The sequence below is a fragment of the Rhinoderma darwinii genome, chromosome 4 (assembly GCF_050947455.1).
Source record: "Rhinoderma darwinii isolate aRhiDar2 chromosome 4, aRhiDar2.hap1, whole genome shotgun sequence".
In the NCBI taxonomy this organism is placed as follows: Eukaryota; Metazoa; Chordata; class Amphibia; order Anura; family Rhinodermatidae; genus Rhinoderma; species Rhinoderma darwinii.
The window spans coordinates 3269097-3413275 of NC_134690.1; the positions used below are offsets into that span (position 1 = coordinate 3269097).

At 41.8% G+C, this 144179-nt stretch overlaps 1 protein-coding gene across 1 annotated transcript; it reads left to right on the forward strand.

The window, feature by feature from the left end:
• Positions 1 to 8966: 8966 nt before the first annotated feature.
• On the forward strand, positions 8967 to 67514 carry LOC142759039 (vomeronasal type-2 receptor 26-like). The gene is given in 11 exon segments (XM_075860860.1): positions 8967 to 9032; positions 12368 to 12384; positions 31717 to 31881; positions 35254 to 35545; positions 37293 to 38114; positions 63522 to 63608; positions 63903 to 64031; positions 65990 to 66205; positions 66367 to 66490; positions 66611 to 67255; positions 67258 to 67514. Coding segments are annotated over 11 exon segments (2820 nt in total).
• Positions 67515 to 144179: the final 76665 nt, after the last annotated feature.

The window sequence follows — 144179 nt, forward strand, 5'->3', positions numbered from 1 at the left end:
AACTCCTCGTGGCTGTAAATTCCATCATCGCCCGACTGGAACAACCTCCTGCTTCTCTTCTGCATACTGTTGCCGTTCCACTGCCCGTTACTCCTTCTGTTTGTACTGGATACATGGTGTTGCCTCTATCTCCCCGCTATGATGGTGACCCTAGAGCTTGTAGAGGTTTCCTCAACCAATGTATCATTTGTTCTAGGCTATGAGCTCATCTCTTCCCCTCTGATGAGGCCAAGGTAGCGTTCATATTTCCCTTCTCGCTGGCAAGGACCTGGCATGGATGAATCCCATCTTGGAACGGGAAGGACTTGAATTCTCAGACTTAGCTTTATTGCTACCGACTTTTTGGACTGTGCTCGAGGAGCCGGGTCGAACAACCTCTGCAGCGGCCACTCTGCTAACCCTCAAGCAAGGAGGGTCCATAGTAGGAGAGTAAGCTATCTCCTTCCATAACCTGGCAGCAGAATTGGCATGGAACAATTAGGCGTTGGGTGTGACATTTTGGCAGGGACTGTCCTCGTACATCACAGAGGAGATGGAAGGCCGTGATCTTCCATCTACCCCGAATGGTCTTATCCTGTTGTCTAACCGGGTCGATATGAAGATCCAGGGACATGCTCAGTAGGTTCGGCGGGAGTTTCCACAGACCGTCACCCTCATTCCCTCATTCCAGAGACCACTATTGCCTCCTCCTGTTGTCCTTCTGGAGGAACCTATGCAGGTAGACAGAAACAAACTGTTGGAGCAAGAGAAACAGCGCAGACAGGTCTGTGTCTCTATTGTGGCTTTAAAGGCCATTTAATGTGCCAATGTCCACAAAGACCGGGAAACTCCAGCACCTAGAGTTGGTTGGAGAGACAACCCTAGGTGGGACGAGGCCAAGCGACAAAGACTCTCCTAAGTTATCCATTCATGTGACCATCATCTCTGGTGAGACGTCACACTCCACCTCAGCCTATCTGGACTCTGAAGCAGCTCCTAATTTTGTTCGCCTACATCTACCCACAGTTCTCCTGGAGAGACACCTGGCGGTTGCCTCTGTGAATGGACTACCTTTCCCTGATCCTGTCATATTCGTCATTAAATCACTGACACTGAAATTGGAGTTCTTCACTCGGAACAGCTTAAATTCCTCCTTCTACCTAAAGCCTTCAACCCTGTCCTGCTGGGCCTTGGCTTTGCCTACATGCTCCGGTTCTCGAGTGGACTTCTGGAGAGTTCTTCAAATGAGGGCCAAAACGCCTTGCCCGCTGCCTGTTACGGGTTCATCCTGTTTTGCCCCCACTGCCACAGTCACTCTTCGATCTACTGTCACATTATACTAATTTTGCGGACGTCTTCAGTAAGAAGGAAGGAGGGACTCTTCCGCCCCATCGCATCTACGATTGCCCTGTTGAATTACTTCCTGACGGCTCGCCACCTCGAGGTCAAGTTTATCCTCTCTCCCTGCCAGAGACCCTAGCCATGTCTGCCTATGTTAAGGAGAACCTCTATTGAGGGTTCATCCGGAAGTCATACTCTCCGGCAGGAGCCGGATTCCAGTTCGTGAAGAAAAAGGACCTCTTCGTTCATGTATTGACTACTGGGGTCTGAACCAAATTAAGGTTAAGAATAAGTATCCCCTACCGCTTATCTCAGAACTTTTAGATAGAATTAGTGGGGCCAAGGTGTTCACAAAGCTGGGTCTACGCGGAGCATAATACTTGATCCGTATCCGCCAAGGTGATGAGTGGAAAACCGCATTTAACACTCGAGATGGCCATTACAAATACCCCGTGATGTACTTTGGACTATGAAACGCTCCAGCTGTGTTCCAGGTATTTGTAAATTACATTTTCCGAGACCTGCTGCATCTCTGTGTGGTGGTCTATCTGGACGACATCATGATTTACTCACATGATTTGATGACACATTGGAAGCATGTTCGCCAAGTTCGCGGTTTAGGGGGAATCACCTAGATGCTAAACTCGAGAAATATGTGTGTCATGCCCATGGCCGCGGGCCGTCAAGCTCACTCACCTCCTGACGCCCGCAGCCATGGAACTGTGAGCGTGGTCCCCATCTCCTCCTCAAGAGACGCCAGCTCTCACTTCCGCTTCTCCACGCCGGGTACCATAGGGTGCGCGCGCGCACTCGTGCTTGCTCTTAAAGGGCCAGAGTGGGCACCTGAGAATAGTAAAAAATTAGCCCATGAGCACCCTGGACTGTAAGAGGGGCCCAGCCCCTTCCTGCCATGCCTGAGCCTTGTTGTCGTTACCCTAGTTTGTCTATGCAAATGGCCTCCTAAGTGTTTTCCAGTTCCCAGTGTTTCCCAATCCTGCTGCTTGTAACCTATATCCCGCTATATCCTGGTCAAGTGCCGCGCTGAGCTGAAGTTGTGTTGTGCTGAGTACCACTCCTTTCCTGCTACACCACTCCTGGCACCTGCCTTCTGCCTGCCTGCTGCTTAGTCCCAGCCGAGCCTGTCTTGCTGCTGTCTGAGCTAACACAGGTACACTATACGCACTATAGACTGTGACCTGTGTCCTGTTGGCTGGCTGCCATACCGTCAAGGTGGTACGGCCCAGTGGGTCCATGTACCAAACGTGACAGTAGGGTTAGGCCATGGACCCCGCTGGTCGATCCAAGACCATGATGACATCACAAGAGATGCGGGCGGATATGCTAGACCTCCGGTCCCGGCAGGACCAACTCCTCCAGACCTTGAACATTATTGCACGTCGGCTCGAGATGCAAGCTGACGTTCCTCCTACTTCACCTCCTGGCAGTACTGATCCTCCGACTGCACCTCCTGGCAGTGCTGATCCCCGATTTTCTTTGCCACTTCCTGACCGCTATGATGGAGACGCAAGGACCTTCTGTGAATTTTTGAACCAGTGCCATATCCACTTTAGCCTGTATGCAAGGGCATTTTCGTCTGATGGCATAAGGGTTGCTTTCATCATCTCTCTCATCACTGGCAGGGCCCTTGCATGGGCGAATCCTATCTGAGGGAGACAAGGACCGGAGACCCGTGACTTCCAGGGGTTCCTCTGTACATTTCGCACGGTGTTTGAGGAGCCTGGACGAGTCTCGCCAGCAGCCGCCTACTTGCTGAGCCTACGCCAGGGAGATAGCTCCGTGGGTGAGTACGCCATCCACTTCCGCACTCTGTCAGGAGAACTGTTGTGGAACAATGAGGCCCTGGTGGCTACATTCTAGCAGGGACTGTCTCCTAAGATTAAGGACGAGCTTTCCGCCCGGTATCTACCGTCTACCCTGGATGACCTCATCCTTTTGGCCGCCCGGATTTATATAAGGCTCCAAGAACGGCTCCAAGAGGCTCGTTGGGAGGGAGGACTCCCTAGTCTGGTCCCTACTTTTCAGAAACCCCTGCTGTCCTCAGATGCCGATCCTCCTAAGGAGTCTGTGAGGATGGACCAGTTTAAGCTATCTACCCAGGAGAGAAAACGCAAACGCATCTCGGGACTCTGTCTATATTGCGGCCTCGGAGGCCATCTTGTGTGTCTCTGTCCCCAAAAGCCCCAGAGCCTAGAGTTGGTGGGAGAGACAACCTTGGGTAAAGAAGCACTGTCATCTAAATTGTCCATTCCCGTGAGAATAGTGTGCGGGGAGAAAATGCATCGGGTCCCTGTGTATCGGGACTCTAGATCCGCTGCTAATTTCATTCATAGAGACCAGGTGTATCTTCTCCAATTGCCCACTACACCTCTGGAGTGGCCGTTGATGGTTGCATCTGTGAATGGACTACCTCTGCAAGACCCAATTATAGCTGTGACAAAGACGCTGAGGCCCTCCACTCCACTCCAAACTCCTCTCGTTCTTTATCCTGCCCAGGGCTGTCAATCCCGTGCTGCTGGGTCTGCCTTGGCTCCGACTACACGCCCCGATCCTGGACTGGAATTCTGGAGAAGTTCTCCAGTGGGGCCCTGAGTGTCTCAACCGTTGCCTGGTACAGATTGGTTCGGCTCAGCCTCCTCTGCCTTGGTCCTTGGCAGGATTGCCTGGTCATTATTCTGAATTTTTGGACGTCTTCAGCAAGAAAGAGGCGGAGATGCTACCCCCACACTGGACGTATGACTGTCCTATCGACCTAGTTCCTGGTGCTTCCCTTCCCTGTGGTAAGGTATATCCTCTCTCCTTGTCAGAGACTTTGTCCATTGCCGCCTATGTTAAAGAGAACTTGGAGAGGGGATTCATACAGAAATCTCCCTCCCCGGCAGGAGCCGGGTTCTTCTTTGTTAAGAAAAAGGATGGTTCTTTGCGTCCTTGCATCGAATACAGGGGTCTCAACCAGATCACGGTGAAAAATAGGTATCTGTTGCTATTGATCTCTGAACTGTTTGATCGTATACGTGGTGCCAAGATTTTTTCTAAACTAGACCTGCATGGGGTTTAAAACCAAATCCGTATTTGCCGGGTGACGAATGGAAGACGGCATTTAACACCCGTGAAGGACACTATGAATATCTAGTAATGCCCTTCGGCCTGTGTAATGCTCACGCGGTCTTCCAGGAGTTCATTAATGGCATCTTCCATGACCTCCTCTATGTTTGTGTTGTGGTCTACCTTGATGACATCTTGATTTTTTCTCCAGATCCAATGACTCATCGGAGACAAGTCTTTTAAGTTTTGCTGTGGTTAAGGGAGAATCGCCTGTACGCCAAGTTGGAGAAGTGCGTGTTTGTGGGAGATGTTCTACCATTCCTAGGCTACATCGTCTCGAATCAAGATCTCAAGATGGATCCTGAAAAGGAAAACCCGTCCTAGAATGGCCACGCCCTCAAGGCTTGAGCGCCATACAGCGCTTTGTGGGATTCGCCAATTTTTACAGACAGTTTATTCCAAACTTCTCCTCACTGACATCTCCTATCTTTAACCTCACCAAGAAGGGCATGAATGCCAAGGTGTGGACTCCAGAGGCTGAGTCCGGACTCAATAGCCTGAAGAGTGCCTTCACGTCAGCCTGTATCCTCCATTATCCAGATGTTTCTCAACAGTTCTCGTTGGAGGTGGACGCTTCCTCTGTCGGTGCTGGTGCACTCCTGTTCCAGAGAGGTTCAAAGGGCAAGTCAATGGTATGTGGCTATTACTCTAAACTCTTCTGAACGCAACAACTCGATTGGGGATCGGGAGTTACTGGCCATCAAATCTGGAGGAGTGGAGACATCTATTAGAGGGCGCAGTTCATCCCATCTTGATATTCTTGGGCCACAAGAACCTCACTTATCTCCAGACGGCCCAACGACTTAATCCTCGTCAGGCCAGGTGGTCGCTGTTCTTTGCTCGGTTACAGACTGAGCTCCATTACCGTCCGGCCGTCAAGAATGTGAGGGCCGATGCTTTGTCCAGGTCATTCGAGACAGAGGACACTATGGAGTCTCCACAGAGTAACATTAACCCATCCTGCATCATCCCTGTCAACCCTCAACAAGATAGAGACTTTTATGTTTCTGCGTCTTGCGGACAGAAGATGAATCCTCCACTGGGGTCACAGTTCCAAATTGGCAGGTCACGCGGGCGCCCGTAAGTCCCGAGACCTAATTGCTCATCAGTTCTGGTGGCCCACGCTCCCCAAAGACATCACAGACTTTGTCTCCTCCTGCACGGTGTGCGTAGCAAATAAAGTTGCCCACTCCAAACCGACGGGCCTGCTCCAGCCGTTGCCTGTGCCTGATGCCCCCTGGCAACCCATTGCTATGGAATTTGTCACAAACCTGCCTCTCTTTGCTGGTTGCAGTACGGTCTGGGTGGTGGTGGACCGATTCTCCAAAATGGCTCATTTAGTTCCACTGACCAATCTCTTCATCCAACACATCATCCGTCTGCACGGTTTGCCTCTACATATTGTGTTAGATCGGGGGTTCAGTTCACCTCTAAGTTCTGGAGAGCCCTCTGCGTACTCCTCGGTGTGAAGTTGGACTTCTCCTCTGCCTACCATCCCCAGTCCAATGGTCAAGTCGAGAGAATAAACCAGATTATGAAGAACTATTATTGACATGTTATCTCCAGGCATCATGATGACTGGGTGCAGCTGCTTCCTTGAGCTGAGTTCTCCTACAATAACCAAACTAGTGAGTCCACCGCTAGGAGTTCATTCTTCATTGTCTCTGGCCAACACCCTCGTATACCTCTTCCTGTTTCCACTACGTCCCAGGTGCCTGCAGCTGACTCTGCATTCAGGCACTTTCTACAGATCTGGTAGTAGACTTGATCTTATATTCTGTTGGCGGTCGACCGCATGAAGAGAAAGGCAGACACAAGAAGACGAGAGCCTCCCAAGTTCCTTCCAGGTACTAAGGTCTGGCTGTCCTCTAGGAATATCCGGCTGAAGGTGCTATCATACAAGTTTGCTCCCAGGTTCCTTGGACCATTCGAGATTTTCTAACAAATCAACCCTGTTTCCTACAAGCTTCAGCTGCCTCCTACCCTCAAGATCCCCAACTCCCTCCATGTCTCCCTGCTGAAGCCGGTGATCTTTAACCACTACTCCAAGACTTCAACTCCTGCAGTGGCTTTCAGCGGTTCAACATAGACTTTTGAGGTTAAGGAGATCCTGGACACCAAAAGAGTGGGTGGAAGAACCTTTTATTTGGTGGATTGCAAGGGGTTTGCTCCTGAAAATAGGTCCTGGGTGCCAGAAGAGAATCTCAATGCCCCTACCCTCCTGAAGCAGTTTCTCTCTCGTTCTGGCCCCAAGAGGAGGGGGCATAAGGAAAGGGATACTGTCATGCCCATGGCAGCAGTCCGTCAGGCTCACTCACCTCCTTTTTTCCGCCATCACAGATGTGATTCTAAGGGCCTGCGTACTATGGGTATAGACCATATAGAAGTGGGCCTCAGGGGTGGGTCTCTGATGAAGAGACTGCTTCACTTAGAGACTCGCTGGATTTGGAAACTCAAAACTATGCATCCAATGGGCCTTAATGAGAATTTGGGTTTTGCGGCCTTTCTATAACTGGTGTCAGGATCTCTCGTGTGATGTTTTTAGGTGTCGAACAATGACATGATTATTTTAATTTTATAATTCTCTTTTTCTTGTTCTGTTTTATTTTATTTAGGTCCTGTCGACCGCTTTGATGATTAATGAGTCTGTTTAGAGGTCCTTTGTGTATCTAAGATGAACATCTGCACCATCACCTTCTTTTTAGAAGGACAGACATAATAAAAATTTTGTGTACAGTGGTTATTAACCTTTTTCCCTTCTTTTCTGTATTGATTTATTTACTTGGTATATATGATTTATTTGGTTTACATGTGCGTGTGGGTATGTACGTATATATAAATAATTTATTTATTTGTGAACAATCTATTGTGTTTTGCATTTCATTCATTGCACTTTCTTTAATCCTGTTTCACATATTTTAATCACTATTTTTTATTCATTTATTTATTTTTTATTATTATATTATATATATTTTTTATTATTATTATTTTTCATTTTTTATTCTTTATTATATATATTTTTTTATATTTTATTTTATATATTTTTTTTTCTTTCATTTTTCTTTCATTTATCTTATATTTTATATTTTATTTTTTATTTATTCATTTATATTTTTGTATTTGTTATTTTATTTTGTTACATATATGCACATGCATTCTATATATTTGATATATTGTAAGATAGGGAAAGGATAGGGAAAGTATATTCTTAAGGCTGCATACAATGATGTACAATGGTTTTCCCAATGTGATCATATGTAATTATACTCTGAAATTGCGATATATAGTGATGTACTTACGCATATAGATGCAGCTCTGATACTCTTTGTTGACATTTGCCAGATCATGTGATCCTGCCGAGTGATCTGGCCACGTGATTTTTCAGCTCTGGTCTGTCAGATGACCGAGTTGGATGTGTGCAGGCTGTATTCTGTTTCGAGCATCGCTCGCGCATGCGCAGTCTTTTGATCTGCTTTTTGAACTTTGCAGGGTGTGCCGTATATAGGACGCGATATGCGTTCAGAATGCCTCGTTACCTACTGCTGGCCTCCGGTCAGCTGTGAATGATGAGGCTGTTTACATGCCATGTACCTGATTGGTGTTCGGTTTACATAAAGTCCTCTTCCTGACTCTCTGGCACCACCCCCGGACGAAGGCTCTTCCGCCGAAACGCGCGTTGGGTGTGACGCCAGACAGCAGGATAACACATCATGGGTAAGGCATCAACATGTTACTCTTATGCATCTTCCCACATCATCAGATGGGTAGCTTAGGCACTTCTTTATGCCCTCATGTTTACAACTGTGTACCATGACCCAGGACTTCATACATAATTTAGAGTAGTTTTCTAAGTCCTTCCTGGTGTTATCCTTTGGAGTACTATACTCCTGTATTTATACACTGTTATTTATAATGTTATACATACCTGTCTGGCTTCCATTGTTTTCCACACTGTGGCAGTCATCTCTGATTTTAATGTGTGATTTTCTTCATGTTTTATGTTTTGTATCAATAAAAATTACTTTTTATCAGTCAAAGCTCTGTATTGACTCCATTCTTTAGGTTGTTGTTCTAGATATTCTAGGAGTCATTGCTATTTGTTACGTATAGTCACAGGCACTATTGTATGCCCTTTCCCCGTAAATACGGTACTATTAATAGACAAAATTTAAGGGGAATTTAGGTTGTCCTCCATATTGGTTGTGTTCACTCACCTCCTGACGCCCGCAGCCATGGAACTGTGAGTGTTGGTCCCATCTCCTCCTCAGGAGACGCTAGCGCTCACTTCCACTTCTCCCGGCGGGGAGGGCCTGTGCGCGCACCTGAAAATGATACAAAATTAGCCCATGAGCACCCTGGACTATAAGAGGGGCCCAGCCAAGCCTGTCTTACTACTGTCTGAGCTACCACAGGTACACTATATGAACTATAGACTGTGACCTGTGTCCTGTTGGCCAGCTGCCATACCGTTAAGGCGGTACGCCCCAGTGGGTCCACATAGCAAATGTGACAGTGTGTTCGAGATGTATTCTTTGCCCTTCCTGGGTTACATCCTATCTGACCGTGGTGTCAAGATGCATCCAGAGAAGGTGAGATCCGTCTTAAAATGGCCAGGACCACAGGGTCTTCATTCCATACAACGATTTCTGGGATTTGCAAACTTCTATCGGCAATTGATCCCGAACTTCTCATCTCTGACTGTTCCAATCTCGGCCCACACTAAACGAGGGTGAACACCTATGTTTGGTCTCCGGAGACAGAATCAGCTTTTACTAATCGAAAGACCGCTTTTACCTCAGCATCTTTTCTCCATTACCCTGATGCTTCTGGGCAGTTCTTTCTGGAGGTAGACGCCTCCTCCGTAGGTGAGGGAGCAATACTATGCCAAAAGAAATCTAAATGAAAGATGGTGGCTTGTGTTTTCTTCTCAAAATTATTCTCCCAGCAGAACACAACTATTCCATCAGGGATTGGGAATTGCTGGCTATCAAGTTGGCCTTAGAGGAGCAGAGACACTTGCTGGAAGGTGCTATCCATCCTATTATCATCTATACAGACCACAAGAACCTCACATACCTACAGTCAGATCAACGGTTAAATCCACACCAAGCCAGATGGTCATTGTTCTATGCCCGATTTAAGTTTTGCCAGTAAGTGTTATTACTATCTGCTAGATCTGCCCTTGTCACCTGTAAGTGGTTTTATTACATTCGAGTTCTCTCCTGGTCATCTGTAAGTGTTATTACTATCTGCTATATCTGCCACAGTCATCTGTGTTGTTATTTCTTTTGCAATATTTCCTCTGGTCACATGTAAGTGTTATTGTAATCTGCTAGATCTGCCCCAATTACCTTTAAGGGTTATTAATATCTTCTAGATTTTTCCTGTCATTTGTAAGTGTAATTATAATTTACTAAGTCAGCCCCATGAATCTGTAAGTGCTATTATAATCTGCTAGATCTGCCCAGTCACATGTAAGTGCTTTTATTATTAGCTAGATTTGCCCTAGTCACCTGTAAGTGCTACTATTATCTTCTAGACTAGTCCCGGTCACTTGTAAGTGCTATTATCATCTGCTAGATCTGCCATGTTCACCTTTAAGTGTTTGTAACGGCCGTGGTCGCAGACCACTGCCTCTACTTACCTGCCGCAACCACAGACCACTCTCATCCTGCCGATGACGCCAGCAGATGCGGCCGTTCTGGCCTGCAGTGACCACTAGGGTGCACACGTGACCTCGTTCCCGGCCTTAAATGGCCAGCACACGCACATCTAAAGAATTAACTAATTATCCCCAGATCACCCTGGACTATAAAAGGGCCCTGCCGTTTTACTCCTTGCCTGAGCATTGTTTGTATTCCTATGTTAGTCTTGCAAATGATTCCTTAGTGGTATCCTGTTTCCAGTGTTGCCGTGCCATGCTACCTTTATCCTGTGCTGTTTTTGTTCCTGTGCCCTCTCTAGTGTTGGAGTCATGTTGTTCCGCCTACTTCGCCTGATGTCTTACATCACGTCTGGTGTCATCTGCCACGCCTGGTACTTTCTGCCACGTTTTGCGTCACCTGTCGTCAAAGTACCATCTCTACCTAAGCCGCTGCTACTGTCTGGACTATTACAGGTACCCTTGTGCTTGAACTTTGAATAGACTTAGTACACTGTTGTTTGGCCAGCTGCTACTCCACTACGGCGGTGCGGCCACGTGGGTCCACATACCCACAGATCATGACAGTGTTATTATTATCTGCTAAATTTACCCTAGTCATCTGTAACTGCTGTTATTATTATCTGCTATATCTGTCCCTGTCACTTGTAAGAGCTATTATTATCATCTGCTAGATCTATACCGGTCACCTATAAGTGCTTTTATTATCTGCTAGATCTGCCCCGTTTACTGGTAAGTGTTTTTATTATATGCTAGATCTGCCCCAATTACCTGTAAGTATTATTATTATCTGCTAGATCAGCCCCAGATTTCCGGCAAGTGTTATGTTATCTGCTAAATCTGCACTGGTAACCTGTAAGTATTATTATTATCTGGAAGATCTGCTACGATCACTTGTAAGTGCTATTATTATCTGCTAGATCTATAGTGGTCACATGCATGTGCTTTTCTTATCTGCTAGATATTCCCTGCTCATCCATAAGTGCTATTATTATCTGCAAGATCTGCCCCAATTACCCCTAAGTGTCCTTATAATTAGCTAGATCTGCTCCGTATTACCTCTGCTAGATCTATACCGGTCACCTATAAGTGCATTTATTTTCTGCTAAAATTTCCCTAGTTATCTGTAAGTGTTGTTATTATTATCTGCTATATCTGCTCTGGCCATCTGTAAGTGTTCATATTATCTGGAAGATTTGCCCTGGTCACCTGTAATTGCTATTATTATTTGCTTAAAACTGCCACATTCATCTGTAAATGTTATTTCTGCTATATCTGCCCCAGTCACCTGTAAGTGCTCTTATTAGTAGCTAGATCTGCCCCGGTCACTTGTAAGTGCTATTATTATCTGCTAGATCTATACCGATCATCTGTAAGTGCTATTATTATCTGCCAGGCTTGTCCAGGTCACATGTCAGTAATATTATTATCTATTAGATTTGCCACGGTGACCTGAAGTGCTAATAATATCTACTAGATCAGTTGCAGGCACATTTTAGTGCTATTATTATCTGAAAAAATATGCCCTAGTCACCTGTAAGTGTTATTATTTTCTGCTAGATCTGCCCCGGACACGTGTTATTATTATATACTAGATTTGCCCCGGTCACCTAGAAGGCTTATTAAAAATTGCTATATCTGGACTATAAAATAAGTGTTATTTTTATCTGCTAAATCTGCCCTAGTCATCTGTAAGTATTACTAATATCGGCCAGATTTAGCCCGATCACTTGTAAACTTGGAAGTGTTCTTATTATCTGCTAAATCTGCTATACTCACGTGTAAGTGTTATTATTATCTTCTAGATCTGCCCTGGTCACCTGTAAGTGCTATTATTATCTGCAAGTTCTGCCCCCATCACCTGTAAATGTTCTTATAATTACTTAGATCTGCCCTGTCACCTGCATATGCTATCAGTATCTGCTAGATCTATACCCGCCACTTATAAGTGCTATTATTTTCTGCTAAAATTGCCGTTGTCATTTGTAAGTGTTGTTGTTATTATTATCTGCTAGATCTGACCTTTTCACCTGTAAGCGTTATTTCTGCTAGATATGCCCTGGTCACCTGTAAGTTCTCTTATTATTAACTAGATCTGCCCCGGTCACCAGTAAGTGCTATTATTATGTACTAGTCTTGTCCCAGTCACTTGTAAGTCCTATTATTATCTCCTAGATATATACACCAGTCAGTTGTAAGTGCTTTTATTATCATCTACTAGATCTATACCGGTCATCTATAAGTGCTATTATTATCTGCTAGATCAGCCCCGGTTACCGGTAAGTGTTATTATTATGTGCTAGATATATACCGGTTACCTGTAAGTGCTATTATTATCTGCTAGATCAGTCCAGGTTACTGGGAAGTGATATTATCTGCTAGATCTGCTCCGTTTACTTGTAAGTGCTATTATTATCTGCTAGGTCTTCCCCGGTCACCCGCAAGTGTTATTATTATCTGCTAGATCTGCTCCGGTCACTTGTAAGTGCTATTAATATCTGCTAGATCTATACCGTTCACATGTAAGTGCTATAATTATCTGCTAGGTTTGCCACAGGCACATTTTAGTGCTATTATTATCTACAAAATCTGCCCTATTCACCTGTAAATGCTGTCATTATCTGCTAGATCTGCTCCGGTCACTTGTAAGTGCTATTAATATCTGCTAGATCTATACCGTTCACATGTAAGTGCTATAATTATCTGCTAGGTTTGCCCCAGGCACATTTTAGTGCTATTATTATCTACAAAATCTGCCCTATTCACCTGTAAATGCTGTCATTATCTGCTAGATCTATACTGGCCACGTATAAGTGCTATTATTTTCTGCTAAAATTGCCCTAGTCATCTGCAAGTGTTGTTATTATTATCTGATAGATCTGCCCTTGTCATCTGTAGGTATTATTATATGCTAGATCTTTCCCCCGATTATCTGTAAGTGTTAATAGTATCTGCTAGATCTGCCCTAGACATCTGTAAGTGTTTTTATTATCTTCAAGATTTGCCCTGGTCACCTGTAATTGTTATTATAATTTGCTATAACTGCCACATTTACCTGTAAGTGTTATTTTAGCTAGATCTATCCTGGTTATCTGTAAGAAGTTATTTTTTTAAGTGCTATTGTTATCTGCTTGTTTTTTACCGGTCACCTTTAAGTGCTATTATTATCTGCTAGACCTTCCCTAGTCACCCGTGTTAATATTATCTACTAGATCTGCTCCGTTCACTTGTAAGTGCTATTAATATCTGCTAGATCTATATCGATCACATGTAAGTGCTATTATTATCTGCTAGGTTTGCCCCGGGCACATTTTAGTGCTATTATTATCTGCAAAATCTTCCCTAGTCACCTGTAAATGCTGGTATTATCTGCTGGATCTATACCGGTCACCTATAAGTGCTATGAGTTTCTGCTAAAATTGCCCTAGTCATCTGTAAGTGTTGTTATTATTATCTGCTAGATCTGCCCTGGTCATCTGTAAGTATTATTTGCTAGATCTTTCCCCTGATCATCTGTAAGTGTTAATAGTATCTGCTAGATCTGCCCTGGACATCTGTAAGTGTTTTTATTATCTTCAAGATTTGCCCTGGTCACCTGTAATTGTTATTATAATTTGCTAGAACTGCCACATTTACATGTAAGTCTTATTTTAGCTAGATGTATCCTATCTGTAAGTGTTATTTTTATCTGCTGGGTCTATTGTGGTCACCTGCAAGTCATTTTATTACTTGCAAAATTAGCCCCGGTCACCTTTAAGTGCTACTATTATCTGCAGGATCTGCCCTGTTAACCTGTAATGTTATTATTTTCTTCTAGATCTGCCGTGACCATCTGTTAGATTTATTAATATCTGCTAGATTTAACCTGGTCAATTGCAAGTGTTTTTATTATCTTCTAAGTCCAGGGGCGTAGCTAGGGCACGCAGGTGGAGAATGCTCCCCCAGGGCTCATCGATGATGGGAAGGGTAGTGCCGCAGTGCAGTTGTATTAAAGGAGTTGATCGCTGCTGATAGGTAACCTGTATGCCGGGAGGCTGCAGCAGCGATGAACTATCTGATCGGCATACAGGGCGCCTATCAGCAGCGATCAGTGGGGGGTGGTGGTGCTAGCGACTCCATATTTAATTGTATCTGCCTCCTCATTATGCAAATACAATTGAATACTATGGTGGAGAAGCTCCCTGCTCCGCCATCATTAGGCTACAGGCCATATTAGGCGCATATCAGATGCTGGGATGGATTTTACACAATTGTGTCAGAGCAGGTAATGGGGCTAGGTAAGTATTTTTTTTGTTTCTTTCTACTAAGGGGAGGATATGTAGCACCATTTGTAAGGGGGACTGTGTGGCATCATCTACAAGGGGGGCTGTGTGGCACCATCTACAGAGCGTCTGTGTGGCATATACAGGGGGGCTGTGTGGCATCTGCCCCGGTCACATGCAAGACTTATTAATATTTGCTATATTTGGCCCAGTTACTTATAAGTGTTGGAGAAAAAAGTGAACCACAATCCAGCGCTGGGTGAAAGTAAAAAGGAACTCCTGTTCCAATTTTATTGATATACCAGTCAATAGAACTAAATAGAATAGTTCTGCGATGTGGAGAGTACAGGGATGAGTGATGGGTAAAGGATCAAAGTTTTCCTTGTTGGAATGTGCCTACGCGTTTCTGACACGTCTCGTGTCCTTATTCATGGCATGCATGAATACTCTGTGTTCACTCCTGACCTTTATTTCCGGTATTGTTTGTTCAAAGGGACAATTATTCATCAGCTGTGTCTCCAGAGGTCAAAGAGTCAGAAAGCCGGTAAATGTACCAGTGGTTGTTATTTATGTATTTTATGTAATTATAAGGGTTAACTGTTTTAGAGCTTAATAACAGTGAAAAATGTAATAATAATATTTGTTCTAACGAAATTCGTTCAAAGGTTTAAATTGAATCTTCAGAGAGAAAATTACTAATCAGCTGTGTCTCCAGAGGTCAAAGACTCAGAAAAGCCAGTAAATGTACCAGTGATTGTTATTTGTTTATTGTATATAATTGTAAGAGTAAAGTGATTTGAAGCTTGAGAATAGTATGAGGTGTGAGAATAATATTATTACTAACGAAATTCGTTCGGATATTTACGTTAAATCATGCTTTCACTAACTATAAATTAAATGTGTGAACTGATAATTATTTTTTTATACTCCCTAGTTTTTAAGAGATTAGATATGGGTTGTCTTATGTGTATTTTTGGTTGTTGATTAGGAAATTAGTAATTGAGATATATACCGTAGGAAAAGGGAGCAAGATGTGAACTCAGAGTACCTGCAGAAATAGGCTGGGAAAATTAACAATAAAATAGAAGAGAAACAAAGATTAAAAAACAGAAGTAAAAACATGAAGTATGTTGCAGAGAAAAATGATTATTAGACTCAAGCAGCAAACGTAAAGGGTAAAGTAGTTCATGAACAAATATGTCTCAGCTATTACTTAGGCAGTACAATGAATGATATTGCATATATAGGCTTGTGAAGGATGGTTTATTTGCTTATATTCTCTGTATGAAATTACATTGTGAATTATCAAGCAGGAGGCCGAATTACTAAGATATGTAATATGTGAAAGTGATGATAATGTTTAAATGATTTAGTTTCGTGCAGCAGCCATCTTGTCTGGAGTTCCCATCTTGGTTCTTTTGTAGTGAATAGGAAAGTCATTGTTCCTTTAATACAAGTAATGTTGATTTTGTATGTTTTATCTTTGAGCTTGGTTCCCATGCGAAGTTGGTAGAGAATGGACAGGGAGTAAGAAGGGAGGGTGGCAAGTATGCGTGAAGGAAGGTCTCTCCCCCCCCCCATCTCCACGAGAACATTCTGTCCAAGAGAGATAAGGCCACCTGCAAACCTAATGTGTGAAGAATTATAATGATGTATCTGGGATGTATTTTATTGTATGCTTTTTACTGAATAGCAAATATTGTCACATTGTCTCTGATTGGTTAACCTCAAGCCTACACCGCTTCTGATTTTCAGTTTAACAGTTTGAGTCTGGTAATAAATCCTTCAGAGGAGTATTTTTGAACATATCAGCAGTGTCTGTGTGTTTTCTTCTCCTCTCTCGATATATATCGGTGAAATATCCTAATTAGGATACTGACTAATGGGGTCTGGCTGTAATGACGGGGGTAAGAAAACAGATAAGTGAGCCCTAATCTACCCGTCACTCAGTCCCTGCCTACTTGCAACGACCCGCCCTAGGCGACGGGGTACAACTGGGCGACAGTCCCTACGCTCAATAAGTGCACGACAGACAAACAGACAAGGGTACACAGAAGCAAGGGAAAAGGGGCAGTTGCCCACTGCAACACCGAGAGCAACAAGAGTGGTGAACAAACTGAGTCAAACCAGGAGAGTACGAGGTGCCAAACGCAGAGGAGGAGAGTAGTGAACAAGCCGAGTCAAACCAGGAGTGTACGAGGTACCAAAAGCAGAGCAGGAGAGTAGTCAGTAAGCCAGGGTCAATATGAAGCAGGGTCAAATAGATCAAGAAGCTTCAGCAGGGCCAGGAAACCAAATGAGAAGAATCACAAGCAAGGAGGAACAGGAAAGGCAGGTATAAATAGACAGAGGGCGGGAGCTAGCTCCGTCTGGCCAGGCTATGATAGGCTCTCCCACTCCTAAGCCTGCCATCCTGAGTGGTGGAAGATGGAGTCAGTCTCCCAGACATAGAAGCAGGTGCAGACTGATTACCTATGGGCGTGGATACAGAAGCTGTGCCTGGCAGATCCTTAACAGTACCCCCCCCTTTTATGAGGGGCCAACGGACCCTTTCTAGATGGACCTGGTTTATTGGGGAAACGAAGGTGGAACCTCCTGACCAATACCCCAGCGTGAACATCCCAGGCGGGTACCCAAGTCCTCTCCTCAGGCCAGTGTCCTCTCCAATGGACCAGGTACTGGAGGGAGCCTTGGACCATCTTGCTGTCCACAATCTGGGCCACCTCGAATTCTACCCCCTCAGGGGTGAGAACGGGGACAAGAGGCTTGCTCGAGGGAGCCAAAGACGGAGAGCAGCGTTTAAGGAGGGAGGCATGAAACACGTCGTGTACTCGAAAAGATGGGTGCAACTCCAGTCGGAAAGAGACAGGATTGAGGACTTCAATGACCTTGTACGGCCCTATAAACCGGGGAGCAAACTTCTTGGACGGGACTTTAAGGCGCAAGTTCTTTGACGATAGCGACACCAGATCCCCGACCATAAACAAGGGGTTAGCAGAACGTCTTCTATCTGCCTGAGTCTTTTGTATGCTCTGGGACGCCTCTAGGTTCTTCTGAACCTGGGCCCAGACTGTGCACAGTTCCCGATGAACGACCTCTACCTCGGGATTGTTGGAACTACCAGGTGAAACGGAGGAGAACCGTGGATTAAACCCAAAATTACAGAAAAAGGGGGAGACCCCTGACGAGTTACTTACCCGGTTATTAAGGGAAAATTCGGTGAGGGGGATGAATGAGACCCAATCATATTGACAGTCAGAGATAAAACACCTTAAATATTGTTCTAGAGACTGATTAGTCCTCTCAGTTTGGCCATTAGTTTCAGGATGGAAGGCAGAGGAGAAGGACAGATCAATCTCCAACTTTTTACAGAAGGCTCTCCAAAACAAGGAAACAAATTGTACCCCTCTGTCAGAAACAATATTGACGGGGACCCCATGGAGACGCAGGATATGTTTGACAAACAAGGTAGCTAACGTCTTAGCATTGGGTAGTTTTTTGAGGGGCACAAAGTGGCACATCTTATTGAAGCGGTCTACTACAACCCACACCACCGACTTGCCTTGAGATGGAGGCAAATCGGTGATAAAATCCATGGAGATATGGGTCCAAGGTCTCTGGGGAATGGGCAAAGAACGTAGTAAGCCCACTGGTCGGGACCTGGGAGTCTTGGACCTAGCACAAACCTCACAAGCGGCGACGTAAGCCTTAACGTCCTTAGGCAACTTAGGCCACCAATAGTTTCTGGCAATCAGGTGCTTGGTACCCAGGATGCCTGGATGACCCGATAGAGCGGAGTCATGATTTTCCCTAAGTACCCTTAGCCGGAATTGCTGGGGAACAAACAGCTTGTTCTCAGGAAGGTTCCCGGGAGCTGAACATTGATTAGCAGCAATTTCAGAAACTAAATCAGAATCAATAGAGGAAATGATTATACCTGGAGGCAAAATACAAGCAGGATCTTCCTCCAAAGGAGGGCTGGCCATGAAGCTACGCGACAGTGCATCAGCCTTAATATTTTTAGACCCAGCCCTATAGGTAACCAAAAAGTTGAATCTGGTAAAAAATAACGCCCATCGAGCTTGTCTCGGGTTTAGCCTCTGGGCAGATTCTAGGAAAACCAGATTCTTGTGGTCGGTAAGGACCGTTACCTGGTGCCTAGCCCCCTCCAGGAAGTGGCACCACTCTTCAAATGCCCATTTAATGGCTAAGAGTTTGCGGTTGCCAATATCATAGTTACTCTCAGTGGGCGAAAACTTCCTGGAGAAGTAGGCACAGGGGCGGAGATGGGTGAGGGACCTGGTACCCTGGGACAAGACAGCCCCCACTCCCACCTCGGACGCGTCAACCTCCACAATAAATGGCTCCATTTGGTTGGGCTGAACCAACACCGGGGCCGAGATAAAGCACTTCTTAAGGACCTCAAAAGCCTGGACAGCCTCAGGAGGCCAGCGGAGGAGAACAGCACCCTTGCGAGTGAGATCCGTAAGAGGCTTAGCAATGACCTTGAAGTTAGCAATAAATCTCCTGTAATAATTAGCGAACCCCAAGAAGCACTGTAACGCCTTCAGGGAGGCAGGTTGGACCCATTCCACCACAGCCTGGACCTTGGCGGGGTCCATGCGGAATTCATGAGGAGTGAGGATTTGACCCAAAAATGGTATCTCCTGCACCCCAAACAAACATTTTTCGGTCTTCGCAAACAGTTTGTTTTCCCGAAGGACCTGGAGCACCTTCCTGACATGCTCAATGTGGGGGGACCAGTTCTTGGAAAACACAAGTATGTCATCAAGGTACACTACAAGAAATACCCCCAGGTAATCTCTTAAAATCTAATTTATGAAATTCTGGAAGACCGCGGTTGCATTACACAACCAAAAGGGCATGACGAGGCATTCAAAATGACCTTCGGGCGTGTTAAACGCAGTCTTCCACTCATCCCCCTCTTTGATGCGGATAAGGTTATACGCCCCCCCCCCCCCGTAGATCAAACTTAGAGAACCATTGGGCCCCCTGAACCTGATTAAAGAGATCAGGAATCAAAGCAAGGGGATACTGGTTCCTTACAGTGACCTTATTCAAGTTACGGTAGTCAATGCATGGCCTAAGACCACCATCCTTCTTCCCTACGAAGAAGAAGCCAGCACCTACCGGAGAAGTAGAGGGGTGAATGTAACCCTTGGCCAGGCATTCCTGGATATATTCTCTCATGGGAGAAATAGAATTAACAGAAAAACATGATGTCAAGCATTCATTACCCCATTTGGTAAGATCCCCAGTATTCCAGTCAAACGTGGGATTATGCAACTGCAACCAGGGAAGGCCTAAAACCAAATCGGACGATAATCCCTGCATCAACAGTACAGAGCACTGCTCCAAATGCATGGAGCCAACAAGAAGTTCAAAAATAGGGGTATGCTCTGTAAAATAACCATTAGCAAGAGGAGTGGAGTCGATACTTATAGTGCAAAATGTATTCCTACAGGTAACAAGTATAAACGACTAAAATTAAACCCCACATGGCTTACACCTTCTGTGAAAGGGGCAATACATGACAAAAAAAGGGCATTTAAAAAATACAAATCTGAGGGTACATCTGCAGCCTTTGTAAAATATAAAGAGCTTAATAAAATCTGTAAAAATGTAATAAAATCAGCAAAAATACAAAATAAAAGGCAGGTGGCCAAGGATAGTAAAACAAATCCTAAAAAATTCTTCACGCATATAAATGCAAAAAAGCCCAGGTCTGAACATGTAGGACCCTTAGATAGTGGTAATGGGGAGTTGGTCACAGGGGATCAAGAGAAGGCAGAGTTACTAAATGGGTTCTTTAGCTCTGTATATACAACTTAAGAAGGAGCAGCTGATGTAGCCGCTGCCGGTGCTGTTAATATATCAGTTGATATACTGAATTGGATGAATGTAGATATGGTCCAAGCTAAATAAAATAAAATAAATGTACACAAGGCCCCGGGACCAGATAGGTTACACCCTAGAGTTCTTAAAGAGCTTAGTTCAGTTATTTCTGTCCCCCTCTTCATAATATTTAGAGAGTCTCTCATGAGTGGTATAGTGCAAAGGGACTGGCGCAGGGCAAATGTGGTGCCTATTTTCAAAATGGGGCTCTAGGTCTTCGCCGGGTAATTATAGACCAGTAAGCTTAACATCAATTGTGGGGAAAATGTTTGAGGGGCTATTGAGGGACTATATACAGAATTATGTGACAATAAATAGTATTATAAGTGACAGCCAGCATGGTTTTACAAAGGACAGAAGCTGTCAAACCAACCTGATTTGTTTTTATGAAGAGGTAAGCAGAAGCCTAGACAGAGGGGCCGCTGTGGATTTAGTGTTTTTGGACTTTGCAAAGGCATTTGACACTGTCCCCCATAGACGTCTAATGGGTAAATTAAGGACTATAGGTTTAGAAAGTATAGTTTGTAATTGGATTGAGAATTGGCTCAAGGACCGTATCCAGAGAGTTGTGGTCAATGATTCCTACTCTGAATGGTCCCCAAGTATAAGTGGTGTACCCCAGGGTTCAGTGCTGGGACCACTATTATTCAACTTATTTATTAATGATATAGAGGATGGGATTAATAGCACTATTTCTATTTTTGCAGATGACACCAAGCTATGTAATATAGTTCAGACTATGGAAGATGTTTGTGAATTACAGGCAGATTTAAACAAACTAAGTGTTTGGGCGTCCACTTGGCAAATGAAGTTTAATGTAGATAAATGTAAAGTTATGCACCTGGGTACGAAAAACCTGCAAGCATCATATGTCCTAGGGGGAGCTACACTGGCGGATTCACTTGTTGAGAAGGATCTGGGTGTACTTGTAAATCATAAACTAAATTTCATCATGCAGTGTCAATCAGCTGCTTCAAAGGCCAGCAAAATATTGTCGTGTATCAAAAGAGGCATGGACTCGCGGGACAGGGATGTAATATTACCACTTTACAAAGCATTGGTGAGGCCTCATCTAGAATATGCAGTCCAGTTCTGGGCTCCAGTTCATAGAAAGGATGCCCTGGAGTTGGAAAAAATACAAAGAAGAGCAACAAAGCTAATAAGGGGCATGGAGAATCTAAGTTATGAGGAAAGATTAAAAGAACTAAACCTATTTAGCCTTGAGAAAAGACGACTAAGGGGGGACATGATTAACTTATATAAATATATGAATGGCGCATACAAAAAATATGGTGAAATCCTGTTCCATGTAAATCCCCCTCAAAAAACAAGGGGGCACGCCCTCCGTCTGGAGAAAAAAAGGTTCAACCTGCAGAGGCGACAAGCCTTCTTTACTGTGAGAACTGTGAATCTATGGAATAGCCTACCGCAGGAGCCGTCACAGCAGGGACAGGAGACACCGCAGGAGCCGTCACAGCAGGGACAGGAGATGCTGCAAAAAAGGGTTAGATAATTTCCTAGAACAAAAAAATATTAACTGCTATGTGTAGAAATTTTTTACTTCCCCTTTCCCATCCCACTTCCCCTTTCCCATCCCTTGGTTGAACTTGATGGACATGTGTCTTTTTTCAACCGTACAAACTATGTAACTATGTAACTATGTAACTATGATACCCACTACCTGGACAGGTTTAGGCAAATCAATCAAAGGCATATCTAGAGACATAGCAAATTCCACAGACATGATATTAGCAGACGACCCTGAATCCACGAAGGCACTGCCGGTAGCAGACCTACCACCAAAAGAAACCTGAAAGGGAAGTAAGATTTTATTATGTTTCATATTTACGAGAAATACCTGTGCGCCCAAGTGACCTCCCCGATGATCACTTAGGTGCGGAACTTTTCCGGCTGCTTATTCTTATGCCTAGGACAGGTGTTCACTTGATGCTTGTCATCCCCACAATAGAAGCAGAGACCATTCTTCCTGCGGAACTCTCTACGTTGTTGGGGGGACTTGGAGGCTCCGAGTTGCATAGGTACCTCCGAGTCTTCCGTGGAAGAACGAAGCAACAAAACCTCGGGAGGAATCATGGGGGAGTCAGAGGAGAAAACACAAAAACGTTCACGTTGTCGTTCCCTGAGACGTCGGTCAAGTCGTACCGCTAAAGCCATAACCTGGTCTAGGGAGTCAGAAGAGGGATAGCTAACTAGCAGGTCTTTCAGGGCATTCGACAGACCCAACCTAAACTCGCACCTTAAGGCAGGGTCATTCCACCGAGAAGCTACGCACCACTTCCTAAAGTCAGAGCAATACTCCTCAACAGGTCTCTTACCCTGACGTAAGGTCACCAGCTGACTTTTGGCAAAGGCAGTCCTGTCAGTCTCGTCATAAATGAGTCAGAGAGCGGAAAATAAAAGATCAACAGAGGAAAGTTCAGGGGCGTCAGGAGCCAAGGAGAAGGCCCATTCTTGGGGCCCTTCCTGGAGCTGAGACATAATTATACCCACCCGCTGGCTCTCAGAACCTGAGGAGTGCGGCTTTAAGCGAAAATAGAGCTTACAACTCTCCCGAAAGGAGAGAAAAGTCTTCCGGTCCCCTGAGAACCGGTCAGGCAACTTGAGGTGGGGTTCAAGAGGTGAGGTGAGGGGCACTACCATGGTAGCATCAGGCTGGTTGACCCTCTGAGCCAGGGCCTGGACCTGTAAGGAGAGACCCTGCATTTGCAGAGCCAGGGTCTCAAGGGGGTCCATAGTAGTGTGAGGGACCAGGGTAGACTAGGTATAGGGCTTGTGATTATGTAATGACGGGGGTAAGGAAACAGAAAGGTGAGCCCTAATCTACCCACCACTCAGTCCCTGCCTACTTGCATCGACCCGCCCTAGGCGATGGGGTACAACTGGGCGACAGTCCCTACCCTCAATAAGTGCACGACAGACAAACAGACAAGGGTACACAGAAGCAAGGGAAAAGGGGCAGTTGCCCACGGCAACACCGAGAGCAACAAGAGTGGTGAACGAGCTGAGTCAAACCAGGAGTGTACGAGGTACCAAACGCAGAGCAGGAGAGTAGTCAGTAAGCCAGGGTCAATATGAAGCAGGGTCAAATAGATCAAGAAGCTGCAGCAGGGCCAGGAAACCAAATGAGAAGAATCACAAGCAAGGAGGAACAGGAAAGGCAGGTATAAATAGACAGAGGACGGGAGCTAGCTCCCTCTGGCCAGGCTATGATAGGCTCTCCCACTCCTAAGCCTGCCACCCTGAGTGGTGGAAGATGGAGTCAGTCTCTCAGACATAGAAGCAGGTGCAGACTGATTACCTATGGGCGTGGATACAGAAGCTGTGGCTGGCAGATCCTTAACACTGGCCTTGAGAGTCTGTTTGGACTCGTATAAATTTCAGTCTAATATATTTTGAGCGATGGATTTCCATGACAGTAATGGTGCCGTTAAACCCCGGAGATTGCACATCTGATAAGCTGTCACTGGAGAGGTCTGGCTTTGCATCTATGAATTACAAAAAAACCGCGGTAGGTAAGGTCTTATTCTTACACCATTCACACATGTATTGCGTAAGCCTTGGAATCTAGCTGTCATGACGTCACATCTTCTGGACGAGGCCTCCTTAGCCAGCAGTGGGTTGAAAAATGGATCCAAAAAGGTATGTTGAAGCTTTTTGTGTGATGAAGGATTGCAGGTGTGTACGTGATCTTAAACTGTTGATATGAAAGACATGAGAGAATTTTTGCCAGGAATTACATTGTTAACCATTGTGAGAAGTGTAAGACCTCCACCTTTGGAATACAGTGACGTAGCGCATGGCGGAGATAAGTCGTAACTCACATGTGAAGTATTTGAAATGAAAAGATTGTAGTCTGTGCTTGCTGCTCTGTTGTAGCGTAATTTTTTATTTAGTTGTGTAAAATTGTTGAGGATTAATAGTTGTTCTGTTACCCGTTTGTCTGGGATTATAGTTGGGAGGTATTGACTGTTTGTAGGTGAGAGGAAAGTTGGATAGTTGTGAGTAATATCCTGTAGTACCACAGGGGCTTCAATGGTTAAGTCCTGATAATGTAGAATCCAGTGCAAGGAGAAGCAAATGTGTCGATATTGAATTTGCACTCAATACCATTACCCAGTGCAATAGGGAAAACTTTGAATACTGTATTAGAAAATAATTTATATTTTCCTAATTTATTGCCAGCAAGTGATATTGTGTGTAAGGGTCCATAAACCAGTTGTATGCATTGCCAGACTGGCATAAGGTGGGAATCAGTACAGACAGATTTCTAGCACATGTGATAATCCGGCATATACACTTTGATGTAAAATAACATCCAAGTAATTTAGTCTGTAGTAGAATAACATCAGACCGCTGGATTGAATACCATTGTAATATAACATCCTGTATTCAATGAATGACCCTGACACTTACCCCAGATGCCACCTGTGTTGTAGTAGTAATTACAGTGAAGGACATTGGTATTGGCTCAGACCCAGAGCCCCTAAATAAATCATCACCAACATACATAACAGCCCCCTAGACTACAACCCACAGAGTGAACGGCTGAGCGGGGAGGATAATATATATGCTACCAAATATAATTTGCATGTGAAACCATTGCAAAGTGCTAGAGGAAAGAGTTTGGGATATATGCTACATCACAGGCTGTATGAACCAAAAGACACCCCCCGGCAGCAAGTGTTACCAACTCCTGCTTGAATCAATGGAGGTTCATAAATGTCGATTGTGTTGAAGAATTTGCTCTTGTAATTGTTGATTGGCAGCATTTTGTCTGTTCTTGATGTTCAATACAGTGAGGGATCAGAGGATCCTACTGCTAGAATGTCTGGAGGAACGACTTTTGATATCGTATTGGTAAGACAGTCTAGGAGATAGACTGGTCTGAGATATCTGTTGGCAAACGTGGCCTGTTTGCCTGGAGGTGGGGAATTTACCGGAAATCACCCTACTGCTCTCCGACCATGGGGTCAGGAGGAATTTGGACAAAGATGCTTTGGGGCACTGGTCCCGGCCAACATTACTTTAATTGTAAAGTATGTGAAGGCAAAATAACACACTGTGAAAAAAATAGTTGAAGAGGCTGGCAGCCGTAAGATGGATGTTTGCATGTGATAAAGAGAATGGTTTGTGGAATGTTGAGAAAGGGAGTGGAGTGCCAGGACAAGGCAGAAGTTAAAAGGACAAAGCAGGTGATTACAGGTGGTTACAAGTAAGATGATGTGAGAAAGAACAATTTAAATACAGGTGTAAATTTTCATTGGAAGAGTGAAGAAAACGGAGCAGTCGGTTATATTGCAGTGACTAATGTGGGTCAGAACGGGGGGAGTGTAATGTGAACGGGTGTGATGTGACATCTGTGTGATGTGTGTAATGTAACATGTGTGATGTGATGAGACATCAGTGTGATGTGTGATGTGTGTAATGTAACATGTCTGAAGTTTGAAACTAATGGCCACAATAAAAGCAGAACTATATTGTATGTTTCTTATTTTTAACAGCAGTAATGTCTAAAAATGTTAGTGTTTTGTGTATGGGGTTAAAATCAGTTCCACTTTTTTTTTCCATTTTTTATGTAATGTGTCTTATCTTCGCGCACGCGCAGTCGTCTGTAACTACACCAAGCGAGAAAAATATTACAGCCGGCTAGATCTGTTTGTAAAAAGATAAAAGCTATACTGCATATTAATGTGTTATGATGTGATAAGATTTAATGTTGGAATGTTTTGATGTTGATTCAAATGAATTAAAATACAGATATTTGTGAGACACGGGGTCTTGAAAATGTATGTGCCCCCTCTGTTCCCTATTTTTATGTATAGTTTATTGGTTTGCAGTAATTAATATTACCAGATATATTATTTTCTGTGTTATTGAATAACTAATTACAATTGTTTTGTTTTTTGTTTTCACACATGAGGCACGTGCTATGGTGCTGCCTAAATGTTATTTTTGAAAATGTGAGATGTTTTACAGGTAAATGGTTGCAGGTCATTTTAAAGATAAAATTTATTTTTGTCAGGAGAAAGTCATTTTTTTTTTGTTCCAGGCTGTTGTGTATTACAGGGGGTTAAACTAGTGCCCCCCCCCCCGATGGAGTGCCCAATCTCATTATGTTGATATGTAGTTTTGAACCCTGCTACATTACTTTCGCAGAGTCCAAATAGGAGGGAATGGTGAAGGGACTGATCAGGTAGTTTTGTTTTGTGTTTTATTTTGTTTTGAATTAATGAATTTGATTCTAGGAGGTTTACAAAATGTGTATGAGCTTCAAGGAGTAACCCAGATTAAATGTGTATGACAGTAACCTACATTTTGAGTTTTTTTCTGTGTAGATAGTTCCAGATCTTTCCAAAACGGTGAATATGGCACTGGGTAAACTGTGCTGTAGTCTCCACCCAATATGAGGTATTGTGTAAGAGACCATCCCCCTCCAGCAAATTTACACAGGAGGCAGAGGTGACGTCACCCACAGATGAATCTTTACAGATTTAGATGGGAAGATGGCAAAACAAAAAAAAATTGTCTGAACATTGTTTATTTTATGCCATATTTCAGTAACATATTTTGTTTGTTTTTGTATTAATCAGGTATTTACAGGACCTGGTGGGTGGGATTTACAAGTGTTCTGGATTATCAGATGAATGTGGAACAATAAAACTCCACCCTTTTGAAATGTTCTATCTATATGTGACATGGGTTTCCAATGTAAATTTGTAATGTAGACATACTTCATCATATACAGTATGTGTAGAACAGGATACGAGGCACAAGGTAAATTACCAAGAAACCACTCTCACCTTCTTGTTCATCTCAAGGAGCGGAGCTGGAGGTGCTCGCTGAGGCCTGTAACCTGGCAGAAGGTAAGACGGCCGACATTTACACTGACTCTAGGTACGCTTTTGGCATCCCCCACAATTATGGGCCCATTGGTAGTAGGAATTTTATTGGATCATCGGGTAAGCCAATTGAGAAAGCAAGAGAGGACAGAACTGACAACAAGGGTATGTGCAGCCAGGTATCAGTAAATTGGCTTGTCCCTGGATACAATAATGCCACCACTAGGTTTGTAGCAGCCGGCATGATGTGCTCACGGCGTGACATAGGTAAAACAGCAAAGGTACCTGTGAAAAGTGCAGATTACCAGCCCCAACGACTGCAGAACATACAACTACCCGAGGTAGAAGTGTATGACAATGTGCTCGTGTGTGTAGACCTGTTCTCAGGGGGGCCTGACGCCCGGCCTGTATTTTCCCCACTGCAGACGTTGTGTGTAAGTGACAGGGGAACAGTGTTATCCCAAGTATTTAACTGATGTTTGTACAATAAGATATCAGCAGTTCTCCAGATGTTATTCCAAAGTTAGTTTGTTTAATAACTGTATTTAAGAAGTGTTGTGGGAATATTAAATACTGAAGTTAAGTTTTATGTAAAGTTCTGGACCAGCCTTTCCATTGGACTATTAGAGTCATGTGTCAGATAAAAGGTACAGAAGTGGAATATTCCCATTTGAATTTTTTTTTAGTTATTTGTTTTTTGTCGTTGTTATTGTGAAAGGAAAATTTGGTGCAGTGTTTGTGTGTGTGTGTATGTATATATATATATATATATATATATATATATATATATATATAAAGAAGAAAAATGAGTTTGCATGTATCACTTTTAGTTATTGCTCAATGTAAACGTTTGATGTAAAGATGTTATTTGTTAATGGTTTTTTTCAAATTGATTATTTGATTAAGATCAATTAATGTTTATAACTTTTATAATTACATACAATACATAAATAACAACCGCCAGTACATTTACCGGCTTTCTGACTCTTTGACCTCTGGAGACACAGCTGATGAATAATTGTCTCTTTGAACAAACAATACCGGAAATAAAGGTCAGGAGTGAACACAGAGTATTCATGCATGCCATGAATAAGGACACGAGACGTGTCAGAAATGCGTAGGCACATTCCAACAAGGAAAACTTTGATCCTTTACCCATCACTCATCCCTGTACTCTCCACATCGCAGAACTATTCTATTTAGTTCTTTTTACTGGTATATCAATAAAATTGGAACAGGAGTTCCTTTTTACTTTCACCCAGCGCTGGATTGTGGTTCACTTTTTTCTCCTGTTGTTTGCCGCTGGCCGTGCGGGAATCCGGGCACTGTCTGTTCCCAGACACAACGAATGGTGAGCTGGAGGTCCTCCTCCCCCCTCTTCTCCACTTACAATATCTTGTACTTATAAGTGTCATTATTATCTGCTTAATCTGCCCTAGTCACCTGTAATTAATATTAATATCTGCCCAGTGGTAGGGGTTGCGATGGTCCCGCTTCCATCTTTATCAGTTCAATTAAATCCCTTGCTCCAGCTTTCACTGTGCCATAAGCGGCTTTGCACAGGCAGGCACGATGTAGTGATGTAATCATGCCTGTCTGCACCGAGTCACTTACAGCACAGTGCAGAGGAGGAGAAGGATCTCCTCCACCCGTCGTGGGAACGGGGATAGGTAAGTAATTATGTTATTTTTTTTTCTATTAGGCACACATGTGGACATTTTTACTGGGTATGGGGGGCTGATATGGTGGCTGCTAATGGGAGAATTATACTGTTCGTGCGGGCATTATACTGTATACGGGGCATTATACTGTATAGGACATCTATGTGGGCATTATACTGTATGGGGGCATTATACTGTATGGGGCAGCTGTGTGTGGCAATAGACAGTGGGGGCAGCTATGGGAAGGCATTATACTGTGGGGGCAGCTATGGGGGATATTATACTGTGGGAGCAGCTATGGAGAGCATTATACTGTATAAGGCAGTAATGGGGGTATTATACTGTGTGGTGGCATTATACTGTGGGGGAAGCTATGGGGGATATTATACCGTTGTGGCAGCTATTGGTGGAAAAATACTATGGGGGCAGCTATGCGGGGCATTATACTGTGGGGGAAGCTGTTAGGAGCATTATACTGTGAGGGAAGCTTATTATCTGCAAGATCTACCCTGGTCACTTGTAAGTGTGATTATTAGCTGCTAGGTCTGCCCCGGTCAAGTGTAAGTGATAATATTATCTTCTGGATTGCCCCGTCACATGTAAGTGCTATTATTATTCTTCTGTTAGATCTGCCCTGGTCATCTGTAAGTGCTTTTATTATATGCTAGATCAGTACCGGTCACCTGTAAGTGCTAACTGGGGCACTAAACCAATGAATACTTGAAAATAGGATACAAATCTCATTGGACATTGATATCAAGGCCCTAAGGCACAAGACACCAGAAAATAGGTCACTAAACCACTGGTGACCAGGCACTGGGTCACTAACCACAGAACACCAAAAACTAAGGCACTAAACTACCTTACCCCAGCTAATAGAACACTAATCTACTGTACATTTAGACTAGGACACTAAAATAAAGAACATTAGGCACTGGAAAGCGAAAACACCCATTACCAGGGAATAAATTATAAAATTGTTGGACACTAGGGCACTAATCACCGAGACCATTGACATTAACCCACTAGACACTTGAGACTAGAACTTTATCTCATTGGGCACCATAGACCAAGGCAGTACACCACTAGATACCAGGGAACGGGGCACTAAATGACTGCACACCAGGGACTAATACCAAAAATTACTTGCTACCAGGGGCTAGAGCAATAAGCTGCTGGACATTTCAAATTACGACCCTAACACGGGAGACACTGAGGCACTAAATCACTGGAAATCGAGGACTCGAGCACTAAACCATTGGACCACAAGTACCTGGGTACTAAACTACGAGACTACAGAGACTTGGGAACTAAACCACTGAATACCAGAGAATGGGGCACTAAAGCATTGGACACCAGAGACTAGGGCACTAAACAACTGGAATCAGAGAAAGGGGCACTTATTCACTAGACACCAGAGACTAGAGAACTAAATCACTGGACACCAGAGCCTGGAAAACAAAATCACTGGACACCAGAGACAAGGGTTCTAAACCACTGGACACCAGAGACTGAACAACAAACCATTGGGCACCAGAGAGTAGGGTACTAAACTACTGGACACCAAAGAAAGGGGCACTTATTCACTTGACACCAGAGACTAGAGATCTAAATCACTGGACACCACAGACTGGAGAAATAAATCACTGGATACCAGAGTCAAGGGTTCTAAACCACTGGACACCAGAGATTGGAGAACAAACCACTGGGCACCAGAGATTGGGGGCAATAAGCCACTAGACAAAAGAAACTGGTGCACCAAACCACCAGACACCAGAGACTGGGTCACTAAACCACTAGACACCAGAGACTGGGAAACTAAACTACCGGACACCAGTGACTGGAGAACTAAACCACTGGACACCAGAGACTAGAGCACTAAACCACTGGAAACCAGAGTCTAAAGAACTAAAACTATAAACCCAAGAGACCGGAGAACTAAAACACTGGACACAAGAGACAGGCGCACTAAACCACTGGATACCAGAGACTGGTACACGTATCCATTGAGCATCAGAGACAGGGGCACTAAACCAGTGGACACCAGAGACTGGAAAATTAAACCACTGGGCACCAGAGACTGGGACACTAAACTACTGGACACCAGAGACTGGAGCACTAAACCACTAGACACTAGAGATTGGGGCACTAAACCAAGAGATTGGAGCACTAAAATACTGGACAACAGAGATTGGAGAAATAAACCAATGGATTCCCAAGACTGGGGCACCAAACTAATAGACACCAGAGACTGGAGAACAAAAACACTTGACACAAGATACTGGAGAACTAAACCACCGGACACAAAAGACTGGGGCACTAAACTACTAGACACCAGAGACAGGGTAACTAAACCACTGGACATTGGAGACTGGGGCACTTATCTACTGGACAATAAATGCTGTGTAATATTTCTGTAACGAGTCTCTGCTATAAATGATTGTTGCTTATTTCAATAATACTGTAATACAAATAAGAAGCAGATAATAACTATTGTATGTAAAGAACAGATGACACCCCGGCTGCAGCTAAATCCAGAGCACATTGAGATGTATTATACTGAAGTGTATAAAAGGGGGGGGGAGATGCTGACATCTAGTACATTGTCTTCTGTCCTACACCATGCTTCATGACCCTGCGCTCTACAGACACCTGCTCCTGTTCTGTTATATTGGGGTCCCCTGTCCTATTACATGCTTTATGACCCTGCGCTCTACAGATACCTGCTCCTGTTCTGTGTTATATTGGGGTGCCCTGTCCCACACCATGCTTCATGACCCTGACACTCTCTTGTTCTGTGTTATATGGGGGTGTTCTGCATTATTTGGGAGCCTCATGCGCAGACCTCTACTCTCAGCACACACCAGGACTGCCCTGTTACTTGTACTGATTCTGTATGTCACACATTGTAGATCACAGAATCCTCCCCCAGCCTGTCATCTGCATCTAGCCAAGATTGTTGAGGATTATGAATATTTTCAGGATGGAGACATCATTATCGGAGGAGTTTTCACTGTCAACTTTTTTATGAATGGATTTAAACAACGTGGCAGTTTTCATTGTTACATCTGTTTGGGGTAAGTGAGAACAGATCAGTGTTCAGGACCCTCATGTACAGTCAGTGTAAGGAGACGTAGGCAGTCAAGAATCTGCACTTGTCGCTCCCTTACTCCATTATTTGCAGAGATGTGCTGTAGTGTCATTTATGGGAATCCAGTCAGTTGGTTCAATTTGTGGCCAAAAATTGCTGAAATGTTTACACACAGTTTACAGCATAAAGGAGGTTTTCTCGTTACCTACATTGATGTCCGTTATATATTATGATGGGGGGGATGAGTTATAATGGAATAATAGATTCATTCATTGACATGCTGCAGTCTCTCACATTTACTATTACTCAGCAGTGGATGTCAGCTCATATGACAAGTCATCATTGTGATGACAGAGGCTCCAGAGCAGTCTACCCAGTGAGATGAAGGCTCCTGACACTGTCCAGTAGAGGGTCATCCCATTTTATAGATCTTCTGCTGCTAGAAATCTTCTTGGGCTTCCACACTGTTATATGATGTCCTTCAGGTTCAGTCTTTCTCAGACCGAGCTTGTCTCACAGAAGTAAAAAATCCTTCTTAACCCCACAAGTGTTAGGACGTTCCTGCGCTGGACTCCTCTGGTTGGCGTCTCTCACCTCCATGTCACACATGATGGACAGATCTGTTGGTCAGTCTTGCTCTGTACCATGTGCTGCTGCAGGAGGCAGGTCAGGTTCTCTGTGCAGGAGGGACTGGAAGCGGAGACAGCTCTGCTTATTTATCAGGAGGTGGATGAAGAAGAGGGGGAGATGGAAACATTAACAACAGCTTAAGGAAGAAGAACATCGTGACCAAACATCTGCTGGTGGCACATGTTAGGTGTGAGAATGAAAATAAACAGGGTGAAGAATTTCAGTAAGGAGTGCAGCGTGATGTCTCCCGGTCCACCAGCTGCCTTACAGGTTACTGGATTAGAAAAACTTGCCTGATTTATTCAAAAAACTGCACCACAACGGTCCACATGTTGTGTGTGGTGTTGCAGCTCAGTCCCATTTGCTCCAATGTAGCTGAGCTAAAATAGTACATTTTACAGCTTTCTTGGCACAGTTCCCAAAGAAGCCAACAGTGCAAATCGCAGGGTCAAGCATTTTTTCACAGCATGTCCCGTGTTTTATTGTCAAAGCGCTCTATTGACCAACATTTTGTGGGTATAAAAAGATCTTCATTTTATTGAAGAAGTGTTACAGTCTTACACTATGTTGGGCTCTGTCAATTATCTGCAGTTATAAATACCAGCCCCGTGTACAGGAGGCTCAGACATTCCTGTGCAACGACAAGTGAGAAGTAAATTCCCAGGTTTTACATTCTTTAGCTGTGGAAACTGTTGGTTCTTCTACGACATCGAAACATTGATTGCGACATCGACTTTTACTATTTTACTATTGGGAGGACATCTGCAGACTTACATAGTCACATAGTACGGTAAAAAAAGACATGTCCATCAAGTTCAACCAAGAAATGTGAGAAAAGGAAAGGTTGAGAGAAAGGGAAGGCATGGAAGAAAGGGAAAATATGAAAGAAAGGTATCGGAGAAAGGGAACAAATTGGAGAAAGGGAACAAATTGGAGAAAGGGATGGAATGGGAGAAAGGGAAGGGATGGAAGAAAGGGTAGAGATGGAAGAAAGGGAAGGAATTGGAGAAAGGGAAGTGAAGGAAGAAAGTTAAGAGAAGGAGGAAAGGAAACGGATGGGAGAAAGGGAAAGGATGAGCGGAAGGGAAGGGATGAAAGAAAGGGAAGGGATGGAAGAAAGGGAAAGGATGGAAGGGATTGGAGAAAGGGAAAGGATGAGAGAAAGGAAAGGGATGGGAGAAACTGTAGACATTGATTTATCCCTATTGATCAAGAAGAAGGTTTAAAAAACAAAACAAAAAAAACTTGTAAACTTTTATCCAGAATGCCTGCTCCATTGTTGTATATTAACTCCTCGTGTGCATATTCCAATACTGTTGTTCTCATAATATAATTAACCCACCCAGATACAGACCTAACACCATTTTATTCAAGAGGTTAATTTAATTGTTAGACGTTCAGACAAATTTAACCAAGAAGTCATTACAGACATTTGTCTCATAAATTCATCCCCCATTTCAAAAAGATTCCGGCATGGCGGTCAACAAACAAATGAGCATTAAGTGTAACCGTTCAGCGTAACCATCATTTTTTTCCTGGAAATTTATTTACGCCCACACTTTCTTTTTTAAGAAAATGTTCAGTGTGATTTTTAGTATTTCTTGTATTGTACTTTCCTGGGCATGGTGTGTTTCCTGACTATTGCTGGTACTCGAGCATGGAAGTGTGTAGACAATTTATTTTTCATTTATGTATTAGTCTTGTTTAAAATCGTGGAATGTAACGTAAACCAAAGTAGGTCACTGAAAGCAACGAACCTCCGGCACACGCCATGATTACTGAGCAAGGATATATGGTACCTCACCAACAGGAGACATGAATTCCTGTATATACACAAGACTGGACCAGCAGGTGACAACAGAGAGGAACAGTGGGACTACCCAAAACCACAGCTATGGAGGATACAGCAGACAGACAAACCCACATACCAGCTAAGGAGTAGAAGTAGCCCCCCGCCGCTTCTAGAGGCATCTGTTATTACACTGGTGGTCACTATCATAACTAGTTACTATGGAGGAGCCCCAACCAAAGAGCCAGAGGAGGAACACACTCTACAGCAAATGTATCAGACATAGGCGCCAGCCTGGCCCCACCCATTATTACTCTGGCCACACCTCCAATACCAACCTGATCTTATCGGAGACGCATCATTTTTTAATTACTAATTATGAATCTATATTGAATAATTTATTTCTAATCTGTGTATTTTTCTGATTGTTATTTTTTTTCTATTTTTTTTGCATGGTTATGGGGCGGCCATCTTGTCTGAGCTGCTGCAGTTCTAAAGATTTGATTTACAGCAGACGTCAGGACATCTCAGTCAAATGTGTCAGGTTGACTCCCCATTGTCCTCCATTGTTCTCTACTCCAATCTAGTTCTCCAATCTATGGCCAATTTCATGTTGTAGGTCAGCACTGTAGTCCAGGCACATGCAATCTATGATTGACCCTTCTTTCAGGACATGTGTTGTATTCTGGGAGATGGCAGGTATTGGGGACTAACTCACTGACTCCTGGACACACATTGGTCATGGGGTTAGTTACTTATTGGAGCCGGTAGTTTTCGGGTCACATTGCGATCTACCAATATTTCTATACTGTTCTTAGAGTCCGTGTCTATCATCCTTGACCGCAGATCTTAATGTTCTATTTTTCTCTGATCTGTGTGTGATTGAACCTTTTACACTATCACAGTCACCTTTTATATCATTTTCTATCATCTCCACAGACCCGTGCCTCTGTATTACAAGTATCTTCTGACTTTCCGTTTTGCCATTGAGGAAATTAACCGAGATCAGACAATTTTACCTAATATCTCCCTCGGATATCACGTATACGACTCGTGCTCCGATAGCAAGAAAGCGGTGAAAAGTGTCCTACAGATTTTATCAGGACCGAGAACGACTGTCCCCAATTATTCCTGTACCGGGCAGAGGAAGGTAGCTGGTTTTATTGGAGATCACAGTTCAGAAACTACCGTGTCCATGGCTCAGATACTGGCATTATACGGATACTCACAAGTAGGTGGTATTCCCTTACATATTGTAATAACTGGTCAATACTAAGGGATTGGTAAAATCAGGTCCTGGAGATTCATGAAGGAACACTTGTAAGAACTGCTGGGATCAGTAGTTCTACCACCGTCCCCGGCTCCTTTAAGTTATTCCAAATGAGCCTAGAACAGGAAAGAACGACAATAGAGTAATTCTGCCAGTAAATTGTAAAAATGGAAGGTTTATTTGTACTCACAAAAAAAGTTATAAAACAGCCCGACCCTGGGTTTCACTGTATCGGCTTCTTCCGGGGCATGCAAGGCGGGCATCACAGATGTCTTTTAAACCATTTTTTTTTAAAAACAACCTAAAAGTCAATGTAATTGTATTTTCCCTTAATAAACAGGTGCGGTATAACTACATCGTATGCGATATACAAAAATAAATATAAAACATTTTTAAATAAAAATACCGACATATGCAGAGGAAACATAATTGCTGTTCAGAGATCCCCTAAATTAATGTACAAAATATTATCAAAATGACAAACATGATGTATCCATATAGTACAAAGTGATGACCTCCATAAGTAAATGCCACTAAAAAGAACTACAAATATCCCGATACCAGAGTAAGAGGATCGAGGGGTAGGATCCATCCAGAAAGGAACGAAGATGAACTAATTCATAAACAGGGGAAACTATGGAACCAAAGCCGATCACATGATGTGATTCATCCAATAGAAAAGGGTATAGTGAGCTCATTCATAAAGAGAAGAGCTGTGTAACTACTCCCGATCACATGGTAAGAACTGACCAATCACAAGGTGGCTGTATCTTTTATCATCTTGTTTGCTCTATGGATCCCTCCCCCAGCACCCTCCATCAAATGTGGGATGCTCTGCAGTTAGCGCGGCTCCAGATACCTGAGACCACCGACCAGCACCTTATTGAGTCCCTCATAGCCCGTCTAGCTGCTGTCCGTGCTGCACACGACGGTTACTCAAGATATTAGCTGCTGATAATAATAATGAGACTCCACTGTGTATGTCCTGAGCATCACATGAAAAGCAAGACACAAAAATATTTTCAGTAAGACCAAAAAATCCATAAGCCATACAGAACAAAATAGTCCAAAATTAACAATCTCTATGAATCCATACATTTGGAGAAACTCCCCCCCCCCCCCTACAAATACTGTATATACAAAAAGTTAAAAAACATAATTAGAAACAACCTCAGATGAAGACGACCACAGCCCCAGCCACATAAATATCAAGTCACAGTCTATATATTAGTGGCCCATCAAACGAGGTTCAATGTCTAGAACAAGATCCTCGGTGTAAAGAGACCAAAAGGTATTTATATAATCACTACCAGGAGGAATGACTTACCTGTGGCCGGCATGACTTATCCTGGTATTGATTATATATATACCTATATGTCTCTTTACACCAAGGATATTACTGTACCCACATTGGCCTATAATGGGGTCCATCAGGTTCTGTCAGAGTGTCCAATAGTAGCACTGCATCCACCATTGTGTTGTGACATGTGTTGTAACCTGCTCTGAATGCAGATGTGAACAGTCTTAGTCTTTGTCCGTACACCCGGGATTTCATATACCTTGGTTCACGCCTTATGTTCCAGACCCTTTTCCTACTATAAATTGTGTTCACTCTTCTGACCTTTTCTAAATATATTTTAGCTGTTGTACCGATGACATCATATAACTTTTCTTCTATTGATTTCTTACGTGTCACCATCTTCTGTAGATCAGCTTCGGAGCTACAAGTTCTGTTCTAAACAATCGAAATCTTTACCCAACGTTTTACCGAACAATTCAAAGTGACCAGATGTTTTACTTGCTGTTATCTAAGATGATCCAGTTCTTTAGATGGACATGGGTTGGAATCCTATTTTCAGATGATGAGAGTGGTAATGAAGAGATGCAGCTTTTGACACAATATCTGACCATGGATGGAATCTGTGTGGCCTACACCATAAAAGTACAGTATGTGCACCTAGATTTTCTAGATAATATTGAAAGAAGTAACTCTGAGATTATTAGACAGTCATCAGCCCGGGTTATTATACTCTGTGGGACGTATTCTCAACATCTTGCAGATCGGTTACTTGCAATAAGAGGTGTGCTCCATGATAAGACTCTGGTCTTTGGTCCGGCTTTTGCTTCACTGACATTTCTTGTGGAGAATCACAAAGAAGCATTTACTGGGAGTTTGGCTCTTGTACCTTCTCCACTGCCTATACCAGATATGAGAAGCTTCTATGAAAGTTTCCAGACCATAAGTCATCCAGAAGATATGTTACTGGCTCATATATGGCTGTTTATTCTGCACTGTTTATCAAGAGATCATCAAAGGAATGAAATCCATCAATTCATGTACAATATATCTCTTCATAACTGTTCTGAGACACTACGGGTAACAGATTTTTTTAGCTTTCAAAGCAAAGGACTCTCTGACCGAGTATATAAAGCTGTTTACTTATTGGCTCAAGCTCTACATGATCTACACATGTCTACAGGCAGACAATCTGATGATAAGACCGCTCTTCTCCAGAAATACAGACAACGGGTAATTACTTGATAGAACAAATTGCAATAAGATGGTTTTGAAAAGTAATAACATTGATGGGCACAGACCCCAATGTTCTTGGTTTGGTTTTGGTGTTGATACCTTCACCATGTAGTCAATGTTTGAGGTGTTTACTGACCATGTATTAGGATTTTAGATTTACAGTAAGGGTATGTTCACACGTGCACGTCTTTTACGGCTGAAATTACGGAGCTGTTTTCAGGCGAAAACAGCTCCTGAATTTCAAATGTAATGGCAAGTGCAGGCGTTTTTCGCAGCTTCAATTACGGACGTAATTGGAGCTGTTTTTCTATGGAGTCAATGGAAAACGGCTCCAATTACGTCCCAAGAAGTGATATGCACTTCTTTGACGCGGGCATCTTTTTACGCGCCATCTTTTGACAGTGGCGCGTAAAAAAAATGACCGTCTGCACAGAACATCGTAAAACCCATTCATATGAACGGGCAGATGTTTGCCGACGCTTTCAAGCAGTATTTTCAGCCGTAATTCCAGGCGTAAAACGCCTGAATTACGTCCGTAAATAGTGCGTGTGAACATACCCTTACTTGGATGAGGAAAAGGACAACATCTTATTGGATAGATATAGATCAGCAGCACCGGACAGAACTGGGTTGGGTGCACGCCTCTTAGGTCACAATCCAAATGACCCTTCAATATAGACAAAGTAAAGTGAGGCAGCACTACCAAATATGTGAAAAAGTGATCCTTTAATTCTTCGTGCGACGTTTCATCTCATAACAGTGTAACATAGAAAGCACATATATATGCAGATCACAATTATAAATCCAATTACAAACATTTCATAAAATAGTGATAAAATTGTAGAACTAACACTCAAAAAATTGTATCAATAGGATCCCATATGGATATACTCATATATACATAGGGATGTATACACCAAATAGTACGTGTGAATAGTGTAATCATCGTATTATATTAATAAGGACAATCAATAGGATTGGCAGCATGTGAATAATATCGTAACAGGTGTATATAACAAACATTAAAAACATCCTAACCTCACTGGATCGGCTGTTAGCGTCCCACACTGTCCACTGCGCATGTCCATAGATTACATCACATCCGATTTTACGTTAATGTGCGTTGTGACATACAACGTCCAATCGCGCATGCGTGATTCTCACTCGTGATGTAGGTCACCATCTTAAAAGAGGGCACCGCTGTTTGTCATATCCCATATCTATCACAAACTATTTTTACTAAACTCGTAAATAACATATAGTTATTAGTAACCTTATAGATATCTAATGAATAACTGACAGTGTCTAATACATGGATTAGGAATAATTTTTCGTACGGCCATAGACACAGTCAATCATATATTGATACAGCTCATCCCCGTATCAGTCAGTGTCAGATCCCATTATAAGCCCCAACAAATTTTGAATGGTGAGAAAATAGAATGTGATATAATCTTATGGGTATAATAAAAAAAAATTAAAAAAAAAGAAAGACAAAACCAGCCAAGGATTTCAAAGGCAGTGCACATACATCTTCAGCCGATCCCAGAGACGAAGCTTGAGAACATTATTCTCTAAAAGAGAAAGATAGAGCATATTTTTTTTGAACAATGTATCAAAAATATTTAATATATACCCATATTATCAAATATTTATACAAAAGAATCACATTCTATTTTCTCACCATTCAAAATGTATCTGTGATATATACATTGTACTCTCCCCCTCATGATATTGTGGTCCTATTTACACACCTATATATTATAGACTGTACATATGTATTCAATTGATTTGATATGATGTTAAAATAAATCTCTGTGTCATATCCCCTATATTGGGGCTTATAATGGGATCTGACACTGACTGATACGGGGATGAGCTGTATCAATATATGATTGACTGTGTCTATGGCCGTACAAAAAATTATTCCTAATCCATGTATTAGACACTGTCAGTATTTCATTAGATATCTATAAGGTTAGTAATAACTATATATTATTTACGAGTTTAGTAAAAATAGTTTGTGATAGATATGGGATATGACAAACAGCGGTGCCCTCTTTTAACCCCTTAATGACCGGGCATGTTTGTACCTTAATGACCAAGCCAGATTTGTCAAATCTGGTATGTCTGACTTTATCAGAGAATAACTCTGTGAAAATTTTGAATATCCAAGTAATTCTGACATTGTTTTTTCATCACATGTTGTACTTTATTTTAGTGGTAAAAGTAGACTGATACGATTTGCGGAAATTAATTAAAAAATAGAAAAATGGAAGAAATTTTGTAAAATTACCATTTTCCCCTATTTTTAACTGCAATATGTCACATATGTACACACATACTGTACAATTTTTTTTAATTAAATATATATTTCTATCTCTTTACTCCATTTTGGCAGCACTTTTGAAAAAATAAAATAAATTTTCAGCAATTTAGAGGACTTACAAATTGAATAATAATTTTATAAATTTTGAAGTACATTTTGTTTTCCTGCACCAAGCCAGGTTTTCAGGGGCTCATAGGTGTCAGAATGGTGGAAACCCCCACAAATGACCCCATTTAGAAAACTAGACCCCTTAAGGTATTTACCTAAGGGTATAGTAAGTATTTTGACCCCACAGTTTTTTGCTAAATTTAATACATAGCAGGTGAAAAAAAAAATAATTTCACTTTTTTTCATAAAAGTATCAGTTTGAAGACCAATTTCTTTGTAAAGCGACCATGAGAATGAAGAAACACACCACAAAATCTATCACCCTGTTTCTCCTGTTTTCAAAAATACCAACATTGTGGCCCTAATGCGCTGCCTGGACACACGGCAGGACCCAAAAGGAAGGGAGCACCCGGAGGCTTTCAGGACTCATATTTTGTTTGAAAATGTTTTAGGCCCCACTGTACATTTGGAGAGGCTTTGAGCTGCCAGAACGATAGAAACTCCCCATAAACGACCCCATTTAGAAAACTAGACCCCATAACGTAATTATTTAGGTGTATAGTAAGTGTTTTGACCCCACAGTTCTTTGCTAAATTTAATGCATATCAGGTGAAAAAAATAATAATTTCACTTTTTTCATAAAAGTATTTGTTTGAAGACCGATTTCTTTGTAAAGCGATCATGAAAATGAAGAAACACACCCCAAAATCTATCGCCCTCTTTCTCTTGTTTTCACAAATACCCACATTGTGGCCCTAATGCGTTGTTTGGACACACGGCAGGGCCCCAAAGGAAGGGAACACCCGGAGGCTTTCAGGACTCATATTTTGCTTGAAAATGTTTTAGGCCCCAATGTTCATTTGGAGAAGCTTTGAGCTGCCAGAATGATAGAAACTCCCCATAAACGACCCCATTTCGAAAACTAGACCCCTTAAGGTATTTATTTAGGGGTATAGTTAGCATTTTGACAACACAGGTTTTTCGCTAAATATATTGAAATTAGTCTGTAAAAATTAAAATGTACTTTTTTTCTGAAACAACATAGACATTTTTATTATTTACAAGGAATAACGAAGAAAATGCACCCCAACATTTGTAAAGCAATGTCTCCCGATTACGACAATACCCCATATGTGGTAATAAACTGCTGTTTGGACCCACAGCAGGGCTCAGAAGGGAAGGAGCGCCATTTGGATTTATGATTTTGCTGGAATGGTTTTCGGTTCCATGTCGCATTTGCAGTGCACTGGAGGGACCAAAACAGTGGAAACCCCCGAAAAGTGACCCCATTTTGGAAAAACCTTCAAGGAATTTTTCTAGGGGTATAGTGAGCATTTAGACCCCACTGGTCTTTTGCAGAGTTTATTGGAATTAGGGCGCGAAAATTAATATCAACATTTTTTCCACTAAAATGTTGCATTTTCTCATTTTCACAAGGGATAAAGGAGGAAAAAAACAACCATTTTTTATAAATCAATTTCTCCCGAGTACGGAAATACCCATCATGGGGTCATACGTTTTTTCATTAGAAATGAATTAACCCTTTCAGGACTGATCCATTTTTTGCTTTCATATTTTAGATTTTCACTCCCCGCTTTCCAAGAGCCATAACTTTTTTATTTTTCCATCAATAGAGCGGTGTGAGGACTTATTTCTTGCGGGAGGAGCTGCAGTTTTTATTGGTAACATTTTTTGGTACATAAAAAGTAATTCAAAAGTTGTATTAAATTTTTTTTTTGGCGCGCACTTAAGGGGTTAACTGCCGAAATCAGCGGCGATGGTCCGCTGTTCGGCAAGACTGATGTCTCAGCTGTCGGGGACAACTGTCAGCGCGGGTCTGTCACTCTGTGTTTACACAGAGTGACAGTTTGAAATGCGGACGAAAATGAACGTCATGGTGCGGGAACTAGCAGCCAACCATGACGTTCATTTTCGTCCTTGGTCGTTAAGGGGTTAAGATGGTGACCTACATCACGAGTGAGAATCACGCATGTGCAAATGGACGTTGTACGTCGCAACACACATTAACGTAAAATCGGATGTGACGTAATCTATGGATATGCGCAGTGGACAGTGTGGGACGCTAACAGCCGATCCAGCGAGGTTAGGATGTTTTTAATGTTTGTTATATACACCTGTTGTGATATTATTCACATGTTGTCACAGACATGCTGCCAATCCTATTGATTGTCCTTATTAATATAATACAATGATTACACTGATCACATGTACTATTTGGTGAATACATACCTATGTATATATGAGTATATCCATATGGGATCCTATTGATACCATTTTTTGAGTGTTAGTTCTACAATTTTATCACTATTTTATGAAATATTTGTAATTAGATTTATAATTGTGATCTGCATATATATGTGCTTTCTATGTTACACTGATATGGTTGATAAAGGCTCACACTGAGCTGAAACGTCGCATGAAGAATTAAAGGATCATTTTTTTCACATATTTGGTAGGGCTGCCTCACTTTCCTATGTCTTATTAGAAGTGTCAGCATGTAGCACAATCCTGGTAAGGTCAAAGTAAGTTTGAGCTCGGTGCTGGCACAAACACCAAGATGTTGGAAGTAACATATAAAGACTAATGTTCTCCACTAACCTCTCCCTGATCATGGGTAGTTGAACCAGTAAAAAAAATTCCAGCCGGCAGCCAAAGAGTTTCCTCTGGTCATACCTCACCCGTCCTCTAGTCAAACCCCACCTCTTCTCACCGCTACTCTAGTCAGACCCCACCCCTCCTCACCCCATCTCTAGTCAGTCCCCACCTTTCCTCACCCCTTCTCTAGTCAGTCCCCACCACTCCTCACCTCTCCTCTAGTCAGACCCCACCCCTCCTCACCCGTCCTCCAGTCAGACCCCACCCCCTTCTCACCCGTCCTCTAGTCAAACCCCACCTTTCCTCACCGCTACTCTAGTCAGACCCCACCCCTCCTCACCCCATCTCTAGTCAGTCCCCACCTTCCCTCACCCCTTCTCTAGTCAGTCCCCACCACTCCTCACCTCTCCTCTAGTCAGACCCCACCCCTCCTCACCCGTCCTCTAGTCAGACCCCACCCCTTCTCACCGCTCCTCTAGTCAGTCCCAACCCTCCTCACCCCTTCTCTAGTCAGTCCCCACCACTCCTCACCCGTCCTCTAGTCAGACCCCACCCCTCCTCACCCCATCTCTAGTCAGTCACCACCTTTCATCTCCCCTTCTCTAGTCAGTCCCCACCCCTCCTCGCCCCTTCTCTAGTCAGTCCCCACCCCTCCTCACCCCTTCTCTAGTCAGTCCCCACCTTTCCTCACCCCTTCTCTAGTCAGACCTCACCCATTCTCAACCCTCCTTCAGTCAGGCTCAACCCCTCCTCATCCCTTCTCTAGTCAGACCCCACCCCTCCTCTAGTCAGACCCTACTCCTCTTCACCCGTTCTCAATCAGTCCCCACACCTCCTCAACCCTTCTCTAGTCAGTCCAAACCCCTCCTTGCCCATTCTCTAGTCAGTCCCCACCTTTCCTCACCCCTTCTCTAGTCAGACCAAACCCCTCCTCTCCCATCCTTTAGTCAGACTCCACCACTCCTCATCCCTTCCCTTCTTAGTCCCCATCCATCCTCACCTCTCCTCTAGTCAGACCTCACCCCTTCTCACCCCTCCTCACCCCTTCTCTAGTCAGACTCCACCCTCCTCCGCCCTTCTCACACCTTCTCTAGTCAGACCTCACACCTTCTCAACCCTCCTTCAGTCAGGCTATACCCCTCCTCATCCCTTCTCTAGTTAGACCTCACTCCTACTCACCCCTTCTCTAGTCAGTCCCCACACCTTCTCACTCCTTCTCTAGTCAGTCCACACCTCTCCTCACCACTTCAGTAGTCAGTCCCCACCTTTTCTCACCCCCTTCTCTAGTCAGACCCAACCCCTCCTCACCCCTTCTCTAGTCAGTCCCCACCACACATCACTCCTTCTTTAGTCAAACTCCACCCTTCTCACCCCTTCTCTAGTCAGACCTCACCCCTTCTCAACCCTCCTTCAGTCAGGCTCTACCCCTCCTCATACCTTCTCTAGTCAGATCCCACTCCTCCTCACCCCTTCCCTTTTCAGTCCACACCCATCCTCGCCCATTCTCTAGTCAGTCCCCACCTTTTCTCACCCCTTCTCTAGTAAGACCCAACCCCTCCTCTCCCCTCCTTTAGTCAGACTCCACCCCTCCTCATCCCTTCCCCTGTCAGTCCCCATCCATCCTCACCCCTCCTCTAGCCAGACCCCACGCCTTCTCACCCCTCCTCACCCCTCCTCTAGTCAGTCCCCACCATTCATCAACCCTTCTCTAGTCAGACCGCACCTTTCCTCACCCCTCCTAACCCTTCCTCACCCCTCCTCACTCTTTCTCACCGCTTCTCTAGTCAGACCCCACCCTTCTCTAGTCCGACCCCACCCATCCTCCCCCTCCTTTATTCAGTCTCTAACCCTCCTTATCCCTTCTCTAGTCAGACCCCACCCCTCCTCTAGTCAGACCCCCCTCCTCCCCCACCCCTTCTCTAGTCAGTCCCCACCCCACCTCACACCTTCTCTAGTCAGTCCCCACCCCTCCTCACACCTTCTCTAGTCAGTCCCCACCTTCCCTCACCCCTTCTCTAGTCAGACTCCCCCTTCTCACCCCTCCTCAGCCCTTGTCTAGTCAGTCCCCACCTTTCCTCACCCCTTCTCTAGTCAGACCCCACCCCTCCTCACCCCTCCTTTAGTCAGACTCAACCCCTCCTCATCTCTTCTCTAGTCAGGCCCCATCCCTCCTCCCCCCTCCTCTAGTCAGACCCCACCCCTTCTCACCCCTCCTCTAGTCATACACCACCCTCCTCACCCCTCCTCTAGTCAGACCCCACTCTCCTAACCTCTCTACTAACCAGATTCCACACCTGCTCACCCCTTCTCTAGTATACCCTACCCCTCCTAACCCCTCATCTAGTCAAATCCCACTTCTCCTCAACCTTCCTTTAGTCAGACATCACCTCACCTCACCTCTATTCAAACTTCACCTCTCCTCACCCCTTCTCTAGTCAGATCGCACCCCTGCTGAAACCTCCCCTAGTTAAACTTCAACTCTCCTCACCTCTTCTCTAGTTTAACCGCACCAAACATCACTGAATCAGGTTGTGGGTAGGATGAGAGTGTTTGTTAACTTAGAAGTCTTTCATTGACTGTAGTTCCTGCACTACTAAACTTTTCTGCCTTTACTGAGGGGGGACTATGACTGGAAATAATGATGTTGAATTGTGACTGAAAATTATAGGGGGAACAGTGGCTTACAATTATGGGGGAGAAAGTGCGGCTGAAAATTATATAGATAACTGTGTCTGGCAAGTATGGGGGAATTTCCGCTTGTAATTACATTGAACTGTGACTTTCAATTGTGGTGGGAACTGTGGTTGGTAATTATAGGGGTAACTGTGGCTGGTAAAAACAGGGGTACCTGTGGATGGTAATAACAAGGGTACCTGTGGTTGGTAATAACAGTGATACCTGTGGCTTTACATTTATTGGGGAACCTGCAGCTAGTGTCAGGGACTTTAGCAGATTCGGAGTCCAGTGGCCAATGATCAGGCAAGAGTTCGCAAACCACTAGAGTTTTCAAGTAACAGTCCAGCTTCTGTACACATATAAACAGCAATAGGTCGTTACATGAGGCAGAGACGTGGTCAGGAAACAGTCCGAGTTTAGTACACAGATAGATGGCAATATGTAGAAACATAAGGCCGATAGGAACTAGACCACAAGCCGGAAGCTTAATAGTCTACTAAGGAGAGACATACACGGATACTGGCTGGTGACCGGCTCATTCAGCTTTATGTTACCACCGCATGTGTATAAAAATGGCCGGACCATTGTACAGAACAAACACTGTTACACTTTGTGTCTCCCTTATTTCCTCATAGATTGTAAACTCTCACTCCCCAGGTTTGAATTGTAAATGAACTTTGTCACTATGTAATGTCTGATATTGTTTGTTTCATGTTCCCTCTAAATTGTAAAGTGCTGCGTAATATGTTGGCGCTATATAAATAAAGATTATTATTATTATTATTATTATCAATAGGGAGATAAATTAGGCAGTCAATGCATTGGAATCTAGAGGGGCAGGAATCATAGAAAAGCGAGACACTAAATCCAGCACCAGAGCTGTCCAACAGCACCAGTGGCTCAATGAGAAGAGCTAGAGCCTGGGACACAGAAGTCTTTAGGTTTAAATCCTGACAGTACTCCCCTTCTTCCAGGATGTCCTCTGTATGTCCTAGGGGCTGGCTAGACAGTATATCTCTGAGCACATTTTTTTGTAAGCCTATGAGCATGAACACTTACCGATGGTTCCCAAGAATTCTCCTCAGAGCCATAGTCCTTCCACTTGATCCAGTACTGTATAGTTTATTCTGATAAATTAAGGATTCTAAGATCTTAGCAACAATATATTCTTCGCCTTGCACATTCACTGGTTGTTGAGGATGCAAATTACATCCCGGGGAAAGATTTTCCTGAAGTGTCTTAAAAAGAGAGCAATGAAAAACAGGATTCTTAGTCTCAGAAAGTTGTTTTTATTTTTATTTTCATTAGAGGTTTGTCAAGTATTGGACAATAAAAACAGATATCAACAAAAGAGATATGCCTTTGTCATTATTTTTTTTATGGCATACCCATGCCAGCGTAATAGAAAGTATAATAATAAATAGCAATGAAGTATTGGTAATTATACAGGATTAAATTATTGTCATGTAAACAAGCATGGGGAATTGTTTAAACAGAACATTTGTTAAAAAATGTTAAGGGACAAATAAAAAAAAATAACACAGTAAAACTAGACAAGACGAGGTAACAGAAGTAAGAGGAAAAATACATAGCAGCTACCATAAGGCCTCTAGTAGAGGTTCCTGACCTATATATGTGCTCAAATGTTGTGGGAGATGACACCTGGAGACCTTGAAATAGGGTCTAGTCAACTGGTTCATTTGGAGAACATTAAACTCACTTTGGACTGAGCGCAGTGGCACACGCAGGTGGGAGGGTGTTCAGTTACCAGTAACCCCCCCCCCCAGGGTCTAGGGCCAGAAGGTCCTTACATGCTGTTGTACTCAATTGCATTCATATACTTAGGAAGCGGATAAAATTTACAGCACTGGCGAGGCAAGAGAACCATCAGTTCACTCCCTTGCCATTCGGCTTTACTAGTGATGCAGGTGGTGCTGTCTAGGCTGTGTTTAATGTGGAACCACTGGGCCACTGCGCCATAACCGAGTAGCAGCTGGTCAAACAAATTTCAATGACAGTGTCATGGTCTGTGGGTATGTGGACCGACTAGGCGGCACCGCCGAATCAGGGAGGCAGCTGGACAAACAACAGGGCACCCTAGCAATACAAAGACCCGCTCTAGGGTACCTGAATAGTCCAGACAGTGGCCAAAGCTTTGGCACAGATGTGGGTGGGTGCAGAAGGTTATGCCAGATGTGGCGGATAACAGCAGGTGCCGCAGTTTGTCACACTGGACGTGGCAGATGACACTGGATGTGGCAGATGACACTGGATGTGGCAAACTACAGCAGGTGCAGTAGACACGACTCCAACACTAATAGGCTCAGGAACAAGAACACAGAACAGGATAGAGGATACGGGTAACAGGGCATGGGTAACAACTGGAACGGGATAACAGTAAGGGACCATTTGAGAGACTGACATGGGATACACTAACAACGCTCAGGCAAGGATCAGAAGGGCAGGGCCCTTTATATAGTCCAGGAAATCGTGTGCAGTTGATGATGAAGTTTGTCCACATGTGCACGCTCTGGCCCTTTAAGACCGGGCACGAGCGTGCGCGCACACCCTACGGGACACAGTGGACCGGAAAGGAAGTTAGCGCTGGCATCTCCTAGGAAGGAGGTGCGAGCCAGCCATCTTAGGTCCATGGCTGCGGGCATCGGGAGGTGAGTAAACCCGACGGCCCGCGGCCATGGTACGCTACAGTATCCCAACTCTTACGGCCCCTCTTCTTGGGGCCAGAGAGAGAGAGGAGTTTCTTAATTAGAGCAGGGGCACTGACGTTCTCTTCCGGCTCCCAGGACCTATCCTCAGGACCAAACCCTCTCCAGTCCATCAAATAGAAAGTCCTTCCTCCTAGCCTTTTGCTGTCCAGGATCTCCCCCACCTCAAACACATCAGAAGAACCGCTGGGAGCAACTGCGGGACTGGGAGTATTACTGTATCTGTTTAGGAACACAGGCTTCAGGAGGCACACATGAAAGGAGTTGGGGATTCTGAAGGTAGGAGGCAGCCGAAGCTTATAGGAGATAGTGTTTATCTGTTGCAAAATCTCAAAAGGACCGAGGAACCAGGGATCAAACTTGTATGAAGGCACATTTAAACGAATATTCCTTGAGGACAGCCAGACTTTGGTACTTGGAAGATACTGAGGCGCCTCTTTTTTTAATCCGCATTTCGCTTCATGCGATCGACTGCCAGCAAAATAGGGGATCGGGTCTGTTTCCAGATTTGCAGAAAGTCCCCAAATGCAGAGTCAGCAGCGGTTACCTGAGATGTAGTCGACACAGTAAGAGGGACTCTAGGATGTTCACTATACACAATGTAGAATAGTGTAGAAGTGGTGGACTCACTTGTGTGGTTGTTATACGAATACTTGACCCATGGAAGAAGATGTACCCAGTGTGAGACAGTGACAGGTAAAGTCATTGAGGGAAGGTACATTTCCCCTAGAATCCTGTCATATGTATCCTAGGCTCCAGGGAATGAGTATTTTTGCAATAGGAAGCTCTAGCTTTCAAACTCGGCTTAAGGAAAAGCTGGAAAAAAGGGCCTGGAGTTGGATTGGGGAAGAGCAGGACGGGTTCCCGAACCCCTAGTCCATCTATATTTGTAGGACAAGGCTGCTGCTCAATTAGCTGCACCTGCAGCCGGTATATAAGGTGCAGACACAGTGTGTAAAGATCCCCTCCCCCCGACTCTGACCGGTGACTACTCAGTCTGGAGTAGTCTGTGTTCTATGTGAGTAAAGACCTGTGTTACTTTGTGTCCAGTGCCTGGTAGGAAGGCACTTGGTATAGTTAGATAATATCTTGTTTAGTTAGTGCTCAGACGAGCAGGATTTATTTTGTATTTTGCCTTGTTGTACAAGAGGCTGTTTTCTTTGACAAGAATAAAACACAGGCAAAGCCCTGTTATGAACTTTAATGCACGGTGTCCCTGTCTCTGACTACTAAGAAACCGTTGTACCAACCTCTCCTGATGCTAAACCCTCAGACCAGTTATCATGCTGCAAGGAGATGAAGTGGTGGAGATAATTCTCCATGATCTGGTTGATCCTCTCGACTTGCCCATTGGACTAGGGGTGAAAGCTGAGGAAAAGTCCAATCTCACATCCAGGAGTTTACAGAGGGCTCTCCAGAATTTTAAGGTAAATTGAATTCCCCGATCGGACACAATGTAAAGGGGCAAGCCATGCAAGCGGAAGATGTGCTGAATGTAGAGACTCGCCAGTCAGGGGGCAGAAGGTAGGCCGGTCAGCGGGATAAAATGTGCCATCTTTCAAAACCAGTCCACCACCACCCAGACAGTGTTGTATCCTGCTTAGGGAGCAAGGTCTGTGGCAAAGTCCATCGCAATGTACTGCCAGGGGGCATGGGTACAAGCAGAGGTTGGAGCAGGCTGGCAGGCTTGGAGTGAGTAGCCTTGTTAGAAGCACACACCGTGCAGGAAAAGACAAAGTCCACAACATCTTTGGGCCACCAGAAGTGATGAGCAATCAGGGCTCTGGTCTTACGAACACAAGTGTGCCCACCCAGTTTAGAGCTGTGTCCCCAGTGGATAATTCTTCTCCCTTTAGGGATGTCTCTAAACTGCAAAGGATTGGCAGAGACATTGCAGGACAAGTCAATGATAGTTTGAAGGGACTCCACGGTGTCATCCGTCTCAAATGACCTGGACAGGGCATCGACCCTCACATTCTTGTCACTGAGATGGTAGTGGAGCACAAATTGGAAACGGGTGAAAAACAGCGACCTCCTGGCTTGATGCGGTTTAGTCATTGAGCGGACTGGAGATAGGTGAGGTTCTTGCGGTGTAGATAAGGATGGGGGAGCTGCGCCCTCTAGAAGATGTCTCCACTCCTCCAGGGCCAATTTGATGGCCAGTAACTCCCAATCCCCAATCGAGTAGTTGCATTCTACGGAAGACAAGAGTTTAGAGTAATAGCAACATACCATTGTCTTGCCCTTGGGACCTCTCTGGAACAGGAGTGCACCACCACCAACAGAGGAGGCGTCCACCTCCAACGAAGACTGTTGAGATACATCTGAATGATGGAGGATAGAGGCTGACGTGAAGGCACTCTTTAGGCTATTAAATGCGGATTCCGCTTCTGGAGTCTAAACCTTGGCGTTCATGTCCTTCTTGGTGAGGGTAGAGATAGGAGATGTCAGAGAGGAGAAATTTGGAATGAACTGTATTTAGAAATTGGCGAATGTATGGACCTCAAGCCTTGAGGACGTGGCCATTCCAGGACAGCCTTTACCGTCTCAGGATCCATCTTGAGACCTTGATCCGAGATGATGTAGCCCAGGAAGGGTAGAGCATTTCTCTCAAACATGCACTTCTCCAACTTGGCATACAGGCGATTCTCCCTTAATCGCAGCAAAACTTGACGGACAGGTCTCTGATGAGTCATCGGATGTGGAGAAAAAAATGTCATTAAGATAAACCAAACACAAACATAGAGGAGGACACGGCAGATGTCATTAACAAACTCTTGGAAGACTGCAGGAGCGTTACACAGACCGAAGAGCATTACTATGTATCCATAGTGTCCATCACATGTGTTAAATGCCGTCTTCCATTCATCACCCTGGCAAACCCGGTTTAGATTATAAGCCCTCCGCAGGTCTAGAAAATTTTTGGGCTCCTCGTATGCAATCAAACAGTTCAGAAATCAATGGCAATGGATATCTTTTTTTTTACCGTGATCTGGTTGAGACCCCCCGGTAGTCGATGCAGGGACACAGAGAACCATCCTTTTTTTCTTTACAAAGAAGAACCCAGTTCCAGTCGAGGAGGAGGACCTCCCTATGAAGCCCCTCTCAAGTTTCTACTTAATATAAGCGGACATGGACTGAGTCTATGACAGGGAGAGTGGACATACCCTACCACGTGGAAGGGTATATCGAGGAATCAGCTCGATAGGACAGTCATACGCCCGGTGTTGTGGCAGCGTCTCCACCTCTTTTTTGCTGAAGACATCCGAGAACGTAGAATAATGACAAGGCAATCCTGTCAAGGACTGAGGCAGAGGAGGCTAAACCGGATGAATCTGTACCAGGCAGTGGTTGAGACACTCGGAACCTCACTGGAGGACCTCTCCAGTATTCCAGTCCAGGACTGGGGCATGTAGTCGGAGCCAGGGCAGGCCTAGCAGCACAGGGTTATAGGCCTTAGACAGGACAAAAAAAATCAGATGAGCTCAGAAAAGGGCTCCCACTTGGAGCTTCAGTGACTTCGTCACAGCGACAACCGGGTCTGGCAGAGGTAGTTCATTCACCGATGCCCAATAAAATGACTCTCCAGAGGGGTTGTAGGCAACTGGAGAAGATCCACCAGGTCTCTCAGAATGAAGTTAGCTGCGGATCCAAAGTCCAGATAGGCAGAGTCACGGCATTGGACAATATAGAAGAAAGACCTTCTAACGCCAGAACAAAGCTCAGTACATAAATACAGCACCAGAACAAAGCTTAGTACATATATACAAGCTCAGTACATATATGCTGCACCAGGAACAAGCTTAGTACATATATACAGCGCCAGAACAAAGCTCAGTACATATATACAGTGAAGGAAATAAGTATTTGATCCCTTGCTGATTTTGTAAGTTTGCCCACTGTCAAAGACATGAAAAGTCTAGAATTTTTAGGCTAGGTTAATTTTACCAGTGAGAGATAGATTATATATAAAAAAAAAAAAGAAAATCACATTGTCAAAATTATATATATTTATTTGCATTGTGCACAGAGAAATAAGTATTTGATCCCTTTGGCAAACAAGACTTAATACTTGGTGGCAAAACCCTTGTTGGCAAGCACAGCAGTCAGACGTTTTTTGTAGTTGATGATGAGGTTTGCACACATGTTAGATGGATTTTTGGCCCACTCCTCTTTGCAGATCATCTGTAAATCATTAAGATTTCGAGGCTGTCGCTTGGCAACTCGGATCTTCAGCTCCCTCCATAAGTTTTCGATGGGATTAAGGTCTGGTGACTGGCTAGGCCACTCCATGACCATAATGTGCTTCTTTTTGAACCACTCCTTTGTTGCCTTGGCTGTATGTTTTTAATGTCCTGGTGGAGGGAAGGAGGTTGTCACTCAGGATTTGACGGTATATGGCTCCATCCATTCTCCCATTGATGCGGTGAAGTAGTCCTGTGCCCTTAGCAGAGAAACACCCCCAAAACATAATGTTTCCACCTCCATGCTTGACAGTGGGGACAGTGTTCTTTTGGGCATAGGCAGCATTTCTCTTCCTCCAAACACGGCGAGTTGAGTTAATGCCAAAGAGCTCAATTTTAGTCTCATCTGACCACAGCACCTTCTCCCAAACACTCTCAGAATCATCCAGATGTTAATTTGCAAACTTCAGACGGACCTGTACATGTGCCTTCTTGAGCAGGGGGACCTTGCGGGCACTGCAGGATTTTAATCCATTACGGCGTAATGTGTTACCAATGGTTTTCTTGGTGACTTTGGTCCCAGCTGCCTTGAGATCATTAACAAGTTCCCCCCGTGTAGTTTTCGGCTGAGCTCTCACCTTCCTCAGGATCAAGGATACCCCACGAGGTGAGATTTTGCATGGAGCCCCAGATCGATGTCCATTGGCAGTCATTTTGTATGTCTTCCATTTTCTTACTATTGCACCAACAGTTGTCTCCTTCTCACCCAGCGTCTTACTTATGGTTTTGTAGCCCATTCCAGCCTTGTGCAGGTCTATGATCTTGTCCCTGACATCCTTAGAAAGCTCTTTGGTCTTGCCCATGTTGTAGAGGTTAGAGTCAGACTGATTAATTGAGTCTGTGGACAGGAGTCTTTTATACAGGTGACCATTTAAGAGCTGTCTTTAATGCAGGCACCAAGTTGATTTGGAGCGTGTAACTGGTCTGGAGGAGGCTGAACTCTTAATGGTTGGTAGGGGATCAAATACTTATTTCTCTGTGCACAATGCAAATAAATACATATCATTTTGACTATGTGATGTTCTGTTTTTTTTTTTTATATAATCTATCTCTCACTGGTAAAATTAACCTAGCCTAAAAATTCTAGACTGTTCATGTCTTTGACAGTGGGCAAACTTACAAAATCAGCAAGGGATCAAATACTTTTTTCCTTCACTGTATGTATATATATATATATATATATATATATATATATATATATACCAGAAACAAACATATAATAGGAGCAGCACTGTGCAAAAAACCAAAAACCGCTGGTGCTAAGCTTCAAATAACAGGGAGTGACGTTCTCCCAGTAAGGTATATGGAAAAAATCGATCAAAGAAGCAGCACTCAATAGCAAAAAATCAAATTTATTCACCCAACACAGCTTCAAGCAATTAGTGAAAAGCACACACAGGTATATATAGGGAGCACAAAGCTCAATTAACAAATCATCTAAATAGCAGCAATTATACACTTCATATTGAAAAAAATACCCCGTGTAACAGTGTAACAAAATATTATATATATGTGTACAAGAGTCAAACATTGACAAATGGTATGAAGAACTTTAAAATTCCAACGAGTGTCATACGTGCCTATAAAATAGTGTAATGCATTAATTGCATATTGATTAATAATCACATTATAATACACAATAGCTGGCACTCACCAATCTGGAGAAACAAGGACATCCTGAACAGAACATGTGTGGAATTAAAATTTCCGGCGTTACAAACACGGAACTGCACATGCCCCAACTCTATCTGTCCATTGGGTAAGGCTATCACATGTGATCTGACTCGCCGTGACGATGCACAGCGACGCAACAGCTGACATGATTACATCACTAGCAGAGGCCCATCAAATCGCACAGTCGTGTTAGGGTCAAGGCAACATAATACGCCATGTTTGTTAAGGGCAAATATGCCAGAACTACAGTTTACAGGGTGGAGATACCACTAAAATACCTCTAATGAAGTCGTGAATAACACATTCCGCTAGTCAAAAAGGAGTGTATGAAAACTGTGTATAAGATGCACAGTGGTAGGTTTTGCTCAATTGGAATACCTTATGTCCCAAGAGACAAGAGAACATAGATGGCAGATGTCTTGGAGCTGTGCAAAATCAAGAACATTATTGCAGTTCACATAGATAAAGAAAAATCTAAATAAAAATTTAAATGAAATTTTTTTATTCAATAACACTCTCCTATGACAGAAAAAAAGAGGCCACATGTGTACAGAATTCCTTGTTCCAGTTGGCAAGTGTCTTCCAATATCAATATCGAGACTTCAATCTATACAAAAGAAGAAAGAAGAGGTATATTAACCCCTTAAGGACGCAGCCTAGTTTTGGCCTTAAGGCTCAGAGCCCATTTTTCAAATCTGACATATTTCACTTTATGTGGTAATAACGTCGGAATGCTTAAACCTACCCAAGCGATTCTGAGATTGTTTTCTCGTGACACATTGGGCTTCATGTTCGTGGTAAAATTTGGTCGATATATTCAGTGTTTATTGGTGAAAAATTGCAAAATGTAGAGAAAATTTTCAAAAAATTGCATTTTTCAGAATTTAAATGCATCTGCTTGTAAAACAGACGGTTATACCACCCAAAATAGTTACTAGTTCACATTTCCCATATGTCTACTTTAGATTGGCATCGTTTTTTGAACATTCTTTTATTTTTCTTGGACGTTACAAGGCTTAGAACATAAACAGCAATTTCTCATATTTTTAAGAAATTTTCAAAAGCCTTTTTTTTAAGGTACCTCTTGAGTTCTGAAGTGGCTTTGTGGGGCCTATGTATTAGAAACCCTGATAAAACACCACATTTTAAAAACTAGACCCCTCAAAGTATTCAAAACAGCAGTTATAAAGTTTTTTAACCCTTCAGGCATTTCACAGGAATTAAAGCAAAGTGGAGGTGAAATTTGCAAATTTCATTTTTCTTGCTGAATTTCAATTTTATTCATTTTTTTTTCTGTAACACAGAAGGTTTTACCAGAGAAACACTACTAAATATGTATTGTCCAGATTCTGCAGTTTTTAGAAATGTCCCACATGTGTCTCTAGTGCGCTCGTGGACTAAAACACAAGCCCTAGAAGCAAAGAAGCACCTAGTGCATTTTGAGTCCTCTTTTTTATTAGAATATATTTTAGGCAGCATGCCAGGTTTGAAGAGGTGTTGAGGTGCCAAAACAGTAGGAATCCCCCAATAGTGACCCCATTTTGGAAACTACACCCCTCAAGGAATTCATTTAGGGTTGTTGTTACCATTTTGACCGCACAGTTTTTTCACAGCACGTATTTGAATTGGGCTCTGAAATGAAAAAAATGTCATTTTTTCCAATAAAATGTCATTTGTGATCAAAATTTCTTATTTTCACAGGGAACAAAATACCCCATTTTGTTGCCCAATTTGTCCTTAGTGTGGCAATACCCCATTTGTGGTGATAAACTGCCGTTTGGGCCCATGGGAGGGCTCAGAAGGAAAGGAGCGCTATATGTTTGTTGGAGTCCAGATTTTGTTGGATTGGTTTTCGGGTGCCATGTCGCATTTGCAGAGCCTCAGAGGTATCAAAGCAATGAAAACCCACCAAAAGTGACCACATTTTGGAAACTACACCCCTCAAGGAATTCATTTATGGTTGTTGTTAGCATTTTGACCACACAGTTTTTTCACAGCACCTATTTCAATTGGGCTGTGACATTAAAAAAAATGACATTTTTTCCAATAAGATGTAATTTTTTACCAAAATTTCTTATTTTCACAGGGAACAAAATACTCAATTTTGTTGCCCAATTTCTCCTGAGTGCATCAATACCCCATTTGTGGCAATAAACTGCCGTTTGGGCCCATGGGAGGCCTCAGAAGGGAAGGAGCGCTGTGTGTTCTTTGGAGTACAGATTTTGCTGGTTTGGTTTTCGGGTGCCATGTCGCATTTGCAGAGCCCCAGAGTTATCAAAGCAATGGAAACCCACCAGAAGTGACCCCATTTTGGAAACTACACCCCTCAAGGAATTCATTTATGGGTAATGTGACCATTTAGACTCCATAGTTTCTTCACAGAACTTATTTGAATTGGGCTGGGAATTATAAAAATATATTTTTTTTCCAATAATATGTCATTTTAGCTCCAAAATTCTTATTTTCACAAGAAATAAAATACTCCATTTTGTTGCCCAATTTGTCCTGAGTGCGGCAATACCCCATTTGTGGTGATAAACTGCCGTTTGGGCCCATGGGAGGGCTCAGAAGGAAAGGAGCGCTGTGTGTTCTTTGGAGTACAGATTTTGCTGGATTGGTTTTCGGGTGCCATGTCGCATTTGCAGAGCCCCAGAGGTATCAAAGCAATAGAAACCCACCACAAATGACCCCATTTTGGAAACTACACCCCTCAAGGAATTCATTTATGGGTGTTGTGACCATTTTGACCCCATGGTTTTTTCACAGAACTTATTTGAATTGGGCTGGGAATGAAAACAAAATTATTTTTTTCAAATAATATGTAGTTTTGGCTGAAAATTTCTTATTTTCACAAGAAACAAAATACCCCATTCTGTTGCACAATTTGTTCTGAGTGCCGCAATACCCCATTTGTTGTGATAAACTGCCGTTTGGGACCATGGGAGGGCTCAGAAGGAAAGGACCACCATTTGGCCTACTGGGGATTTTCTAGTGCGAAGTCATGTATGCAGAAGCCCCTGAGGTACCAGTACAGTTGAAACCCGCAAGAAGTGACCCCGTTTTAAAAACTACACCCTTAAGGCATTCATATAGAGGTGTAGTGAGCATTTTGACCGGAGACCTACACCCCATAAACTGTAATGTGGGTTCTCCCGGGTATGGCAATACCCTACATGTGGCTGTTATCAGCTGCCTGGACACACAGCAGGGCCCAGAGGGGAAAGACGAGGGGGGATAAGCTGTGTGGAGTGCATCAGGGTAAGTAAAATTGGGGTCAATTATAAACCAAGGGATGTATGATAAATTTTAAAACACTTTCATACAGAGCTCTGGTTATTCGGGACACGTGTCACATTGATATATTGTGTCATGCATTATCGCCCTCTTATAGCAGACTTTGCACCTCTTTTGACTTTTTCCCTTCTTGCCAGTTTGGGGAACTTCCCCTGGAAAGTGTTGCCGCCCTGGTACGATGCGTGTGGCCCCGCTTCCAGAAGTCCTGGGTGCCCCCCCTTCTTGGTCCCTAAAGATTAGGTTCTTGATAATCACCTCTTGAAATTCCAGGAAAGTTCCCGTCTGGCCTGCACATCGACGTAGCACGTACGCATTGTACAAAGCCATCTGTATGATGTGCCCGGCCAGCTTCTTATACCACACCGCATGGCGCTGTAGGGCTTCAGGGCTTGATCTTACAAGTCCATCCCTCCCATGTACCTATTGTAGTCCAGGATGCAGTCTGGTTTGGGGGTGGCCTTTCCTTCATATATCCTAAACCTGTAGGTATACCCGGATGCACTCTCGCAGCTTATACATCTTCACGCCATACCTTGCCCTCTTACACGGCAGGCACTGGCGGAATTGAAGCCTCCCTTTAAAATGTACCAGGGACTCATCAATAGAAATACACTTCTCGGGGTGTATGCATGGGAAAACCGGGCACTGGAACGGTCTAATAGGGGTCTCCGTTTATACAAACGGTCAAAACTGGGGTCATCTCGGGGTGGGCACGGCTCATTATCAGTATAATGTAAGAAGCGAAGTATTGCCTCATTTATTTATTTTTTTAGGTTCCAGTTCAGTTCTGAAGTTGCTTTGAGGGGCCCATATATTAGAAACCCCTATGAAATACCCCATTTTAGAAACTAGACCCCTCAAATTATTCACAACAGCATTTAGAAAGTTTATGAACCCTTTAGGTGTTTCACAAAAATTTAGAGCAAAGTAGAGGTGAATTTTACATTTTTTTTTGTCAGAAAATCCTCTTTATGCCATTTTTTTTATAACACAAAAGGATTTATCAGTGAAACGCAACTTAATACGTATTGCCCAGATTCTGCAGTTTTGAGAAATATCCCACATGTGGCCCTAGTGCGGTAATGGACTGAAGCACCGGCCTCCGATGCAAAGGAGCACCTAGTGGATTTTGAAGCCTCTTTTTTATTAGGCACCATGTCCGGTTTGAAGAGGTCTTGTGGTGCCAAAACATTGGAAACCCCCAAATGTGACCCCAATTTGGAAACTAGACCCCTTGAGGAATCCAGATGTTTATAGTTTTTTTTATGTCTTATGGCGTTTGCACAATAAAATACGTTTTGTAAACCATCATTCACTTTTTGTGTTGCCTTATTCTAAGAGCCAGAACGTTTTTATTTTTCAATCAATAAAGCCGTGCGAGGACTTATTTTTTGCGTAACGAACTGTAGTTTCGATCAGGACCATTTTTAGGTACATGCGACTTTTTGATCTCTTTTTATTCCATTTTTTGGGAGGTGAAGTGACCAAACAATTGTGATTGTGGTATGGTTTATTATTATTTTATTTTACGGCGTTCACCGTGCGGGATAAATAATGAAATAATTTTGTAGTTCAGGCCGTTACGGACGCGGCGATACCAATTATGTATAGTTTATTTGTTTGTTTATATATTTTTATTAATAATAAAGGACTGATAAGGGAAAAAGGGGGATTTTTACTTTTAATACTTTTAAATCTTTTATTTTCTTATTTTTACACATCTTTTTTTAACTTTTTTTTTACTTTATTACTTTGTCCCACTAGGGGACTTGAGGGCAGGAGGCCCTGATCGCTATTCTAATACACTGCACTACATGCGTAGTGCAGTGTATTAGAACTGTCAGCTACTCACTGACAGCAAGCATAGTGGGTCCTGACGTTGTCAGGACCCACTAGGCTTCCGTCTATGGCATAGCCGGACGCCATTGTTTGGTGTCCGGTTGCCATAGTCACCATCGCCGGCCGCTATCGCGTAGCAGGCCGGCGATGGCAGATTAACCCCTAAAAAGCCGCGATCTCTATAGAACGCGGCTTTTAAGGGGTTAATCAGCGGGGACACAGCGATCGGTCCCCGCTGTAGGAGCTGTGACAGCTGCTGAACAAGACAGCAGCGTCACAGCTCCTGTATGTGTCGGGAAGACGGCCGAAACGGCCGTTACTCCCGAGACGTACTATTACGGCATGGAGCGCTAACGATACAGCTGCCATGACGTAATAGTACGTCAAGGAGCGGGAAGGGGTTAAAAATTACAGTATAATAGCTTTCCTATTCCTATACATCAGACAATATCTAGAGTAGTGAAGGGATCATGAACAGATATCATTAGGCAAAGGAATCCCCAAGGAACGCCGCAGAGGCCAAATCTAAAGGCTGTACATGAAGAGAATGACCTCTTAAAACCATCTGGACCACAATGTCCTAGATGTAATAAAATACTTATTTGAATACATTCAAGGGGTAATCAATATTGAGACCGTTAGGGAAGAGGGAATTTAGTCTATTGATCCACTGAACCTCCCGTTGTTTAAGGATCAATTCCCTATTCCCTCCCCGTTTGAGGGGGGGAACCCTATCAATGATGCAAAATCTAAGTTGTTGTACACTATGACCCATTTCCACAAAATGTCTCGCTACAGGGAGTTCTACCTTCTTTGTACGTATGCTAGACTTATGATTGTTTAATCTCAGTCTACATTCAGTTGTGGTCTCCCCCACATAAATCAAATTACAAGGACATTGAAGAACATAAATAACATAATCACTTCTGCATGTATAGTAGGAGGTAATCTTATAAGCTCTACCGGTAGTAGGATGCAAAAAAGAACTGCCTTTGAGAATAATCGCACAACTATCACAGGACAGGCAGGGAAAACAACCGTTCCGTGTCGAGTCCTGTTGTCTACCTCTGCCCTGAACATTCCTTGTACTGACATCCGTCACGACCAATCTGTCCCTTAAATTGCGGGGTCTTCTGTATGAAAATAAAGGAGGGGATTGAAATTCTATCACTTTATTATAGTAGTTACTCAGAATTCCCCAATGTTTACTGATAATATTTGCCACATTAGGACTGCATACACTGAATGTGGAAACCATAGGGAGTCTATCCATTTTCTGCTGAATCTTCTTCCTATCCTGCCCTAGTTGGGCCCTATCCACTCGTTTAACTCTTTCCAGATGTGTCTTAAGAAGACGCTCTGGGTATCCTCTGTCTATGAACTTCCTAACCATCGTATTGAGTTTATGGTCTAAACTAATGGGATCATCAACAATCCGTTTAACCCTCAATAGCTGACTATACGGTAGGGATTTGATCATCCCCTTAGGGTGATGACTGTCAAAGCTGAGTAGATTGTTGCAGTCCGTGTCTTTAACAAATAAATCAGTTACAAGTTTATTATTTTGTATGCATACCAAGGTATCAAGAAATTGGACCTGACTATCAGAAGCAACCATAGTGAATTGAATGTCGTAGTCTATCAAGTTTAAATGCTCAAAAAAACTGTTCAAACCAAGCAGGTCCCCTGTCCAAATGAGGAAGACGTCATCTATGTATCGCCACCACCCAAGTACCGAAGTGAAGTGGTGGGATACATAGATCGACGTCTCCTCCATGTCAGCACCATAGCACCAGAACCATGCTTAGTACATAAATAAATCACTAAAATTAAGCTCAGTACATATATACAGCACCAGAAAAAAGCTTAGTACATAAATACAGCACAAGAACTAAGCTCAGTACATATATACAGCACCAGAACAAAGCTCAGTACCTATATACAGAGAACCAAGCTCAGTACATAAATACAACACAAGAACTAAGCTCAGTACATATATACAGCACCATAACAAAGCTCAGTGCATATATACAGCACCAGACACAAGCTCAGTACATATATACAGCATCAGAACAAAGCTCAGTACATACATAAAACACAAGAACTTTGCTTAGTACATATATACAGAGAACCAAGCTCAGTAAATAAGTACAGCACCAGAACAAAGCTAGTATCGGCTCTTCTCCGAGACTCTGGAATTCCCTGACATTGCTGTCCACATATGAACAGCGATGTCTGGGGCTTCCCCAGAGCCGGAGTCTCGAGCAGAGCGCTGGTGTCGGCTCTGCTCCGGGACTCTTGGGAATTCCCTGACATCGCTGTCCACATATGAACAGCGATGTCTGGGGCTTCCCCAGAGCCGGAGTCCCGAGCAGAGCGCTGGTGTCGGCTCTGCTCCGGGACTCTGTGGAAATCCCTGACATCGCTGTCCACATATGAACAGAGATGTCTGGGGCTTCCCCAGAGCCGGAGTCCCGGGCAGAGCGCTAGTACAGGCTCTGCTCCAGGACTCTGTGGAATTCCCTGACATCGCTGCCCATATGTAGACAGTGTCTCAGGGTCTTCCCCATAGCGGAGTCCCGGGCATAGCGCTAGTATAGGCTCTGCTCCGGGACGCTGTGGAATTCCCTGACATCGCTGCCCATATATGGACAGTGTGTCAGGGTCTTCCCCAGAGCGGAGTCCCGGGCAGAGCGCTATTATCAGCTCTGCTCCGGGACTCTGGGGAAGCCTCTGAGATCGCTGTCCATACATCGACAATGATGTCAGGCGCTTCCCCAGAGCAGGAGTCCCAGTGATGTCAGGAGCACAGCTGGAGTCCCAGGAAGAGCCTACTAGCGCTATGCCTGGGACTCCAGCTCTGGGGTTGCCCCTGACATCTCTGTCCATATATGGACAGTGATGTCAGGAGCAGAGCTGGAATCCCAGGCAGAGTGCCAGAAGCGGCTCTGCTCCGGGACTCCAGCTCTGGGCAAGCCCCTGACATCACTGGGGCAGCCTCTACAGATGGCACTGGGGCAGACTCTACAAAGGGCACAGGGGCAGCCTCTACAGAGGGCACTGGGGCAGCCTCTACAGAGGTCACTTTGGCAGCCTCTACAGAGGGCACTGTGGCAGCCTCTACAGAGGGCAATGTGGCAGCCTCTACAGAGGGCACTGTGGCAGCCTTTACAGAGGGCACTGTGGCAGCCTCTACAGAGGGCACTGTGGCATTATCTACAAGTGGGTGTGTGGCAGTATCTGAAGGGGACACTGACATTATCTAGGGGTGTGTTGCATTATCTACAGAGGGCACTGTGGCCTTATCTACAGAGGGCACGGTGGCCTTATCTACAGAGGGCACTGTGGCCTTATCTAGGGGTGTGTTGCATTATCCACAGAGGGCACTGCGGCAGCATCCACAGAGGGCACTGCGGCAGCATCTACAGAGGGCACTGCGGCACTATCTAAAAAGGGGCTGCCCAATCTTGACATGAGTGCTAACTGAGCCGCCGGACTGCATTTAGCGACACTTAAACTGGAAAGCTGGATTGTTGAAATAAGCACGTGGAGAAATATCTCAAATTTTAAACCTAGCGCTATTATTATAGTAATGTAGTATTATTACTATAGTAATATAGTGTTATAGCAGTTCAAATAACTAATTGATTAACAATAATTTTGTATTGTATCAAAATTGAAAGTAATGCGGCCCGTCAACTTCCCATTTTTTCAATATGTGGCCCAATTACCCGGTCGAGTTTGAGACCCCTGCTTTACAGTAAGTCTTATGGGACATGTACAGTACCCCTCTGGTTTATCAGTGACTCTTCGCACTTCAGTAGAAATAGACATTAAACATGAATGTGAATGGTTTCCTGGAAATAACAAGACACATTTCCTTCTTTCATTTTCACAGCTTCACCATTATCTGGAAAGCCAAAAAGATATGAATGGAAATCGTCTCTTCTATGAAAATGGAGATTTCTCTACACAATATTCCATTGTGAATTGGCACAGGCTTTAGGGGGGACACATGAAACGAGTTGGGAATTTTCAGGGTTGGAGGTAGCTAAAACTTATAGGACACAGGTTTCATTTGTTGCACAACTTCGAAGGAAACAAGGAATCTTGGAGCGAATTTCTGTGAAGGGATCTTCAGACAAATATTTTTTCAGGAAAACCAGACCGTGACTCCTGGAGGAAACTGAGGAGGAACTTTGCTTTTCCTATCGGCACCTGCCTTAATGCGATCAACTGCCTGAAAGATCGTTGACTTAGTTTGTCGCCAGATTTGTAGGAAATGTCTAAAAGAAGAATTGGCTGCAAGCACTTGAGACATAGTTGGCACAGGAACAGGAATATGTGGATATTGACTGAACACAATGAAGAACAGAGAAGAAGCAGCATTGAAGGTTCTGTTCAAGAGGTTTGTCCATTTGATTAGGGACAAAACACAGAAGACAATTTTACTCTTATCCCAAGAGAAAAACAAAACCTTTTCCAGAACTTGGAAGTGATCTGTACCCCTCGATCAGAGCATATTATTTCTGTGTTAAGACTTGATGCCCTGAGACGAGTCTTCTGATTGCATTTTGTTCTTTGACTTTCATGTATGGAAATAGACAAACCAGTGGCTTATTTTTTGTCCAGTCACTTTACAGCAGGGGTCTTAAGCACGCTGCCCGCGCGCCGCATGCGGCCCCTGGGACAGTCATCTACGGCCCGCGGGAAACAGAGCCACTCATACAGGCTCTGCTCCGGGACTCTGTGTAATTCCCTGACATCGCTGTCCACATATGGACAGTGATGTCTGTGGCTTCCCCAGAGCCGGAGTCCTGTGCAGAGCGTTAGAATCGGCTCTGCTTGGCACTATGTGGAATTTCCTGACATCGCTGTCTATATAGGGACAGTGTTGTCAGGGTCTTCCACAGAGCGGAATCCCGAGCAGAGCACTAGTACAGGCTCTGCTCCGGGACTCTGTGTAATCCCCTGACATCGTTGCCCATATATGGACAGTGTTGTCAGGGTCTTCCCCAGAGCGGAGTCCTGAGCAGAGTGCTAGTACAGGCTCTGCTCCGCGACTCTGGGGAATCCCCTGACATCGCTGTCCTCATATTGACAGCGATGTCTGGGTCTTCCCCAGAGCCTGAGTCCCGTGCAGAGCGCTAGTATAGGCTCTTCTCCGGGACTCTGGGGAATCCCCTGACATCGCTGTCCTCATATTGACAGCAACGTCTGGGGCTTCCCCAGAGCTGGAGTCCCATGCAGAGCGCTAGTATCGGCTCTGCTCCCCCAGAGCAGGAGTCCCAGTGATGTCAGGAGCACATTTGGAGTCCCAGAAAGAGCCTACTAGTGCTCTACCCAGGACTCCAGCTCTGGGGTTGCCCCTGATATCACATTCCCGTCCAGGAGAATCCCCTGATGTCACAGTGTATGGACAGTGACGTCAGGGGCTCCAATAGCAGAGGAATCCCCAGCCAAATCATCGGCAATGCTCTGGCTGATGATTCCACTCCTAGAGGGAGCACCAATGGAGCTATCTACTTGGGTTGTATGTGGTATTATCTGCGGAGGGCACTGTGGCAGTATCTGCGGAGGACACTGTGGCAGCATCTGCGGAGGGCACTGTGGTAGCATCTACAGCAGGCACTGTGGCAGCATCTACAGAGGGCACTGTGGCAGCATCTACGGAGGGCACTGTGGCAGCATCTACAGAGGGCACTGTGGCAGCATCTACAGAGGGCACTGTGGCAGCATCTACAGAGGGCACTGTGGCAGTATCTACAAGTGGGTGTGTGGCAGTTTCTGCAGAGGACACTGTGGCCTTATCTAGGGGTGTGTTGCATTATCTACAGAGGGCACTGTGGCATTATCTACAGAGGGCACTGTGGCATTATCTACAGAGGGCACTGTGGAATTATCTACAGAGGGCACTGTGGCACTATCTAAAAAGGGGCTGCCCAATCTTGACATGTGTCTCTACCAAAAGCTGCCAACTGAGCCGCCGGACTGCATTTAGCTGAAATAAGCACGTAAAGAATTCTCTCAAATTTTAAACCAAGCGGTATTATTATAGTAATGTAGTATTAGTATTATAGTAATATAGTGTTATAGTAGTTCAAATAACTAATTGATTAACAATAATTTTGAATTGTATCAAATTTGAAAGTAATGTGGCCCGTCAACTTCCCATTTTTTCAATATGTGGCCCACTTACCCGGTCGAGTTTGAGACCCCTGCTTTACAGTATGTCTTATGTGACATGTACAGTACCCCTCTGGTTTATCAGTGACTCTTCGCACTTCAGTAGAAATAGACATTAAACATGAATGTGAATGGTTTCCTGGAAACAACAAGACACATGTCCTTCTTTCATTCTCACAGCTTCACCATTATCTGGGAAGCCAAAAAGATATGAAAGGAAATCGTCTCTTCTATGAAAATGGAGATTTCTCTACACAATATTCCATTGTGAATTGGCACATTTTAAAGAACGGATCGCTTGTATTAATATATGTTGGATCTACAAACCGAATACAAAACCATTCTACATTTAATATCACTGTAGGGGACATCTTCTGGAAGAACAGCATCAAAAAGGTGAGATGGATGCTGCTCTGGGTCAGTTTAGGATGTTCAGTAGTCTATATCTCTTTCCATCATAGAAGATCAATGTATTATATCCTCAGGATCAAAGAAGGACCTTAGGCTATTTAGAAGCTTGCAAACAAACAATAAGTTCTAATTGTTTTTTTCCTTAGGTCCCCAAATCTCAATGTTCAGAGAATTGTTTACCAGGAACCCGGAAAGTCTCAAAGTCCAGAATATATTCCTGCTGCTATGATTGTGTCCAGTGCTCCCCGGGAGAAATCTCCAACTTGACAGGTATGCAGACATGAGAAATAGGTGTTCTCCACTGATCATTATGGAGGGAAGGTATATTGACCACATTTTGGATACTAAATATTCTGTAGTATTGAGGTTTTTTATTCTTCTATTTCCTAGACAGTGAAAGCTGCATGAAATGTACAGATCTCGACTGGCCAAATGAGAAGAAGGATCGTTGTGTTCCTAGATTGCTGGAATTTCTCTCCTACACAGATGACACAATCGTCCTGGTTATTTGTCTGGTTTCTATTATATTTTGTTTCCTTTCATTCATGATTCTTATGACTTTTATTTTGTACCAAGACACGGCCATTGTGAAAGCCAATAACAGAAACCTGAGCTTCCTTCTCCTGGTCTCCATCATGCTGAGCTTCCTCTGTGTCTTCTTGTTCCTTGGACATCCAGTGAACCTCACTTGCCTGCTACGTCAGGTCTCATTTGGAATCCTCTTCTCAGTAGCTGTTTCTTGTGTCTTGGCCAAAACCGTCATGGTGTGCATCGCTTTCAAAGCCATCAAGCCTGGAAGCGCCTGGAAACGCTGGATTGGAAGCAAGTGGGCAAATTCCCTGGTGTTGTTCTGCTCATCCATCCAAGTAATGATCTGTATGGGTTGGTTGACTCTAGCACCTCCCTTCCCAGAGCTTGACATACACTCCTATCAGGGAAAGATCATTGTGCAGTGTAATGAGGGCTCGGTTATTGGGTTCTACTCTGTCCTGGGTTATATGGGGGTCTTGGCGGCTGTTAGTTTTATTACAGCTTTTTTCGGACGTTACCGGACAGTTTTTATGAGGCCAAGTACATCACCGTCAGCATGCTGGTGTTCTGCAGTGTCTGGATAGCCATGATCCCGGCTTATCTGAGTACCAAAGAGAAATACATGGTGGCTGTGGAGATATTTGCCATATTAACCTCTAGTGCTGGACTTTTAGGGTGTATATTCTTCCCAAAATGCTACATTATCCTATGGAGACCAGAACTGAACTCAAGAACACATTTACTGGAGGGAGGAACCAGATGAGATAATTGTTTAGTCTGCACTTTCAGATGATGATGGATGATGATGAGACAACATAGAGATCATGTGGTTTATATAACTATGATAAATATAATGTTTTAGCTTCGTCTCATAAAACATATTCTCTATCATAGGCTTGGAAGGCTCTGGACAATATTTGGACATGTTGGTTTTTTTCAACACTCTGCAATTTGTAGTTTAAACATAACTTTTCTAATGGGAAAAACACAAGAGTTCAGTTCTGGTTACCAGGTTTAGTGAAGCGTGTCTCTCTTACATTCAAGGGATGTTTGTGATTGTTAATGTTTTCTGATATGTGTTTAGGGAATTTGTATGATAATGACACTAGGTGGAGTTTACTACTATTTGTGTTCTGTATTCCTTAGTTGGGTTGGCGGTGTTCTGGTGAGGGGCATGGAGTGTGGGTGTTATGCTCAGTGTAGGGACTAGTGGTTGGTGGCAACACACCAGCTGGTCAACTAGTAGTTTTTGGAGGGGGAAAGTTGGGGAGGAGAAGGGAAGTAGAGGTATGGTTTTTATTCCTATTATGATAGATATTGATAAATATTTTATCATGGAAAGTGCATGGTCTGGGGAGTAGACTATAAAGGGTTAAAATATTTGAATTAATAAAACACTACCTTCCAACCATAGTTTGCCTCCAGGAGACACACCTGACAAGGAAGAGAGTTTCCCCAATGTCCAAACGATAGATAATTAAAATGTTCAATTCTTGTTACACAAACTCCTCTAGAGGGGTGAGTGTATTAATACATCGGGATATCAAGTCTCAAGTTTTTTCACAATTAATATATGATGAGGGCCGGTATATTTTCTTGTTCTGCAACCTTGATGGTACAAAGTATATTATGGCTCTTGTTTATGTGCCCCCTCCCCCCTTTGCTTCTACTGTCCTTGTGAAGCTACAACTATTTCTAAAGGACAAGACCACACATCCACTTATAGTGGGAGGCAACTTTAATAATGTTTTGGATGAGGAGAGGGATAGGTGAAGGCTGGGGGGACATGGCATTAGGATGCATTTATCTTCTTTGGAAACTGAGATTGTGGAGTATGGCTGGCAAATAGATTGATGTTATCCTGTTTTAACAAATCTCATGAGGTGTTTTCACCTATCGACATGGCGCTAGTAAATCTTTTTATGACACCTTATATTAAAAATGTGTCCTATGAATCTATAGGTATTTTCGACAACTGTTCTCTACTGGTAACATTAGAACTTGGTAAAACTTATGTTAAACCACAGTTTAAGCTGAACCCCTACTGGTTGAATTTAAATACCAATATGGGAGGATACACATAGACAAAACGTTTTTTGAGATTATTGGACTTTATTAGCATTCTGCTCATCAAGAAAATAGTACAATGTAAAATATCAAACGATAATGAGGAGACGCCGCCTAAATGCAAACTCAATAAGACGGAAATTCACTTTTTTCTACATAAGTTCTCTATATTGAAAGAGAAGTGGATGGAAGCACAGGATAGTCTACATCAATTTTTAAATATAAAGGCACAGAGTTTTCGGATTTTCTCTTTGAGAGGGAGGTGTGATAAAGCGGGGAGGCTAGTTGAGTTCCTGGTTAATATGTTTGGGAGCAGGCTGGTAGACACAACATCTTGGCAATAAGCGATAGGGACGATAAAGTTCATAACAATAGGGATAAGATTGCTTTGGTTTTTGTCACAGAACTATACATGACCTGGGTGCTAGATATAAAACAAGGAAGATGGAGAAGTGTCTTAACAATATATCCTGACCTTCTCTTTCTGATGTTTAAGGAGACCTAGGACCCTTTTGCACGGGCCAATAATTGGACAAATGAGTGTTCAGAGTATGCTTGTTCCTGATCATTGCCCTGTGTATAGTTTATGCAGCATAAAATATTATCATTGTTGGCAGAACACCTTGGTGTGTAAACATTGAGACATGCTGCTGACACAATAGAAATGTATGCCGACTAGTGACCATAGTAACGAGCGCTCGTCCACAAACATTACTGATAATAACTCCTTGTAATAGGAGCAAACAAGTGCCAATCAATGAGCTGACTAGTTGATCGGTTCTTGTACTTACGGCCAAAATTGGCCAGTGTAAAAGGACCCCTACTCGATGCACCAATCAATTACATAACCTGCTGCGGGAATTGGATCCCATTTGAACTTTATTCTAAATCCCAGACCTCAGTGTTGTCGGAAATCAAAAGTGTTTTGGAATCCTCATATGAACAAGAGGCCCTTCCCCTTATATGTTATAATCAAATATAACTGTAATGACGGGGTAGGGAGACAGACAGGTGAGCCCTAATCTACCAGCCACTCAGTCCCTGCCTACTTGCACACGACCCGTCCTAGGTGACGGTGTTCAACTGGGCGACGGTCCCTACGCTTAATACGTGCACGACAGACAAACAGACAAGGGTACACAGAAGCTAAGGGAAATGGGGCAGTTGCCCACGGCAACACCGTGAGTAACAAGAGTAGTGAACGAGCCGAGTCAAACCAGGAGTGTACGAGGTACCAAACGCAGAGCAGGAGCGTAGTCAGTAAAGCTAGGGTCAAAATGAAGCAGAGGTCAATAGTAATGGCTGGAACAGCAGAGCCAGGAAACAAGATAGAATCACAGGCAAAGACAAGAAGCAAATTAAGGTATATATAGACCGAGGGCGGGAGCTAGAACCATCTGGCCAGGCTGTGATAGGTACTCCCACTCCTCAGCCTACCAGCCTGATAGGTAGCAGATCGAGTCACTCTATCAGACCTAGGAGCAGATGCAGACTGATTAACCACAGGCCTCGACACAGAAGCTGTGTCTGGCAGATACTTTACAATAACACTAATTCTTAAGAAGGGTAAAGATGTTTTGTCACTCGATGCATATCATCCAATTTTCTTATTAAATTGTGGTGCTAAACTCTTGGCCAAAATACCGGTAAATAGATTCTCAATAGTGGTTGTTTATCTGGTCCATCCTCATCTAAATGAATCTGTGCCTAATAAATCTACAAACATCAACATCAGGAGATTGTTCTATAACCTTCAGATCTGTGCGGGAACAGCGGGCAACACCATTCTGTCTCTGAACGCCATAAAAGCTTTTGGCAACAGTGTGGAGTGGCCCTACATTTGGGCAGTTTTTGAGAAATATGGTTTTGGATATAATTTTGTCCGCTGGATCAAGTTGCAATGCGCTAATCCAAAGGCTCAGATAGTTATTAACGGTTCACTGTCTGCGTTATTTTTCATTCCAGAGGTTCAAGACAGGGTTTTCCACTCATCCCCATTTTATTTGCATTTTATATTGAACACTTTTCCGAGCGTATTTGGGTTGGTTGGCAGATTAGAGGTTTTGTACATGGGGGAGAGAGGATAAAATCTTTATTTACGCAGATGATTTGCTGATGTACCTCTCTAATACCTCTGAGGACCTTCCTTTTGTATTACAGCTAGTCAACAGATTTATATATTTTTCTGGCTTCAGAATAAACTAGACAAAGTCTACACTCTTTCTAATAGGCAGGTGTGAAGTGGAAGATGATTGAACTTGATATTAATGATATTAATTGGTGTCATGGTTCGGCTTCAACTGCAAAGGGGAGACATTTCCTCAACCTGTTGCAGGAAAATTTTATGGGCCAGTTTGTGGAAGACCCGACTAGAGGTGAAGCTCTGTTGGATCTGGTCATTTCTAATAATGCAGATCTTGTTGGGAATGTCAATGTTCGTGAAAACCTCGGTAACAGTGATCATAATATAGTTACATTTTACCTATACTGTAAAAAACAAACGCAGGCTGGGAGGGCAAAAACATTTAATTTTAAGAAAGCCAATTTCCCCAGGATGAGGGCTGCAATTCAGGATATAGACTGGGAAGAACTAATGTCAAATAATGGGACAAATGATAAATGGGAGATTTTCAAATCTACTTTGGGTAATTATAGTGCAAAATGTATTCCTACAGGTAACAAGTATAAACGACTCAAATTAAACCCCACATGGCTTACACCTTCTGTGAAAGGGGCAATACATGACAAAAAAAGGGCATTTAAAAAATACAAATCTGAGGGTACATCTGCAGCCTTTGTAAAATATAAAGAGCTTAATAAAATCTGTAAAAATGTAATAAAATCAGCAAAAATACAAAATGAAAGGCAGGTGGCCAAGGATAGTAAAACAAATCCTAAAAAATTCTTCAAGCATATAAATGCAAAAAAGCCCAGGTCTGAACATGTAGGACCCTTAGATAGTGGTAATGGGGATTTGGTCACAGGGGATCAAGAGAAGGCAGAGTTACTAAATGGGTTCTTCCGCTCTGTATATACAACAGAAGAAGGAGCAGCTGATGTAGCTGCTGCCGGTGCTGTTAATATATCAGTTGATATACTGAATTGGATGAATGTAGATATAGTCCAAGCTAAATTAAATAAAATAAATGTACACAAGGCCCCGGGACCTGATGGATTACACCCTAGAGTTCTTAAAGAGCTTAGTTCAGTTATTTCTGTCCCCCTCTTCATAATATTTAGAGAGTCTCTCATGAGTGGTATAGTGCCAAGGGACTGGCGCAGGGCAAATGTGGTGCCTATTTTCAAAAAGGGCTCTAGGTCTTCGCCGGGTAATTATAGACCAGTAAGCTTAACATCAATTGTGGGGAAAATGTTTGAGGGGCTATTAAGGGACTATATACAGAATTATGTGACAATAAATAGTATTATAAGTGACAGCCAGCATGGTTTTACAAAGGACAGAAGCTGTCAAACCAACCTGATTTGTTTTTATGAAGAGGTAAGCAGAAGCCTAGACAGAGGGGCCGCTGTGGATATAGTGTTTTTGGACTTTGCAAAGGCATTTGACACTGTCCCTCATAGACATCTAATGGGTAAATTAAGGACTATAGGTTTAGAAAGCATAGTTTGTAATTGGATTGAGAATTGGCTCAAGGACCGTATCCAGAGAGTTGTGGTCAATGATTCCTACTCTGAATGGTCCCTGGTTATAAGTGGTGTACCACAGGGTTCAGTGCTGGGACCACTATTATTCACCTTATTTATTAATGATATAGAGGATGGGATTAATAGCACTATTTCTATTTTTGCAGATGACACCAAGCTATGCAATATAGTTCAGACTATGGAAGATGTTTGTGAATTGCAGGCAGATTTAAACAAACTAAGTGTTTGGGCGTCCACTTGGCAAATGAAGTTTAATGTAGATAAATGTAAAGTTATGCATCTGGGTACGAAAAACCTGCAAGCATCATATGTCCTAGGGGGAGCTATACTGGGGGAGTCAATTGTTGAGAAGGATCTGGGTGTACTTGTGAATCGTAAACTAAATTTCAGCATGCAGTGTCAATCAGCTGCTTCAAAGGCCAGCAAAATATTGTCGTGTATCAAAAGAGGCATGGACTCGCGGGACAGGGATGTAATATTACCACTTTACAAAGCATTAGTGAGGCCTCATCTAGAATATGCAGTCCAGTTCTGGGCTCCAGTTCATAGAAAGGATGCCCTGGAGTTGGAAAAAATACAAAGAAGAGCAACGAAGCTAATAAGGGGCATGGAGAATCTAAGTTATGAGGAAAGATTAAAAGAACTAAACCTATTTAGCCTTGAGAAAAGACGACTAAGGGGGGACATGATTAACTTATATAAATATATTAATGGCACATACAAAAAATATGGTGAAATCCTGTTCCATGTAAAACCCCCTCAAAAAACAAGGGGGCACTCCCTCCGTCTGGAGAAAAAAAGGTTCAACCTGCAGAGGCGACAAGCCTTCTTTACTGTGAGAACTGTGAATCTATGGAATAGCCTACCGCAGGAGCTGGTCGCAGCAGGGACAGTAGATGGCTTTAAAAAAGGCTTAGATAATTTCCTAGAACAAAAAAATATTAACTGCTATGTGTAGAAATTTTTTACTTCCCCTTTCCCATCTCTTGGTTGAACTTGATGGACGTGTGTCTTTTTTCAACCGTACAAACTATGTAACTATGTAACTTAATGGCAGTAGAAACAGGTTCTTCCACTCTATATTTGGGACTTTTAATTTCTTCCAGGGTTAGAGACATTTAGTGACCTAAATGTTAGACCTCTGCTTAAAAATATTAAAATCTAAGGTTAAGACCTGGGGTAGTCTTCCATTATCTAAGTCAGAGAGAATCTAATTATTTAAGACTTTTGTCATTCCTCAATTACTACTTGTTTTCAGTAGCTCGCCCCTTGGCTGGATAGGAAGATATTCAGATTGGCTAATAGCATCTTGTCTGAGTTCATTTGGAGAGAAAAAGGCTGAGAATGAAATAAATTTACTTTACTGAACCTAATAATAAAGGGGAATTTCGAACCCTGACTTGGAGCGTCACTTCCTGACCTCACAGCTCCATCCCTTTATCTTATCGGGGTCATCTTACTATTTATGTGATATTACTCCGCAGATTTAATGCCAAAACATATTTTAGGTTTAGGAATCTGGTCTCTTGGGAGGATCAAAATTTGGAAATGATCCTTTATATATTATGTTCTAAAGAGTTTGGGAAGAAATGAAACGTATATTTTCAATCAGTCACTTCTGTCCATTTCTCCTTTATGGAATAACTATCATCTTCCGAGTTTCCAGGAAAGTGAGATTTCAGAATTCTGGACAGAGAGGACTGATCGTTGCTTTTCAGATATATAACGGAGGGGTGATACATTCTTTTGAGAATTTTTCGTAACTAACACAGATGTTTTTTAGATACAGAACTTACAAAGTGCCGCTTCTTCTATTATCGACTCCAGTACAATCTTCACTTATCTTACACTTTCCAATTTCTTCTAAATCGCAAAAGGGGGGAACGGGGGTGTCATATAAAATAATTAATTATTATGCCACTTCTAATTGTAATTATAAGTCTATGATATACCCGGGACACGATTTAGGGGTTCTGTCAGATGAGAGATGACACAATATATTACTGACTACTCACATGTTGACCACAAATAGTTGGATTTATGTGAATGCACAGACTACCTTTTATTCTTTCTCTTTTTTTATATACAGTGAAGGAAATAAGTATTTGATCCCTTGCTGATTTTGTAAGTTTGCCCACTGTCAAACACATGAACAGTCTAGAATTTTTAGGCTAGGTTAATTTTACCAGTGAGAGATAGATTATATAAAAAAAAAAAAAAGAAAATCACATTGTCAAAATTACATATATTTATTTGCATTGTGCACAGAGAAATAAGTATTTGATCCCTTTGGAAAACAAGACTTAATACTTGGTGGCAAAACCCTTGTTGGCAAGCACAGCAGTCAGACTTTTTTGTAGTTGATGATGAGGTTTGCACACATGTTAGATGGAATTTTGTCCCACTCCTCTTTGCAGATCATCTGTAAATCATTAAGATTTCGAGGCTGTCGCTTCAGCTCCCTTCATAAGTTTTTGATGGGATTAAGGTCTGGAGACTGGCTAGGCCACTCCATGACTTTAATGTGTTTCTTTTTGAGCCACTCCTTTGATGCCTTGGCTGTATGTTTCGGGTCATTGTCGTGCTGGAAGACCCAGCCACGAGCCATTTTTAATGTCCTGGTGGAGGGAAGGAGGTTCTCACTCAGGATTTGACGGTACATGGCTCCATCCATTCTCCCATTGATGCGGTGAAGTAGTCCTGTGCCCTTAGCAGAGAAACACCCCCAAAACATAATGTTTCCACCTCCATGCTTGACAGTGGGGACAGTGTTCTTTGGGTCATAGGCAGCATTTTTCTTCCTCCAAACACGGGAGTTGAGTTAATGCCAAAGAGCTCAATTTTAGTCTCATCTGACCACAGCACCTTCTCCCAATTACTCTCAGAATCATCCAGATGTTCATTTGCAAACTTCAGACGGGCCTGTACATGTGCCTTCTTGAGAAGGGGGACCTTGCGGGCACTGCAGGATTTTAATCCATTACGGCATAATGTGTTACCAATGTTTTTTTTGGTGACTGTGGTCCCAGCTGTCTTGAGATCATTAACTAGTTACCCCTGTATAGTTTTCGGCTGAGCTCTCACATTCCTCAGGATCAAGGATACCCCATGAGGTGAGATTTTGCATGGAGCCCCAGATCGATGTCGATTGACAGTCATTTTGTATGTCTTCCATTTTCTTACTATTGCACCAACAGTTGTCTCCTACTCACCCAGCGTCTTACTTATGGTTTTGTAGCCCATTCCAGCCTTGTGCAGGTCTATGATCTTGTCCCTGACATCCTTAGAAAGCTCTTTGGTCTTGCCCATGTTGTAGAGGTTAGAGTCAGACTGATCATTGAGTCTGTGGACAGGAGTCGTTTATACAGGTGACCATTTAAGACAGCTGTCTTTAATGCAGGCACATAGTTGATTTGGAGCGTTTAACTGGTCTGGAGGAGGCTGAACTCTTAATGGTTGGTTGGGGATCATATAATTATTTCTCTGTGCACAATGCAAATAAATATATATAATTTTGACTATGTGATTTTCAGGATTTTTTTTAAATATAATCTATCTCTCACTGGTATAATTAACCTAGCCTAAAAATTCTAGACTGTTCATGTCTTTGACAGTGGGCAAGCTTACAAAATCAGCAAGGGATCAAATACTTATTTTCTTCACTGTATATAGTATTGGCCTGCATTTCTAGTTGTGTGAGATATGGCACATTGAATGTTGAGTTCGTGGGTATGATCTGCACATGTTCCAGAATTGAGAGATATTAATGAATATGGTCGTGCTGTTTGACCCTTTTGTTTGTCTCTCATGTCTGAAGTGTCCTTACACTCTACACATGAAATGAGCCATAAGACTGTGATTTCTGGCAAGGCTTCCGGTAGATGGATGTCCGCTCATTTAATAAATTGTGCTTCTTGGCCTAAATTGGAAAACAGATTTGTAATTATGGGGGTTCTTATAAACTTTGGGGTTAGTACAATCCTCAGATGCGTGATCTTCACTGTGGTCCAAGTTATTTGTTGAGGTTTGTTGGTTTTTTCATTTATTTTTTTATCTCCTCTATGATTCATGGGGTAGGAGGGAGGTGGAATAAGGTTTATATTTCCTTTTGTAGAAATTTGTAATGAATGCATTGTATAGTGTAATTACATTATGTAAAAGTAAAATAAAGATTATAAATAAAAATATATATGACATTTGTGTAGTTGTGGCTCTTTCTACTGTCAGTGCAGGGACTAGTAATGCTGGACACCATGGAGGAGAAAGCTAAACTGGCAATATTGAGTAAGAGGCAAGGATGAAGCAGCAGTCGTCTACCACAGGTCACCACCAGCCGCCTCTGCAGGTATTTTTGGCCTATAAATAACAGTACACCTCCAGCCTGTACCGGCCTGTCAATAGAACGCCAAACTAGCTGGGTTGCTGGTGGATCAGTTCCATCATGTGGACACCTTCCACAGATTGATAATGTTGGCTTAGCCAACATGGAAGATCCACAAAGGTCCTTGTAGGTTGTTATTATTTTTATATAGAAGAGATGTAGAAAACAGAGTCCTCATCAGTGATCATCAGGAGACTGGAATCCCGAGCTACATGAGAGGCCCCCAGGGATGTCACCTCGCTGCCGGATATTCCTGGTCTAGTGTCCAGAAAAAATACTCCACCTGCGCAGATTTATTTTTATAGATAAACCTGCAAAAATACATCACAGAGAAACCTTGTAGAAAGAATCTCCAGATGAAATGATGATTGTAACAGAAATGTCAGCAGAAGCCGGAATATAAAGATGTCTAATGTCTGTCTATATTACTACTAGATAACAGTCACTAGTTATACACTATAGGGCCAAAAGTATGTGCACCCCCTCCTAATTATTGAGGTCAGGTGTATCAGACACAACCATTGCTTAGCACGTACATAAAATCAAGCACACAGTCATGTAATGTCCATAGACAGACATTGCTAGTAGTGGGACTGAACTGCCCAGATTTGACCTTTCCATAAACACAGGGGTTATATACCAGCATATAAGCAATTGAGATAAATTTTCTTGAATCCTAACACAGCTTGAGAATCTGTAATGACAGCTGTGGAGAATTGCAGGTACAGCTCGCTCTTCCAAGCCCTCACAAAATACGGCTTTGCATTTGATGTCTGTAGTAGAAATAGGGAATAAATGTATGTTTTTGACTTAGCATGGGGGTAGATGGTAACAACTTCTCTAACCAACCTTGAGTTCCTAAGTGGCCGTTCTTCATACCTCACAACCTTCCTGGATTCAGCAAGACAGTCCCGGATTCCAGGCGCTGTCCTGCTGTCCTGGATGGCAGGACGCAGGACGCAGATACAGTTGATTCCAATGCTGAAGCAGGGAACCATCAGCTCTTGACTTCAGCATTCACTGTCCACTTACCGAGGAATCCCCAGGCACAGCACTGCTTTAAGTGCTGAAACCGCGGAAGCCCTTGTAGTCACTGTCCGTTTATAGATAGCCATGGTGGGCTTTCAACTATGAAGTCCCCGGCCAGAGCAGTGTGAGCTCTCAGACCTGGGACTCCTGCATCGGGAAAGCCCTTGACATCACTTTTCATATATGGACAGTGACGTCAGGGGCCTCACCAGGAGCATTGCCGACATTCTGGCTGGGAATTACGCTGTAGTGACATCAGTGGCTCCCTATGGGAACAGAATCTAGAGGCAGAAGGTTGCTGACGCTTTACCTGGAGTTTCCGCTCCAAGAGTGTGCCCCAATGGCGCTGTCCACATGGGCACTGTGGCACTATATGGGCACTATCTACACAGGACACTGTGGGGCTATCTTTATGGGCACTGTGTATGGCACTATCTACATGAGGAAAATAAAAAACAGGCCATACTTACTAAATGGGCTGGTGGACATCAGTTCCCAACAGGACGCAGACAAGTCCAAAATGCTACAGAGGTAGAGGGCTTAGGTCTACATGTTTTTTTTTTTTGTTTAACTGTTTTTTTTTTTTAAAGAGATACATTTTTTCATATGCAGAAAAAAAAACGATTTAAAACGAAAAATGCAAATGGCGGTAATAGAAATGTAATCAGGGAATGGCATTAAATGTGTTACATAAACAATAATCCACAAGACATAAAAAAAAACTACAAAAGTATGGTATATCCAGTTTTCCAGCCCAATATACTTAATACTTAATACACATCCAATATGTGAATATGAAAAGCCTGGCAGACAATAAGCAGCTGAAAGGAAATGAACCTAAAGAAAAAAGAAAAAAGCAGTACAACACGTAACATGGAAGACAGACAAACAAATCACCAGACACAATAGGAAAGGAGGAGAATGATAAGGGACAAAAATAAATCCCTCCAATCGGGACATAGCATGAAGGGGAGATGTTAGTAATCACAGCGATGACTCTTTCGTGCCCATATGAAACGATGTAGGGCTGCTTGCATCGCCTTCAGATCCTCCCATGGGTACAGGAATAGGAAGCGTTTCAAACAGATAAAGGAGTTTCGGTAAGATAGACATCTTGACCACTGAAATACGGCCAAAGAAAGACAGAGGCAATTGCAGCCATTTGTCCAATATATTCCTGTACATTGGGGGGAAATTACAAGTATAAAGTGAATGATAGCTGGGCGTCAGCCGAATTCCCAGAGAAATTGGTCTTCAAGTTAAACAAGGAGTCAGGAGGGATGTGCAGTGTAAGAGCCTCTGTTTTCCTGATATTGATTTTATACTGCGAAAGGCAACCAAAATACTGCAATAGTGCATGAAGGTTAGGAAGGGTGGTATGTAAGTGTGTAAGGGTAAGCAAAATGTTGTCTGCGAAGAGGGAGAGTTTAAACTCCTTATCTTGTACCATCACGCCTCCGATGTCAGGATGAGACCATATAGCAGCAGCTAAGGGTTCAATAGAAAGGGCAAAGAGAAGTGGGTAGAGCGTGCATTCCTGACGCACACCGATCCTATTTTGAAAAGGGTGAGTAGAAGTGTGTGGAGTTTAATAGTTTAATCGTAGCCGTCGGGTTGGAGTAAAGTTGAGTTATGGCAGAGAGAAAGAGAGATCGGAGGCCTTCAGGCAAGAAAACATGAAAGGCCATCCTAAGCGATTAAACGCCTTTTCGGCATCCAAGCTCAACAGTAAGGTGAGTTCTAAGGTTCTATTTGTGACTTTAATAAGGTCCATGGTCCTACGGGTATTCTCTCCACCCTTACGAAATGGAACAAAACCCACTTGGTCTTAGTGGATAAGGGACGGTAGACAAACGTTGAGGCGTGCAGCCAGAATTTTAGTAAATAGTTTGAGATCGGCGTTCATTAAAGCAATAGGTCTATAATTTTGACAGTCAGTCTGGTCCCTTCCCGATTTAGGGATTAAAGTGATGTAGGAATGTATCATGGTAGAGGTAATAAGGTCTCCGGACACAAAAGAGTTAAAATGTGGTAGATGGCGAGGTAACAATTCAGGGGTAAATACTGTGTAATAAAGATAGGTCAGTCCATCGGGTTCTGGAGATTTACCGCTGGGTACAGATGTAGCCATCTTTATCTTGACATTTAACACATTAAATACACATTGTCAAGATCCTTTATCTTGACTTTTTCAATGACTTTTCAATTTGTTGTGTGATATCACGCTGCAGCAAGTTATCAGAGTCAAGATAAAGATGGCTACATCCGCAGGTCTTTGATAGCAGTGGCAATATCCTTGAAGGTGATGGGCACATTAAGGGAAGTGAGTTCTGTGGATAAAAGAGAGGGCAAATTGTATGACCCAAGAAAATAATTGAAGCACTCCTCTCTATCCTCCGCACTGCGGGGTAAAGAGTCCGGAAAGGAATACAGTCTAGTATAGAAATCCTCAAAGATGCTAGCGATAGCATCCAGATCATATGTAATCTGGCCATCAGTTCCCTTCAAAGCACATGGCGTTGAGTATTCAGTCTGATCAAGTAATTGTTTAGCTATGAGGGAATGGGGTTTGTTGCCTCTTTCATAATATTTCTGTTTAGTGTTGCGGACATTCTATCAACTTTATGGAGCTTTAGGTCTTTAATTTGTGCGCAGGTCTCTATTAAGTGTTTAAGGGTACATTTGGTGGGGTTAAGCGCCATATTAGATTCTAGAGACCTCAGCTTAGTTCGGAGCTCGGATATCTTAAGATTTGAATCCTTTTTGAGGTAGGAGGAAAAAGCAATACAGTGTCCCCTCATGACAGCTTTGTGCGCCTCCCAAAGGGTGGATTCTGTCGAGACCGACCCGACATTCAAATAAAACAATTGTTGTAGATGAGAGCGGAGATTAAAAAATTGTTGCTGTGTGGTCTCTTGACTAGGGTTTCATTAAGTTGCTAATGGCATACTCTAGGGCTGAATTTTTGACTTGTCTGCATCCTGTTGGGAACTGGTGTCCACCACACTATTTAGTAAGTTTTGCCTGTTTCTGTCTTTTTGAGTATATCTACAGATGTAGCTGTCTCTATCTTGAAATTTAACGCATTAAATACACATTGTCAAGATCCTTTATCTTGACTTTTTCAATGACTTTCAATTGCTATTCTTGTGTAATATCACACTGCAGCAAGTTATCAGAGTCAAGATAAAGATGGCTACATCTGTATGTCCCTTTTTCTGTGTATTTCTTTTATGTAGGGAATGAAAAGTTCTAGGGACTCACAAGACGGTAAGGATCCTTGACGTGCATTGCAAGCTTGAGTATTCTGGACAAAATAACAACTAATACCTCATGTTTATCATGGCTACTTTTACTGTATACACTTTTTTCAGGATGCAGCCAGGTCTTATAATGTTGGGAGATCATGGTGTGCCAGTGCCTGGTGTGGCATGCAGGGCGGCCCGCCTGATCTAATAGTATGGGCGTAACTAATAGGTTATGATCCGGCAAGATATGCTACACCCTGCGACTGGCACATTACTTGAAGCTTTGGTTGTGTGCAGTGATAACACTGAGCAGCCACTCCCCTCAAGACAAGTGGGAGTGGATATCACTATTTAATGCACCTAAGCCCTCTACCTATGCAGCATATTTGACTTGTCTGCATCCTGTTGGGAACTGGTATCCACCAGCCCGTTTAGTAAATATGGCCTGTTATTGTTTTTTTTATTATAGCTATGTCTCTGTTTTTTCTGTGTAGCTACACAAGCACTGTCTCATTATCTATGAGAACACTGGCACGTTACATGTGGTCAGATAAGGGAGCATTATACTGTATGGGGGCATCTATGATGATCATGAATCCTGAAATGTCAACTTGCAGGTAAATGTTTACATTTCAAGTTTAAAACATTGATATTTCACCACCCAAACTGGCACTTTTCTGGGGTTAGGACATGTCGGTAATATTGATAATGTGGATGTTAGATTGCATGAAGAATGTATGGTTATTACTCATGGTTCTTATCGCAAGCCACTCAGCAGTGGTTGCGGGTCACATGTGGCTCCTGAGTTATTGGTCCGGACCATTGCTCTAGCAGCTTTAATGCTGAGAAGGTATTTTAATTGATTTCAGAGTATAAGAAGATCTTTTGTTGATATTTAGTAGAATTCATTATTATCCCTGTCCACAAATTGTTTCCAAATTATAGTAATGAACAGTGGGCTAAAGTTCTTGAGGTATTCTCCTTTGCCGACCCTTATGCCTCCGGTGATTGTAGAGTGCTATCTTTGGACCTCAGCACTGAATCATCCCAGTGTTGGAGATGTTGGCCTTTGTGAAGAGATCTTACGAATGATAAAGACTTTTGTGTGGATCAGTCACTGCTCACCACATGCTTCAGCACTTGGCGGCCACACTTTGTAAGTTTGCGTGGTCTACCGCTTTATGGCTGAGGCTTTTGTTACTCTTAGACTCTTCTACTTCACAATAATAACATTTATAGGGGTACCAGGGCAGATCTAGTAGATAATAATATTGATTACAGGTGATGGTGGTTTACAGTTGATCGCGACAAATCTAGCAAATACTAGCAAATACTAAGCAAATACTAAGCACATGTAAATGTTTTTCCTAACCTTACTACAAATCATTTACTTTATTCATAGTGACCATATACATAAAATCCTTCTATGAATAAGCTCCTTCAATTAGGAACACATTATCCCCATGTATGCTTTTCTATTTTTATGTTTCATTTTTACTTTCACGGCCTTTAATGAAATATATATAGATTTTTTAATATATTTTTTAATTTCTTACTAATTATGTCATTTACTGTAATTTCCTTGATTATGACCAACTGATTGTAGATATCATTTGTTTCCTTTTAACAGTACTAATTGGTACCTACCATTAATTGCTATTCTTTCCTCTCACTAAATATTTCCCCGGGAATAACCTTTTCCTTTAGTAGCTCCAGATACCCTTTCCGATAATGTACATCAATGTATCTTTACACAAAACATATTTCTTCTGCACCTAGTTATATGTAAAAATATTTACCATCATGCTGTCAGCTGTTTTTCGTTTCTGTGTATCACCAGTGTAACGCTACGCGATTTCTCACGCTTTGCGGGTCACCATGCGTTCCATTGTCATTTGGACCTCATCGGCCACCGTAGTGTTTACGGCCGTTGTTTATGCTACAGGGATTAGTTTTATCGATCCAATCAAACTAATTACTCGTATTTTATATATATATCGTTCATGTAACATTCCCTTGATGGTTTTTAGCAATAACACACATATATTTTTTTAAACTTTTTGCAATTTATACTTGCACAGAATTCTCGTGCTAACTACGTCATTTATTTTATTTCTCTACGTTTCAACCAGACAATTCCCATACTACTTTGTATTACTTTACAACTGTATCATAACATGTATCATGTTGTTATTATGTGTATCCTTGTTCGTATATATATTTTTTGAATTTCGACCCGCCTGGTTTTGGCGTTTTTTTTGGCCATTTGCCCTGTCTGAACTGGCCCAATTAAGACCATCACAGTTGTGTATATATACATGCCTTCTTTTCTGTTTATTATGCCTGATGAAGATGCCAGTTCGGCGTTGAAACACGTAGCCACCTTGTACAAATAAATATCCGTTGATATAGAACCGATTCTTCGTGAGTTTTCCTCGTTATACCACGCAGCAGCGCCATTACAGATCCTACTTTTCCATTCACCCATTCACTAACTTTACACCTAGGAGTCGGCAGAGGGCTCTCCAGAACTTCGAGGTGAACTGAACCCCCCGGACACAATATGCTGTGGCATGCCGTGCAGGTAGAAGATGTGTTGTATGAAAAGCTTGGCCAGTTGAGGAGCAGAAGGAAGACCGGTCAGAGGAACGTAGTGGTCCATCTTCTAAAATCGATACACCACCATCCAGACTGTACTGCATCCAGCAGAGAGAGGCAGGTCAGTGATAAAGTCTATAGCTATATGCTGGAGAAGGCCAGCAGGTCTGGAGTGAGCGACCTTGTTAGCTGCACACACTGAGCAGGTAGAAACAAAGTATATAATGTCCTTGGGCAGCGTGGGCCACCAGAAATGACGGGCAATCACATCCCGGTTCTTACGGGTCCCCGCGTGACCTGTCAGTCTAGAGGAGTGTCCCCAGCGGAGGTTTCTCCCTCGGTCAGCCAGGCGCACAAAAGTCCTCCCTGGAGGAATGTCCCCATCTTGCAGGGGATTGACAGAGACAATGCAAGACGGATCAATAATGTTCTGTGGAATTTCCATGGTGTCTTCTGTCTTGAAAGACCTGGACAAGGCATTGCCCCTCACACTCTTGTCGGCCGGGCGATAATAGAGCTCAAACTGGAAACTGGCCTGACGAGGGTTCAGCCGTTCGGCTGTCTGGTGGTAGGTGAGGTTCTTGTGGTCCGTAAAAATCAGGATGGGGTGAGCTGCGCCTTCTAGTAGATGTCTCCACTCCTCCAGGGCCAATTTGATGGCGAGTAACTCTCGATCCCCAATCGAGTAGTTGCGTTCTGTGGAAGAGAAGAGCTTAGAGAAATATCCACATACCATTGACTTGCCCTTGGAACCTCTCTGGAACAGGTGTGCACCAGCACTGACAGAGGATGCATCCACCTCCAACGAGAACTGTAGAGAAACATCTGGATGATGGAGGATAGAGGCTGATGTGAAGGCACTCTTCAGGCTATTGAATGCAGACTCGGCCTCAGGAGTCCACACCTTGGCGTTCGTGCTCTTCTTAGTGAGGTTAGAGATAGGAGAAGTCAGTGAGGAGAAGTTTGGAATAAACTGTCTGTAAAAATTGGCGAATCCCAGAAAGCGCTGTATGGCCCTCAACCCTTGAGGACGTGGCCATTCCAGGACGGATTTTACCTTTTCAGGATCCATCTTGAGACCTCTATTCGAGACAATGTAGCCCAGGAAAGGTAGAACAGCTCTCTCAAACACGCACTTCTCCAACTTGGCATACAGAAGATTCTTCCTTAACCGCAGCAAAACTTGACTGACATGTCTCTGAGTAGTCATATGATCTGGAGAAAAAAATCAAGATGTCATTAAGATAGACTACTACACAAACATAGAGGAGGTCACGGAAGATGTCCTTAACGAACTCCTGGAAGACCGCGGGAGCATTACACAGGCCAAAGAGCATTACTAGATATTCATAGTGTCCATCACGGGTGTAAAATGCAGTCTTCCATTTGTCACCACGGCAAATCCGGATTAGGTTGTAAGCCCCACGCAGGTCTAGTTTGGAAAAAATCTTGGCACCACTTATACGATCAAACAGTTCTGAGATCAGTGGCAACAGATACCTATTTGTCACCGTGATCTGGTTTAGACCGCGGTAGTCAATACAAGGACGCAAAGAACCATTCTTCTTTTTGACGAAGAAGAATCCGGCTCCTGTCGGGGAGCAAGTTCTCTTTAACATAGGTGTACATGGACAGAGTCTCTGGCAAGGAGAGAGGATAAACCCTACCATGGGGAAGGGATGCACCAGGAATCAGCTCAATAGGACAGTAATACGCCCAGTGTGGGGGCAATTTATCCTCCTCCCTTTTGCTGAAAACGTCTGAAAATGCAGTATAATGGCCAGGCAATTCTGCCAATGACCGAGGCAGATGAGGCTGAGCCGAATGAATCTGCACCAGGCAACAGCTGTGACACTCAGGGCCCTACTGGAGAACCTCTCCAGAGTTCCAGTCCAGGACTGGGGCATGTGGTCGGAGCCGAGGCAGGCCCAGCAGTATGGGGTTAAAGGCCTTGGATAGGACATAGAACAATAGAAGTTCGGAGTGGAGAGCCCCTACTTGGAGCCTCAGCGGCTTTGTCACAGCTATAACTGGGTTTGGCAGAGGTAGTCAATTTACCGATGCAACCATCAATGGTCTCTCCAGAGGGGTAGTGGGTAAATGAAGAAGGTCCACCAGGTCTCTACAAATTAAATTAGCAGCGGATCCAGTCCAGAATCCAGATAAGCAGAGACCTGATGTGTTTTCTCATCGTAAACTATGGTCACGGGTATGGAAAATTTAGACGGGAGTCCTTCTTTGCCCTAGGCTTTGGGGCTTTTGGGGACACAGATGCACCAGATGGCCTGCGAGGCCGCAATAAAGACAGATTCCCGAAGTGCATCTGTGTTGTCTCTCCTGGGTAGATAGCTTACATAGGTCAATCCTCACAGACTTAGGAGGATCGACACCTGAGGACAGCAAGGGATGCTGCAAGGTAGGGAGCGGATTAGGAAGACCTCCCTCCCGATGAACCTCTTGGAGCTGTTCTCGGAGCCTTCTATTAATTCCGGGCGGCCAGAAGGATGAGGTCATCCAAGGCAGACGGCAGGTCTCGAGCGGCAAGTTCGTCCTTAATTTTAGGAGACAATCCATGCCAGAATTTATCCCCCAGGGCCTCATTGTTCCACAACAGTTCTCCCACCAGGGTGCGGAAGTGTGTACTCGCCCACGGAGAGGTCTCCTTGGCATAGGTTCAGCAAGGAAGCCGCTGCAGAGGAGACTCGTCCAGGCTCCTCAAACACCGTGCAAAATGTCCGGAGGAACCCCTGGAAGTCACGGGTCTCTCGTCCTTGCCTCTCCCAGATAGGGTTCGCCCATGCGAGGGCCTTGTCAGTAAGAAGAGAGATGATGAAAGTGACCCTTGCACCATTAGACGAAAATGCCCTTGAATACAGGCTGAAGTGGATCTGGCACTGGTTCAAAAATCCATGACAGGTACCTGCGTCTCCATCATAGCCGTCAGGAAGTGGCAAAGAAAAACGAGGATCGACACTGCCAGGAGGTCTAGTATGAGGACCAGTACTGCCAGGAGGTGTAGTAGGAGGAACGGCAGCTTGTGCCTCCTGCCAACGTGCGAGACTGTTCAAGGCTTGGATGAGTTGGTCCTGTCGAGACCGGAAGTCTAGCATTTCCGTCAGCATCTCTTGTGACGTCATCTTGTTCTTGGATCGACCAGCGGGGTCCGTGGCCTGAGCACACTGTCACGTAGGGTTCATGGACTCACTATGTCATACCACCATCTTATAGTCCAGGGCACTCACGGGCTGATTTCACATTAAAGTCCAGTGCGCGCGCTGCCCCTTTAAGAGTGGGCACGAGCGTGAGTGCGCATACCCTACGGGACCCGGTCGAAGTGAGTGGAAGTGAGCGATGGCGTCTCTTGAGGAGAAGACTGGGGCCAGTGCTCGCAGACCCATGGCTGCGACCGTCAGGAGGTGAGTGAACCTGACGGCCCGCTGCCATGGACATGACACCCTGTTATCAAGTGACTCCTTTGCTTTACATTTTGCCTAAGATTCATAAAAATCTAAAGTCACCCCCTGGTAGACCTATTGTCTCAGGCAGAGACTCTCTTCTTAGTCCAACAGCTATCGTCTTAGATAAGGTTCTAAGTCATATATTAAGGATACTTCCGATTTCCTGACTAAAATCAAGTTGGTGACAGTCCCACCTAATGCAATTATTTTGTCCTTTGACGTCACAAGCCTGTATACCATTATCAACCATGATAGAGGTTTGGCTAGCGTCAAGAAGGCCCTTCATACAACATCATAATCAGATGATTGTAGGGAATTTATTCTAGCTCTATTGGAAATCGTTCTAACTAATAATCATTTCTTATTTGATGATAAATTTTATTTACAGTTAAGAGGTCCAGCCATGGGGGCAAATATGGCACACACATATGCCAACATCGTTATGGCAGACCTTGAGGAGACGTTCGTCTACGTATCCCACCACTCCTCGTATCTGTTGAGGTGGTGACGATACATAGATGACGTCTTTGCTATTTGGACTGATGATCTCCTATTGTTGGAAGATTTTTTTTATCTTACTCAATAATATTGATTTAGACATAAAGATTACAATGGTCAATTCCATCAATTCCATCCAATTCTTGGATACTACTGTCTACGTGTCATGGGAGAGACTAAGCACGGACTTATATGTCAAAACAACAGATTTCAATAATTTATTACTCTATAACAGGTTTCACCCAATAAATATGGTTCACTCACTAAATTTAAGTCAACTACTTTGGGTGAAAAGAATTGTCACAGACCCAGAGAATCTTGACACAAGACTGAGGGACGTGACAAATAGATTTGTTAGGAGAGGCTATCCTAGGAAAATAGTAAGGAGACACTTGGATAAGGCTATGTTGATGGATAGAGATGTATTATTGACAACTAATAACAGAGTTGATAAATGTAGCAGGATTGCGATGGGTAGCACTTTTAGCCAATATAGCACCAACATAAGGAGGATTATCCATAAACGCTGGGCTATGCTAGATAATTTCTATAAACATATACCTGAATTCTCTCTACCTCCTCTATTTTCATATAAAAAGGCTAAGTAATCTGAGAGATAAAATAGTTAAGTCAGATATACGGACCTCTAAATCTGTGGGTCAAGACACACAATCTGGAAGGAAGGGTAGCTACCCCTGTATGTCACTTGACAATTGCCCCCTTATGCTCAAGGGAATATCTTTACACACCCTCTTTCATCAGAGAAATTTGATGTCAGATTCACTTTGACATGAAGACATGATGTTATTTATGTTCTTCAATGTCCCTGTCATTTACTTTATATTGGTGAAACGACTACCGAATGCCATTTAAGACTCAATAATCACAAATCAAGTATCCGTACTGGTAACAGTGAGTTACCTGTTGCTAGACACTTTATGGAAGCAGGGCATTCTGATGAAAGCCTTAGGTTTATGATTATAGCTCATGTTCCACCATTGAAACCGGGGTGGGCAATAGAGAACTTATACTCAAACAACGAGAAGTAAGATGGATCCATCGCCTAAACACATTGGCTCCACATGGTTTAAGTTTCATTATCGATATGTTTAGCTATTTTTGATACTATCTGGTATTCAGTGAGGGTTACTTGCCCAATTCCCCGGGCCCTATATTGAGTTTTAATTTGTTATCTATAGGTAGAATGTGATATATCTTTATTTTATATCTCTTTACTGTCATATCGAGCCAAATTGGGTAATTTTCACTATTTTTATCTTTTCACAGAATATTATTGGAAGTTGGCTGAGCATTCACTGGTCGAGAAGAACACAACTGATTTGAGTAATTTTGTACCAAAACGGTTCTCTATGTCATGACAATAAGATAGTATTGTGAAACCCTTTCTACGCCTGACCTCATATTAATTTTCTCTGCTACGCCTGATTGTATATTAACCATCTTTTTGTATACATCTTGGTCATTCTTTTGTACTTTGGTTGGTTGTCCTATATTGCACACATATTGGTCCTATGACTCTGACAACTCGTTCAGTGTGTCATTTGCTGGTTCAACTTCTTCTCCTCTTCCCCTTTCTATCAGGGTTCCTCAGGGATCAGTCCTAGGTTCGCTCCTCTTTTCTCTCTACACACCCCCTATTGGACAAACCATCAGCAGATTTGGCTTCCAGTACCACCTCTACGCTGATGACGCCCAACTATATGCCTCTTCCCATGACATCACCTCGGCTCTAATACAAAACACCAGTGATTGTCTGTCCGCTGTCTCTAACATCATGTTCTCTCGCTATCTAAAACTAAATCTTTCTAAAACTGCACTCCTTGTGTTCCCACCATCTACTAACCTCCCTAAACCTGATGTCTCCATCTCTGTGTGTGGCACTATCATAACTCCTAAGCAGCAAGCCCGCTGTGTCGGAGTTATTTTTGACTCAGATCTTTCCTTTACGCCTCACATTCAATCACTTTCACGCTCCTGTCATTTGCGCCTCAAAAACATCTCCAGAATCCGCCCTTTTATTACGAAGGAAACAGCCAAAACTCTCATTGTTGCTCTGATTCACTCTCGTCTTGACTACTGTAACTCATTATTAGTCGGTCTTCACCTCACTAAAGTCTCCTCTCTTCAATCTATCCTTAATGCAGCAGCCAGGCTCATATTTATGACCTGTATAAAGTACAGTGAAGTTTACCGCTCAGACGGCACTGGTAACAGTCCAATATCATTCAATATGGACTCTCTCCCAGAAAAATGCAGTGGACAGTCCGCAATCCAATGAGGGTGTGGATGGTAATTCTTATCCTTGTACTTCCACCAAGCTCCTTATCGTCTCTCTCCACATTCAAAGAACTCCTGGTAGGAAAAGGATCTTATGTCTCTAATAGATGGAAAAAGGAAGACACATAGTGCAACACCCTCTGAAAAAAGATTGCTCCACGCCAAGTTTAATCCATACTCACAGAAGTAACAAGAAATAAAAGCATCAAGGTAAGTAAAAATCGTTAAAATTTCTAAGCGGCACGCCAAACACTCTCGCCCGACCCTGGGTTTCGCCCTTCCGGCTTCCTCTGGGGCATGTGTGACGTGTCTAATTAACAGGTTTATATAGCCGCATGATATTTAAATTTACATAAATTTACATACATTTGACACCTTTATAGTCGGTTAGATTCCACATATCATCCCATATCCATTATATTGATTTTTATTTTTATTTTATCAGTTGTTTTATTTTTTCTCTCTATTTTTCCACTTAGTCTGAACTGTGGCCAATCTCTAAAGCTTCCAGAGCTTCAGTGAGCTGCAGCTAATCAGAGCAATTGAGTTCTGCTGAGACAAGATCCCTTGGTCAAAATGCTATGTGTGAACAAGTCTCTTACTACTACTATACATAGGGCATTTTTTTGCATAATTGTTTTCATAACATGGAACTACCAATATGGACCAGAATATCTATCAGATAATATCTCACCAATATTAATAAGTACTTATATAAACAAAAATAAAAAAATAAAAACATTTTTATAAAAAACACTTCAGTTTTTTCTTTGTTTATATAAGTACTTATTAATATTGGTGAGATATCATCTGATAGATATTCTGGTCCATATTGGTAGTTCCATGTTATGAAAACAATTATGCAAAAAAAATGCCCTATGTATAGTAGTAGTAAGAGACTTGTTCACACATAGCATTTTGACCAAGGGATCTTGTCTCAGCAGAACTCAATTGCTCTGATTAGCTGCAGCTCACTGAAGCTCTGGAAGCTTTAGAGATTGGCCACAGTTCAGACTAAGTGGAAAAATAGAGAGAAAAAATAAAACTGATAAAATAAAAATCAATATAATGGATATGGGATGATATGTGGAATCTAACCGACTTTAAAGGTGGCAAATAAGCTTTTTTTAGCATAATATATTATATTTTTTTAGTTTTTAAAGAGATTAGGCATTTATATTATTCTTTTTATATTTAAAAGTGTATATATATGTATACGATTATGATGGTAAGATCAGATTATCTCTATATATTGCAGAGATCATTGTGGGTGTATATGTTTTTTTAACCATTTTTTATATATGTCAATTTATGTAAATTTAAATGTCATGCGGCTATATAAACCTGTTAATTAGACACGTCACACATGCCCCAGAGGAAGCCGGAAAGATTTTTACTTACCTTGATGCTTTTATTTCTTGTTACTTCTGTGAGTATGGATTAAACTTGGCGTGGAGCAATCTTTTTTCAGAGGGTGTTGCACTATGTGTCTTCCTTTTTCCATCTATTAGAGACATAAGATCCTTTTCCTACCAGGAGTTCTTTGAATGTGGAGAGAGACGATAAGGAGCTTGGTGGAAGTACAAGGATAAGAATTACCATCCACACCCTCATTGGATTGCGGACTGTCCACTGCATTTTTCTGGGAGAGAGTCCATACTGAATGATATTGGACTGTTACCAGTGCCGTCTGAGCGGTAAACTTCACTGTACTTTATATATGTTATTTAGGGTATTTGTTGGATCATACCCAATTTCGTTTTGCCTGCTCCGGTCTGAGAGAGATTTTGTGGGTATTTGAGCCAAGAGAAACCACCATTATATTCATATTTATGACCAACCGCTACACCAACGCCTCTAATCCTTGCCAGTCACTGCATTGGTTACCCATCCCCTTCAGAATAAAATTCAAACTTATTACTCTCACCCACAAAGCTCTCCACAGTGCTGCACCTCCTTACATCTCTTCCCTCATCTCTGTCTACCGCCCTACTCAGGCTCTACGTTCTGCCAACGACCTTAGAATAAAATCCTCCATAATCCGAACCTCCCACTCCCGTCTCCAAGATTTTTCTCGTGCTGCACCCGTCCTCTGGAATGCGCTACCCCAGACAATCAGATGAATTCCCAATATCACCGTTTTAAACGTGCCCTGAAAACACATCTATTTAGACAGGCCTATAACATTCCCTAATCGGACTCCTTTCCATGGCCCTCCTTTTAGATTAGTGATCAGAATAAGATTCCCTCACACTCCTTCTCTTCATGTCATACATGGATACTGGCTGGTGACCAGCTCAGGCAGCTTTATGTGTACCACCCATGTGTATAAAAAATGGCTGGATTATTGCACAGAACAAACACTATTACACTTTGTGTCACTTTTATTTTCTCATAGATTGTAAGCTCTTGCGAGCAGGGTCCTCACTCGTCTGGTTTGAATTGTAAATTAACTTTGTCACTATGTAATGTCTGATATTGTTTGTTTCACGTTCCCTCTAAATTGTAAAGTGCTGCGTAATATGTTGGCGCTATATAAATAAATAATTCACTGTATTTTATGATATTTAACTTGTGCTCCCACAAAGTATTAAAGATTGCAATTCACAGAAGTGATTTATGGGTAAAACTTATAATTTTTATTAGATAACTTTCTAAAAACAGGGATACAATCACCACTGTGAGAAGAGCCCACCGTGCTTGTTAAAAAATGTATTAAATATATACTGCAATTGCTGGTTTGTTTGCGAACCCTCCTCTAATTGAGTATGCTTGAAAATATGGGATCAGCGTTTAAGCATTGGTGTAACAGCGAATGGGACCCTGCAACACACCAGAGCCTGCAGTTACCGCTCCTATGTACCCCAGTGCTGGGGTTGCCCAACGATACCACTGTCACCTACGCTAAAATCCCTCTCTCATCTGATCCTACGCGTTTCTATATATTATTTCATCAGGGGTCTGTACTTTTATAAACCTGGCTGAAACACCAGTGATATTGATCTGTAACAGATATTCTGTTACACACACGGAAGCGTGCTCGCATAGATGTCAGCGGAACGCTTCACTAAGGACTCAGAGTTTATATCATTAATACTCCTCCCCTTGGGCTGAGGCTTAGCCTCAAAGATGGCCAATCACAGTCGCCCGGGTCATCCGTGACGTATGGTCATGTGACTCCCGGCGCGTCAATTGACGTACCCGGAAGCCCACCACCATCATCATACCGAACGCGCAGGCGCAGAAACAGACCTCAGAGTGCATCTCATTACTGCCCAAAGCCCTCCCATCTAGGGGACAGAGCTAAAATATTGACGTGAGAATAAAGATTGCTGTCCAGCTCAACACTGCAATCTGGCAGCCACTAGTCAAGCAAACCCTCTGTTCACACACTAGGTGTGAATGAGTAGGCAATAATAGTGTTTAATACAGTAGTACAATTCTGACCATATTAGAGGACAACTATACCAATATTAGAGACTTAGGAATTAATAGATGACTACAGATGAGTGTAAACATAAATAAAAATAGCAAGTACAAAGTCCACTTATAGAAGACTCTAGAAGGACATATGTTCAAATAAAGCAGGTATAGTTTGTCTGCTCATTTAAACCCTCTGGCTGTGTACATGCCAGTCTGTAGATCCAATGGGCCTCCTTTCTCAGGATTAGATTGTCCCAATTCCCTCCACATTTTGGAGGACGGACCAGTTCAATCGCCTGAAATCTTAAACATTCTGCTCTACCATGATGTTTTGCATGTGTGTGCTTAGATATGGGGGTATCTCTGACATTTGTCACATCTCCTACATGTTCCCTAATTTGGCGCCAGAATTGTCGAACAGTTTTACCCACATAATTCAGTGGGCATGGACATGTAATAAGATACACCACCCCTGCTGTTTTACAATTCACAACATCTCGTATATCATACTCGATTTCGGTGGAGGCACTCTTGAATTTTCTCCCATTCTGGATAAAGTTGCAAGCTTTACAACTACCACATTTGTATGTACCTGGAATCTTCCTATAAAGCCATGTTCCTTTTTGTGGTATAGGATCAAAGCAACTATGCATCACTGTGTCCCTGATATTCTTACCCCTTTGGAACGTGACTGATGGCTGATGAGTGATCTGATCCCTCAAGTCCATATCTATACTGAGAATACGCCAGTATCTTTTTAGTATTTTCATAATTTCTGGTTGTTTGGAGTCAAAAGTGCCTATAAGTCTAGTAATTTTTTCATCTTTTCTTTTTCTTGGAACTAAGAGACTTGTTCTGTCAGAATCACTTGCCACCTCATAGGCCTTTTACTTTTTTATTAGTCCCCTTAGGGTACTTCAACCAGCGATCGTCAGATCGCTTGCACAATATACTGCAATACTAATGTATTGCAGTATATCGTGATTCTAAGAGGCACCCACTAAGCCCTGCCGGAGGCAAGGCTTAATAGGTGTACAAAGATGGCGGACCTGGGGACGTTCATTAAGCCCCCAGGAAGCCATAGCAACCATCACCCCGCGCGATTGCGTTGCGATGGGCGCGATGAGCTGTTAGAGAGGGTCACCCCCATCTTTCTGACAATTTAAATGCTGCGGTCAGTAATGACCGTAACATTTAACGAGTTAAACTAGCGGGATCGTGCTCGAACGCGATGCCGCTAGTTACTCTGAAGTGTCGGCAGTAACATACTGCCGACACCGGCATCGTATGGAGCAAGCCCGCTCCATACATCCCCTACCCGACTTTGGCGTATAGATACGTCAAATGTCGGGAAGGGGTTAGTCTCTAATATTGGTATAGTTGTCCTCTAATATGGTCAGAATTGTACTACTGTATTAAACACTATTATTGCCTACTTATTCACACCTAGTGTGTGAACAGAGGGTTTGCTTGACTAGTGGCTGCCAGATTGCAGTGTTGAGCTGGACAGCAATCTTTATTCTCATGTCAACATTTTATCTCCGTCCCCTAGATGGGAGGGCTTTGGGCAGTAATGAGATGAACTCTGAGGTCTCTCTCTGCGTCTGCGTGTTCGGTATGATGATGGGTGGTGGGCTTCCGGGTACGTCAATTGACGCGCCGGGGGTCACATGACCATATGTCACGGATGACACGGGCGATTGTGATTGGCCGTCTTTGAGGCTTAGCCTCAGCCCAAGGGGAGGATTATTAATTATATAAACTCGGAGTCTTTAGTGAAGCGTTCCGCTGACATCTATGCGAGCACGCTTCCGTGAATATCTGTTACATAGTTACATAGTTAGTACGGCTGAAAAAAGACACATGTCCATCAAGTTCAACCAAGGGACGGGAAAAGGGAAGGAAAAATTTCTACACATAGGAGCTAATATTTTTTTGTTCTAGGAAATTATCTAACCCTTTTTTAAAGCCATCTACAGTCCCTGCTGTGACGGCTCCTGCGGTGTCTACTGTCCCTGCTGTGACGGCTCCTGCGGTAGGCTATTCCATAGATTCACAGTTCTCACGGTAAAGAAGCCTTGTCGCCTCTGCAGCTTGAACCTTTTTTTCTCCAGACGGAGTGAGTGCCCCCTTGTTTTTTGAGGGGGTTTTACAAGAAACAGGATTTCACCATATTTTTTGTATGTGACATTAATATATTTATATAAGTTAATCATGTCCCCCCTTAGTCGTCTTTTCTCAAGGCTAAATAGGTTTAATTCTTTCAATCTTTCCTCATAACTTAAATTCTCCATGCCCCTAATTAGCTTCGTTGCTCTTCTTTGTATTTTTTCCAACTCCAGGGAGTCCTTTCTATGAACTGGAGCCCAGAACTGAACTGCATATTCTAGATGAGGCCTCACTAATGCTTTGTAAAGTGGTAATATTACATCCCTGTCCCGTGAGTCCATGCCTCTTTTAATACACGACAATATCCTGCTGGCCTTTGAAGCAGCTGATTGACACTGCATGCTGTTATTGAGTTTATGATTTACAAGTACACCCAGATCCTTCTCAACAAGTGACTCCGCCAGTGTAGCTCCCCCTAGGACATATGATGCATGCAGGTTGTTCGTACCCAGATGCATAACTTTACATTTATCTACATTAAACTTCATCTGCCAAGTGGACGCCCAAAAACGTAGTTTGTTTAAATCCGCTTGCAATTTAAGAACATCTTCCATAGACTGAACTATATTACATAGCTTGGTGTCATCTGCAAAAATAGAAATAGTGCTATTAATCCCATCCTCTATATCATTAATAAATAAGTTGAATAATAGTGGTCCCAGCACTGAACCCTGGGGTACACCACTTATAACTGGGGACCATTCAGAGTAGGAATCATTGACCACAACTCTCTGGATACGGTCCTTGAGCCAATTCTCAATCCAATTACAAACTATATTTTCTAAACCTATAGTCCTTAATTTACCCATTAGGCGTCTATGGGGGACAGTGTCAAATGCCTTTGCAAAGTCCAAAAACACTAAATCCACAGCGGCCCCTCTGTCTAGGCTTCTGCTCACTTCTTCATAAAAGCAGATCAGGTTGGTTTGACAACTTCTGTCCTTAGAAAAACCATGCTGGCTGTCACTTATAATACTATTTATTGTCACATAATCCTGTATATAGTCCCTCAATAGCCCCTCAAACATTTTCCCCACGATGGATGTTAAGCTTACTGGTCTATAATTACCCGGGGAAGACCTAGAGCCCTTTTTGAAAATAGGCACCACATTTGCGCTGCGCCAGTCCCTTGGCACTATACCAGTCACTAGAGATTCTCTGAATATTATGAAAAGGGGGACAGAAATAACTGAACTAAGCTCTTTAAGAATTCTAGGGTGTAACCCATCCGGTCCCGGGGCCTTGTGCACATTTATTTTATTTAATTTAGCTTGGACCATATCTACATTCATCCAATTCAGTATATCAACTGATATATTAACAGCACTGGCACTGGCTACATCAGCTGCTCTTTCTTCTGTTGTATATACAGAGCTAAAGAACGCATTTAGTAACTCTGCCTTCTCTTGATCCCCTGTGATCAACTCCCCATTACCATTATCTAGGGGTCCTACATGTTCAGACCTTGGCTTTTTAGCATTTATATACTTGAAGAATTTTTTGGGATTTGTTTTACTATCCTTGGCCACCTGCCTTTCATTTTGTATTTTTGCTAATTTTATTACCTTTTTACAGATTTTATTAAGCTCTTTATATTTTACAAAGGCTGCAGATGTACCCTCAAATTTGTATTTTTTAAATGCCCTTTTTTTGTCATGTATTGCCCCTTTCACAGAAGGTGTAAGCCATGTGGGGTTTAATTTGAGTCGTTTATACTTGTTACCTATAGGAATAAATTTTGCACTATATTAACTCAAAGTAGATGTGAAAATCTCCCATTTATCATTTGTTCCATTATTTGACATTAGTTCTTCCCAGTCCATATCCTGAATTGCAGCCCTCATCCTGGGGAAATTGGCTTTCTTAAAATTAAATGTTTTTGCCCTCCCAGCCTGCGTTTGTTTTTTACAGTATAGGTAAAATGTAACTATATTATGATCACTGTTACCGAGGTTTTCACGAACATTGACATTCCCAACAAGATCTGCATTATTAGAAATGACCAGATCCAACAGAGCTTCACCTCTAGTCGGGTCTTCCACAAACTGGCCCATAAAATTTTCCTGCAACAGGTTGAGGAAATGTCTCCCCTTTGCAGTTGAAGCCGAACCATGACACCAATTAATATCCCGGAAATTAAAATCTCCCATTATCACTACAGTACCCGCCTGTGCAGCCCGCTCCATCTGTTTATATAGCTGAACTTCCATCTCCTCAGTTATATTGGGGGGTGTATAGATTACACCAAAAGTAATTTTTTCAGTATTTACCTCCCTTTCTAGTTCCACCCACAAGGTTTCAACCTCCTCACAGTCTTCACCCACTATTGTCTCTTTCACACTCGCCTTCATATAATTTCTCACATACAGACATACACCACCGCCTTTCCTATTTGTCCTGTCTTTCCGAAAAAGTGTAAAACCCTGTAGATTTACAGCCCAGTCATGTGAAGAGTCCAGCCATGTTTCAGCAAAACCAACTATATCTATATTTTCTTCCAGTATCAAGGCCTCCAGCTCCCCCATTTTTCTTGCTAGACTTCTGGCATTTGTGAACATACACTTTAACTTGCCTGTCAGTTTTTCACTTTTATTATCAGAAATGTGATTTGACATTAATCGGGCCTTTTTATTTACACTGATGTTTTGTAACGAAAGGATCTCCTTATCTTGTTGTCTAGTCCTCTCCCCACATTCTGTTTCTCCCCCCACCAATATAGTCTGACCCCTCTCTAACCTGGCTACCCCTTTTTTTTCTACATTGTTTTTGTTACAGATCTATATCACTGGTGCTTCAGCCAGGTTGATAAAAGTACAGACCCCTGATGAAATAATATATAGAAACGCGTAGGATCAGATGAGAGAGGGATTGTAGAGTAGGCGACAGTGGTATCGTTGGGTAAACCCAGCACTGGGGTACATAGGAGCGGTAACTGCAGGCTCTGGTGTGTTGCAGGGTCCCATTCGCTGATACACCAATGCTTAAACGCTGATCCCATATTTTCAAGCATACTCAATTAGAGGAGGGTTCGCAAACAAACCAGCAATTGCAGTATATATTTAATACCTTTTTTAACAAGCACGGTGGGCTTTTCTCACAGTGGTGATTGAATCCCTGTTTTTAGAGAGTTATCTAATAAAAATTATAAGTTTTACTCATTAATCACTTCAGTGAATCGCAATATACATAAAGATTATTATTATTATTATTATTATTATTATTATTATATGAGCCTGTTTTGTTCCCATTGTTTCTTTGGGGTGGGTCGTTACACATCCCAAAGTTGACATTGGTGATCCTAGGGTGGATCGTGCTCCTTTATATAGGGGTATGATCTTCCTAATTTTGGGCCGTTCTGAGAACCAGAAATATAGCACTTCCTTGCTGATGCCGTTTGACATTTATTTCACCTTTGAAAATGATTGTTCGGTATTTAGGACAACTTCCCAATCTACAAGCTTGTTGGTCTATAGCATTTATGTCAGTAGTAAAAATCGGGCAATTCTAGATGTAACAGTACAGCGGATAGGTATTTAAATTTACCTTTTCCAAGATGGTGACCATGGTCTCTTTTGAGCTAATACGCAAGCGCGCATGACGCGCTCTGTCAGGTGACCTCTTTCTCACCTCCTTCTCACGACTCTCACCGATCTATTATATGATTGGCTGTTAGTGAGACTCGGAGTAGTCGATGTGAGAATACGCTGTGGGTTTCTTACAATGCCGAGACCTCGGCGTGTCATGTCGGTAATAATACATTACCTTGAATTTCATACTTATAACAGGTGTGATGTCCGTGACGACTCGGGGGTGAGTGCCAGCTGTAACTCATGTCATTATGATTGACTCTTTAATTCACATTTATGTATTTCATGTGATTATTGTTATATATGTTTATAAATTATATCAAATTATTTATTCACATGTCTTCCACATGTCTTTGCACTAATCATGATACTTTTGTCTCTGTAACATCATATTGTATTTTGCACTTTAACATTAATCATGTTTGATTATCTTTTATTGCCTATTTGTATTTTTGCACCCTATATAAATGCTTTGAGCACATACATTCATTGCTTGACAATGCCTTCAATGGGAAGGTGAATCTTTGCCTGTATGTTGGGACATTACATTTTTGGACTTTTCTATACTATTGGAGTGCTGCCTCTTCTTTTGGATTGTGGTCTATGTTCACATGTAAATGTGCAAAAAGTACTACATGATCGTGACATGGTCGGATGTGTAAAACTGTAATGAATTGGCTTGTGAATGAATTTAAAAGGACTGTATAGGTTGAACTCAGCATAATAGGGATGCTACATTAGTAAATGTACATCAGGTCAGTTCTGTAATTCAGACCTTTAGGGCATGCCCAGACGTGTCGGATTTCTTCCGCAATGGCGCACAGAATCTGCGTTGCAGATTCTCTTGCGGCTCTGCCCAAAATGGGCAATAAATTGATGCGGACTAGCCGTTGCGTATTGAGGTGAAAGTACTTCCCTTCTCTCTATCAGTGCAGGATAGAGAGAAGGGACAGCACTTTCCCTAGTGAAAGTAAAAGAATTTCATATTTACCGGCCGTTGTCTTGGTGACGCGTCCCTCTTTCGGCATCCAGCCCGACCTCCCTGGATGACGCGGCAGTCCATGTGACCGCTGCAGCCTGTGATTGGCCTGTGATTGGCTGCAGCCTGTTATTGGCCTGTGATTGGCTGCAGCCGTCACTTTGACTGAAACGTCATCCTGGGAAGCCAGACTGGAGGAAGAAGCAAAGAGTTCTCGGTAAGTATGAACTTCTATTTTTTTTACAGGTTGATGTATATTGTGATCGGTAGTCACTGTCCAGGGTGCAGAAATAGTTACTGCTGATCGCTTAACTCTTTCAGCACCCTGGACAGTGACTATTTTCTGATGTCGCCTAGCAACGCTCCCGTAATTACGGGTGCACACACGTAGTCACCTGTAATTATATGTGCACACACGTAGTCACCAATTAGGGGTGCACACACGTAGTCACCCGTAATTATGGGTGCAGACACGTAGTCACCCGTAATTACGGGAGCCCCATTGACTTCCTCAGTCTGGCTGTAGACCTAGAAATACATAGGTCCAGCCAGAATGAAGAAATGTCATGGTAGTAAAACCAATACGCTCCGCAGCACACATAACATCTACATAACATCTGCGGACTTCATTGCGGAATTTTGACTCTCCATTGAAGTCAATGGAGAAATTCCGCAATGAGTCCGCACCAAGTCCGCTACACGTCCGCAACAACCATTGTATTCTGCGGACACCAAATTCCGCTCCGCAGCCTATGCTACACAGCGGAATTGTCCGCAACGTGTAAACGAACCAAACCACAAAGCTGTGGAAGGCAATGGAAAAACGTGTACGCTGCGGATTTCCGCTGCGGATTGTCCACAGCGGAATTCCAGAGCAATTCCGCTACATGTGGTGATGCCCTTAGGGAATCTTGTGTCCATTTTAAGGTTCTACATAGCTTCCCCATTCAAAATTTATTTTCTTCCAGTTCCCCCGCTCCTAAGGAGATTTATATGGCATAGTTAGATATGCATACAGGAATACAACTATGTGTATGTTCTATACTTATCATTGTTTTATGTGATACTTATTGTATATTAAGATGTGAGTACAGGAATACAAGTATGTGCATGTTCTAAACTGATCACTGTCTTATGTGATTTATATGGCATAGTTAGATATGGGTAAAGGAATACAAGTATGTGTATGTTCTCTACTGCTCACTGTCTTATGTGATATTTATTGTATAGTTAGATATGGGTAAAGGAATACAAGTATGTGTATGTTCTCTACTGATCACTGTCTTATGTGATATTTATTGTATAGTCAGATGTGAGTACAGGAATGCAAATATGTGAATGTTCTCTACTGATCACTGTCTTATGTGATATTTATTGTAAGAGTTAGTATTGAGTACATGAATACAAGTTTGTGTAGGTTCTCTACTGATCACTGTGTTATGGGATATTTATTGTCAAGTTAGATGTGAGTACAGGAATGAAATTATGTGTATGTTCTCTAATAAGCACAGTATTATGTGATTTTTATTGTATAGTTAGATGTGAGTACAGGAATACACGTAGTGTTTGTGTAACTTCTCTACTAATCACAGTCTAATTTGATATTTATTGTGTAATTAGATACAAGTACAGGAATACAAGTATGTTTTTGTTCTCTACAGATCCGTCTTATGTGATATGTATTGTCTAGTTAGATGTGAGTACAGGAATACAAGTATGTGTATGTTCTCTACTAATCTATCTTATGTGATAATTATTGCATAGTTAGATGTAAATACAGGAATACAAGTAGTGTATGTGCAAGGTCTCTACTGATCACTGTCTTATGTGATATAAATTGTATATTTAGCACTGAGTACAGGAATACAAGTATGTGCATGTTCGCTACTAAGCATTGAGTACAGGAATACAAGTATGTGCATGTTCTCTACTGATCTGTCTTATTTGATATTTATTGCATAGTTAGATGTGAGAACAGGAATACAAGTAGTGTATGTGCAAGTTCTCTACTGATCACTGTCTTATGTGATAATTATTGTTTAATTAGATATGAGTACGGGATTACTGTCTTATGTGATATTTATTGTATAATTAGATAAGAGTACAGGCATAAAAGTATTTGTTTGTTCTCTACTGAACCGTCTTATGTGATATGTATTGTCTAGTTAGATGTGAGTACAGGAATACAAGTATGTGTATGTTCTCTACTAATCTATCTTATGTGATAATTATTGCATAGTTAGATGTAAATACAGGAATACAAGTAGTGTATGTGCAAGGTCTCTACTGATCACTGTGTTATGTGATATTTATTGTATAGTTAGTATTGAGTACAGGAATACAAGTATGTGCATGTTCTCTACTGATCACTGTCTTATGTTATATTTATTGTATAGTTAGATATAAGTACAGGAATTCAAGTTGTGTACGTGCATGTTACCTACTGATCATTGTCTTATGTGAAATCTACTGTAAAATTAGATGAGAGTAAGGGAATATAAGTATGTGCATGTTCCCTACTACTCACTGTCTTATTTGATATTTATTGTATAGTGAAATGTGAGTACCGGAATAGAGTATGTGCATGTTCTCTACTTATCACTACCTTGTGATATTTATTCTATAGTTAGATGTGATTACGGGAATACAAGTATGTGCATGTTCTCTACTGTTCACTGTCTTATGTGATATTTATAGTATAGTTAGATGTGATAACGGGAAAACAAGCATGTTTAAATTCTATACTGATCACTGTCTTGTGTGATATTTATTGTCTTGCTAGTATTGAGTACAGGAATACAAGCATGTACGTTCTCTACTGATCACTGTCTAATGTGATTTTTATTTTATAATATAATGTGAGTACAGGAATACAAGTAGTGTAAGTGCATGTTATCTACTGATCATTGTCTTATGTGATATTTATTGTATAGTTAGTATTGAGTAAAGGAATACAAGTTTGTGTAGGTTCTCTACTGCTCACTCTCTTATGTGATATTTATTGTATAGTTAGATGTGTGACCGGTAAAAAGGGATTGTACTTTTTCTCTGCTGATCACTGTCTTATGTGATTTTTATTGTATAGTCAGATGTGAGTATAGGAATACAAGTTTGTGAATGTTCTCTACTGATCACTGGCTTGTGATATTGATTGTATAGTTAGATGTGAGTACGGGAATACAAGTATGTGCATGTTCTCTACTGATCACTGTCTTATGTGATATTTATTGTATAGTTAGTATTGAGTACTGGAATACAAGTTTGTGCATGTTCTCTACTGATTGTCTTATGTGATATTTATTGTATATGAAGATGTGAGCACAGGAATACAAGTATGTGCATGTTCTCTACTGATCACTGTCTAGTTAATTGTAAGTAGGGGACTAAGAGTAGGTGCATGTTCTCTACTGATCACTGTCTTATGTGATATTTATAGTATAGTTAGATATGAATACAGGAAAACAAGTATGTGCATGTTCTAAACTGATCACTATATTATGTGATTTGTATGGCATAGTTAGTATTAAGTACAGGAATACAAGCATATGTATGTTCTGTACTGATCACTGTCTTATATGATATGTATTGTATATGAAGAGTGAGTACAGGAATACAAGCATATGTATGTTCTCTACTGATCACTGCCTTATATGATATGTATTGTATATGAAGAGTGAGTACAGGAATACAAGTATGTGTATGTTCTCTAATGATCACTGTCTTATGTGAAATTTATTGTAGAGTTAGATGTGAGTACGCGAATACAAGTTGTGCATATGCATGTTACCTACTGATTATTTTCTTTTGTGAAATTTATTGTATAATTAGAAGTGAATACGGGAAAACAAGTTTGTGCATGTTCCCTACTACTCACTGTCTAATTTTATATTTATTATATAGTCAAAAGTGAGCACAGGAATACAATTACGTGTATGTTCTCTACTGATCACTTTCTTGTGATACTTATTCTATAGTTAGATGTGATTATGGGAATACAAGTGTGTTTATGTTCTCTACTGATCACTGTCTAATGTAATTTTTATTTTATAATATGATATGAGTACAGGAATACAAGTAGTGTAAGTGCATGTTCCCTACTGATCATTGTCTTATGTGATATTTATTGTTTATTTAGATATGAGTACGGGAATACAAGTATGTGCATGTTCTCTACTGATCACTGTTTAATGTAAAATGTATTGTATATTTAGATGTGAATACAGGAACAAAAGTATGTGCATGTCTTCCACTGAGCACGGTTGTATGTGATATTTATTGTATAGTTAGTATTCAGTTAAGGAATACAAGTTTGTGTAGGTTCTCTACTAATCACTGTCTTATGTGATAATTATTGTATAGTTAGATGTGAGTACAGGAATACAAGTTTGTTCTTGTTCTCTAATGATCACAGTTTTATGTGATATCATTATTGTATAGTTAGGTTTGAGTATGGGAATACAAGTATGTACATGTTCTCTACTGATCACTGTCTTATGTGACATTTATTGTAGTTAGATGTGAGTACAGGAATAATGTATGTGAATGTTCTCTACTAATCACTGTCTTATGTGATATTAATTATATAGTTAGTATTGAGTACTGGAATACAAGTTTGTGTATGTTCTCTACTGATTGTCTTATGTGATATTTATTGTATATGAAGATGTGAGCACAGGAATACAAGTATGTGCATGTTCTCTACTTATCACTGTCTAGTTAATGGCAAGTAGGGGATTAAGAGTAGGTGCATGTTCTCTACTGATCACTGTCTTATGTGATATTTATAGTATAGTTAGATGTGAATACAGGAATACAAGTATGTGCATGTTCTCTACTATTCACTGTCGTATGTGATATTTTTAGTATAGTTACATGTGAGTACAGGAATAAAAGTATGTGCATGTTCTAAACTGATCACTGTATTATGTGATTTGTATGGCATAGTTAGTATTAAGTACAGGAATACAAGCATATGTATGTTCTGTACTGATCACTGTCTTCTGTGATATTTATTGTATAGTTAGATATGAGTACAGGAATACAAGCATATGTATGTTCTCTACTGATCATTGTCTTCTGTGATATTTATTGTATAGTTAGATATGAGTACAGGAATACAAGCATATGTATGTTCTCTACTGATCATTGTCTTCTGTGATATTTATTGTATAGTTAGATATGAGTACAGGAATACAAGTATGTGCATGTTCTAAACTAATCACTGTATTATGTGATTTGTATAGCATAGTTAGTATTAACATGACAAAAAATCCAGGAATAATTTGGAGGTAATAAACCTTTCTTCACATGCCCTCTCTGATGCCCAGTGTGAAGTGCTAGGGAAGGGCCTGACTTTTTCACCCACCAATTCTTTTAATTTTTTCACAGCTCTAAAAGATCTGCACCTTTTTTCAAGAAAGGTAGTGCTAAAAAAGTTACATAATAGGGGATCTGATGAATTTAGTAGTCAAGCTGAAAGGGAAGCTTTGCGAGCATTGGAAGATTTCCTAAATGAACAAACATCTGAAGTACAAGGTACGTTTCCATCTGCTGTTGTGCCTAAATCTGCCAGATTTCCCCCCTTGTCCTTATGTCCACAGGTAGAAATTTGTACAAAAATGGTTACGGAGGATTTTAAAAAATTATCAACAAGGAACAGTAATGACAATCTCACTCACAACCAAAGAAAGGCACTGAGAGAGCTTCAAGCCCTGGATGATGTAGTGTTTAAGGCTGCGGACAAGGGGGGAAATGTTGTAGTTTGGCCAACAGTAAAATATGAGAAGGAGGTCTTTAGGCAGCTACGTGATAGGTCGACATATGAGAAGATGCCTACAAATCCAATCCACCTTTTCTCCCAGAAATTGAGGAGAATTGTGGACAGGGCTTTTGATGAGGGCACGATCCCCAAAAAAATAAGTGATGGTCTAATTATTGACGACCCTAAAATCTCTACTCTGTATCTCTTACCAAAGATCCACAAGGATCCCATTGACCCCCCGGGACGCCCAATCGTGTCCGGGATAGATGGACTGTGCGATCCAGCATGTAAATTTATCGATCATTATCTGAAATCTCTAGTATATGATTTGCCATCTTATGTCAAGGACACGACGGATGTCCTAGGTAGAGTCAATGGGATCCAAATTGAACCAGATATGTACCTTGTGACTGCAGACATTGAATCACTCTATACGAGTATTAGACACCAAGATGGCCTGGAGGCGGTCCGTTTCTTCCTGGGGACCGGCAACCGGGATGGCCAATTATATGACTTTATCCTTGAATTATTGCAATTTATTTTTAGTCATAATCTTTTCGTATTCAAGGACTGCTTCTACTTACAAAAGCGGGGTACGGCAATGGGGGCGGCGTGTGCGCCGTCCTATGCAAACCTGTTTCTTGGTCTTTGGGAGAGACAGGTTTTCCTTGGGGATGGCGCCCACGCGGCTAACCAGGTGCAGATGTGGCTGAGGTATATTGATGATATTTTCTTTATTTGGCAGAGATCGGAGTCTGGCCTGGTGAGTTTCATGCAGCAACTTAACCTTAATCCGTTTAATATCAAGTTGACATATAAATATCATTGCCATCAAGTGGAATTCCTGGACATACGGATTTTTTCTGATGCCCAGGGCTTTTTACATACAGATGTATATCGTAAATCTACATCGGTTAATTCTTTGCTGCATGCCTCATCGGCCCATACTCCATCCACCATTAAAGCCATCCCGGTTGGGCAGTTTCTCAGGATGAGGCGGATCTGCTCTTCTGATGTTCTATTCGAACAGCAATCTGCAGATCTGAGGAACAGATTCAGAGATAGAGGATACAGTAACAGAGTCATAAAATCTGGATATAGGAGAGCTAAAGCGACGTCGCGTTTTGACCTACTCAAACTTAAACAACAACAAAGCAAGGAAACTGGGGTACGGTTTATATCCAAGTACAATGGACAGTGGAATAAGATGCGAACAATCTTGGAGAAGCACTGGCCCATCCTTATATCTGAACCACAATTGGCCCAAAACCTGTCTGATAGACCTCTAATGACAGCGAGAAGAGCTAGGAATCTCAAAGACTTTCTTGTAAAAAGTCATTATGTCCTACACCAGATACCCTCCTTTGGTTCCCGTGGACCGAGAAAGGGATGTTACCCGTGCGGTAAATGTAGAGCCTGTGCTAACATCTGTCGGGCCACTAATTTCTCCTCAGCGGATGGAGTACGACAGTTTGACATCCGTGAATATATCTCATGCAGCACGACACATGTGGTATACTATGCCACATGTGGCTGCTCAAAGATATACATAGGACTGACCTCTCGTGAGTTGAGAATCCGTACGAGAGAACACGTACGAGATATTTTGGGGGCCAGTGAGGTGGATGATTTGACACAATTAAAAACGATACCTAGATATTTTAAGGTATATCACGGCTGCAATCCCAGAACTTTCTCAGTTAGAGGTATCGATAGAGTTCACAGTGGCATCAGGGGGGGTAATGTGAAGAGGGTTTTAGCACAGAAAGAATGTAAGTGGATAGTCATGTTGGGATCCATGAAACCACAGGGATTGAATGAGAACCTCAGTTTTGTTCCTTTCCTATAATTCTGATCTCTACCGTTCTCTTGCTTTTTAATATTTTGTGTACTAATTATGTGTTTTAAATGTCCTCTCTATTAGGTTCTATGTGCGATACATCAAGCACCCTATATGATCTTTCCCGGGATCGGCTTGAAATGCAGAGAATCTTTGCATTATACACAGCAACTGGATTATTTGTGCTTTAATAATATAAAGTATATTTGTCAGAATTGGGCTATGTTTAATGGTATATTTGACTATGTAGCAAAGTGTGGAAGACCACCTATCACACAATATCGTAGTCAGATCACATTGGTGTACACCACCCAGTATAGCTATATGTATGAGGGAAGGGAAGAGGGAGAAAGTATATGATCTGAATTAATATGTAACTTTTATTTGTATGCATTAAAATAGAGATAATTGTAAAAATCCTTGGTGTAAGAGGTATGTGTGAGTGACCCCCCAAACTCACATACCTTGGCTATATAAAGTATGGTGTCAAAATTGCTGAGTTTGCAAAGCAGTAGTAAATTGTAAAGTGGCAGTACCGCAGGATTAGGCAATAATAACCTGCTGCACTGCTATAAGGCTGTACTGCTGTATAATGTGAACAGGAGCCTACAAGCAGCGCTTTATAGCTGTAATCTATTGTGCTAATCAAGAGCACAAATGGCAGCCCGAAGCTGCACTGCTGTAATGTGCTGGAAACCTTGACAGAATTGCTATGCTGTAACAACCGAAGAGCAACAGTTTAATTGTAAACAAACTGTGGTTACAGTGAAAGTAACGGTAGCAAATGTTTACAATGCACGGGCTGAGTACATGAGAGCCACTCGTGCCTGCAGTTACTTGCAGGGCATGACAGTGCTGTTAGTCAGGTTGCACGGAAACCATAACAAAATTGCTATGGTGTAGCAAACTGAAGAGCAACAGTTTAATTGTGAGGTGACAGTGTGAAGTAACAGTAGCATATATTAGAATGCACGGGTTGAGTAAATGAGAACCACTCGTGCCTGCAGTCTCCTGCAGGACAGGACAGTGCTGTGAGTCAGAATGAATGTACCAACGCACCACCGTTCATGTCTGCCGTATTCCGTGTGAATGGTCAGCATACAGCTGCACTCTCACGCCGCCGTCCCTGTGTGTCAGAGCGGTAGCGTGGAGATCAGCTGTGGTTCCCTGAATGTGCCCGCGCCCAGATGTCAGCTGAGACGCAGCACAAGTTCTATACCAAAGTGCAGGTCCACTGTAAGCGGACCTGAATTGAGCATATAGCCCTATTCCCGTGTTAGAACGGAATAGGCAGCATAGAGGGAGTGTGATGTCTTGGGGTTTGGTACATATTGGGTATCATCTTGAGAATTTCTGGTCTATGAGTATGTGTATAAAAATGTATATATAAAATATAATCTTGAGTATATAATTTATGTGATAATCACATATGGGTATTATTTAAGAATTTTTTATTATTGTAATCCTTCTTTTGCGTGTTTATGGTTTTAAATGGTATTTCGTTCTTCGCCCTTTATTAGGGGGTGTACGGGGTGTTTATATATATATATTGGGTCACTATGTACCCCTTAAATTGTCTGTTGTAATGTTTTTTCACAATGTATCTCTATGTTTTTTTGCACACACACAAAAAAAGTGTTTTATTCATTTTGAAAATTCCCAGCCTTCACTCTTTTTATATCTATTGGTATTTTCACTTTATTTCATCATTTGTGGCACTTTCTTTAATTGTCACTGACTATGATAGATTTTTTCATTTATTACAATCCCCATAGATAGGCTTGTCCCATATGTGTGAGCATAGCAGGACCTTGCGTTCTTTGGGTTAACTTTCCCGACATAGCCCCAGTATAGTGTGATGATATAGGATAGGGCACATAACCACTGCACAACACACTGGCCGATGTTCTCACAAACCTTTGTTGTGATGTGTTGCGCATGTCCGCTGCGGCGGCTGTCTCCGATGCATCCCCCCTCCGCCTCCATGAGCGCATTGCGCATGCCCGGAACTCCCATGACGCGTCGGGAATCCGGGCACGTGCTGCCGTGCTCGGGGCCGGATGTGGGGCATGCCTCGCTTCCGGCTGCATCAGCGGAGATGCGCCGCGGCACATCCAACGAACTACATCATTTAGGGAATATAAAAGGGTAGCGACAGGACGTACATAACTACACATCCCCCTGAGGAAGCATACGTGGCGAAACGCGCGTCGGGGTTCATGTAGCGGAGCTGACACCACTTACCACTTCTTGCTGCTATCTATGGGTGAGTTCATGACCTGACATATGACTCTTTTGACAGCAATGTTACTCTGATTATACCCTCTTCTGGTATTTACTCGTTATTTAGATCTGTATTTCACAGCTATTTCTTCTAAGAGATTTTTCTTCTTATGAGGGAGGGTATACTGGTGCTAAATGTGTCTTGATCGTTTTAGTTACTCATATGTACACCCATATATCTGAGCTAGCAATAAGTATTGATATTGTCTCCGCAATTCACACTAGAGTTGTATCTTTTTGTATTTTAATTGTCCATGTTATTTGTCTAATAAAATTTACTATTTTATATATATATGGGCGTCAAAAGCTCTGGTTGTTTCTTCATGGTATGTGAATTTGTTATGGACCAGCCTATGTGACATGGGGGGTATGTTCTGTTATTTGCAGTGCCCAGCCCTTATTACACACTTGTTTCGAGTCTATATATTGAAGCATATGTATGTTCTGTACTGATCACTGTCGTATGTGATATTTATTGTCTAGTTAGATGTGAGTACAGGAATACAAGTTTGTGCATGTTCCCTAATGCTCACTATCTTATTTGATATTTATTATATAGTCAAAGATGAGTACAGGAATGCAATTATGTGTATGTTCTCTACTAACCACTGTCTTGTGATACTTATTCTATAGTTAGATATGATTACGGGAATACAAGTATGTTTATGTTCTCTACTGATCACTGTCTAATGTGATTTAAAAAAAAATATATAATGTGAGTACAGGAATACAAGTAGCGTAAGTGCATGTTCCGTACTGAGCATTGTCTTATGTGATATTTATTGTTTAATTAGATATGAGTACGGGAATACAAGTATGTGCATGTTCTCTACTGAACACCGTCTTGTGTGATATACATTGTATAGTTAGTATTGACCACCAGCGTACAAGTATGTGTATGTTCTCTACTGATCACTGTCTTATGTAAAATGTATTGAATACATTGATGTGACTACAGGAACAAAAGTATGTGCATGTTCTTAACTGATCACTCTCTAGTTAAATGTATGTAGGGGACTAAGAGTATGTGCATGTTCTCTACTGATCACTGCCTTATGTGATATTTATTGTATAGTCAGATGTGAGTACAGGAATACAAGTATGTGCATGTTCTCTACTGATAACTGTCTTATGTCATATTTATTGTATAGTCAGATGTGAGTACAGGAATACAAGTATGTGAATGTTCTCTACTGATCACTGGCTTGTGATATTGATTGTATAGTTAGATGTGAGTACAGGAATAATGTATGTGCATGTTCCCTACTGATCACTGTGTTATGTGATATTAATTATATAGTTAGTATTGAGTACTGGAATAAAAGTTTGTGTATGTTCTCTACTGATCACTGTCTAATGTGATATTTATTGTATATGAAGATGTGAGTACAGGAATACAAGTATGTGCATGTTTTCTACTGATCACTGTCTAGTTAATTGTAAGTAGGGGACTAAGAGTAGGTGCATGTTCTCTACTAATCACTGTCTTATGTGATATTTATAGTATAGTTAGATGTGAATACAGGAATGCAAATATGTGCATGTTCTCTACTATTCACTGTCGTATGTGATATTTATAGTATAGTTAGATGTGAATACAGGAATACAAGTATGTGTATGTTCTCTACTGATCACTGCCTTATGTGATATTTATTGTATAGTCAGATGTGAGTACAGGAATACAAGTATGTGCATGTTCTCTACTGATAACTGTCTTATGTCATATTTATTGTATAGTCAGATGTGAGTACAGGAATACAAGTTTGTGAATGTTCTCTACTGATCACTGGCTTGTGATATTGATTGTATAGTTAGATGTGAGTACAGGAATAATGTATGTGCATGTTCCCTACTGATCACTGTGTTATGTGATATTAATTATATAGTTAGTATTGAGTACTGGAATAAAAGTTTGTGTATGTTCTCTACTGATCACTGTCTAATGTGATATTTATTGTATATGAAGATGTGAGTACAGGAATACAAGTATGTGCATGTTCTCTACTGATCACTGTCTAGTTAATTGTAAGTAGGGGACTAAGAGTAGGTGCATGTTCTCTACTAATCACTGTCTTATGTGATATTTATAGTATAGTTAGATGTGAGTACAGGAATACAAGTATGTGCATGTTCTCTACTATTCACTGTCATATGTGATATTTTTAGTATAGTTACATGTGAGTACAGGAATAAAAGTATGTGCATGTTCTAAACTGATCACTGTGTTATGTGATTTGTATGGCATAGTTAGTATTAAGTACAGGAATACAAGCATATGTGTGTTCTCTACTGATCACTGTCTTATGTGACATTTATTGTATAGTTAGATATGAGTACAGGAATACAAGTATGTGCATGTTCTCTACTGATCACTGTCTTATGTGATATTTATAGTATAGTTAGATGTGAATACAGGAATGCAAGTATGTGCATGTTCTCTACTATTCACTGTCGTATGTGATATTTATTGTATAGTTACATGTGAGTACAGGAATAAAAGTATGTGCATGTTCTAAACTGATCACTGTATTATGTGATTTGTATGGCATAGTTAGTATTAAGTACAGGAATACAAGCATATGTATGTTCTCTACTGATCATTGTCTTCTGTGATATTTATTGTCTAGTTAGATGTGAGTACAGGAATACAAGTTTGTGCATGTTCCCTACTGCTCACTATCTTATTTGATATTTATTATATAGTCAAAGATGAGTACAGGAATACAATTACGTGTATGTTCTCTACTAACCACTGTCTTGTGATACTTATTCCTATAGTTAGATGTGATTATGGGAATACAAGTATGTTTATGTTCTCTACTGATCACTGTCTAATGTGATTTTTATTTTATAATATAATGTGAGTACAGAAATACAAGTCGCGTAAGTGCATGTTCCCTACTGATCATTGTCTTATGTGATATTTATTGTTTAATTAGATATGAGTACAGGAATACAAGTATGTGCTTGTTCTCTACTGAACACCGTCTTGTGTGATATACATTGTATAGTTAATATTGACCACCAGCGTACAAGTATGTGTATGTTCTCTACTGATCACTGTCTTATGTAAAATGTATTGAATATTTTGATTTGACTACAGGAACAAAAGTATGTGCATGTTCTCCACTGATCAAGGTCTTATGTGATATTTATTGTATAGTTAGTATTGAGTTCAGTAATACAAGTTTGTGTATGTTCTCTACTAATCACTGTCTTATGTAATATTTATTGTCTAGTTAGATGTGTGTACAGGAATAAAAGTATGTTCATTTTCTCTGCTGATCACTCTCTTATGTGATTTTTATTGTATAGTTAGATGTGAGTACAGGAATACAAGTATGTTAATGTTATCTACTGATTACTGTCTACTGTGATATTTATTCTATAGTTAGATGTGAGAACGGGAATACAAGTATCTGTATGTACTCTGCTGATCACTGGCTTATGATATATATTGTAAAGTTAGATGTGAGTACAGGAATACAAGTATGTGCACGTTCTCTACTGATCACTGTCTAATGTGATATTTATTGTATAGTTAGATGTGAGTACAGGAATACAAGTTTGTGCTTGTACTCTTCTGATCACTGTCTTATGTGACACTTATTGTATAGGTAGATGTGAGTACAGGAATACAAGTATGTGAATGTTCTCTACTGATCACTGTCTAATGTGATATTTATTGTATATTGAGATGTGAGTACAGGAATACAAGTATGTGAATGTTCTCTACTGATCACTGTCTAATGTGATATTTATTGTATAGTTAGATGTGAATACAGGAATACAAGTATGTGAATGTTCTCTACTGATCACTGTCTAATGTGATATTTATTGTATAGTTAGTATTGAGTACTGGAATACAAGTTTGTGCATGTTCTCAACTGATCACTGTCTAGTTAAATGTATGTAGGGGACTAAGAGTATGTGCATGTTCTCTACTGATCACTGCCTTATGTGATATTTATTGTATAGTCAGATGTGAGTATTGGAATAAAAGTTTGTGAATGTTCTCTACTGATCACTGTCTAATGTGATATTTAGTGTATAGTTAGATGTGAGTACAGGAATATAAGTATGTGCATGTTCTCTACTGATCACTTTGTTATGTGATATTTATTGTATAATTAGATGTGAGTACAGGAATACAAGTTTGTTCTTGTTCTCTAATGATCACAGTCTTATGTAATATAATTATTGTATAGTTAGTTTTGAGTATGGGAATACAAGTAAGTGCATCTTCTCTACAGATCACTGTCTTACGTGACATTTATTGTATAGTCAGATGTGAGTACAGGAATAATGTATGTGAATGTTCTCTACCAATCACTGTCTAAGGGCATGACCACACATGGCGGAATTCCTCCGCAACTGTCCGCATCAATGCCGCACCTAATCCGGGTTGCGGATTACGGCTGCGGATCTGCACAAAATGTGCAGAAAATTGATGCGGACTGGCCGCTGCGGACTGCAGGAAAAGTGCTTCCCTTCTCCCTATCAGTGCAGGATAGAGAGAAGGGACAGCACTTTCCCTAGTGAAAGTAAAAGAAATTCATACTTACCGCCCGTTGTCTTGATGACGCGTCCCTCCTTCGGCATCCAGCCCGACCTCCCTGGATGACGCGCCAGTCCATGTGACCGCTGCAGCCTGTGCTTGGCCTGTGATTGGCTGCAGCCGTCACTTCCACTGAAACGTCATCCTGGGAGGCCGGACTGGAGACAGAAACAGGGAGTTCTCGGTAAGTATGAACTTATATGTTTTTTTACAGATACATGTATATTGGGATCGGTAGTCACTGTCCCGGGTGCAGAAACAGTTACTGCCGATCGCTTAACTCTTTCAGCACCCTGGACAGTGACTATTTACTGACGTCTCCTAGCAACGCTCCCGTCATTACGGGAGCCCCATTGACTTCCTCAGTCTGGCTGTAGACCTAGAAATACATAGGTCCAGCCAGAATGAAGAAATGTCATGTTAAAAAACCAATACGCTCCGCACCACACATAACATGTGCATGACAGCTGCGGACTTCATTGCGGAACTTAGAATCTCCATTGAAGTCAATGGAGAAATTCCGCCATGAGTCCGCAACCAGTCCGCCACTGCTCCGCAACAGACAGAGCATGCTGCGGACACCACATTCCGCTCCGCAGCCTATGCTCCGCAGCGGAATTGTACGCATCGTGTAAACGAACACTGCGAAATTAAAGTGAAAGTCAATGGAGAAACGGCTCCGCTGCGGATTAACGCTGCGGAGTGTCCGCAGCGGAATTTAAGTGAAAATCCGCCATGTGTGAACCCGCCCTTATGTGATATTAATTATTTATAGTTAGATGTGAGTACGGGAATACAAGTATTTGCATGTTCTCTACTGATCACTGTCTTATGTGATATTTATTGTATAGTTAGTATTGAGTACTGGAATAAAAGTTTGTGTATGTTCTCTACTGATCACTGTCTAATGTGATATTTATTGTATATGAAGATGTGAGTACAGGAATACAAGTATGTGCATGTTCTCTACTGATCACTGTCTAGTTAATTGTAAGTAGGGGACTAAGAGTAGGTGCATGTTCTCTACTAATCACTGTCTTATGTGATATTTATAGTATAGTTAGATGTGAATACAGGAATGCAAGTAAGTGCATGTTCTCTACTATTCACTGTCGTATGTGATATTTTTAGTATAGTTACATGTGAGTACAGGAATAAAAGTATGTGCATGTTCTAAACTGATCACTGTATTATGTGATTTGTATGGCATAGTTAGTATTAAGTACAGGAATACAAGCATATGTATGTTCTGTACTGATCACTGTCTTATGTGACATTTATTGTATAGTTAGATATGAGTACAGGAATACAAGTATGTGCATGTTCTCTACTGATCACTGTCTTATGTGATATTTATAGTATAGTTAGATATGAATACAGGAATACAAGTATGTGCATGTTCTCTACTATTCACTGTCGTATGTGATATTTATTGTATAGTTACATGTGAGTACAGGAATAAAAGTATGTGCATGTTCTAAATTGATCACTGTATTATGTGATTTGTATGGCATAGTTAGTATTAAGTACAGGAATACAAGCATATGTATGTTCTCTACTGATCATTGTCTTCTGTGATATTTATTGTCTAGTTAGATGTGAGTACAGGAATACAAGTTTGTGCATGTTCCCTACTGCTCACTATCTTATTTGATATTTATTATATAGTCAAAGATGAGTACAGGAATACTATTAAGTGTATGTTCTCTACTAACCACTGTCTTGTGATACTTATTCTATAGTTAGATGTGATTATGGGAATACAAGTATGTTTATGTTCTCTACTGATCACTGTCTAATGTGATTTTTATTTTATAATATAATGTGAGTACAGAAATACAAGTCGCGTAAGTGCATGTTCTCTACTGATCATTGTCTTATGTGATATTTATTGTTTAATTAGATATGAGTACAGGAATACAAGCATGTGCTTGTTCTCTACTGAACACCGTCTTGTGTGATATACATTGTATAGTTAATATTGACCACCAGCGTACAAGTATGTGTATGTTCTCTACTGATCACTGTCTTATGTAAAATGTATTGAATATTTTGATTTGACTACAGGAACAAAAGTATGTGCATGTTCTCCACTGATCAAGGTCTTATGTGATATTTATTGTATAGTTAGTATTGAGTTCAGTAATACAAGTAAGTGTATGTTCTCTACTAATCACTGTCTTATGTAATATTTATTGTCTAGTTAGATGTGTGTACAGGAATAAAAGTATGTTCATTTTCTCTGCTGATCACTCTCTTATGTGATTTTTATTGTATAATCAGATGTGAGTACAGGAATACAAGTATGTTAATGTTATCTACTGATAACTCTCTTATGTGATATTTATTCTATAGTTAGATGTGAGAACGGGAATACAAGTATCTGTATGTACTCTGCTGATCACTGGCTTATGATATATATTGTAAAGTTAGATGTGAGTACAGGAATACAAGTATGTGCATGTTCTCTACTGATCACTGTCTAATGTGATATTTATTGTATAGTTAGATGTGAGTACAGGAATACAAGTATGTGCTTGTACTCTTCTGATCACTGTCTTATGTGACACTTATTGTATAGGTAGATGTGAGTACAGGAATACAAGTATGTGAATGTTCTCTACTGATCACTGTCTAATGTGATATTTATTGTATATTGAGATGTGAGTACAGGAATACAAGTATGTTCATATTCTCTAATCATCACTGTCTTATGTGACACTTATTGTATAGTTAGATGTGAGTACAGGAATACAAGTATGTGAATGTTCTCTACTGATCACTGTCTAATGTGATATTTATTGTATAGTTAGTATTGAGTACTGGAATACAAGTTTGTGCATGTTCTCAACTGATCACTGTCTAGTTAAATGTATGTAGGGGACTAAGAGTATGTGCATGTTCTCTACTGATCACTGCCTTATGTGATATTTATTGTATAGTCAGATGTGAGTATTGGAATACAAGTTTGTGAATGTTCTCTACTGATCACTGTGTTATGTGATATTGATTGTATAGTTAGATGTGAGTACAGGAATATAAGTATGTGCATGTTCTCTACTGATCACTTTGTTATGTGACATTTATTGTATAATTAGATGTGAGTACAGGAATACAAGTATGTGTATGTTCTCTACTGATCACTGTCTTATGTAATATAATTATTGTATAGTTAGTTTTGAGTATGGGAATACAAGTAAGTGCATCTTCTCTACAGATCACTGTCTTACGTGACATTTATTGTATAGTTAGATGTGAGTACAGGAATAATGTATGTGAATGTTCTCTACCAATCACTGTCTTATGTGATATTAATTATTTATAGTTAGATGTGAGTACGGGAATACAAGTATTTGCATGTTCTCTACTGATCACTGTCTTATGTGATATTTATTGTATAGTTAGTATTGAGTACTGGAATACAAGTTTGTGCATGTTCTCTACTGATTGTCTTATGTGATATTTATTGTATATGAAGATGTGAGCACAGGAATACTAGTATGTGCATGTTCTCTACTGATCACTGTCTAGTTAATTGTAAGTAGGGGACTAAGAGTAGGTGCATGTTCTCTACTGATCACTGTCTTATGTGATATTTATAGTATAGTTAGATATGAGTACAGGAATACAAGTATGTGTATGTTTTCTATTGATCACTGTGCATGTTCTAAACTGATAACTGTATTATGTTATTTGTATGGCATAGTTAGTATTAAGTACAGGAATACAAGCATATGTATGTTCTCTACTGATCACTGCCTTATATGATATGTATTGTATATGAAGAGTGAGTACAGGAATACAAGTATGTATAGGTTCTCTACTGATCACTGTCTTATGTGAAATTTATTGTAGAGTTAGATGTGAGTACAGGAATACAAGTTCTGCATATGCATGTTACCTACTGATTATTTTCTTTTGTGAAATTTATTGTATAATTAGAAGTGAATACGGGAAAACAAGTTTGTGCATGTTCCCTACTGCTCACTGTCTAATTTTATATTTATTATATAGTCAAAAGTGAGCACAGGAATACAATTAAGTGTATGTTCTCTACTGATCACTTTCTTGTGATACTTATTCTATAGCTAGATGTGATTACGGGAATACAAGTATGTTTATGTTCTCTACTGATCACTGTCTAATGTAATTTTTATTTTATAATATGATGTGAGTACAGGAATACAAGTAGTGTAAGTGCATGTTCCCTACTGATCATTGTCTTATGTGATATTTATTGTTTATTTAGATATGAGTATGGGAATACAAGTATGTGCATGTTCTCTACTGATCACTGTTTAATGTAAAATGTATTGTATATTTAGATTTGAATACAGGAATAAAAGTATGTGCATGTCTTCCACTGAGCACGGTTGTATGTGATATTTATTGTATAGTTAGTATTCAGTTAAGGAATACAAGTTTGTGTAGGTTCTCTACTAATCACTGTCTTATGTGATATTTATTGTATAGGTAGATGTGAGTACAGGAATACAAGTATGTGCACGTTCTCTACTGATCACTGTCGTATGTGATATTTATTGTATAAATAGATGTGAGTAAAGGAATATAAGTTTGTTCTTGTTCTCTAATGATCACAGTCTTATGTGATATAATTATTGTATAGTTAGGTTTGAGTACAGGAATATAAGTATGTGTATGTTCTCTACTGATCACTGTCTTATGTGACATTTATTGTAGTTAGATGTGAGTACAGGAATAATGTATGTGCATGTTCTCTACTAATCACTGTCTTATGTGATATTAATTATATAGTTAGTATTGAGTACAGGAATACAAGTTTGTGTATGTTCTCTACTGATTGTCTTATGTGATATTTATTGTATATGAAGATGTGAGCACAGGAATACAAGTATGTGCATGTTCTCTACTTATCACTGTCTAGTTAATTGTAAGTAGGGGACTAAGAGTAGGTGCATGTTCTCTACTGATCACTGTCTTATGTGATATTTATAGTATAGTTAGATATGAGTACAGGAATACAAGTATGTGCATGTTCTAAACTGATAACTATATTATGTGATTTGTATGGCATAGTTAGTATTAAGTACAGGAATACAAGCATATGTTTGTTCTCTACTGATCACTGTCTTATATGATATGTATTGTATATGAAGAGTGAGTACAGGAATACAAGCATATGTATGTTCTCTACTGATCATTGTCTTCTGTGATATTTATTGTATAGTTAGATATGAGTACAGGAATACAAGTATGTGCATGTTCTAAACTAATCACTGTATTATGTGATTTGTATAGCATAGTTAGTATTAAGTACAGGAATACAAGTATGTGTATGTTCTGTACTGATCATTGTCTTCTGTGATATTTATTGTCTAGTTAGATGTGAGTACAGGAATACAAGTTTGTGCATGTTCCCTACTGCTCACTATCTTATTTGATATTTATTATATAGTCAAAGATGAGTACAGGAATACAATTAAGTGTATGTTCTCTACTAACCACTGTCTTGTGATACTTATTCTATAGTTAGATGTGATTAAGGGAATACAAGTATGTTTATGTTCTCTACTGATCACTGTCTAATGTGATTTTTTTTTTAAACATAATGTGAGTACAGGAATACAAGTAGCGTAAGTGCATGTTCCGTACTGATCATTGTCTTATGTGATATTTATTGTTTAATTAGATGTGAGTACGGGAATACAAGTATGTGCATGTTCTCTACTGAACACCGTCTTGTGTGATATACATTGTATAGTTAGTATTGACCACCAGCGTACAAGTATGTGCATGTTCTCTACTGATCACTGTCTTCTGTAAAATGTTTTGAATATTTTGATGTGACTACAGGAACAAAAGTATGTGCATGTTCTCCACTGATCAAGGTCTTATGTGATATTTATTGTATAGTTAGATGTGAGTACAGGAATACAAGTATGTGTATGTTCTCTACTGATCACTGTGTTATGTGATAATTATTGTATAGTTAGATGTGAGTACAGGAATACAAGTATGTTAATGTTATCTACTGATAACTCTCTTATGTGATATTTAGTCTATAGTTAGATGTGAGAACGGGAATACAAGTATCTGTATGTACTCTGCTGATCACTGGCTTATGATGTATATTGTATAGTTAGATGTGAGTACAGGAATACAAGTATGTGCACGTTCTCTACGGATCACTGTGTTATGTGATATTTATTGTATAAATAGATGTGAGTACAGGAATACAAGTATGTGCTTGTACTCTTCTGATCACTGTCTTATGTGACACTTATTGTATAGTTAGATGTGAGTACAGGAATACACGTATGTGAATGTTCTCTACTGATCACTGTCTAATGTGATATTTATTGTATAGTTAGTATTGAGTACTGGAATACAAGTTTTTGCATGTTCTCAACTGATCACTGTCTAGTTAAATGTATGTAGGGGACTAAGAGTATGTGCATGTTCTCTACTGATCACTGCCTTATGTGATATTTATTGTATAGTCAGAAGTGAGTATAGGAATACAAGTTTGTGCATGTTCTCTACTGATCACTGTGTTATGTGATATTTATTGTATAATTAGATATGTGTAAAGGAATACAAGTTTGTTCTTGTTCTCTAATGATCACAGTCTTATGTGATATAATTATTGTATAGTTAGGTTTGAGTACAGGAATATAAGTATGTGTATGTTCTCTACTGATCACTGTCTTACGTGACATTTATTGTGTAGTTAGATGTGAGTACAGGAATAATGTATGTGAATGTTCTCTACTAATCACTGTCTTATGTGATATTAATTATATAGTTAGATGTGAGTACGGGAATACAAGTATGTGCATGTTCTCTACTGATCACTGTCTTATGTCATATTTATTGTATAGTTAGTATTGAGCACAGGAATACTAGTATATGCATGTTCTCTACTGATCACTGTCTAGTTAATTGTAAGTAGGGGGTCAAGTGTATGTGCATGTTCTCTACTGATCGTCTTCTGTGATATTTATTGTATAGTTAGATATGAGTACAGGAATACAAGTATGTGTATGTTTTCTATTGATCACTGTGCATGTTCTAAACTGATAACTGTATTATGTTATTTGTATGGCATAGTTAGTATTAAGTACAGGAATACAAGCATATGTATGTTCTTTACTGATCACTGCCTTATATGATATGTATTGTATATGAAGAGTGAGTGCAGGAATACAAGCATATGTATGTTCTGTACTGATCACTGTCTTATGTGATATTTATTGTATAGTTAGATATGAGTACAGGAATACAAGTATGTGTATGTTCTCTACTGATCACTGTCTTATGTGATATTTATAGTATAGTTAGATGTGAGTACAGGAATACAAGTACGTGCATGTTCTCTACTGATCACTGTGTTATGTGATATTTATTGTATAGTTAGTATTAAGTACAGGAATACAAGCATATGTATGTTCTCTACTGATTGTCTTATGTGATATGTATTGTATATGAAGAGTGAGTACAGGAATACAAGTATGTGTATGTTCTCTACTGATCACTGTCTTATGTGATATTTATAGTATAGTTAGATGTGAGTACAGGAATACAAGTACGTGCATGTTCTCTACTGATCACTGTATTATGTGATTTGTATGGCATAGTTAGTATTAAGTACAGGAATACAAGCATATGTATGTTCTCTACTGATTGTCTTATGTGATATGTATTGTATATGAAGAGTGAGTACAGGAATACAAGTATGTGCATGTTCTCTAATGATCACTGTCGTATGTGATATTTATTGTATAGTTAGTATAGAGTACAGGAATACAAGTATGTGTATGTTCTCTACTGATCACTGTCTTATGTGAAATTTATTGTAGAGTTAGATGTGAGTACGCGAATACAAGTTCTGCATATGCATGTTACCTACTGATTATTTTCTTTTGTGAAATTTATTGTATAATTAGAAGTGAATACGGGAAAACAAGTTTGTGCATGTTCCCTACTGCTCACTGTCTAATTTGATATTTATTATATAGTCAAAAGTGAGTACAAGAATACAATTAAGTGTATGTTCTCTACTGATCACTTTCTTGTGATACTTATTCTATAGTTAGATGTGATTACGGGAATACAAGTGTGTTTATGTTCTCTACTGATCACTGTCTAATGTAATTTTTATTTTATAATATGATGTGAGTACAGGAATACAAGTAGTGTAAGTGCATGTTCCCTACTGATCATTGTCTTATGTGATATTTATTGTTTATTTAGATATGAGTATGGGAATACAAGTATGTGCATGCTCTCTACTGATCACTGTCTTTTGTAAAATGTATTATATATTTAGATGTGAATACAGGAACAAAAGTATGTGCATGTCTTCCACTGAGCACGGTTGTATGTGATATTTATTGTATAGTTAGTATTCAGTTAAGGAATACAAGTTTGTGTAGGTTCTCTACTAATCACTGTCTTATGTGATAATTATTGTATAGTAAGATGTGAGTACAGGAATATAAGTATGTGTATGTTCTCTACTGATCACTGTGTTATGTGATATTTATTGTATAGTTAGATGTGAGTACAGGAATATAAGTATGTGCATGTTCTCTACTGATCACTGTGTTATGTGATATTTAGTCTATAGTTAGATGTGAGAAAGGGAATACAAGTATGTGTATGTTCTCTACTGGTCACTGGCTTGTGATATTGATTGTATAGTTAGATGTGAGTACAGGAATACAAGTAGGTGCACGTTCTCTACGGATCACTGTGTTATGTGATATTTATTGTATAAATAGATGTGAGTACAGGAATACAAGTTTGTGCTTGTACTCTTCTGATCACTGTCTTATGTGACATTTATTGTATAGGTAGATATGAGTACAGGAATACAAGTATGTGAATGTTCTCTACTGATCACTGTCTAATGTGATATTTATTGTATAGTTAGTATTGAGTACTGGAATACAAGTTTGTGCATGTTCTCAACTGATCACTGTCTAGTTAAATGTATGTAGGGGACTAAGAGTAGGTGCATGTTCATTTGATGTATTCTCTAGATCTATCCTCTCCCTCATTTCTGTGCATCTTATTTGCACTTGTCTAATTGTGCGTGGGACAATAAATACCTTTCATTTCCTGGGATCAGCTGAGCGCTTACGAGTCGGGGGGGGGGGGGTGTACCTGCGATGATTTGCGGAGTCGTGTCTCCATCTGGATGGGCAGAGTCGGAGTTATGTGGTGTCACTCCCACTCTGACCTCTCCGGATGACGCGGCACCGGAAGTGCATCGTTTGACAGCTCCATACCCGACGTATTTGTCGCCCTATAGAGGCTGCCCTTTTTTAACTTGCATCTTTTCACTCCCCTCGCATAATTGGACAATGGCAACTTAAATTCTCTTCATCCGCTGCAGAGACATCACCCCTGGACGAAGGCATTCTGCCGAAACGCGCGTCGGGCTGGTGTCTCTGCAGTGCAGGAGCTATAACGTGGGTAAGTGACTGTGATGACAATAGACTATTATCATGAGTCTAGCTGTGCGTACAATTTATATATAATTATCTGCTCTTCCTGACAAGTAGTAGGGCTCTGACCTCATCACATGCATGGGCTTTTTATGCCCACAGAAAACAGCATATATTGGGTGTTCACTAGTCTCATAACCTACATCTATTTTATACATATTATATTCATGCCCAGTTACCTCCTGCCTTGTAGGACACCTAGATATTGCATTGTATGTTTCATGTTTTAAACTGTATTGTTTCATATTTGTCCAATAAAGATTTTGTACTTTTGCATAAACAATTGTGTTAATTTACCATTTCTGTAGGCTACAAAATATATACAATAGATCAATGCACCAAGTTTACACTTGGTTATACGTCCAATCTTTTGTTTTGACGGATAGTCAAAAAAAGATTTGGTCCTGAATGTACCAGTAGGTGATACATGTAAAATTGAGGCCTAATTTGGCGATTTACAAAGTATTGGTTCACAATTGCAGAGTCTCTGATGTGAAATAATAAAAGAAACCCCTGACAAGTGACCCCATTTGGAAACTACACCCCTGAAGGCATTTATTAAGGGGTGTAGTGAGCATTTTCACCCCACAGGTTTTTTCCATAAATAAATGCGCTGCGGATGGTGCAAATTAAAAATGTATATTTTTCCCCTAGATGTGACATTTCAGTGGCAAATATGTCATGCCAAGCTTATGCCACTGGAGACACACACCCCAAAAATTGTTAAAAGGGTTCTCCTGGGTATGACGATGCCATATATGTTGAAGAAAACTGCTGTTTGGGCACGCTGTAGGGTTCAGAGCGGAGGGAGAGCGCCATTTGGCTTTTGGAGAGCGGATTTTGCTTGGTAGTAGATTTGTTTAAGTATTGCTGGTGTTTCCATTTATAATGTGGGGGTACATGTAAGCTGGGCAGAGTACATCAGGGGCATAGTCAGGTGGTACATTAATGGGGTAAAAAAACAATAAAATGATCCATATATGTGTGTTACGCTGTGAAGCAATCCTTTCTGCACAGGCTGGTGTTGCACTGATATATGACGTCCTTTCTTATGCCCCTTTTGGTCCACACTCCGCACCTTTGCAGGTTGGAGAAATTTGCTGGGGCAGTGTAGTCCTTGTATAATATGGGCACCGTCGCTTCCAGCAGATATGTTTGGGCCCTCCCCTTGCTGGTTCCCTAATTTTAGGTCCCCGATAAATCGTCTCTTGAAACAGACTAAATGTTCCCCTCTGATCTGCACAACTGCATATTTTTTATTTCCTGACTTATTGGAGCCATAGCTAATTTTTTTTTCATAGACGTAGTGGTATGAGGGCTGTTTTTTGCGGGACGAGCTGTAGTTATTATTGGTACCATTTTGGGGTACATGCGACTTTTTGATCACCTTTTATCCTATTTTTTGGGAGGCCAGGTAAACAAAAAAACGCAATTCTGGCATAGTTTTTTATTGTTTTTTTATACAGCGTTCACCACGCGTTATAAATTACATGTTCACTTTATTCTGCGGGTAAGTACGATTCCGGCGATACCTAATTTATAGAACTTTTTTATGTTTTACAACTTTTTGCACAATAAAATTACTGTTGTAAAAATAATGTATATTTTCTGTCGCCAAATTGTGAGAACCATAACTTTTTAACTTTTTGTCGATGGCTTGTTTTTTGCTAGACGAGCTATAGTTTTTATATGTACCATTTTTGGATACGTGCGACTTTTTGATCACTTTTTTTCCAATATTTGTAGGGCAAAGTGACCAAAAAACAGAAACTCTGGTATTGTATTTTAAGTTTTTTTTTACGCTGTTCACTGCATGAATACCACATATCAAATGTCGCAATCAGAACTGTCCACACATGTGAAACCTCATGTAGAATATGTGTGTTAATCTAAACATGATATTTATAAACTCACTATATGATATCATAAGTGCCTGTTAGTGCTTAATTTACACCTGTTTGAACATTCAAAAGATAACCTTTTGCCTTGATAATTTGAATTAGTGTAAATTTAATTAAGTCGATTAATAAATGTACATGAGATAATTTCTGTAGTTGATTCCTTGTGGGAAGCGGGTGTCCAATTTTAAAATCCATAATGCCTCTCTATTTAAAAGGAGCTTTCTCAAATCTCCACCTCTTTTGGGCTGATATACTCTTTCCAAACCACAGACTTTTAGTGTACTGGTGTTGCGTTGGTGTAGTTCTATGAAATGTTTATGTAAAGGTTCTGCCAGACACAGCTTCTGTGTCGATACCCGTGGTTAATCAGTCTGCATCTGCTCCTAGGTCTGATAGAGTGACTCAATTTGCTACCACTCAGGCTGGTAGGCTGAGGAGTGGGAGAACCTATCACAGCCTAGCCAGATGGTTCTAGCTCCCGCCCTCTGTCTATTTATACCTTCATTTGTTGCTTGTCCTTTGCCTGTGATTCTCTCTTGTTTCCTGCCTCTGCTGTTCCTGCTATTACTATTGACCTCTGCTTCATTTTGACCCTGGCTTTACTGACTACGCTCCTGCTCTGTGCTTGGTACCTCGTACACTCATGGTTTGACTAGGCTCGTTCACTACTCTTGTTGCTCACGGTCTTGCCGTGGGCAACTGCCCCATTTCCCTTAGCTTCTGTGTACCCTTGTCTGTTTGTCTGTCGTGCACATATTGAGCGTAGGGACCGTCGCCCAGTTGTACGCCGTCGCTTAGGACGGGCCGTGCAAGTAGGCAGGGACTGAGTGGCAGGTAGATTAGGACTCACCTGTCTGTCTCCCTACCCTGACATTACATAATCACAGGCCCATATACCTTTTCTACCCTGGTTCCTGCACAACAATGGACCCCCTTGAGACCCTGGCTCAGCAAATGCAGGGTCTCTCCCTACAGGTATAAGCCCTGGCTCAGAGGTGCAACCAGCGTGAATCTAACCAGGTAGTCCCCTCCACCTCACCTCTTGAACCCCACCTCAAGTTGCCTGACCGGTTCTCAGGGGTCCAGAAGACTTTTTTCTCCTTTCGAGAGAGTTGTAGGCTCTATTTCCGTCTAAGGCCCCACTCCTCAGGTTCTGAGAGCCAGCGAGTGGGTATAATTATGTCCCGACTCCAGGACGGCCCCCAAGAATGGGCCTTCTCCTTGGCTCCTGACGCCCCTAAACTTTCCTCTGTTGATCTTTTTTTTTCTGCTCTCTTGCTCATATATGACGAGACTGACAAGACTGCCTTTGCCGAGAGTCAGCTGGTGACCTAACGTCAGGGTAAGAGACCCGTTGAGGAGTATTGTTCTGACTTTAGGAAGTGGTGTGAAGCTTCTCGGTGGAATGACCCTGCCTTGAGGTGCCAGTTTAGATTGGGTCTGTCGAATGCCCTGAAAGACCTGTTAGTTAGCTATCCCTCTTCTGACTCTCTAGATCAGGTTATGGTTTTAGCGGTACGTCTTGACCGACATCTCAGGGAATGACGACTTGAACGTTTTTGTGCCTTCTCCTTTGGCTCCCCCATGATGGCTCCCAAGGTTCCGTTGCTTCGTTCTTCCACGGGAATCTCCGATGAACCAATGCAACTCGGGGCCTCCGTGTCTCCTGTTAGAAGAATTTATAATCTATCAATGAGATTCAAGGAGTCATCGGAACAAATTGAAGTATTGCGGCCTTTTATTCTCATTAATGAGGAGACAAAGCGACATCAGATTAAGTCATCTTTCAGCCTCTGTCTGCTGATATCTTGCGTATCATGGTTTTTATACATGGGATAAACGTATTACTTATTCAGCCAATTACAGACACACAATATATTACAGATACATCATTATAATTCTTCACACATTAAGTTTGCAACTGGACTTATCTCTCTTGGCAAAACTATTTCTGTAAGATGGGGGAGGCGCTCCCACAAGTATTTTTGCCGCCGTACCATCTCACTCCCTGTGTTTTTCTCTGTAAGCTTCGTGTGAGAAGCAAGGTCAAAGATAAGTAACCTCAATAGCATGAAAACCTGTCTTAAAGGAACAATGATTTTCTTATTCATTATAAAAGAAACAAGATGGGAACTCCAGACAAGATGGCTGCTGCACGAAATTACACACATCATATAAAGAATAGAAAATGGAGACTGCCCACCACCCTCACACTTGATAACATATTCAACACTTTGGTCTCCATCACAAACATAAATTTAAAATAAAACTTTTCTGACATTCCTCCCTGTTGTAAATTTAAGAAGAAAGGTTCTGTGAGACATCTAAAACATATTCTTTCTTTAAGTTTTCACCAGTCCTTCAGAATTTTGACAATCGTCATGAGGTGTTTCCAAGTCATGGTATACGTTCTCACTTTGAATCTCTTGGTACATTGTTTTAGTAATTGAAGTGTCAATGAGTCTCTGAATTAGTCCCCTTATGCAGGAAATGCAACAACACCCACGAGTTACAAGTATGGCTGCCACTGCTGCTGAGGAAATCAATAGACTGGATATGTGGTTACTCCATTTTCCAAACCATCCTTCAAGCCAATTAGAGAAGATGCCATTTATTCCAGAGCTCTCCGCAAGTTCTTCGGACAGGGAATGAGTCCTTCCAATGCCTTGGTAATACTGCCATCAGGAGCTGTATATTTGGGAATAAAAGTACAACAGAAGATACAAACATTTTGCAGACACCCCCTTTTTCTGCTAGTAACATATCCAGGGCCATTCTATTTTGCTATGTCATTAAAGATATAGGTCCCAACTGCCCTGCAATGTCCTTTACTGCATCTCTGGCATAATTAACAAATCTCTGTTAATTGTATTAAATATAATTAATCCAGTCGACATTCTTATTTATTGTAGACCACCAGAAAAGTACAGACTCTAGTCTGATGCAATCTGATTTCGGGCCTTAAGCTCATTTGGCCCCCCTGGGGGTACTCCTACTTCATATATGTATATTCTATGGTCAAAGGAACCTACAGGGATAGACCGCTTATAGCGATTCAGATAGTCTCCGGGGCTTTTTCTCCTTCTCTGAAACTCAAGGGCTGAAAACAAGTGGAATGGCATCAGAAGCTGAACCAGAGTACAGCTTCCCTGCCACTTGGCCAGTAGCCTCCACATAGCCACCAGAGATCAGTCCTTGCCCTTGTCTGGTTGGTAAACTAATTACCATTATCGGTACCAATATCTATGGTGGTTTCACAAAACTCTTCAGTGAGGTTTCCGACTTTCTTACCTTGCCCATTCCTCAGAAAGCAGGTGTAGTTGCCTGGGTAAGCAACTACTAAGGGAGGGATTTAATTTCTCCCCACAGGTGGGTACAATAAAGAGAATGTCTTACATATTTGATCACCTGGATTATATGATGCCTTATATAAAGATAACACGCATTGCAGGCCTTGTGGGTTCTCCCCATCTGAAAGGTATAGTAACCAGATGTGGCCTAGCTTTCACGCTAGTGATACAGTTAGTTCCATTATCATGGATTGCAGTGTATCTCACCCAGGCTAACTATTCGTTTTTATCACTGTAACCTGTTTCTAATGCCAATTTATGTTCATAAGTGAAGTTGGCCAGATAAAATATAGAGGGTAGATCTATCTCTCGGGGCTAAAGGACTTTCCGTTAAATCTTTTTTCTTAACTTTAATAAAGAAATGACCTATAGGATCAGTACCTGAAACATCAGCTCCTATAGCATATAGTCCCTTATCCTTTTATTAGGATTTCGGATACGGTTAGTAGAACTTGTACAGGGAGAGGTAAATTTCTTCATAATAATTAACTTTTCTTTTAAAAAGAGATTAATGGCAGACATCATGGAGTATCCATAATCATTATGGGCTGTGATCCATTGGGCCAAAGACCATGAAGAACATCACCTTTTCGGTAGGGTATTTACATAGATAATCCAAATGTATTTATCTGAATATGCTAGTTTGTAAGAAATCCCATACCTTAGGTTGACACACCTTGGACCCCCATAGGATACCTAAAATAACTAATAACATTTTGCCCTGTCTCCTCCCAGGTTCTGGATGTTTTCTTCGCTGAAGTTTGAGACCAGTCACTTCTAACAAATGACCACCCTTTGTAATCAGTCTTTTATAGCCTAGGAGGATAGTGGCAATTCCCTAACTACCTTACAGTGTGATAAGTGTATCCTAGGGGTACGTCCGATTATCTTTACGCCCATAGGTGTGGTAACCAGAACCTGATATATTCCTTCCCAACGAGGATGATACCAGTGTTTTCTTTTTATAACTTTGATCAGAATCCAATTTACTGACTTCACAGGTTCAGGTTCAGGTACAGAGTCACCTGGAATACAATTAGAGATAGAAACTTCCTTGTTGGTTAAAATTTTTGCCATATATTCAACAAGTATAAAATCAGGCTCCGCATCCATGCTAGAGAATGGATTTAAATGTGGTATTCCAAATGGTCTACCATACATCATTTCAAAAGGTGTCAAACCTGATGCTGTCGGAGTCACATGCTTACTTAGGACCACTAATGGTAAACAGTATACCCAATTCTTCCCAGTCTCTTCCATTGTTTTATTCAGTTTGTTTTTTAGTATCCCATTGTTGCTGTATATTTTCTCAGGTATCCCAAACCTAGGTATTATCTCCTTTACCAATGCTTTAGCAACTGTGATAGCATCTTGGCTTCCTGTGGGGAATACTTCTACCCAATTGGTAAATACATCAATAATCACTAAGCAATATTTCTTCCCTTTGAGTTTCGCATGAGAACCAAGGTCAAAGGCAACTAAATTTAATAACATACAAAATCAGCATTAATATACTTGTCCTCCATAATGCCAAAAAGGTCTATACAGTGGCAACAGGCTGGGCCAACTACTTGTCAAATGCCCCCTTGGGCAGCATTCAAAACGTCAAACACATAATCTGTCGGCCACTTTATATTATGAGCATTCTTTACTGCTAAACTTACTAATATTGGCAATAATCAAAACTTCTCCTCCACGGTAAATATTGGTCATAATTGTGTCGCACTGTCACTTACTGTCCTAATGGGACTTTTACCCCTGCAGATATAACAGGTCGTGGGCAGCATCTTCCTCAAACCTAAAGACACCCAGGTAACATAACCTCCGGGCTCTCATTGCTGCCATGTACTTCTTACATATGAGTGACAACAACCAGTGACCTTCACCTCATTACTCCACATAAAACACCTCAAGTTGTTATTCACAGTACCGCGGCATGTTTACATACATTATAATTCTAAACCTCAGACAATAGGGTCTCAACTAATAAAATAATACTATCACCAATCTCATACTATCACCAATATCATGCTATCACCCCTCAGGTTTGGGTCCCATCAGTTCATTGACAAGTCCTGTCAAATAAACAATCAAACAAACACCTTTTATATAAGAAAAACTTCTCCGTCCCCCTGGACAGGGCACTTAGACTGGGTACATTTTATGTCACACTTGTTACTCTTTTCAGGAGGATTTGTACCTTGATCTGAGCTGATCACCTGTAATAGCTCCTACCCACAAAAATATTCACAGATACCATATATTTATCTGACAATTTGTCTCAACCAAATTTTTCTTACCTACTTTGAGATTCAAATTAACACCCCTATACACATACCTAATATATTAGGAAACGAAAAATTATGTTTGGCGCATGTTAAACAGGTTAAACAATTTTTTTTTTAGAGTAGTTAGTAAAGCCATATGCCATGAACATTTTAGATATAATTTCTACCATCCCCCCTGTTGAGACATGGCTTGTCCGATGGCTCAATATAACTGCATATCTGAATAAGTTGCTGGGTAGGATGTATTTGTTCTTAAAAGATCCATGTACAAACAGTATGAGATCACTATCTAATAGTGGAATATCTTTACGATCTGATCTTGGTAACACTCTGTCTGCTATGGAGGATGGGCAATCATGTGGTTCACCATTCTCCGCAGTAGGCATCAAGAATTTAAAGTGGTACATCTTTCTATCATAAATAACACTAATGTGGCGGAAGCTCTTATAGCTTCTGCGGCCGCTACAACTGATTGAACATGGGGAGGTAAGGCTCTAGCTCTGGGTTGAGTTTTGATGAGTAGTGAGCTAGAGGTCTATCCTTTCCCCCATACTCCTGTGTTAGCACTGAAGTCATGTATCCATTTTTACAATCTGCTGTTTGAATAAAGGATTTTGAATAATCAGGTAGTCCAAGCACTGAAGATCCTACAAGAACCTATTTTATCTGGAAAAAATTGCCTCCTCAGCTTCAGCAGTCCATTTAATGGAATCCTGGGCTGCAAGGGGTTCCTCATAAATCAAACACATCAATGGTCCTGTAATATCAGCATAATTGGCTATCCAACTCCTTCAGAAGTTAGTCATACCCAAAAAGGACATCATTTGCCTTTTTGTCAGAGGTTTTGGTGCTTGGAGTATCGCTGACTTTCTTCCTTCATACAGATGTTTACCTTCTTGGGTAATATGGTATATGGAATGCCTGTGTGTTACCGAGGCTAGTAAGTATATGCCCTAGTACTTCTCCTGTTTAGTGGGTTCCTCTGTCACTGTCAATTACTTCAGGACCCCATATCGGCATACTATTTCCCTAGCAGTGTTTTTCAGCTGTGGCCTTGGTTACTGGCCATGCCTCAGGCCAGTTTGAAAACACGTCAGGACATATGAGGACATAATTATATACACGAGGACATATTCATATACACTAGGACATATTCATATACACTCACCTCGGGTAGCTGTATGTAGTCCACATGCAGTCGCTGGAAGTTGTAATCAGGGCGAGGCGTGTGCTTACTGGGTGTTCTTGTCATTTTACCGGGGTTGTATTTGACGCATGTCAGGCAACCCTCTACATGTCGAGTAGCTGCGTTCTGAAATCCAGAGGCAAACCAGTATTGTATTGATTTGCCTGCTGCAGTCAGAAAGCCTCTTGCTCACCATATTGTGCCATAATGTGCGACTCCAAAGGCGTACCTTGAGTCTGTATAGACATTCACCCTTTTACCTGCGCCCATCTTACATGCTTCTGCGAGTGCCATGAGTTCTGCCTCCTGGGCAGAGATGCTGGAGGGTAGTGACTTTTTCAGCACTGTCTTACCTTCCTGGACTACTGCATACCCGGTGGTGAAATGTCCTGTCAGCTCATTCCAGTATCTGGATTCATCTACAAAATACTGAACATCATAGTTAGTAAAAGGTCCATCAGTGACACCTGGTAACCCTTGGGCGTCAAATTGCATTAAACTGTGACAATCAGACTCATGTTCCATATCAAACAAGCCATTGTCATTTGCAAGTTCGTACATTGAGGATCTGACATCCCCCCCTTCCCCTCCTTTCTCTACAGCCATATTCATAGTGATGGTTGTGTGGGACTGGGTGGTTTTGCATAGCAGTAAACTTATATGGGAAAATTACAACAATAATGAGACTGTTTCCTGAGCACATATGTCAAAGAGATACAACACAAAAGCAAATTATCAACATATTGCAATAGATAAGTGGTGTTTGGGGGACCACCTATCCAACAGCTCCTTCATTGCACAGATGACAATATCAGGGGAATGTGCTGCACCCTGAGGAAACACCATCCAGGAATACTGTTTGTCTAAAGGAGAAAAACCGAATATTGTAGGGAGATACAATGGGAGTTATAAGTTTATTACCTGATAACTTATCAATCTATCATTTATGCAGACCATGCTTGTTAAATATTTCAACAGAAAGCAGCAGCAGCTCTCTACCTTTCTTCTAACATGCTCATACACTGCATTCAGCTGCAGCTCTCTACCTTCCTTCTAACATGCTCATACACTGCATTCAGCAGCAGCTCTCTACCTTCCTTCTAACATGCTCATACACTGCATTCAGCTGCAGCTCTCTACCTTCCTTCTAACATGCTCATACACTGCATTCAGCTGCAGCTCTCTACCTTCCTTCTAACATGCTCATACACTGCATTCAGCTGCAGCTCTCTACCTTCCTTCTAACATGCTCATACACTGCATTCAGCTGCAGCTCTCTACCTTCCTTCTAACATGCTCATACACTGCATTCAGCTGCAGCTCTCTAACTTCCTTCTAACATGCTCATACACTGCATTCAGCTGCAGCTCTCTACCTTCCTTCTAACATGCTCATACACTGCATTCAGCAGCAGCTCTCTACCTTCCATCTAACATGCTCATACACTGCATTCAGCAGCAGCTCTCTACCTTCCATCTAACATGCTCATACACTGCATTCAGCTGCAGCTCTCTACCTTCCTTCTAACATGCTCATACACTGCATTCAGCTGCAGCCCTCTGCCCCCACCTTTTCTTTTAGCTCTATAAGCTTCAGAATGCTATAATGAAACAAAATTTCTGCTATATTCATAACTCTAAAACCCTATAGATACGGTACATAAAAACAACAACAAAACAGTCTTTTACACAAACTTATACGTCCGTTCATAAGCCATATTAACAAATAAAAGCCGATATAGCCAAGTATGGAAAACAAAATAATTTGGAACGCAGTTTGAAGTATAATCATCAGCCATCCGGCTATTCCCTTAAATCAATTAGATGGATTTAAGAAAGAAAAGGTCTTATCCCACCAGGAGTCTTTGTTAACCTCTTGTTCTTGTAGCTACTTCTCTCTGAAATCAGCTATTTTTGTTAGACTAGTTTTAACACATACGTTGCCTGCAGGATCAATATAATGGCAACATTTTTTTTTTATTATTATTATTATTATTATTCGTATTATTCGTATTACCTTTCTCTTTGTTTCTTCAACTCCAACAATTTAGTACAAGTTCAAGGCTTTCTATAATCACCTAAACCCAATCACATTGGAGATATCCACATTAATGTAACCATCAATCAAACCTTCTTTTACTTGCTGTAACTCACTAATTGGATATATTCCCCTGTTCTAGGTTTTAGCATTCTGCTTATCATGGTTAGTTCATCATCATGATCATCATCATCATGTTAGGTGACATACTATACATGGGTGAAGCGTGTAGGGTTATAATTGCTGTAAGAGCATCACTCTAATATCTGTGTTAACCAAATCCAACCATTTATAATACATTTTCTTTTCTACATTATTTTTACAATACAGAGCAACAGTTTTCAGCACATTAATATCTAGAGTACTCCCAAATGTTGAGCTGGAAGCACAGTCCTCCACCCGTTCCACATATTGTATACTTTCTTACCATGTGCCTAGATCATTATGATCATACGGCTTCCTTCTGGATATGCCACACACTTTGTCCCCTGCAGTGGGGTTTTACCATAACCCCAAAATTCACTCTCATCTACAGAAGTCCCAAACTACAGGGACACAATATGGACCTTGTCAGACAACCTTTAATAGGCAATATCATTGTACTAAGCCTTAGTACTACACGTCACATTCTGCTTCTATAGCATAGCAGTCAGAGATTAGTAACTCAAGCACAGGCACAGAAATATACAATAGAGAAACACTCTTATATATAGATATATATATAGTAAGGAGGTGTAGAAATATACAATAGAGAAACACTCTTATAGATACAAAGAATCAAAGTATCAGTCAGTACACAAACATTCGCCGCTTCACTCCCTACCAACTCCTGCTACTGAGTGTAACACGGAGCATTAGACTAGACTGCGGACCTTTTATGGGATTCAGAGACTTTTACCGTCCCGCATAGCAGACAGACAGTTCAGGGGTAACCCTTCACTTGCCTTATACATTCACACACCTTTCAAAGGTCCTTCTATTACCCACTCACTGTATTGTTAGTGACAGAACAGTCCATACATCTACATCACAAGTGAACACAACATAGAAGTATAGTAGAAAACACTTATAACCCCAACAGAAAAGATGCAGAACTTATGTATACAAAACGAGTCATACATACACTTCTATCTTACTTTTATTAATTGTTAATTCGCTAACTCACTCCTGACTACGAGCGCAACAATAGTCACAACGTGGACGTGCAAGAGTGCTGTCCAGATTCGCGGACGGGAGTGGTTACCCGCCACTTCACACACTGAGTTTATAATAATATGTCTCAACTTAGATCCACGTTCTGGTGGATAAGTCTGTAAAACACAGAGAGACTTTACCATATACTTCTGTTCATTCAAGCAGCAAACATACAATTAATATAACAATATTACATATTTTACAATATTACACATATTCTGCAATCTATTATATAAACCCAAATTTTCCTATGAAGATTGAACATCAAATCATTAATTACAGCAGTTTATATAGCCAATATGACTTATGCACACCAGGAGATAGAGAGACTAAATATACAATACCACTGGCACATGTCTATATAATATAATGCAGTAAAGATAAAGGCTAATTTATTATATACAATGGTTAGCTGAACAGATGGGATTCCTGTGACTGTCTGATAACTCACACAATAGAATCAGTAACTTCTGTTCTCCCACAAGACACGTCATCGTTCTCCATGTTAATACGTTAGTAAAAAATTTAATTTCTTAATGTTTTCTATCACACTCACCAATATTTACAAGTAGTATGCTGATCAGTCATATACTTAATGTTCCTGGGTGTTTTAACAGTATCTTTTCAATGAATTTGTCCTGGTAACAATTTTACCTAGGACCACACCTAATTGGACTCCCTTATACACACAGGGTTTTATTTATTTAACCCTCATACATTCATAGTTCACAGTCAAGGAGTCTCATATATGTTTCATATCATACATTCACAGAAGCAGAAACCTATACACATCATTACCTTACACGGCACAATTCAGACACTTACAAAGACAAACAGCTGTTCCCTCATATCTCAATCATTCAATACTTTTAACCACAATATTGAACTTTACACAACAAATAATCATAACACTCAATAATCCTTAATCTATAGGAGATCCTCCAAATCTCCAAGTACTTTATCTTTTACGTGCTGCACGGAGTTATTTATTACCTGTAGCCTTCTCACACAGGCTATGGACTACTAACCTCGAGAACCGCTATTCCCATGTTTTTATATTAAGACCTGTGCTTAATATAACTAAGACCCAGTCTTAGTACCTAAGGACCACTTAGGTTTTTTTTTGTTTCCTTTTGTTTTTGTTTTTTTATCACATAACCTTATAACATCTAAATATGAAAAATAATAAAAACATATAAAAACAAAATTATATTACCTTTTATTCAGATGAAAACTTGAATCCTCAATTCCTCTCTATACGTTCTTTTAGAATCCTTCACTCCAGCCCCCATACGTCCCATAAGACTGGCCTCTATTTGACAGCAATTAGCCGGAGGTCTTTCTTTTAGTGAGCTCATAGAATAACTCACCCCGTGCACGGTAAGCAGTCCTCGGAAAGACGAGGGGTCAGGAGATGTTGGATTCCCGGCTTCGAGGGACCAAATGTTAGAAGAATTTATAATCTATCAATGAGATTCAAGGAGTCATCGGAACAAATTGAAGTATTGCGGCCTTTTATTCTCATTAATGAGGAGACAAAGCGACATGAGATTAAGTCATCTTTCAGCCTCTGTCTGCTGATATCTTGCGTATCATGGTTTTTATACATGGGATAAACGTATTACTTATTCAGCCAATTAAAGACACACAATATATTACAGATACATCATTATAATTCTTCACACATTAAGTTTGCAACTGGACTTATCTCTCTTGGCAAAACTATTTCTGTAAGATGGGGGAGGCGCTACCACAAGTATTTTTGCCGCCGTACCATCTCACTCCCTGTGTTTTCTCTGTAAGCTTCGTATGAGAAGCAAGGTCAAAGATAAGTAACCTCAATAGCATGAAAACCTGTCTTAAAGGAACAATGATTTTCTTATTCATTATAAAAGAAACAAGATGGGAACTCCAGACAAGATGGCCGCTGCACGAAATGACACACATCATATAAAGAATAGAAAATGGAGACTGCCCACCACCCTCACACTTGATAACATATTCAACACTTTGGTCTCCATCACATAAACATAAATTTAAAATAAAACTTTTCTGACACTCCCCAACAACGTAGAGAGCTCCGCAGGAAGAATGGTCTCTGCTTCTACTGTGGAGATGACAAGCATCAATTGAACAACTGTCCTAGGCATAAGAATAAGCAGCTGGAAAACATCCGCGCCTAAGTGACCATCGGGGAGGTCGCTTGGGCGCACAGGTATTTCCCGTAAATATGAAACCTAATAAGATCTTGTTTCCCTTTCAGGTCCCTTTTGAGGGTAGGTCTGCCACCGGCAGTGCCTTCGTGGATTCAGGATCTTCTGCTAATATTATGTCTGTGGAATTTGCTATGTCTCTAGCTATGCCATTGATTGAATTGCCTAAACCTGTCCCGGTAGTGGGTATCCACTCCACTCCACTTGCTAATGGTTATTTTACGCAGCATACCCCTGTTTTTGAACTCATTGTTGGCTTCATTCATTTGGAGCAGTGCTCTGTACTGGTGATGCAGGGATTATCGTCCGATTTGGTTTTAGGCCTTCCCTGGTTGCAGATGCATAATCCCACGTTTAACTGGGATACTGGGGATCTTACTAAATGGGGTAATGAATGCATGACATCCTGTTTTTCTGTTAATTTTATTTCTCTCCCTGAGGAGGTGAACACTCTACCTGAGTTTATTCAGAACTTCGCTGATGTTTTTTTTAAAAAGACCTCTAAAGTGTTACCTCCTCATAGAGAATACGATTGCGCAATCGATTTGGTACCAGGAGCTAAGCTCCCTAAGGGTAGGATATTTAATCTCTCTTGTCCTGAATGTGAAGCCATAAGAGAATATATCCAGGAAAGCGTGGCCAAGGGTTAAATTCGCCCCTCTACTTCTCCGGTAGGTGCTGGCTTCTTCTTCGTTGGGAAGAAGGATGGTGGTCTTAGGCCATGCATCGATTACCGAAACTTGAATAAGGTAAGGAACCAGTATCCCCTTCCTTTGATTCCTGATCTCTTCAATCAGGTTCAGGGGTCACAATGGTTCTCTAAGTTTGATCTTCGGGGGGCTTATAACCTTATCCGAATCAGAAAGGAGGATAAGTGGAAGACTGCGTTTAACACGCCCGAAGGTCATTTTGAATACCTCGTCATGCCCTTTGGGTTGTGTAATGCTCCCGGGGTCTTCCAGAATTTCATAAATTAGATTTTAAGAGACTAACTGGGGGTATTTCTTGTAGTGCACCTTGATGACATACTTGTGTTTTCCAAGGACTGGTCCTCCCACATTGAGCATGTCAGGAAGGTGCTCCAGGTCCTTCGGGAAAACAAACTCTTTGCTAAAACCGAAAAATGTGTGTTTGGGGTGCAGGAGATAAAATTGTTGGGTCAAATGCTCACTCCTAAAGAATTCCGCACAGACCCTGCCAAGGTTCAGGCTGTGGCGGAATGGGTCCAACCTGCCTCCCTGAAGGCTTTACAGTGTTTCCTGGGGTTTGATAATTATTACAGGAGATTTATTGCTAACTTCTCGGTCATCGCTAAGCCTCTTACGGACCTTACTCGCAAAGGTGCTGATCTCATCCACTGGCCTCCGGAGGTGGTCCAGGCTTTTGATATCCTTAAGAGGTGCTTTATCTCTGCCCCAGTGCTGATTCAGCCTAACCAAAAGGAGCCATTCATCATGGAGGTTGACGCCTCCGAGGTGGGAGTGGGGGCTGTCTTGTCCCAGGGTACTAGGTCTCTCACCCATCTCCGTCCCTGTGCCTATGTAATGGCAGGAAGGAGGTGAAGGGAAAGTGAGCCCTAATCTACCCACCGCCCTGTCCCTGCCTACTTGCAACGACCCGCCCTAGGCGACGAGGTACAACTGGGCGGCGGTCCCTACGCTGGCTAAGTGCACAGGAAGACAAACAGGGAACACGCAAGGGAAGGGGCAGTAGCCACGGAACGCCACGAGGAAACGGGGCGGCGAACGAACAGTCAGGACCAGGACGAAGTGAGTACACCCGAGCAGGCACAGAGACAGAAGCAAGCCAGGGCAAGCAAGCAGGTCAAGCAGAACTGCAGCAAGGCAGAAGCACGGCAGAAGCAGGCTGGAGCAAGCAGCAGGGGCCAGGAATCCAAAAGAATTACAAGCACTGAGAGAGAGCACAGGGCAGGTAATAAAGGGCAGGGGGCGGAGCTAACTCCGAGAGACCAGGCCGCGATAGGCTCTCCCACTCCTGAGCCTGCCACCCTGGTTGGTGGGAGATGGTGTCAGTCGAGCAGGTCTGGCCTCAGGTGTGGATTGATTAATCCCAGGAGTATAGCTAGATGAAGTACCTGGCAGATCCCTAACAGTACTCCCCCTTTTATGAGGGGCCACCGGACCCTTACTAAGTGGACCCGGTTTAGTGGGGAAGAGGAGGTGGAACCTTCTGATCAATACCCCAGCATGAACATCACGGGCAGGTACCCAAGTCCTCTCCTCCGGCCCGTATCCTCTCCAATGGACCAGGTACTGGAGGGAGCCCTGGACCATCCTACTGTCCATAATCTTGGCCACCTCGAATTCCACCCCCTCAGGGGTGAGAACGGGAACAGGAGGTATCCTCGAGGGGGACCAGGACGGGGAGCAGCGTTTAAGGAGGGAGGCATGGAAGACGTCATGTATGCGAAAGGATGGGGGGAGCTCCAGACGGAAGGATACAGGGTTGAGGACTTCAATGATCTTATAAGGTCCAATAAATCGGGGAGCAAACTTCCTGGACGGGACCTTAAGGCGCAAGTTCCTGGACGACAACCAGACCAAATCCCCGACGACAAACCGGGGGTTAGCAGAACGTCTACTATCCGCCTGAATCTTTTGTGCGCTCTGGGACGCCTCTAGGTTCTTCTGAACCTGGGCCCAGACAGTGCACAGTTCCCGATGAACCTCCTCTACCTCAGGATTATTGGAACAACCAGGGGAGACGGAGGAGAACCTTGGGTTAAACCCGAAATTACAGAAAAACGGGGAGACACCTGACGAGTTACTGACCCGGTTATTCAGGGAAAATTCAGCAAGGGGAAGGAATGAGACCCAATCGAATTGACAGTCAGAGATGAAACACCTTAAATATTGTTCCAGGGATTGGTTGGTCCTTTCCGTTTGGCCATTAGTTTCGGGATGGAAGGCGGAGGAGAAGGACAGATCAATCTCCAACCTTTTACAAAAAGCTCTCCAAAATAAGGAAACAAATTGTACCCCTCTGTCAGAAACGATATTGACTGGGGCCCCATGGAGACGCAGGATGTGTTTCACAAACAAAGAAGCTAACGTCTTGGCGTTAGGTAGCTTCTTAAGGGGCACAAAGTGGCACATCTTGCTGAAGCGGTCGACTACCACCCACACCACCGACTTGCCCTGAGATGGAGGCAAATCGGTGATAAAATCCATGGAGATATGGGTCCAAGGTCTCTGGGGAATGGGCAAGGAACGTAGTAGGCCCGCAGGTCGGGACCTAGGGGTTTTGGACCTAGCGCAAACCTCACAAGCGGCGACGTAAGCCCTAACATCTTTAGGCAACCCAGGCCACCAATAGTTTCTGGTAATGAGGTGTTTGGTGCCCAAGATGCCAGGATGACCAGATAGAGCGGAGTCATGGTTTTCCCTGAGTACCCTCAGCCGGTATTGCAGGGGAACAAACAGTTTGTCCCCAGGGGCGTTCCCGGGAGCTGCACCCTGATCAGCCGCGATATCAGAAGCTAAATCAGAATCCGTGGCAGAGACGATTATACCAGGGGGTAAAATACAAGCGGGATCCTTCTCGGAAGGAGGATTGGCCATGAAACTACGTGACAGAGCGTCAGCCTTAATATTCTTGGACCCAGCCCTATAGGTAACCAAGAAATTAAATCTGGTAAAGAATAGTGCCCACCGAGCTTGTCTAGGATTAAGCCTCCGGGCCGATTCTAGGAAAACCAGATTCTTGTGATCCGTAAGGACCGTTACCTGGTGTCTGGCCCCCTCCAGGAAGTGCCGCCACTCCTCAAAAGCCCATTTAATGGCTTGAAGTTCGCGGTTACCAATATCATAGTTACTCTCCGTGGGCGAAAACTTCCTAGAGAAGTAAGCACAGGGGCGGAGATGGGTGAGGGAGCTGGTACCCTGGGACAAGACGGCCCCTACTCCCACCTCGGAAGCGTCAACCTCCACAATAAATGGCTCCTCTTGGTTGGGCTGAATCAGCACGGGGGCCGAGATAAAGCACTTCTTGAGAGTCTCAAAGGCCTGGACGGCCTCAGGGGGCCAATGGAGGACATCGGCACCCTTGCGGGTAAGGTCCGTAAGAGGCTTAGCGACGACCGAGAAGTTGGCAATAAATCTCCTGTAATAGTTGGCGTACCCTAAAAAACACTGTAACGCCTTAAGGGAGGCAGGTTGGACCCATTCCGCCACAGCTTGAACCTTGGCAGGGTCCATGCGGAATTCATGAGGAGTGAGGATTTGCCCTAAAAATGGTATCTCCTGTACCCCAAAGACACATTTTTCAGTCTTAGCAAACAGATTATTCTCCCCAAGGACCTGGAGCACCTTCCTGACATGCTCCACGTGGGAGGACCAGTCCTTGGAAAACACCAGTATGTCATCAAGGTACACAACAAGAAAATTACCCAGGTACTCTCTCAGGATTTCATTAATAAAATTCTGGAAGACAGCAGGGGCATTACACAACCCAAAGGGCATGACCAGGTATTCGAAATGACCCTCGGGTGTGTTGAACGCAGTTTTCCACTCATCCCCCTCTTTGATGCGGATAAGGTTATATGCCCCCCGTAGATCGAACTTAGAAAACCATTGGGCTCCCTGAACCTGATTAAAAAGATCCGGAATCAAAGGAAGTGGGTACTGGTTCCTTACGGTGACCTTATTCAGGTTACGATAATCAATGCACGGCCTAAGACCACCATCCTTCTTCCCCACGAAGAAGAAGCCAGCACCTACAGGAGAAGTCGAGGGGCGAATGAAACCCTTGGCCAGGCATTCTTGGATATACACCCTCATCGCTTCACGTTCAGGACATGAAAGATTAAATATCCTACCCTTAGGAAGCTTGGCACCAGGCACCAAATCGATAGCGCAATCGTAATCTCTATGGGGGGGCAACACCTCGGAGGCCTCCTTAGAAAACACATCGGCGAAGTCCTGAACAAACTCAGGAAGCGTGTTTACCTCCTCCCGGGGAGAAATAGTGTTAACAGAAAGACATGACATAAGACATTCATTACCCCATTTGGTGAGATCCCCAGTATTCCAATCAAATGTGGGATTATGCAACTGCAACCAGGGAAGACCTAATACCAGATCAGACGATAATCCCTGCATCAGCAGTACAGAGCACTGCTCCAAATGCATGGAGCCAACCAGGAGTTAAAAAACAGGAGTATGCTGAGTAAAATAACCATTAGCAAGGGGGGTTGAGTCGATTCCTACTACAGGGATGGGATAAGGTAAATCAATACAAGGCATCTTTAGAGACATAGCAAAATCCACAGACATGATATTAGCAGATGAGCCAGAATCCACGAAAGCACTGCCCGTGGCAGACCGGCCAGCAAACGAGACCTGAAAGGGAAGCAAAATTTTATTGCGTTTCACATTAACGGGAAATACCTGTGCGCCCAAGTGACCTCCCCGATGATCACTTAGGCGCGGAAGTTTTCCGGCTTCTTATTCTTGCGCCTGGGGCAGGTGTTCAGTAGATGCTTGTCGTCCCCACAGTAGAAGCAGAGACCATTCATTCTGCGAAACTCTCTACGTTGTCGAGGGGACATGGAGGCCCCGAGTTGCATAGGTACCTCCGAGTCCTCCGTGGAGGGGCGAGGAGACGGGACCTCGGGGGGAATCACAGAAAAGTCAGAGGGGAGCACACTGAAGCGTTCTAGCTGACGTTCCCTGAGACGTCGGTCAAGTCGTACTGCTAGGGCCATAACCTGGTCAAGGGAGTCAGGCGAGGGGTAGCTAACCAGCAGATCCTTCAGGGCGTCAGATAATCCTAACCTAAACTGGCACCTTAGGGCCGGATCGTTCCACTGAGAAGCTACGCACCACTTCCTAAAATCAGAACAGTATTCCTCAACCGGTCTCCTACCCTGACGTAAGGTCACCAGCTGACTCTCGGCTAAAG